This window comes from Mesocricetus auratus, unplaced genomic scaffold (genome assembly GCF_017639785.1).
Source record: "Mesocricetus auratus isolate SY011 unplaced genomic scaffold, BCM_Maur_2.0 Super-Scaffold_100007, whole genome shotgun sequence".
In the NCBI taxonomy this organism is placed as follows: domain Eukaryota; kingdom Metazoa; phylum Chordata; class Mammalia; order Rodentia; family Cricetidae; genus Mesocricetus; species Mesocricetus auratus.
Window position 1 is genome coordinate 93,257,300 of NW_024429191.1, and position 111,103 is coordinate 93,368,402.

At 49.7% G+C, this 111,103-nt stretch overlaps 2 protein-coding genes across 6 annotated transcripts; both read right to left on the reverse strand.

The window, feature by feature from the left end:
• Positions 1–16,753: 16,753 nt before the first annotated feature.
• On the reverse strand, positions 16,754–21,492 carry Foxj1 (forkhead box J1). The gene is made up of 3 exons (XM_005069887.4): positions 21,310–21,492; positions 20,160–20,825; positions 16,754–18,545 (listed from the first exon to the last, which is right to left on the reverse strand). The coding sequence occupies exons 2-3, from the start codon at positions 20,655–20,657 to the stop codon at positions 17,778–17,780; spliced, it is 1,266 nt and encodes a 421-aa protein (XP_005069944.1). The 5' UTR covers positions 20,658–20,825; positions 21,310–21,492; the 3' UTR covers positions 16,754–17,777.
• Positions 21,493–22,530: 1,038 nt separating this feature from the next.
• On the reverse strand, positions 22,531–97,251 carry Rnf157 (ring finger protein 157). 5 transcript variants are annotated; one of them, XM_013113389.3, is made up of 20 exons: positions 97,011–97,251; positions 77,392–77,510; positions 51,942–52,030; positions 49,909–50,055; positions 49,459–49,576; positions 48,442–48,508; positions 48,104–48,147; positions 47,358–47,405; positions 44,440–44,511; positions 43,608–43,767; positions 43,318–43,430; positions 37,176–37,414; positions 36,504–36,612; positions 34,785–34,896; positions 33,495–33,664; positions 33,203–33,268; positions 32,016–32,064; positions 30,441–30,551; positions 26,290–26,330; positions 22,531–24,836 (listed from the first exon to the last, which is right to left on the reverse strand). In XM_013113389.3, exons 1-19 carry the CDS (start codon positions 97,096–97,098, stop codon positions 26,290–26,292), a joined length of 1,962 nt encoding a protein of 653 aa, XP_012968843.1. In that variant the 5' UTR covers positions 97,099–97,251; the 3' UTR covers positions 22,531–24,836. The 5 variants fall into 5 exon arrangements, with proteins under 5 accessions (XP_012968843.1, XP_005069943.1, XP_040606015.1 ...); XM_005069886.4 differs by lacking the exon at positions 26,290–26,330 and having other exon boundaries at positions 97,011–97,247; XM_040750081.1 differs by lacking the exons at positions 26,290–26,330; positions 51,942–52,030; positions 77,392–77,510; positions 97,011–97,251 and adding an exon at positions 51,056–51,191.
• Between the last annotated feature and the right edge of the window lie 13,852 nt (positions 97,252–111,103).

Below are 111,103 nucleotides of genomic sequence, written 5' to 3' on the forward strand. Positions count from 1 at the left end.
CCTTTAATCCCAGCACTCGGGAGGCAGAGGCAGGTAGATAGGAGTTTGAGGCCAGCCTGGTCTACAAAGTGAGTTCCAGGACAGCCTCCTACACAATACAGAGCAACCCTGTCTCAAAAAAAAAAAAAAAGAGCTTACATTCGTGCTTACAACTACGAATTTAGTTTTCTTGAGCAAAGGGGCTTGAAATCAGACCCTCCAAGTGTAGGGGACATCGAGACAAGAACCATGCCCCCTTAAGGGATGGAACGTGAAGCATAACCCTCACATGGGAGGACAGGAGGGCTTGGCCATTGTCCTGGTGGTGACAGCAGAGTGGGGCCCAAAGCCGGGAGGATCCCCAGACTTCACAGGTAGGAGCTGGGATGGAGGAGGGACCAGGCCGGTGGGACCCTGCTGGATGGGTCAAAAGCAAGCACAGGGCCACTCTCTTCACAGCTGACTGACACAGGGAGGAAGTCAGCCAGGCCGCTGGACTGATGGAATCACCATGGTAACCAGGAAAACCCAGTCTGCTTTCCCAGCTGCCTCCCAGCGCCTGGCCTTGGCCCCGCTTAGTAGGTGTTTAGGGCACTCCATAAACCTATGGTGAACAAGTACACACATTCGAGAGTGTCAGGGACCGCCCACAGGGATGCAGCCTGCCTCCCGAGAGGGAAAGCAAAGGAGGTTGGGTGCACCCTTGAGCCTTGAGCCTCTCTGATGTGAGAATCAGCCGCAAGCCCACAGGCAACACGAACTCCAGGGTGTGCGGGTCCAATCGGTGTCCCTTCCTCTCTTGCCCACAACCCTTTCCAGCTCTCCTAGAGAAGGCCCAGGAATGGTGGCACACGCCTTTAATCCCAGCACCACTTGGGAGGCAGAGGCAGGCGGATCTCTGTGAGTTCGAGGCCAGCCTGGTCTACAAGATCGAGTTCCAGGACAGCCTCCAAAGCCACAGAGAAACCCTGTCTCAAAAAAACAAAAAAACAAAAAAACAAAAAAACAAAAAAAAAAAGAAAGAAAGAAAGAAAGAAAAGGCCCAGGAGAGGCTGAGGCTCGGAAGCAGGACTGTGGACACCTGGCAGAGCACTGTATGTGGAGGTGGATTTGGTGGTAACCACAGTGAGCGCCACAGACGGCGTAGGACCAGTGGAGCTGCTGTGTGAGGTTGGATGTGAGCCTGCTAGTTTTTGTCACCTTGAAATAAGCTCGGGTCATCTGGGAAGAGTGAACCTCAATCGCAAAAATGCCTCCGTGGGATCAGCCTGTGGGCAAATCTGTAGGCCACTTACTTGCTTCATAATTGATGTGGGGGAGTTCATCTTGCTGTGGGCAGGAGGTCCTGGGTTACATAAGAAAACACTCTGAACAAGGCAAGATGTTCCGCCATGGCCTCTGCATCAGTTCCTGCCTCCAGCTTTCCGCCTCAAGTTTAGATAAACTGTCACTTAGCTCACTCCAAATCTGAGGGACCTTTGGTGAGGCAGCGCCTCTACCCTCTGAACTGTCTTTGCCAGCTTGAAACTCTTTGTAGTGTGTGTGCGTGTGTGTGTGCGCACATGTGCGTGTGTATGAGAAAGCATGTGTGAGTGTGTGCATGAGTGTGTGAGCTTGTGAGTATGTGTCAGCATCTGTGTGTGAGCATGAATGTGTGTGAGCATGTGTGTGAGCATGTGTGTAAGCGTATGTGAATGAGCGTGTGAGGGCGTGAGTGTGTGAGTGTGTGTGTGTATGTATATGAGCATGTGTGCGCCTCTTCTAGGGGCACTTGTGGATGTGGAGGTCCAAGTTTGACAAGATCCTCCACTGGTCTTCAGCCTTAATAATTGAGGCAGGGTCTCTTTTCTTTTTTCTGGTTTTTGATTTTTTGAGACAGGGTTTCTCTATGGCTTTGCAGGCTGTCCTGGAACTAGCTCTTGTAGACCAGGCTGGTCCCAAACTCACAGAGATCTGCCTGCCTCTGCCTCCCGAGTGCTGGGATTAAAGGTGTGCACCATCACGGAGGGGCTTCCTGTGGGTCTTAAAGAAAACAAGAATATAAACCACGCTGGGTTAGAGCTGTGTGACACACAGTCAAGGAGATGCTCGTCTGGCCTGGTGGTGCCGGCCCTGTTGGTAGACTTTTCGTTCCTGCCTGTCAGTTCCCAAATAACCAACACAGAGACGCACAGGACCAGGGAGACTGCCACTAGATAGCATCTTGTAGCCATGACAAGGCACATTGCACCCAGGAAATCTCAAACAAGGATATGGCTGCCTAAAGCAGCCGTGCACAATGACACCAGCTGCTGGCAAGTCTGCATGGCTGTGAGAAATTTCCTAGCGGGGAGCTGGAGGGGCCGAGGGAAGGGTGTAAATGAAGTAAATACAGTGCTTGGGAACAAAATTCTTAAAAAGGAATTTAAAATGTAAATAAAAGGAGTTAAAAAGAGAGCCAGGTGTGGTGGTGAGCGCCCTTCATCCCAGCACTCAGGAGGCAGAGACGGGCCACCTGCTGTGAATGGGAGGCTGGCTTGGTCTGCATAACAAGTTCCAGGACAGCCAAGACAGCGAGATGAGATCCTGTTTCAGGGCGGGGGAGGGGGAGAGAACGTTAAAACGAGAGTGGAGTGGCTTGCTTCTGAAGCCCAGCATTCAGCATTCAGCAGTTACCCGCACTGTCCCTGGTCCTGGTAAACTTAGCCACCTGGACCTCGAAGGTCACTAGACATAACCCTGCCCCGCTAGCCACGTTCACTTAAGTCCATACCGCCCCCCACACAGCGCTCCTTCAGAGGGCACGCACACTCACACCCACACTGTATGCACACCCACACCACATACGTTCACACACGCAGGGCTTTATTTACACACGCCTCCCTTCACGTGCTCACACACATACGCACACTGGCTCACACCTCTTGTCTTTTCAGACCACGGCCTCTCCGCTATTCCTGTACGCTTGGCCGCATCTGGGGCAACAGTGTGGGGAAAGAGGGGCGCCTCTCTGCTGCGCCTCCCTGCGAGTTTAGAGGCCGGCGGCCATCGCGGAGGGGAGGCGGCGAGCTGGGCGGCGACCGCCAGGGGGCGCCCCTTGCCTGCCTTCGCCTGGGCTACGCTTGAACCCGGGATGGAGGACGGAGAGCGAAGTGCAAGCCGAGCCGAGGCAATGAGAGAAACGTAGGAAATCAGGATACATGTGGGACGAGGGACCCGCGGTCTGGCCCGGCACCCTACTGGATGCCCTGCGCGCCCCGGACTCTGCGATCGCTCCGGGCTCTCCTAGGGAGGTCAGCGGCTAGCCGTGTCCTCGACGGCAGCATTCTCACTATGCTGAGCGCGCTCCGGGAGCCCAGGTGCAGCCCAGTTGCATTCCCTGGAGCGCTCCCACAGCCGCGATGCACCTCCAGGCATGCTCCCTGAGCCCAGCTGCAGCTCCCCGCGCGCTCCCGCAGCTCGGGTGCACCCGGTGCGCTCCCGTAACATGAACTGAAAGGCAGGGCCCCCAGGGCCCCTGCTCCCAAAACGTGACTCAGCGCATTCGCGTGCAGGGCCGCACCCCGGCTAGCAGGGTTTGGTAGCGTCGGGTTTATCCCAGCATGAGGACAGGGGCCCCCCTGGCTCCAGTCAGAGGGAAGGTGGCCTGGATCCCTGTGCAGGTTCACCAGCCCAGCTGGGGCTTTCAAATAACCTGTCTGTGTAGGCAGTGGGGAAAACGGGAAAGCCTGCGGGGGGGGGAGAATGTTGCAGAGAAGGAAGTTCCTGTGAAAGACTGGGGTAAGTGTCGTCTCCAGGCCTAGGCTAAGACTCCTGGGAAGGCGCCTCAGAGGGGCAGCTGAGGTACAAGAAGGTGGCTTCACTGTGGCTGGGACACAAGCGCCCCCGGCGCGCAAGGAGGGGACTGCCAGAGGTGAGCGCGCACTCAGGCAGGGGTCTCCAGAGCTGCTGCTGAATAGGGTGGGGTGCAGGAAGGGTTTGACATCCTCATCCAAAGGCTGGGTTTCCTCCTCCCCAGCAGAGGGCTCATGGATCCCGCCATTGTGGTGGGGAAATGGGAGGCCTTATTCCCTTGATTGAGAGCTACCCTGAGCAGGGGGTTTGTAAGATCCCCAGTGCACTCGCCAGACCAAGATTGGGTTTTACTGAGTGTGTTTAAGTGTGCCTTGCATGCCCACAGAAGAGTCTTCCAGCCTGAGGTTTGTTGAATGAATGAATGAATGAATGAATGAATGAGTAGAGAGGGCAAAAGGAAGGTGAGCACAAATGTCAGTTTACGTCACCTGGAAAGACATCGCACACAGCCTGTTGTCTTTTTTTTTTTTTTTTTTGAGACAGGGTTTCTCTGTGTAGCTCTGCAGACCAGGCTGGCCTCGAACTCACAGAGATCCACCTGCCTCTGCCTCCCGAGTGCTGGGATTAAAGGTTGCGCCATCCCCGCCCGGCTCCAGCTGTCTTTAATAAAGGCTGTGTTAGTTGTTAGTATTTTCTGATTGTTTGGGATTGTCTTTGTGTGTAGCCCAGGCTGGCCTAACTCATAATCTTCCTCAGCTTCCACACACCACCAGGCCCAACTAATAAGGCCAGGAGAGAGAGCTGGGTTGGGCAGTGAGGCCTGGGACCCAGGCAAGGACAAATACGTTTCCTGAAATCCATTTCCTTGGTTCCTGTTGAGCGCCCAGCTGAAAGCTGCAGCGCTGATCTGGTTTTGCCGATAGGTGATGAACCTTGCACTGAGGCTCCCACTCCCCTACGCTGCTCCTGGCGGGTACCATGGGGTGCCTGGCACTGCCCCTGCCCACCTCGAGCTCCCCATGGGGCAGGGCAGGCACGGTGTCTGCCACTGTACTGAAGGAAAGTAAGACGTGTCCACGTAGTGCCAGGGTGCCCGGAAGCCAGCCTCATCTCTCTCTGCATCCGAAGGTCCACATCTTGTGAGTGACACCGGAAGGTTCCGGTGCCCCCAAGACTAAAGTGTACCCCTTGCTTCTATGATGCCACCTTCCTGTTGCAGACCAGCATGGGCTCCCAGCCTAGGAATCTGGGCTTGAGGCTCATCAAAACCAAACTTTCAGCCTGAGGTCTGCCAGAAGCCTGGGCTGCTAATGGGGTGACCGCCCCAATTCAGGACTCAGCGTAAGACCTTCCTCCAGGAAGCTCCTGCAGACCAGCCAGGAGCCCCAAGGAGGGTGCTTCGTGCTGCGGTAGAGGAAGGCGGGAGTTCTGGCTAGAAGACAGACGATGCCCGACACTCGTCCTGGGACCTTGAGGTGTTGGGGTGACTATTAAGATGAAGCAGGAAAAGTGAGGGTCAGCCCCAAAACTAAGCTATAGAAACAGCAGATAAAGACTTGGGGCCCAGGGTGGCGGACTAAGGGCTTCAGGAGACTAAAGGAAGAAAAGAAAGGGGAAGGGGGGAGTCCAGTGGGGCCCTCATGGTGGTACATGCCCATAATGCCAGCACTGAGGAGGCAGAGGCTGAGTGACAGGTGTTAGTACTCAGGCATCCATACCGGCCTGCCCTTGGGGTCCTGACAGGACACGCCCTCAGCTGCAGCCACTGAGAGCACCCCCTGTGCACATCCACTGTGCTCCCTTTTAAAGATGGGCCTTATCCGCTCTCTGTCCCCCCCCTTCTCGCCCCCTCCCTTCCTTCCCCCCCTCTTCTGTTACTCTTGACCCCAGGGACTGGTTTCTGCCCCCTGCCCCCCCGCCCCCTCCTCTGTCCCCTTTTTTGTCCCTTCTCCCTCCTCTATCAATAAAACCCCACATGTGAACCCTGTTTGTATGGTGTGACTCTCTTTCCCTGCATTTTGAAAATTATAACATGTGACTGGTCAGTGTGTGTGTGTGTGTGTGTGTGTGTGTGTGTGTGTGTGTGTGCTGGGGAGTAGGGGGAAATTTTTGCATTGGATGGTCTTTTACCCCTGTGGAGCAGCCAGCAGCACCCTTAGCACACCTGCTAACCCTGCACATACCTGCTAGCCCTGCATGCACCTGCTAGGACACACATCCATACTTCCAGATCTGCTCTTCCCTTTGCATTTCTGCTGCATGCCCATGTCTGATCTTTTAAGGCCATCAAAGTGGCCCACTTGAACATGGCAGACAGCCCACATGTGTAGGCCTTTCCCCAAATGCAGCCAAATGAAAGGCAAAGGGGAGAGAGAGAGAGAGAGAGAGAGAGAGAGAGAGAGAAAGGGAGGGAGGGAGGGAGGGAGGGAGGGAGAAAGAGGGGGAGAGAGGGAGGGAGGGTGGGAGAGAGAAAGAGGGAGAGAGAGAGGGAGAGAAAGAGAGAGAGAGAGAGAGATGGAGAGAGAGAATGCACTATACTACAAAAGCCTTGTTCAAGAATGTGCATAAAAGCTTGTTTACAGCAACCCCAAACTGGAAGCAGCCCAGATACCCATCAAGAGGAGAATGGATGAGCAAACTGAATACTACTCAGCTATAAAAAGGAACAAACCAGGGCTGGTAAGGCGGCTTCCTGGGTAAGGGGCTGGCAGCACAAGCTGGAAACCTGAGGGCAGCCTCTGGAACCACAGAGAGGTGCAAGAGAGCAGACATGGCACTCTGGCCTCCAAGTGCAAGCGAGCAACACACTCACATTCTCACACACATACACTCTTACACAAACACACTCACACACATTCTCACACATATACACTCTTACACAAACACACTCACACACATTCTCACACATACACACTCTTACACAAACACACATTCTCACACATACACTCTTACACAAACACACATTCTCACACATACACACTCTTACACAAACACACATTCTCACACATACACACTCTTACACAAACACGCACATTCTCACACATACACACTCTTACACAAACACACTCACACACATTCTCACACATACACACTCTTACACAAACACGCTCACACACATTCTCACACATACACGTTCTTACACAAACACACACATACATACATATACATACCCAAACATATACACACTCACACACACTCTCACACATACACACACCCATACATACACTCACACTCATATTCACACTCTTATGCATACACACTCACACACTCTCTTACACACATACACACCCACACATACACACTCACACTCAGGCACACACTCTTGCACACACTCTCACAATACACACATTCTCATACACACTCGCAATACACACTCACACATACACACACACTCTCATATACACACTCACACATACACCCACTCACACATACACACTTAGCTCCCTCAAACAAATGAACAAAACCGGTAGACTTCGTGTCTGAGCATTTGATTCACACGACCTTTACTTCAGTGAAGGATGAGTAAGGCAAGGAAGAGGAGGGGGACAGAAGGAGAGAGGGATAGCCTCAGACAAGGAATCTCAACAAGTCTGAGCCGGGGGTAGACAAGCCTGGGGTGTGCAGTGACATCACAACACAGCACAAAAGGGCCCCTCCAGGAGAGGTGGCAGAGGTCACAAGGTTTTCTCCCCAGACTCTGACAGAGTCACAATACGGAGCTAGAGAGTGGGCACAGCCTGCACCCTTCTAGGAATATGCTTGCTCTGTCTGTCTTTCCTTATTTTGTTTGTTTTTCAAGACAAGTCTCTCTGTGTAGCCCCAGCTGTCCTAGAACTCTCTCTGTAGACCAGGCTGACCTCAAAATCACAGAGATCCACCTGCCTCTGCCTCCCAAGTGCTGTTTTTAAAAAGGCAAGTTTCTAATTAAGATTCAGATAACTACTGGGGGCTGGAGAGATGGGTCAGAGGTTAAGAGCACTGACTGCTCTTCTAGAGGTCCTGAGTTCAATTCCCAGCAACCACATGGTGGCTCACAACCACTTTATAAGGAAATCTGGTGTCCTCTTCTGGCCTGCAGACAGATGTGGAGAGAGGATGTTGTATTCATAATAAGTAAATAAATAAATCTTTAAAAAAAAGATTCAGGTAACTGTTCATTTTTTTGTTTTGTTTTGTTTTTCCTTCTAATTTGAAAGTTAAGAAGATAAACCAGTTTGTGTCATATGCTTGTAGTCTCAGCAGTCAGCAGGATAATCGGGAGATCAAGGCCCTCTTTTGCCATATCATGAGTTCAAGACCAGCTTGAGCCTCATAAAACCCTGTCTCAAAAATCAAAAGAGGGGCCAGTTAAGATGGCTCAGCAGGTAAAGGTGCTGACTGTACAAACTTGACAACCTGAGCCTGACCCTGGAAACTCCCAGAAATAGAGGAAAGAGAACCAGCATTACAGAGTTGTTTTCTGACCTCCACTGTGCGCAGCACAAGTGAGCGGCCCCCTCCCCATCACACACATACAAGCAATAAAATTCAAATTCAAAGAGCAGGAGGTCTGGCAGCAGTGGTGGCCTTTGATCCCAGCACTGGGGAGGCACAGGCAGGTGGATCTCTGTGAGTTCGAGGCCAGCATAGTCTACAGAGTCAGTTCCAGGACAGCCAGGGCTACACAGAGAAACCCTGTCTTGAAAAACCGAAAAGAGGCCGGGCGGTGGTGGCCACACACCTTTAATCCCAGCACTCCAGAGTCAGAGGCAGGAGGATCTCTGTGAGTTTGAGACCAGCCTGGTCTACAAGAGCTAGTTACAGGACAGCCCCCAAAGTCACAGAGAAACCTTGTCTCAAAAAACAAAAATGGAAATGAAAAAAAAAAACCACAGGAAAGAGTTAAAAGGAGTTAAGGGCTGGAATTTGGGCAAAAAAGTAGAGTACTTGCCTAGCATGTATGAAGCCCTGTACTATAAAAATAAGTAAATGAAAAACAGGCTCAGGAGCTACGGATGGACGACATACCAAGGAGCCTGGGTAGCCAGCGAGACAGTCCCTGTGTGGACAGGTGTCAACTGGGTAGATGAGGATCTGAGGGGCCTGGGCTGCTCCTGGGTGAGAAGGGGGTCCTAGGCCACTCATTTCCCACAAGGAACACATTGTGTGCACAGAGCCCTAGGAGTCAGGTCCTGCTTGCAATGACCGTGAGCTTCCTGGTGATGCCGCAGGCTCCCACCATTGCTGAATGTCACGCGTCTGTGTGGACCACCCTTCCGGAGCCCAGATGTGTAAGGAAACAGCTGACCTGCTGAGTGGCTGACCTCTATGGCCAGTACCCAGGATCCTGGCCTTCGTCTCTGTCCCTGTCTGAGTCTGGGCAGCTGGAACAGAAGGTACCCAGGCCTGGCCAGGCCTCCTGGTGTTCTGTTCCCTTCCTACCTCAGTCTAGACTGTCCCCACCCTCACACCCTGTCGTCCTGCCCACCAGCCCGTAGCTCCCACAAGCCCTGCCGTCCGCCAGAGAGGCTTCGCCTCACATCCTCATCCTTCCCACCCTTCCTACCCCTCTGAGATGCTCGTCTGCTGGGAGCACATTTCCAGTTCCCAGAGTGCCCGACCCCTGCAGCATCTCCCGTTCCAAAAGGCTTCCCTAAGTCCTGTCCCCACTGAGCTCACCCTGCAGCTTCTCTCCACTTCCTGCTTGCTCGGAGGCCCGACCTGGGGACTGGTACCCAGGCTCCTCCCTCCTCTACTTCTGGGAAAAGGACATTGCCCCGTGGAAGGCCACCAGGGCCTCCAGAGCAAGGCTGGCTTCCTGCTGGCCCACTCTGGTCCCTCCGCAGTGCTGGACTCAGTGGCTCCCCTTTGGGGCTGTGGGCTGAGAGGGTGGGCTGGGGGACAGCGGTGGCTCCCCGCCTGCACCGCTGGGTTCTTCTGCTCCTGGCCTCATCACTTCTGGCCTTTGCCTGATAGTGACCCTTCCGAAGTTTCAGCCATGCTCCCTGGTCTCAATTCTAGAAGAATCTCTGGTTTTTTTTTAAACCATTATGGTCCCTATATGTTGTCTGGACCCTGGATCTGTCTCCTTCAGGTTTCTAGTAACTACCAGCTAATGGTTTCTCCTCTGAGTAACTCGGGGGACACCCATAGGACACGCCACAGTCAGCGTCCCCTCTCTTCCTCCCGCCTCAGCTGGCTCCATCTCGCTTACTTTTATCATTTTTCTTTGTCTTTCGAGACAGGGTCTCATGCAGCCTAAGACGGCCTCTAACACATTGTGTGGCCAAGGAGAACCTTAAATTCCTGATCCTCCCGGCTTTACCTGTGGAATGTTATGGTTACAGGCCTGTACCACCACACCAGGTTTTTGAGGTGCTAGGGACTGGGGCCTCGTGCAGGCAAGGCGAGCCCCAGCCCGGTCCCAGTGCTAACCATTTTCTCAAGTCTGGGTTTCATTTTGTAGCTTTATCTCCCCAGATCTTGTTGAGAAGGGTCTGGGAGGAACCAGGCAGAGGCAAGCACATTGGTTTGGGTTGGAATCAGTCACTGCCAGCCCCAGGGGCCACCACACACCAGAGGTAGGGGGTTTCCCAATAAAATTACCTCACAAGATGCCCGTGTTCATCCTGTCTTGGGGCTCTTCTGTGTGGAGGAACTGGGTGTCCCTGTGGCCTCTGCCCCCCCAACCCTTCCCACTCTATCCAATTGTCTCACAAGATCCTTCAGAAGAGCCCAGGGGAGCTTTTGAGCTTGGACATTTGGGCAAGGGGTAGGGGTGAGGCGTCACTCTCTTTATGAGTGACCTACACCTTTCTGGGTCCAAGGAAGGGACAGTGCTTAGATGGTTTCCTTCTCACTTGCTTTCCAGCTGAGACCTGCTCAGTGCCTTACTCCCTCCAATAAAACCCAGGGTGTGGTGTGTTTGTGCGTGTGTGCATGCGTGCGTGCGTGCGTGTGTGTGTGTGTGTGTGTGTGTGTGTGTGTGTGTGTGTGTGTGTGTGTGTGAAGTCCAGCTGTCTGCCCCACCCCCATCCCAGCCTCCCAGGCAGTCCCTATCAAACTCGGGCTACTGTTTTATTACCTTTGTTTTGTTTTTGGGGTTTGTTTGTCTTTCTAGACCGGGTTTCTTTGTGCAGCAGCCCTGACTGTCCTGGACCTCGCTCTGCTCCGTAGATCAGGCCGGCCTCGAACTAAATTCATTTATTAAGAAAAGGGCTTATGTAGCCCCTAGGTGGCCTTGAACTTTTGACCCTCCAGTTTCTACCTCCCAACTGTTAGGCCACCAAGCCTCATTTACATGTACTGGGGGTCAGACTCATGGAAGCTTCATGCATTTTAGGCAAATAATGTGCCAGCCGAGCTACATCTCTAGTCCAGCCAGGGCTAATCTCTAGCCAAACACCAGGCGTTGGCTCCTCCCTGCCCTTAGTATGGGACATGGCCTCGTGGGCGTGGTCACCCAATGTCTAGTGTCTATTGCTGTGATGAAACACTATGACCAAAGGCAGCTCGGGTAGGAAAGGGTTAATTTCAGTCTACAGTTTACAAAGCCCAGGAAGCCAGGGCAGGAACTCGGAGGAGGCAGGAACTGAAGTGGAGGCCACTGAGGAGCGCTGCTCATGGCTGGCTCCTCGTGGCCTGGTCCTCGAGGCTTACTCCTCACGGCCTGCTCCTCACGGCTTGCTCAGCCTGCTTTCTTATATGCCCCAGGGTCACCTGCCAGGGGATGGCACCGCCCACTACAGCAGGGTCCTCAACCTTCCTGGTGCTGTGACCCTTTCATCCAGTTCCTCATGTTGTGGTGACCCCAACCTTAAAATTATTTTCGTTGCTGCTTCATAACTATAATTTTTGCTACTGTTATGTAAATATCTGTTTTCTGATGGTCCTAGTGACCCCTGTGTAAGGGTCATTCAGCCTCCCCAAAGGGGTCACGACCCACAGGTTGAGAACCACTGCACGACGGCTGGGCCCTCCTGTAGCGATCAATAAAGAAAACGTGCTACAGGTTTGCCTACAGGCCAATCGACGGGGACTTTTTTTTTCACTTGAGGCTCCCTCTTCCAAATGACCCTAGACTGTCAAGCCAGCACACCCAGGACCACAGGTCTCGTCAGGCCTGGGAACTGCAGGCTGGTGCAGTGGAGTAGGCTACACACACCCAGGACCACAGGTCTCGTCAGGCCTGGGAACTGCAGGCTGGTGCAGTGGAGTAGGCTAAGTGACGACTGAGTTAGGCACAGCTCTGTCCTGGTGACCCTGTGGCCAGGGTACAAATGGGTGAACGGCTCACACACTGACACTAGAGGTTTGGAGGGAGTGGCCCTGGGTGCTGTTTCCTGCCTTGTGGCCTTCTATGATTCTCACTCCCACTCAGGTGGCTGCGACCAGGCCCGAGGGGACACAAAAGGACCAGGCCTTTCCATGTCGTTACCCTTCCTCACTCCTCGTCTGGTTCTTGTCCTCCACAGACCCCGGGCAGGGCTGCCTCACTGAGGCCTCCACTGCCTCTTCCACGATTAAGGAACCCAGACACGCAGGGTCCACGAACAGGTCTCTTCCTTTCTTCTGTGACAGGGCGGTCCTGGATGGCCTCCAAATTCTCCCTGAGCCTGGATGCTCTGACCCCAGACTCTCTGCACCCTTGGGTCAAGCCACACCTCCCGAAGCTCTGGGGGTGTCCTCAGTCTACGTCCTGGGAACCCCTTGTCATTACCAAAAGCATTTTGCGAAGGCTACTCTGCTGTTTTTCACCGCAACAATCCATTCATCCATCCATTCATCCATCCATCCATTCATCCATCCATTCATTCATCCATCCATTCATTCATCCATCCATCCATCCATCCATCCATCCATACACTGGACACTGTGTTTAGTGCTTTCAGTTCAGGACTAGGCAGTGCGGGCGGGTGGTCTGACACGGGACTCTGCTGATTTACACAGGAGCAGGACATGAAGCTAGCTCAGACAGGGTCTGAAGCCCAGTTAGCCCTCCCTGCCTCCTCACCTCACCCAGTTCATCTAAGGCAGTTAGCGTGAGGCCGGCTGGAGGGGACCTTGGCACTGTATGGGGAAAGGGCAGAAGGGATCCAGACCGGAGTTAGAGCCCATGGGTAGAGCTGGGTAAGGAGAGAGCATTGGGCAGCTCAGGGGTCCAGCTTGATTCCACAGACCAGCAGCAGCTACGGGAGGGAGGCTGGCCGCTTAGGTTTTCCTGCTGTTTGATAGTTGTCTGGTTTTGAGACAGGGTCTCTCTACATAGCCTGGCTGTCCCAGAACTCACTCTGCAGAGCAGGCTGTCCTCTAACTCAGAGATCCTCCTGACTCAGGTGTGTATCGCCATACGAGGGTAAGCCTAAAGTTCACATCACCAGGCCCACCCCTGCTTAGCTTCCAAGGTCAGAGGAAATCGGGCACATTCAGGGTGGTGGCCTTAGCAGAGGTGGGCACAGACAGGGTGGGCCGATGGAGGTGTGGGCCCTGTCTGGTTCGTGGGGTCGGGATGGGGTGGGAGGGTTTGCTTTCCTCTCAGCTCAGCGGAGCTTCCTCCAGGTGAAGATCATGGGGTCCCAGAACTCAGGCTCTGTCTCAGACAGAAGAGCAAGTGAGGCCTGGGACCACCCATTTAGGACAGCAGAGGCGCTGAAGGGCCAGCAGGGAAGGCTCCCTCGTGCCTCTTTGATCACTCCTTAGCTCCTTGGTCGGCCTGGGCGGTGTGGGGGAGCACTGTCCTTTGAGGTGTCTTTGCTGCTCCTGACGCACACAGGGGAACATTCAGGCCCCAGCTTGCCCGCCGCCTGTCCGGGTGGCTGTGACCTGCCTCACCTGGGAGAATCAGAAGGAGACGGTCACAGGTCCCCTGGAAGGAAGGCAGCAGTGCTGCCCCCCCCCCGGCCCCCACCAAGGGCTTCTGTGTACTTCATCTCCTGCCGAGCTGCGCAGGCCTGGCAAGGGTGGCCTCCCGAAGTCCTCGCCCCTTCCCAGCATCGCCCCTCCTGTGTCACCTGTTTTCCCTCTCCCCACACAAGAATGTGTCCGCAGGGCCCGGGCTGCTGCCACATCCCTTTGTTAACAACGCTGTACTTCCACTCCCTGTGTGACAGGCCCAGGCCTGCCCCAGGGGCAGTCATGCCCCCTACCGGAGTCCATATTCATCTGTTTACCTTTGGGTCTCCGCCAAGGATGGAGCGAGCTGCACCGAACGCCTGCCCAATCCCCCACTTCCTTCCCGCCCCGCTCCCCCTGTGCTGCCCGGGGGTGGGGGTGGGGATCTGACTCAACCCTGCGGGCGCCTAGCTCGGTTGCTTCAGAATGCTATAAATGCCCAGGGGTTCTCCCTGGGGACTTTCATACAAAGCTGGACCCCGAGGTGTCCTGTCCCATAGAACAGTGGGAGGCTCCCAAGCTTGTAGCCTCTCTTGTGCCCGCCCCGCCCCGCTCCCAGCTGACGGAGGGGGGGGCGCATGGATGAAAGAGACGCCAGAAAGGCGAGAAGGGACAGGGAGGCTCTGCTTTGGGAAGGGGCTTTCCCCTAATACTTAAAAACAGGGGGGTTCAGCAGGGTGTGGCGCACGCCTTTAATCCCAGCACTCGGGAGGCAGAGGCAGGCGGATCTCTGTGAGTTCGAGGCCAGCCTGGTCTACAGAGTGAGTTCCAGGACAGTTAGGGTTGTTAAACAGAGAAACCCTGAATTGAAGAAAACAAAATGAAACAACAACACCCCCCCAAAAAAAACCAACAGAAAAAAGACAAACAACCATGGGGCTGGAGAGATGGCTCAGCAGTGAATAGTCCTCAGGCTGCTCTCCCAGAGGACCCGGGTTCAATTCCCAGCACCCACACTGCAGCTCACAACTGTCTGAAACTCCAGTTCCAGGAGATCTGATTCCTTTACACCAATGCACAGAAAATAAAGTTTAAACAAACAAAATACCCATGTCAAAAGCTGGGCATTGCTGCTTGTGCCTGGAACTCCAAAACTGGGGGAGGGAGGCAGGCCCGTTGCGGAAGAACGTGACGGCCATGGCCTAGACGAACAGTGTGAGCGTGTAGCTCCATGAGAGACTGTCTCAAGGTGATAAGACGGAGAGCAATGGAGGAAGACATCGATGCCTTGCTCTGGGGAAGACGGTGCCACCCCCACCCCACCCCCACCCCGCCCGCCCCCCCAGTGCAAACCCTCACAGAAGACGTGTGTGGTCTTAAAAAAGAAAATCACTGTCGGGTCTGAAAGGACTCGGGCATTATGCAGGCCTGCCCCTGTCACCTGGCAGAATGCACTCAGGCAGTGCCCTGGTCAGCCCGGGGTTCCTTGAGAGTGCAAAGGACCCCTTTAAAAGACAGACCCCGGCCACTTATGCTCTGTCAGGCTCTTCTCCCTCTCTCTTCTCCCCTCCCTCTTCCCCTCTTCCCCTGGAGCAGACTTTTCCTGTCTCCCTCTTCTCTTCTGTCCTCTCTCTGTCTCTGTCTCTTTATTCCCCTTTCTAATAAAACTTCTCACTAAACTCTGCCTGGCGTGTTTGTCCCTCTGCCTTGGTCACCCTCACCCCCCTGGCATCCGCCATGGTCCCCCCCTATGCAAGGGAGCCCCTCAAACTTTATCCTAACAGGGTCCCATTCAAGATTCTGGTCCGATTGGTTCGGAGTGCAGCCTGGGCATCAGAATTCTCAAGGATTCAGGGTGAATGTCAAGCGTAGCCAAGCGCACGCCTCCTTCTGCCCGCCATCTTTGGTCTTTGGTCCTGTATCTACCCAGGGGGTGGCTCTGTTTGCCCCAGACGTGGCCTCCCTTTCCACCATAGGCCGGGGGCAGGCAGTAACTCGCCGCACGGTCAACCGAGGGTGCGCCCACCTCGGCCGGGCCCGAAGGCTGATCCTAGAGGCTAACGGACAAGGAGGCAGTCGCCTTTGTTCTTTTAGTGCTGTGGTCTGTACAGAGGAAGGGAGGGGGCGGGGTAGGTGGTGGATAGAGACAGAGGGAGGTGTGGGGCAGACTCTTTGGTGGGGGGGGCAGCCCCTACTGTGCTGGGTGAAGGGGATGGGCTCTGTGAGGCCCCAACCCGCCTGGCCTGCTGTGTGTGAGCCCTTACGGAATATTTGGAATAATTAGCAAATGGAAGCAGCGTGTTATGCAGGGGAATGCCAGGCTGGCCTCAGGCCAGACTCAAGGACTGAGGGACAAGGGAAAAAGGGACGAGGGGAACGAGGGGTCCCTGGAGGCTGGGCAGCGCTGCTCTGCCGGCACCAGGACATGGTGCTGCTCTTCGTAGGTTTCTGCACGCGCACCCGTGTGCTGGGTAGGTGGGGGCGCACAAGGGTGCTGTGTAGGGATGGAGGCGGCGCTGGTGGTATGGAGGGGATTGAAAGGGACGGTCTGAGGGCCGTCCGAACACACACACCCTGTGCCTCAGTTTTACCATCAGAACTCTGGTAGCCGGGACCGTCACAGTTGAGGGGGCCGCAAGTCTCGGCACTGAGCCTTATTTTAAGGTGGCCTCCCTGAGCCTACATCAGGCTGGGTCTGGTAAACGCACGTCAGAGTGGGGTGTGGGGCTCTGGGCACTCCTCTGACCTCACAGCCTGTCCCTCCAGGAAAGGGCTGAGGGAGGGTAGTGCTGGAAGGAGTCCTGGTTCTCTCGGGGCGGGCGAGCCTGGGCAAGTCCTCGTGGTGGGGGACGGCTTGAGCCAGGGCACACTGGCTTTTGTGAGTCCTTGGGGTGAGGTGGGGGCAACCTCCTCCCTGTCTTCTGTTCCTCTGGGCTTGCAGGCCTAACTCTTCCCATTGTGCAGATGGAGGTACTGAGGCTTGGGCTCCTGAGAGAGCCACCCCTTGGCCCTTTCCTCCCTGGGGACCTGGGTTGAGGGGAGACCTTTTACGAACCCTCTCTGTACCGTTTTCCCAGCCATGTCCCTGTTGACATCAAAAGAAGTCCATCACCCGCCCCCCCTTCCCCGCCACAACCTACCACCACATTTGGCTCTGTCTTTCCCAAAGAAAGCTGGAATGATGACCATGTTGAGATTTTTAAAAATTTTATTTTGAAAAAAGTTTATTGTAAAGAACTTTACACGAAAAAGGTTAAATTGCCCCCACGTGGAGGGTAGATAAGTATCCCAGTCCCGGAGGTCAGGGTGGAGCAAGACCTGGTCCCCCCCACACCCAGTGCAGACAGGGGCATAGGGCTGTCCCCTTCCTGGCCCCAGTGTCCCCAGCAAGCTGGGCATCCCTCCCAGTTAAGTCTTCCTATAACTACTCTCACTATATTAGTCTTTCCCCCCACCCACCCAGCAACTTGGCTGCCCCTGCCCCAAACCACCCCAAACCCCAACTTCCTGTTGCTCTCAGCCTCAAAGGTTTGCAGCGTCCTCTCTGCCGGTGATGGGCCGGGGAACAGGCCCAGAGGCCACACAGACCACCTTGCCCGACCTTGCTGCCCCTCCCTATTTCTGCCTCCTCTCTGTTGGGTCCCTCACCCCAGTGCCCTGCCTCCACTCTCCCTCTCCCTAGCCGAGGCTGCCAGGGCCCCTGGGGAAGCTCTGCTGGGAGGGGCCTCCAGGGGGCTAATTTGCTGTCATCTAATTAGCATTTGTTGTACCTGGGAACTTTCTCTGGGTGGAGACCCACCCGGGGAAGCGGCAGGGAGTGGGTGAGGAGAAGCAGAGCTTTGAGAAAGGCCCCTGTTGAGTCCCTCCCTGGCCTGGCAGGGCCCCTCCAGGCTTCTGTGACACAGTGTAGAGGGGCCAGGGGTGTGGCTTTGCCAGTTCTTGGGGAAACATGGGTCAATTAAACACTGTGTGTATATGGGGGTTGCTGGTGAGGGGGAGGCAGCCATTTTGGTCCTGGGCCCCCAGTTCCCAGTCTTCTGGGCTTGGGTATGAGGACATGCCCAGCTGGCAGCAGCGCGGCCTCACGGAGCCAGCCTCCGGAGACCCGGCCCAGTCCCTGCCTGGGTGCTGAGATGTCCGCGGGCCTGTGGCGGGAGACAGTTCTGGGCCCTGACTTGGAGGCACTGTCCGGAGATGGGGTGGGGCCTGTCCTCTTACAAGAAGGCACCCACACTGGTCCAGTCCTGCAGGTCAGCGGCCAGGGTGGCATCCCCCGCTTCAAAGAGGGGCTCTGGGGGCAGGCAGGCACTGCCGCTCTCATCCCAGGGATGCTGGAGGAAGGACGTGGCCAGAAAGGTCTCATCGAAGTCCAGGCTGTCGGCAGCCTGCTCCGCCGGAGGCCCCCAGGTGGCAGGGCAGTCGATGTGGCGGCCGTGGACAGTAAGGTCCACGTCTCCATGGGACGTGGGGCTCAGCGGGGGGCTCAGCTCCAAGGCCTCCAGTGAGCTCAGCTCGTCGCCCAGAGTGCCAGCCTCAAAGATGGCCTCCCAGTCAAAGTTGCCCTTGAGGGGTTCCAGCTCGCCCTGCTCCTCCTGGGTCAGCAGCAACGTGCTAGGAGGCCTCAGGACTTTGGCCACCCTCTTGGGCAGCGGCTGCTTTCGCTTATGCCCCAGCCTGCCCTCTCCTGCGCCCCAGCCCCCCTCCCCTGTGGCCTCCTCAAACTCCCGCAACAGCTGCTGGGCCTCGGTGTTCACGGTCAGAGGCCCACCCCAGGGGGCGGTGTTGCGTTCCTGCGAGGCCTGGCGGGCGAAGGCGGGGTGGATGTGGACTGGGGGCAGCCTCCGCTTCTTGAAGGCCCCGCTGAGCAGGCGCTCTGCGTACTGGGGGTCAATGCGCCAGAAGCCCCCCTTGCCGGGCTCGTCCTTCTCTCGAGGCACCTTGATGAAGCACTTGTTCAGGGACAGGTTGTGGCGGATGGAATTCTGGATGCGGTGACAGAACGAGAGAAAAAACAGAGAAGGGATCAGGGGAACGGGTGGTGGGGTGGCACCCGGTGCTCATGTATGCTCCGGGCATCTTTTTCTCTGACTGGGGAGGGGTGGATCAACCCGATGCCCTGACCAGGCAGCTGTAGCTCTGGGACTCTGGGACACCAGCCACAGGGCATGAGGAGCCCGGAGTGGAGGGGGGGGGGCTTTTGTTCTGTTGCCGGGATATCTGCCTGCTCAGTCATCCGAGCTCTGAGCCACAGGGTGGCTCTCAGTGCCACCCCCTGACATCCTCCCTCCCTCCTCACCCTGCTGCCTGCAGGTCCTGGCCAAAGCCCTCAGCTCCCCCAGGGCCTGGAGGCCTGGGCTGCCATCTCCCTCTGCCTGGCTGGTTCCCTCTGTTTGTGAAGTGGATGGGTTAAGGGAGGGGGCTGGGTGAGGAAGGAGTGTGTGTGTGTGTGTGTGTGTGTGTGTGTGTGTGTGTGTGTGTGATTTAGTGACTCCCTGTTTGTTGAGCCAGCTGCTGGCCTAGGCCTTCACCCCCCACGGTCTTCTCTCCCCACCCAAACCTCAGTTGATCATTACCCAGCCAAGTGAAGAAGGCTCATTCCTGGGGCCTGAGTTGGCACAGGCCTTGAATAGGGAGAGGATGGGGGTCTCCTGACCCAGGGTCAGGGCCCTTTGGAATACCTCAGGGCTTCGATCCCCGTACCCTGCCTCCATGGGTGCTTCAATGAAGACTGGGCCACCTGAGGCCTCTGTCTCCACCCCCTGGACCCTGATACTGGAAGACGTTCAAAGCGGTGTGGACTCGGCCTTATCTTGCCTTGCTCACGTTTGGCTACTCAGTTCTGTTCACGCCATGCGGGTGCCCAGGGGCCCAGGGCAGGCTGGCAGGGCAGGCAGGTGGATAGTGAGTGCCCCTCTGGCTAGCAAGGCTGGGGTGTTTACACGGCAGCCTGGGCCCACTGGCTGCTCTGTGCCAGGTTCCAGAGACTTGGAACCTGAAGCCATTGTAGCAGCGGCAGCTGAGCCCCTGTGGAAAGCAAGTGGCTCAGGTAATTGCCCCCGGGGGAGGCCGGGGAGGGGTGGAGGCAGGAAACCGGGGAGGAGTTGAGGTGGGAAGCTGGGTCAGTGGCTGCAGGATGACCTCATGACCCCTCCGCCTGGACAACCCATCTTCCCCTCTCCGCTACGGCTCGTCTCTGCCCTGTTCTGTAGACCAAAGGCAAAGGGCGCACAACCTGGCAGGAAGGCCACCGTGGGTTCCATTTTGAGTCCAGTTCTGACAAACCATCCTTGGGCAGAACAGTGTCTAGGAATCCTGGGATGTGGGATAAGAATGTTCCTTATTGTGGCATCCTCAGGAGGCTGCACTGGGCCTGCAGGACCAACGTGCCCTACGGATCCGATCCCTCGTCTGAAACTTCACCGTCTGCACCCCAAAGACCTGGCTCCAGAACCCGACAGGGCCCTCTGATGAGCCAGCGGCCTGACCTCAAAGCCAGGTGCCTCCTTGGGCTTTGTGGATCTGGAGTGTGAACCGGGCCAAGAGCCAGAGCAGGGAGTGAGGAGGGAGTGGCCCCACCCCCGCTCCCTCTCCCCTACCTGCCAGGTGGGATCCGCATGGCGAAAGTAACAGAAGTTGTCTGTGATCCACTTGTAGATGGCCGACAGAGTGATCTTGGTGGCCTTGCTGGCCTGCATCGCCATGCAGATCAGAGTGGCATACGAGTAAGGTGGCTTCACATGCGGGTTGGTGGCATAGTCCACGTCGTCGGGGGGCGGGGCCTGCAGCCCCGGGGGAGCGCTTCGAGACGTGCAGGACGATGTGGGCTTGCCGGGTGTGTGCGGCTGCACCAGGCAGGCAGGGTCTGCCGCCAGGGGTGACCCGGGCGCCACCGAGCCCGGCACTTGGTGGTAACCGTGGGGGTCGGTGCCCCCCGGGGGCAGAGAGGGGGCCTTGGCGTTGAGAATGGAGAATTCCTGCAGCCACTGCAGGCTGGTCAGGCTGTCATCCAGGGCGTCCGGCTCCTCCATGCCGCCCTCCGGCCCGGCCTCCTCCCGGGGTCCTGCTCCGCACAGGCGCAGCCAGCTCTCCGCCATGTCTGCGGGGTCTCTCCGAGGGGGCGGTCAACATCCACGGGCTGAGCCGGGTGGCCCGCCGCGTTCTCCGGCCCGCTGGTACCCGAGGCTCCAGTTACACGGCCTCCGGAACACTGGCTTCCATTCCGCGACCCGGGGGGTCGCCTCCTCCGAACACGAATGTGGGGCCTGCGGGAGCAACGCGGAGCTGAGCACTCTCCCTTCCCCGAGGGGAAAGGGCGCCTGGGGGGAGGGAACCCTTCACATCCTGGGAACCTGCGTCGAGGTCGCGGGAACGCAGAGCTCCGGCCCGACCCGCCTGCCCGCCCTTCGAGGGTCCATCTGCCCCAGCGAGGGAAGAGGGCGGGGAGGCCCAGCCTAACTTTCTTCCGCAGACTGGGGGGCTAGGGTCGCGCCCCAGTGGTCCCGGAGGGCCGGGCGACGCGGCCAGGGCCGGGGAGGTCGTCCGAGCCTTGTCTTCGGGTGGAGGGTCCCGGGGACGGGAGGACACCGGGCAGAGTTACGGAGAGGCAGGCAGCCATCCCCCCCCAAACTCCTCGGGTTTCGGTCACCCGTCCCACCGCCTTCGTGGGCGACCGACGGAATGGCTAGCCCGCAGACCCTGACGCCCTCCCTCCCGTTCCGTGGCCCGCAGCCCTTCCCGGTCCCTTACCTGGCTCAGAGAGCAGCCCGGCCCGAGGAAGGTTCTGGAAGAAGTTCCTCCCACCTCCCGCGGCTCTGCGTCCCCAGCTCGAGGGCTCTGCTGGTGCCCCTCGTCGGCCCCCCCCTCGCCCGACGGCGCTTCTGTGAGCGCCGACGGCCCGGGGACCGGCATTAAGTAGACGCTCGGAAGGCTTCTCCTGCTGCCATGGCGACGCTCCGCCTCTATAAACAGCTTCCGCTGCTCTCATTGGCCAACGTGTCTCCAAGGAGACCGCGGGCCCTTGCTGCTCCTCTGGCGGCAACTCTCTGGAACTCCCTCGTTCTGCCGCCCTCTCCCGCGCCACCCAGCCCCCCTACCCGCCACCGCGACCCGGTTCTGTGCATTCCCGCCCGACAGCCCCGCGCCGGGTCGCACGGCGGGTGCTCGGCTTCCGCCCGAGGCCCCGGGAACCCCTCCCCCACGCGTCGGGTAGGACCGCTGCGGGAACCGAGCCCGGATTCTGGAGACCAAGTCTCGGGGAACCATGCCCTTGGAGTCTCCCCTCACTGGGCTGCCAGTGGCCTTTGTTTGGTTTCTGAGGCCTTTCCCTGGCCCCCGAGTGTCTTCTCTGGTGCCCGCAGGCAAGTGTGACTCTCTGATGCCACCTGTCGCTTATATCCGCAGAAACGGCCACACAGCTCGCAGACACACCGAGGCGGGTAGGGTAACCCAGTGTCTCCCGGTAAGCAGCTCGCCCACTCACCCTGCTCAAGTTCCCGGAAGCTGGCATTCCAGGGGCATCTGCCGAGGTGCCTCTCCTCCCGGACAGCCTCGGAAGCAGAGCCAGTGGGTAAAACCAGGAAAGCCACGGCCTGCCAGAGCCTCTCAGAGAGGTTATTATTTGTTCTGCTAATTTAGCCAGCAACTGGTTAGGTGACAGGAACTAAGAAAGAAGTATAGGGACTCTGGGCCCTCGCCTTCCCTGCTGCCACCGGCTTTGCGGGTCTTTAATTATTGAGGAACTGCAGGATTGGAAGTTCTCCGGTTTAAGGCGACTGCAGGGGCAGATAGGGCTCCATTAGGAATGGAGTTGGGCGAGAGGCCTTACTTGTATTCACACCATGCAGAAATTTCTGTCTGGTACCCAAAAACATGCCCCCACCCCCAGATCCTGGAGTAAAAACAGTACAGAGGCCCAGCCACTGGCAGAAGCGTTCACAAATGAACTCAGTGCGTAGTTAACAGCTCCCCTTCCCTTGTAAACAGCTTTATTCACTTTTGAGAATCATGCAGCAATCCATAAATATTGCATCTTGATGTCCCCACTGTAGTGTGCCGACAAGTGTACTCCAGGGAGTGTGAAGGGTACACAGGCTGCACACACACACACACACACACACACACACACACACACACACACACCAGGTGTGCAGACCTAAAGCAGTGAGTAGCCGGCATGCCAACACCAGGTGGGCAGGACTGGCACCCCGGTGAGACAGACGGCTTGGTGTCTGGGTCCAGAAGATGCTGCAGGGGGTAGAAACTCTGGTGGCAGTAACTTAGGTAATGTAAAAGGCTCTTTGAGGAAACGGAGACTACAGTACCCAGAGCATGGAAAAGTGCAGCGGCGGTGTGGTGAGCCTCCAGGAGAAGGTGCCCGCTCTACTCTTGGGCAACCCTAGCAAGGGGACTGTTTCCAAATGATGGAGTGGGCTGAGTGTGGACGGGCTGTTTCTGCTTGCCAGGAACTAAAGCACAGAGTGAGGGGCAGGACCGAGCAAGGCAGAGTGATGGCTGCTCTAGCCTCGGTACTGGATTATGGGGCTTAGGCCAGCTGGGCACTTGCTGTGGGGGAGGGGCTCCTGGCCACTGTGGCTACTGTTTGCCTGAATTTCCTTCATCTCAGTACCTCCCTCCTCCTCCCAGGCCACACCACACTGTGAATACCGCTCACCCCCTGCCTGCCAGGGGAGGGGTTGGGTCTGCGTGCACCACCCAGGCTAAGGGAGCTTCCCTGTTGCGTTTGCGCCATCCTTTGAGGAAGTGTGGTTATTGCTCAGCTTCTACTGGTGTAGACCTCGAGTGTGAATGCTGGAGAAGGAAAGGGCAGCGTCCACAGGGTGTTCAGAAACCGCGCACTACGGAATCTCAGCCTCCAAGTGCGGCTTCCACACTCCTGCTCTGCAGCCACACAAGAGGGACAAGGAGAGCTGTAGAAGTGGTGCAGGCCTGTCATCTCAATGCTTGGGCAGTTCAGGCAGGAAAATCACAAGTTCAAGGTCATCCCCAGCTACACAGCAAGTTTGAAGCCAAGCTCTCTACCCCACCCCACCCCCAGGATCCTGGGCACTGGAGGTTTTTGGGAAAGCTTTGTAGGTCCACACTTGCCAGGTCTAAAGCTCCTCATATCTCACCCTCATAAGTAACTGTTTCTAATCTTGACTCCCAGCCGTGTCATGTGACACTAAACAACTACCTTGCTCAAAGGCCAGGAGACCTTTGAAGAGCCACGGGAAATCACTGAGATGGAAAAGGTGGGCACCCAGCAGTCTCCTGCTAGCTTGCGGCCATGGCTTTGGATGACTGGACGGCATCTGAGCACTGGCGAGCCCATGGAGGTCTGTCCCTTTGGCCCATCCCATCTGAAGGCAGGGGAGGAATGGACTAGGGTAGGGAAGTCTTGGAACCCCTTGGTCCCCAGGCGACCCTACAGCTGCTCTTGGAGCCTCCACACTCCCTTGGTGTTCCTGTGCACCAGCTTGAGAACCATTGATCTGCAGCTCTTAGTCTGGTTTTTGAGAAAGAGTAGTTGGGTTTGAGATCTCCTCTCAATGGCGGTAGTGAAGATGGGCTACGGTAACGGTCACCCCTAGCACTGTACACGGGGGACCCAGCAGGCCTTCCTGACTGCACCTGAGGAGGACAAGGCCTTGCAAGGGTGACCATCCTAAATGGGGGCACAGGAGGCCAGCTCTGCTCCAGATCTGGCTGTCACCATCTCCTAAAGACTTGAGAAAGGAACTCCTAGTGCAGGTGGCCTCGGTCATGGAGCTAACCCTGACCACTTCAGTGAGGTGCCAGAGACCAGAACCTGTCTGTAACAAAGTTGCCAACTCCCCAAGTCCTCTTGGTCTCTCTCCTGAGTGGAGAAAAGGCTAAAGAAACGACCAGGCCTGGCCCTCAGCTCAACTGGCACTGGGCGTGACTGCTGTGTTACAGTTCACCTACAGCGTCAGCCCACAAGGAGGAAGGCTTCCGGTTCTTTCTGAGAGGGTAAGGATCATGGCTACAGGAGATGAGGCTGCACTCCACATCCTCATCCGTGTGAGTATAGAGTCCACAAGTCTTGTTGAAGATGCCCAGAAGGGCTGCGGTCCAGTGACGGATGGAATGCAAGGACGGGAGGGGACCCAGGCACTGGTGCAGGTGCCCTCAGACGGCCAAAGGGTCCCATACACGAGGCCTGTTCTCGTCAGGGTCCTCCAGGCTGCTAGACGATGAGTGCTGGCACCGGGGACTGTGACGGTTGACTATGTTATCATCATGCTGCCAGGCACCTGGAGAAAGAAAGTCACAGGCTATGGGAACCATTCCTCAGACCAAGACTACGTGGTGTCTCCAGCAGGGCAGCACAGTTGTCCACACAGAATCCTGCAGGATGTGTGTGGTTTGAAACTCCTGAGTGTGCGAGCCACTCAGGAGAGGGCTCTTAGAGAGGAGTAGGTGCTGCCGTGTGTCCCTCCCTAACTAGTCGTTTCCTGTGACCCATGGACAGACGGACACTGCAGGTGTTTGTCCAACACTTACCTAGCATCCATTCTGCATGTAAGGACTTGGTTCTGGACTTTGCCAATGATAACGAGGCTGAGCCAAGCTGCTTCCTCCATGGAAGGCATACAAACAGCATACTTGTGACCTACAGCCTCTGTGTTTGCTGTGGGAGCCGGGGGTGGGGAGGGGCTGGCAACATGGCAGGGCCAGGGAAGAGAAGCCTTGGGTGGGACAAAGTGGAGCTCAGAGCCCTTCCTCTGCTTCTCATCTCTTCCTCATCTGAGCACCGTGGTTCCAAGACGCTACTTATCGCACTTACCTCTCCCAGCCCGAGGGTGGGAACTCATTCCTGCCACCTCTCTGCCCCGTGCTCTGATGCAGCCTACAAACACCTGTGCTTCCTCACTGAACCTGGGCCTCGCCCCTAATTCATAGGTACCGGTGTCTGGTCTTCCCAGGCCGTCTTTCTTAGGGCCTTGGCTTCCTCATGTGTTGGATGAGGTGTGTGTGGCCGTCACTAATTTGCTGTGAGACCTGCATGAGTCCACGTCATGGCAGTATGCCAGCAGTACACCTGGCTCAGAAATGAGCTGTGATCAGTGCCCTGCCAGCTTGGTTCAGGGGACTCATGTGGTCCCTGGGTCCCTCTGGCTGTCATCTAGCTGGCAAGTGAGCTCTGTGTTCCATTCTCTCTAGAAGAGCTAGCGTGTTCTTTACACAGTGACAGCAGAGCCTTACTCTTCCCAGACTTGGCATGTTGAGGAAAGATAGTTCATCTCGTGGACTGTTAGACAAGCTTCTGCAGGAAACACGGTATATGCATGTTTGTGTCCTGGAGCTCACAGGGGCGTGTGTCTCTGGGGTGGGGTGGGGGATGGGGCTCTGTCAGTATGTGAGGTCAGTTAACTCTATAGTGTTGTCCTGAGCCCAACTTACAAATGGCCTGTCAGCCTCAGATTCAGCAAGCTCAAGACATAAAGCCCTTTAATGGCATGCATGCTAAGATGAAGCAGTTACCAACTGCTTATTCTTCACAAGTGCTCTGGTGTGGCAGTCTCTCCTGACCGCAGGGGAGAGCCAGGAAAGGAGGGGGAGGAGGGCTTTCACACCACACCTGCCCATGGGCTCTTTGCTGCTTGGCGGCTTAGAGGGAAGAGTACCAGGCAAAAGGATGCTCAGTTAGGATCCCCAAATCAAATGAGTGGTTTCTTTAGTTATATAATTTGGTAGATGTCATACCTATTCCTCAATGTCTATGGGGCAGGACTCCGGAGCTGCGGCTGTTCAGTAGGAGAGACCAAAAGCACATGGTAAACAGGAGAGAAGACACACAGGCACACACAGTACAACGGCAGCAGCCACACCACTGTCACTATGGTCACTGCACCCATGACACTGGGCCTGAGGCTGTCCTACCAAATTCTCAGACGTCCTGATGCCTTCTGCCACCCCAGGAGGCCCGTCAGTGCTGCAGACTGCTCCTTGTAGAGCAGGCTAGGTGCAGAGGGGCCGTGCACAGTGAAGGGATACGGCAAGAGACAGAAAAGGGCACCCTTTGCCTGGGAGGACCCTGCTGCTGCTGCCTCTCCACAGCCTACTCAGGACAGCCTGGATTCCACAGCGATGTCCCCAATGAGTGTGCCACCACATCTGGCTGAATCCAGGCCTTCTGGCAAGAAAGTAGATCTTGGAGACTTGAACTCCCTCCAGGGGGAGGGACAATGGTGCTTTTCCATTTGGTTTCCTTTTGGGGAGTCAGAAGTGAAGGGAGGGACAGACCTCCAGAGGTGTTGCTCTCTTGTCCCTACTAATGTGTTGATTAAATTTAAGGGTCATTTCCCCCTCAGAGCCCATTACTGCAAACATTCCCAAAGCATCCTTTTTTTTTTTTTTTTTTTTTTTTTTTTGGTTTTTCGAGACAGGGTTTCTCTGTATTGTTTTGGAGGCTGTCCTGGAACTCCCTTTGTGGACCAGGCTGGCCTCGAACTCACAGAGATCCGCCTGCCTCTGCCTCCCGAGTGCTGGGATTAAAGGTGTGGGCCACCACTGCCCGGCGCAAAGCTTCTTTTTAAAAGACAGGATCTCATGTAGCCCTCGCTGGCCTGGAACTTTAGATGAAGACCTGGCTGGCCTCGAACCCATAGAAGATCCACCTGCCTCTGCCTCCTGAGTGTTGGGATGAGAGGTATGTATGACCACATCTTAATTTTACATCAAGAGGCTTGAAGGAGGAGGAGGAAATTGAACTTCAGGTCTGTATATTAATTTTAGGTTTCACTGCATAGGCCTACTCCTGTGTTAGTCATGTAAAAATTGTATTCTCACTAAAAGCCATTATCCTTTCCCTTTCCCATCACATATATTACCCAGAGCCCTCTGAGAGTGTTCACCACCCCGCATCACACTCCTGCCACCATGTAATATTCTTGGAAGCCACACTTACAGTTGGAGTTCCTACCACATCCCCCTTTCAACCTTCAGGAGCTCTTTCAGAAGGTGCCGGCTCTCACACGAGGGACCAGAGATCTACCCTCTGTCTTGAGGCCTTTGAAGGCCTGGAAGTTTCTTAGGGGAGAAGAGCTGCAGTGCCCAGGCGCCCTCTAAGGTCCTCACAAGCCTGGCAAGGGTGGCTTTCCTGGCAGCAATGATCCCCCCGCCCCTCTTGGCCTTCCTGTGTCCTTAGTGTGCCCTCCACGAGGGGTGGCACTGGTTTGAAGAGGGAAACAGACTCAAGCAGGGGCGGGGTCTATGGGAAAACACTCAAGGATAGCGAGGGGCAAGCTAGCCTGTGGCTCTCGGGGTGGGATAGGAGTGAGCACAAACAGACTCTCCTGGCTTTGACCCAGGAGACAGCTCAGAGCACCCTGGTGCCTTGGCTTTGCAGAGGGGACACATCTGCAAGAGCCCTTGGACTACAGACACACGGAAGTGCTGTGTACACCCCATTCTCTCTCCTGACCCACAGGCAACTGATTCCATGTCTGGCTAAACCGAGAACCCCAATTAATCTCAAAAGGGCTGGCTCTTGACATTACCACAAGGAAGCCTGCTTACTTTTTGGACTCCTCTGTCCCCATACTGCACCCCCCCCATAAATGAAGATGCATTGATAAGCAGGTTGTTGGGAGGGAGGTTTGGAGAGGAGAGGAGGAAGCAGAAAGAACAAGCTTGGTCTCCATGGCACCGTGGGCTCCAAGAGTGACAGCAGCTCCCTCTACCAAAAGCAGGGCTCAATGTAGAAGCCCTTGAGGAGAGGCTGGCCAGCAGAAAGTCACCAGAGACACCGGCAAAGCTAGGCACAGGCACCATCCTCAAGGATGCCTATCCCAGAGTCCTTGCCACAGAAGCGTGCCTGTCTTTGTCGAACAGAAATGCATCTATTCCCACAGATTCTTTCCTCTAAAGTCTTTACTGTATTGAACACAGGCCCCTGCCAGTTAGGAACTGGAAGCTTTTCTAGAGCCCTAAGCGAGAGCCCTTCAAGTACACACACCAGTAAGCTTACTGTCGGGCTGAGCAGAGGCAGGACAGTGCTGGCACAGGGTGAACATGAACTCTCACACAAGTCAGAGAACACAAATGAGTTAAAAGATGAGCAAACCAGACAGACAGGCCCACACTGGCATAAAGACATGGGACACAAATGGACGGATGGAAGCAAGGCCAGGAGCAGGAAGGCAGGGTGAGTGTGCCTGGTCTCCAGCAGCTCCAGCCCAGGTTAACTGGGCAGGAGCAGGAAGGCAGGGTGAGTGTGCCTGGTCTCCAGCAGCTCCAGCCCAGGTTAACTGGGCAGGAGCAGGAAGGCAGGGTGAGTGTGCCTGGTCTCCAGCAGCTCCAGCCCAGGTTAACTGGGCAGGAGCAGGAAGGCAGGGTGAGTGTGCCTGGTCTCCAGCAGCTCCAGCCCAGGTTAACTGGGCAGGAGCAGGAAGGCAGGGTGAGTGTGCCTGGTCTCCAGCAGCTCCAGTCCAGGTTAACTGGGCAGGAGGTGGCCATATGGATCAGCGTCCTCCGCCTTGCTTGGGCGGGAAGGGAGTGTGCCAGGGGCCTGTGCGGGAGAAGCAAGTGATCTGATGCTGTCTCTGAGGTCTCACTGAAGACTACGACCTGGGCACTGTCTTCAGGACAAACTAAACAGAATAACCGAAGTGCCCTTGGAAAGGCCAGAGCGAGTTTCTCCTGAGCAACTGGCTTCCCTTGCCGCAGGATTGCATGGGGCCAGGGCCTGCTGGGACCATGTCTGGCACAGGCTGAAGGACAGCGGCAGCCACTGAAGGCTCTGTGGCTTTAACACCTTCAGCTACTTCGCTGAGCGAGCAAAGCACTGGACCCAGGAGTGGCTGCTCTGAAGGTGAAGCGGGTCCTCACTGGGTGACCCTGGGGAGCTGGGCAATTACAAGCACACTGTGCAGGGAGGCGGCCCTGTGCTCAAGCCAGGAGGGAGCATCCGGCCCAAGCCAGACTCTTAGGAAGTGGGTTGTGATGCTGCAGAATGGGCACACTGAGGTCAGCACTCAACTGTGATTTATTTTTGGTTTTCAAGAGGGTGTCTCTGTAGCTCTTGGTTGTATTGGAACCTGGTCTGTAGACCAGGCTGGCCTCAAACTCAGAGATCCACCTCCTGCTTCCTCCTAGGGTTAAAGGTGTGCACTGCTGCTACCTGGCTTAATTTTATTTTATTTAGGGGTGGGGGGACTAGGTCTTGCTATTTAGCTCCTCATCTGTGGCTTGCAGAAATGTTTCCCAAGTCTGGGATTATAGGCGTGTGCTAGAGTGACTGGCCTTGAATAATTAATATGGCTGCTTTGCAGATTCAGCTTGAAATCATGAAAAGAAATAGGGGCATGCTGAGAAGCTGGGGCCTCAGAGAACTAAGTATCCCTACCCTCTGGCTTCTCATTTAGGATTCAAGGCTTGCATGTGTGATCACTGGAGACCTAAAACTCCCTGGATCAGAGAGCTATTCATTGGCCTACAGGATGCTTTTAGATTAGATTTCTTTGTGATCCTCAAACGTATGTCCCTTGAAGAGTTACGGTTTCAATTCTAAAAGTGCAGCCCTCCTTTCCAAGGCCTCCATGGGGAGGTGTCTGACTGCTCAGACTCCCCGAGGATGAACACAGGTCAGTTCACCTGACGAGGCGTCTCTAAGACTGTGCTAGAAGGGGCTGACCAAACAGTAAGGTGGGGGCGGGGAATTTTTGACTTTTTTCTTGTCGGGATACTGCCGGGGCCGGAGCTGCTCTCTGTATAAAGCCCAAGGCTTCCTGGGGCCTCCTTGCTTCCTCCCTGGCCTTCCTAGCTAGAGCTGCAGCACAGTGCACCATGAGGAGGGCAGGGACGAGCAGAGGGATGTCTCCCATCAAGTTCATGTTCAGCAGACTGCCACTCACCGGGTAAGCAGACCTCAGAGCACAGCTTATTGTCCAGTGCTTTCACGCTTGCGATGTCAAAGTCATTGTTATTGTCACACTCCATGCCTAGAAATGCGCATGTCCTCTGGCCTGTAACGGAGTTAATGCAGTTAGACAAGGGTTGGCTATGTTTTCTCTACTTTGCTGTCCTTAAAAGAAAAGTCTTAAGGATGGAGACAAAAAGAAAAAAAACAAAATCAAATCATGTGTCAAAAAAAAAAAAAAAAAGACAACAAACCAAGTGAGTAAGGACTGGGCAGAAAAGCCGAGTTGTGTGGTGGGCATGTCCGGGTCCTCGCAGCACCCTGGCTCAGGTCCTCAGGCGGCCCCTTTCGAGTCCCTGTTCCCCTGTAAGTCTGATCCCTGCAGGGTGCGGCCAGACAGGTCAGACAGCCCACTGTGGCGGACAGCTGCACACAGGCCAGCCTGATGACACCACGGCTAGCAGAAGCTGGAGCCGGCCATGAGTACCCTGTTCAGGCCTGTGGCTCTCAGGCACCAGAGACTCTACAGGGTCATATGCATAAACACAACTTGCGGCCTTGGTTCCCTAACTTTGCACGTTGTATCAGAATGACGGTTCACAAAATGAGGTTTTACTCTCTCAGGAGACTCAAGTTGTTACTTTGAGGTAACGGTCCAGAAGACTGCAGTCATGTGGGAAAGCGAGGGAAACTTGAAGTGATTTTTTTCTTTCAGTTCCCCCTTTCTTTCTCAGAGAAAGGAGAGGTGGAAAACCCTCCATGAAGACCTAGGTGGCAACAACCTGGCCACCCTGTGCTTCTTAGAAGAAAATGCTCTTTGGGGAGACGTCACTCAGGGTGACTTTGGCTTGGGCTCTGAAGTGATCTTCAGAGGCAGTAAAGCTTCAAGCCCTGAGCAGATGTGCAGGGGTGAGAGAGGCCAGTCTTGAGAACCCTGTCTTCGAGCCTCTTGCCAGTGGGAGCTCAGTCCACACGCACCCGACACCCCTGGAGCAACAGCCAGCACTGAAGCAGAAGCAACGAGAGTGAGTCTGCCGGGCAACTGCACCCAGGCCATGGCCCACACGCCCAGAAGCAGAGGGGCAGGCAGGGGGGCTTCTCTAACCCCTCTGCTTCCTCCTTCCCTGCCCCGCAGGACAGGCCTTCTCCAGCCTCACTGAAGACCAAACCAAAGGCCACAGTGCTGCCTAGGTGAGCCGGGCAGGGACGCCCCTGCTTCCTCAGCCACACACTCCCAGATGTTCACTACTGCAGCAAAAGCAGACCAGCTACCAGCGCCCTGCCTCTCCTGCGGAAGAAACTCTGCTCCACTTGAGGTGCCAGGGCAGTCTGGCAGCTCAGCTAACAAGTTGCCACAGGAGGCAGGTGTGGGTACAAAAGTACCGTGTCTTCAGCAGCATTCCCCCCAGATCCCATGGATCTGGGTTCCAGGACCTGACATGCCATCAAGATAACCAGCCCACAGTCACAAAGCTGAGTGCTGCCCCCAAGTCATGGTAGTTCCCCTTTCTTTAACCCTTAGCAAATACCCAGCAAAGCAATGTGAGACAGCAAGGACCAGGTCTTTTACCATCTTCTTGCACAGGCGATCTATCCTCTTCCTCTGTGATATCATTTCCCTAGGACAGAAGGAAAGCCCCATGAGTCCACCGAGAAGTCAGAGGAGCCCAGCAAAGACAAGACAAGTCATCCCTGTAGCAGTGATTTCCATGGTCTACATCCTCACACATACTTCCCATGGCCAGATGATGCTTGATCAACTCCAGGTATATGCTTCGACTGGGCTGGCTGTCAGAAAGACCCTTATCATAGCTTACCTGACACTAAAGTAGAAATAAGGTTTAATGAAAAAGCAAATCAAAGCCAGGTATGGACACATGTCTGTAATCCCAGACTTGGAAAACAGAGGCAGGAAGGTCACCTGCCAGTGTAACCTGTACAGCCATCTTGGTCTACCATAGCAAATTCTAGGCCAGCCTAAATTCTTAGTGGGTATACATAGTTAATCCCTGTCTCAAGTCAGCAAATGAGACAAAATACTAAAGCAGATCATGAGGTCGTGAAGCTTTCAAAAACTCTTTGGGGCCAGTTTCTACCCAAATGTCCTGAAAGGATCTGTCAACAACAGTGAGCCCTGGGCTGCACGGGGACGGACGGGCGCGCAGTACACTCAGCACTGTCACTTCACCCACGGTTGTAATTCTGTCTGCCTCTGCGCGGGGTGTGGAAATAAGAGGCAGGAAGAAATTTCACTCGGGACAGGCGTCTGTGTCTCCTGTGGGGAGCGCCTGAGACCCACTGGCCCCAGTAAACAGACTGGCTGCATGACAGCAGGCACATTCCTGAGGCCTGTCATCTGGCATGGGTAGGCTCCTGAGGCCTGTCAGGTCTGGCATGGGTAGGCTCCTGAGGCCTGTCAGGTCTGGCATGGGTAGGCTCCTGAGGCCTGTCATCTGGCATGGGTAGGCTCCTGAGGCCTGTCGTCTGGCATGGGTAGGCTCCTGAGGCCTGTCGTCTGGCATGGGTAGCTCCTTTTGATTCCCTCTCTGTGGTGACGCTAGAATCAGGGTCCTGGTAACAGGAAGAGTCCCAGGCCAGAGTTCGAGGCTACTCTCGCCACTCCCCTTCTAAATGATGTGGGCATGCTACCCAGAAAGGCTTCTCCCCAATTCCTCTGCCATAGCCGTTCCCAGCCAACACCAACAGTTAGAGAAACTGACTGTGGGAAAGGGTGCAGCTGTCTGCCATCTAGGTTACCTCTGCGTCCTGTTCTCCAGCTGGAAGGCCAGCAAAATTGCTGTCAGGGGACTCCGCTGGTGTCCCCTGTAAAAGAGCAACAAACCCCAAGGGTGAGGTCATCACAGGCCCCCAGTTAAGCTCTTAGGACGGCAAACCCAAGCCCAACACGTCCTCAGCACAGTCTGTGGCATACAGGGTCTAAGGGCGGGCCAGCTCCCTGCAGCACCCCTGCCAGCACCTGGACGGCACCTGAAGCTGCCTGGAACTCGTGTGAAGCGAGAGCAAAGCAGATCAAGGCTACTTCCCTTACCTCTCCTTCTGAGGGAGCCCTGCTAGCAGCTAGCGGGGAGGGCAGGGCCTCTCCCTCTTCTTCTGTGCCAGGGGCAATGTAGGAGCCAGACATGGAGGACACTGTGTCAGTGCTGATCTGGGAGGATGCCATGGACATGACTGACTGCGCCAGGCTGCTGCTAGCAGGGTCTGTGGACACAGAAGTTAGGGGAGGGGGACAGGACCGTGATTACTAAGGAGCAATGTGCACTTCCTGTACTGTACTAGGCCACAAAGGGAGGAGCACAAAAGCCACACACTACCCAGCTGCAATCTACAATCCCAGAGCAGCTAGAGCCCTCTTCCTGAAATAGAAGCAGATGCAGAAATCCACAACTAGCCGGGCGTTGGTGGCGCATGCCTTCAATCCCAGCACTTGGGAGGCAGAGGCAGGCGGATCTCTGTGAGTTCGAGGCCAGCCTGGTCTACAGAGCGAGTTCCAGGACAGCCTCCAAAACTACACAGAGAAACCCTGTCTCGAAAAACCAAAAAAAAAAAAAAGAAATCCACAACTAACCAATAGAGTACTAGCCAAGCTCCTGGAGTACAATTCAAGTGAGGGAGGAGAGATAATACGAACAAAGGAGTCAAGACCGTGATGGGGAAACCCACAGAATCAGCTGACCCGAGCTAGTGAGAGATCACTGACTCAGGTCTGACAAACGGGGAACCTGCATAAGACTCAACCAGACTCCCTTAATATAGGTGGCAATGGTGTGACTGGGACAATACATGAGGCCACTGGTAGCGTGTCCAAGCTCTAACTCTAATGCACAGACTGAATAGTGGAGCCCGTTCTATATGGAGAGCCCAGCCTAGACACAGGGCTGTGGGGTGGACAGGTGCCTTGGTCCTGCCTCAACGAGGTGATGGGACAGACTTAGACGACCTCCTAGGGGAGGCCTCACCCTCTCTGAAGAGCAGGTGGGAGGAGGGGGAGGTGGGGAGCCAGAGGAGAGGAGGGAGGGGAACTGGGATTGGAATGTAAAAAATAAGTTAATAAAAAACTTATGAAAAAAAAGTCTCATATTGCCCTCTCCAGCAAAAGGTTTAGTTGAAGGTCTTCCAAGACTGCTCTGAAAATCAAGGACCAAGGCTGTGCCCCAGCTGTTATTGTAGAGGGAACCTCATCACGCAGGAAGGTGAGCAAGAGCCCTCCCTGACCTATTTGGTCACCAGCTTGGCTGTTCCCGTCCCCAAAGGAAGTCACAGCAGAGCTGTGGACCGGGCGAGGGAGGCGCAGGCAGCCTCTCCCTGGCCCTTCAGGTACCTTCTGGGGAGGAGATGGTGGAGGAAAGCGGAGTCCCTGTGCAAGACGACTGGTCAGCAGCCCCTGAAGATGACAGGGTGAGGTTCTCACTCTCTGGAGTCATGTCACGTCCCTGGGGGTGAAGGACACAATGGGACATGAAACCAGCATGAGCCTAGCATATGGGTAGAAGGGTAAGAACAGAGCTGGGTAGCAACACATAGGAATCAGACACCAGGAAGGACAAGGGCCTCTCTTGTGGGCAAGAGTGACGGGAGAGGCGCTGCCGGCTTCTGTCAGTGCTCTTTTCAGCCAGCGCCTACAGTGACTCTGTCCCAGGAGAGCATACACCTGAGTCAGCACCTCCTGCCTGAGGCCCAGCATCTGGTGGGCCTACAAAGGCTGCGGCTCCAGTGACACAGGTCACCCAGCAGCTGTCACTCTGGGGGTGGGGGCACGGGACGGGACACGACATCAAACAGCTAGCTTATCCTTAGAAGGAAAAGAACAGGAAACCAGCAGGGTCCTCACTCCTATGGGACCCTCCGTAGTATGTCCACCTCTGCTTTCCACCCAGCAGGCCCTGCACACGGCCTTGCCATCCTGGGTGGATGACGTGTGCAAGGGCGGCTCTCTGGTCCCCGGGCTGGTCCCCCCACGAGGCTATAAGGGGCCTTATAAGACAGAGCTCTCAGTATCCCTCAGCCTGCTCTACCCTCCCTCTGAATGCTCCTCTCCCTTCCTTATGTCTAAAAACTTTCATGATTCAGCCAAATGCTACCCCTACATAACAAGTTTTTCTGATGTCCTCCGCTAAAGGAAACTGCACATTATACTGCATGATACTTTACGGTTTCTTCTGAGTTCTGTCGGCCTCCTCTCTCTTGAGATAGCCTCAATAGCAGGCTGGCCTCAAACTTGTGACCCCTTACTTTAGCCTCCAGTGCTGGAATTATAGGCAGCCTGTAATCCTACCAAGCACTTGAGAGATGAGGCAGGAGGACCAGGAATTCAAGGATAATGAATTCATGGCAAGCTTGAACTACCTAAGACCCTGTTGCAACTACCCCACCATGTACTCATTCATGAAGTACTTACTGGGCTGCAAGAGTGAACCACACAGGCCTGGTGCTTGAGTACAAATGTTATCCCTGAGATCCTGAGGACGGAACACTTCCCATCTCTGAACGCCTTTGGGACCCAGCTTGTTGCCCTGGATAGTACGTGACTAACATGGTGTATAAGTTCTAGATAAGGCCTGTGAGAGGGACGTACTAGGTGGAAAGTTCCAGTCATCACTGCTGCCCTGTCTTGGCCCGCACATCTCCAGCACATTTCCACTGCTCTCATGTCAGACCCTCTTAGATGTCCACACAGCGTTCTCACTTTGTGGGTTTCTGCTCCAGAACCAATGCTGAAATGGCCGTTCCAGTCCTAGTTTCAGGGCTCCCTTCCTGTCTGCCATGCTGATCCACACAGCCATCTACTCCACCATCACCCCACTTCCAAGCTCATCAGTGCCGCAAGGGCAGGACCCTTTACGGTTTCCTCTCTGTAGTCATCTCAATCTGTAAGATAGGGTCAGGGGCACACGGGCTGCAGACACTGGGGAAACCTCTGCAGCTACCACCTTGTAAGGTGCTGGAAGGTCTAGTGAACGGATAAAAGCTGGGGGACCACAGAGCCATGCAGGCAGATGCCTGGTGCCAGTACCCAGGGTGGGAGCAGAAAGCCAGTTACCTCTTCAGGATGCTGAGTTGACAGTCTCTGAGAGAGCTGGGTCTCAGACTCACTGCAAGAGCGCTCATCTTCCTCTTCATGTAGCACAGAAGAATTCTGGGAAACAGATCTGAAAAAGCCCAGAGGAAAAGCAGCTCAATGCACTGTCTACTCAGGAGATCAGTGCTGGCCCCATCTCCTCTCCTCTAGCTCCTCAACTTTGAGGAAAAAAAACAAAACAGTGGCAACTTCCCTCCCCATACACCTTGATCTGTGAGACATCCTCCTTTGCCACAGAAACTGTGTTATGCTTGTGTCCTATGGATTTAAATGCTCATGGTATGGGGTCATTTGGTTCCTCTGGCTTCAGATTAAGCCAGGACCCCCAAAGGATTCTGTCTATATGACTCCATGTCCTCTTCCCTGTATATCACTTTCCTGACCACCACCCACACCCTGGCACAGAACACATGACCCTAAGTACCCACAGACATTTTCTTTCTTTCTCTGGGGAAAACTGCCCCTCTCTCACCACTGCAAGCATGCCTCTCAGGCCTTCTGTGAGTGAACAGACTGGGAATCAGGAGAGTTTTACCTACAATGTTCAACTATCACAATGCTGAGGAAGGAACGATGGTTTCTGAAGCTTTCAAAGACAACCCAGGGTAACACTGGTGGACATCAACTACTTACTTGGACAGACTCTTTTTGAGTTTGAGTCCTTGGTTGCTGCAATCAGACAGGCGGTCAAGGGGGGACAGCGTCCGGATGGGGGGCAGGTGGCCATCGCTGCCGTATGATGGCAGCATTCCTGAGAGGTGGCCATCTCCAAGAACATGAAGTGGAGGGACAGCTGGGGATGGGGTGAGGGGCCCATTGAGGGCCTCCAGGAGAGACACCACTTCGTAGCCTGGTGGAATATTCTCTGATGACTACAAGAATCGGAGACAGGCCAAACATTAGGTACTTTTGTATTGGGGTGTGATCATGTCTCCTACTGAACATTAAAAGGAGAGTTTTGCTTTTAGGCCTCGGCTCTGGTAAGAAAAGCTTCAGATAACATAAGGAAGGTAAAGTGAAGAGCCCCAGGTCCTAAATGATTCTTCACAAAGTCTATTTTTCTGATGATAATATAAATAAATGCTCACTGTAGGAAATTTGTAAAATGCATCAAAGATGAAAAAAGTACCAATAGTCAATCACCCACAGTAACTCTTGGTGGCATCCAGCACATTTCTCTGTTTTAATCTCTTGTCTATGATGTATGATTCATCTATAGACGACTGTTCTGGGGGCTGGAGAGACGGCTCAGTAGTAAAGGGTACTGGCTGCTCTTGCAGAGGGCCTGAGCTCAGATCCCAGAACCCACATCAGTAGCTCAGTCACCTGTAACTCCGGCTCCGGGGGCCCTTGCACTCACATGTGTGTATTCACACACAGATAGACACATATACACAAGCAAAATAAAAGTCTGTATCCTGCTTATTTAATTAAAGATAAATATGCCCCCCCTTTTTTTCTTTTTCTTTTTCTTTTTTTTTTTTGAGACAGGGCTTCTGTGTGGAGCCCTGCCTATCTTGGAACTTGCTTTACAAAATTCAGGGTGGTCTAAACCTCAGAGATCTGCCTGCCTCTGCTGGGATTAAAGGTATGCACCACCATGGCCCAGCTCCTTTTTTAAGACAGGTTTTCATGAAGGCCAGTGTAACCCCAAGCTCACTATGTCCTTTTATTTATGATTATATATTATTTATGATTAAAACTTGCCTGAAGATCAGAGAAGCAAAGCACCCAAGCCAAGCCAGTAGATCTTACCTCTACCAAGCTGAAATGGATATCCTGTCTCCACGAATCCTCAGAGGCAAAAGTTCTCCTCCTTTTTATAATCTTTTCTCTGCCAAGCCATATCCTCCTATCTCTACCTCCCTACTGCTGGGATTAAAGGTGTATGATCCCAGGTGTTGGGATCAAAGGCATGAGCTCTGTTAATCTTCACTCTTCTGCAGGCCAGGGCGGCCTTGAACTCAGAGAGATCTGTCTGCCTGTCTCCTGAGTCCTGGGATTAAAGGTATGTGCCACCACTGCCTGGCTAGCTAGTATGGCTGCCGGGATTAAAGGTGTGTATCACCACTGTCTGACCTCTATAGCTTGTGGGCTGGCTTTGCTTTCTGAATCCTCAGGCAGGCAAGCTTTAATAAATCATAAATAATAAATCACCACATAGCTCCATGTCCCAAGGGCTGGGGTTAAAGGCATACATCAGTACTCCCAGCTTTACCTGCAGCTGGAAGCCTCTGATTCATCCCCTATGTAGACACTGTAAGCTTCCTGACTGCCAGTGCTGAGTGCAGCTGTGTTTAACACGTCCTAGTGCAGCAGCATGCCAGTGAACATCCTTGCACACAAGTCCTTTTTCAGGCTGAGGGGTGGCTCAGTGGTAGGATTCTTGCCTGGCACTTGTGAGGTCTCAGGTTCCATCCTCCGTGCCACCAGGAGACACTCCTTGTCTCTGGTCACTTCCTCAGTACTTAGGTGACCATGTGGGAATGTTTTTCCTTTTTCTGAAGAGCGCAACTAATTTTTTCTGTTTGTGTAGTATGTACACTGTGTGTGTGTGTGTGTGTGTGTGTGTGTGTGTGTGTGTGTGTGTGTGTGTGCCCTGAACCACATGCAGAGGCTGGAGGAGGATGCCAGATGTCGTTGTCTCTTTCCGGCCTGCAGCTCACCGTTTTGGATAGGTTGTCTGGACAGTGGTCTCTAGGGACCCACCTGTGTCGGCCCCGCTATTCTAGAGTTGGACCTGTGCACATGAACCCATGCGAGGCTTTTGTCTGGGTGCTGAAGATTTGCATTTAAGTCCTCTTGCTTTTCACAGTAAGCACTCCTATTCACTGAGCCACCTCTTAGCTCCATAAATGTTTCTCAGGCTCTTTATGTAGATAACTGTTTTGTTTCCTCAAGGGCTTATCTAGTCACCCTCCCAACAAGCAATATGGAATATTCTACTGTTTTTAGGTGGGTTTTCGGGGGGGGGGGAGGGAAGTCCCTGGAATGGAGTATCTAGAACTTTTTTTTTTAATTTGGAAGATGAAAAATGACATCTTGTTTTATTTGTGTGGCAGTGGTTTTTAATGTAGCTGAACCTTTTTGTTCTTTGTGGCCCTGAGGACTGAAGTCGGGGCTTCGTGTGGTACTAATGGCAGATTGAGCTGTGTCCTCGACCGTTGCTCTCCTCACTAGGTGGCCCAGCTGGCCATTCTAAAAGTGGCCCCTCATTAACTGGCTGTACTTCCTCTGATGAGAACCTTGTGTTTATGTAGGAACCTACTCTACCGCCTTCAGTTACTGTGTTATTCTTATGGGCCACAGCGAAGACATTACTCTTCTTCTGACATGTGTGCTGTTAAAGTTTCTTTTTCTTTCAAAATTCTGTTTGCTTTTAAACTTTGGTTACCTTTTAGAATCTGAAGTTTTCAACTTTTATTTTGTTTAAATAAAAAAATTTGTTGATGTGTGTGAGTATTCCCTGCATATACGTATGTCCACTACATAGGTGTAGTGCCCACAGAGGCCAGAAGAGGATATTGAATTCCCTGGATCTGGAGTTACAGACAGCTGTATGCTGCTATGAAGTTACTGGGAACCAAGCCCAGGTTCTTTTGTTGTTGCTGTTTTGTTTGTTTGGTTTTTTGAGATGGGGTTCCTCTGTGTAGCCCTGGTTGTCTTGGAATTTGCTCTGTAGATCAGGTTGGCCTTGAACTCATAGGTCTACCTGCCTCTGCCTCCTGAATGCTAGGCTTAAAGGTGCTGCAGGAAGTGCTTTTAACTGCAGAGCTGTCTCTCCAGTACTTCTTTCTCTGTGTGCTGGTGTTGGGCATGTGCAGGTGACTGCTGGTGACTGAAGAGGCCAGAAGATGGCACTGGATTCTCCTGCAGCTGTAGGTGGTAGGGGATTATCTGCCAAGAGCAATACCTGCTCGAAATGGCTGGTTCATCTTTCCAGCCTCTGAATTCTTATTTCTTGCAGTGCTAGAGATGAACCCAGGGCCTTACACATTCTAGGCAAGTGTTCTACCATCGACCAACACCTCTTTAAAAAAATCACTTATTTAAAAGAATTTGGGCAGTGATAGTTGTTGTGTCTGAGGTAGCCATGTAGGCCAGGGCTGTCTGGAATTCACAATGTAATTAACCTGTTTGTCTTTGGTTCATGATCCTTGGGCTTCAGTTCCGAGTGCTGAGGTTACTGATGTGTGCCATCATGCTGGGCTTAGGTTTTGTTGGTGGCCATTCTCTCTCTCTCTCTCTCTCTCTCTCTCTCTCTCTCTCTCTCTCTCTCTCTCTCTCTCTCTCTCTCTTTCTTTCTTTGGTTGTTCGAGACAGGGTTTCTCTGTGGCTCTGGAGGCTGTCCTGGAACTAGCTCTTGTAGACCAGGCTGGTTTGGAACTCACAGAGATCCGCCTGCCTTTGCCTCCTGAGTGCTGGGATTAAAGGCGTGCACGGTGTGTGTGTGTGTGTGTGTGTGTGTGTGTGTGTGTGTGTGTGTGTGTGTTTGAGACAGGATCTGGCTGTGTAGCCCTGGCTGCTCTGGCACTTATGAACTACATAGTCTAGGTTGGTCTTGAACTTGCCATTCTCCCTCTCAGCCTCTTGGCTAAATCTACCCCTGTGGTTTTGTGTGTGCACACGTGTGTACACACTTCTTTGTGCACGTGTACACATGGAGGCCAGAGGCTGATGTTAAGTGTCTAGGAGTCTAGGATGGTTGGCTAGCCAGTGCCAGTGGCCCCACCTGTCCCTGACTCTTCCGTGGTGAGATTATGGGCTTCACTGCTATACCCAGCTTTTAATGTGGGTGAGAAAATCCGAACTCAGGTCCTCAAACTTGTGCAGCAAATACTTTACCACCCGAACCACCTTACCCCTTACCCCAGCACCCCTACTTTTTTGTAGTGTTTATTGCTGGGGTATTGTGTGATCCATATTCAGCTGAATAATCATGGAGAGTTTATTCAGGGTTTTTAATGCTTTACTTGGTTTGTTTGTTGGGTTCTTTGGTTTTTTGAGATAAGCTCTCTCTGTGTAGCTCTGGCTATCCAGGAACTGATATGTAGATCAGGCTGGCCTTGAACTCACGGAGTTCTGCTTGTCTCTGCCTCCCCGAGTGCTGGGATTAAAGCCATGCACCGATGTGTCTGCTTTTAATAGCTAACTAATTATTCCATCTAGAATCTATCTTATAAGGGTTAAGTTGGTAAGATGGGGCTGCAGAAATGGCTCAGCAAGTAAAGGTGATTGCCACTCAGTCTGACGACTTGAGTTTGATCTTCAAGACCCACAGGATACAAGGAGAGAATCAATCCCCACAATTCTCCCCCACCACATACGTCCTCCTCCTCCCCCCTTAAGTAAATATATAAATAAATGTAATTTAAAATGCTAAAATGTCCTCCTCTCTTATAAGTAAGTAACCAGTTTCCCCCATACTGTTAACTGAATGACAAGTTCCTCCCACCACTGGGTTAGTCAAGGCAAGACAAAACATGCAGTTGCTCCTTGGGGGTGGGGTTCTGTACAGCACTGGTGACTGGTCCCCAGGCCTTTCGTGTGCTGGGTTTGCCCTCTCTCCCTGAGCCACCCCCCCCATTCTCCACTGTTTCACACCCGCACAGCTTCCAAGTGAACGCTGATAGCCTCCTTACACTGTGACACTGAGGTCAATTATCTGCTTGGCTTCCAAGCCCTGATGCCCTGAAAAAGGATGAGAAATGGCAGCAGCTGTCTTCCAGGATTCGAGGAAAGACAGGAAAAATGATTCAGATCCAAACCAGTCACTCCTGTCTCTGCTTGGGGAGTTCCAGAGTTGGATTCCCACCAGAGTGAACCTCCACAGATGGATCCTGGGAAATAAGCATCAACTGGACTCGAGTTCCAGAGGAGGCAAAGGAGCTTTCAGCGATCAGAATGCAAGCGTTCAGGTGCAGTATTAGTAAGCTGTTTAAGATTTATTTAGTGTTAGCTGGGGGGGGGGTGGTCTTTAATCCCAGCACTTGGGAGACAGAGGCAGGCAGATCTCTGTGAGTTTGAGGTCAGCCTGGTCTACTAGGCTACACAGAGAAACTCTGTCTCAAAAAAAAAAAAAAGATTTATTTGGTTTTGGGCTGGGTGGTGGCGGTGCACACTTTTAATTCTAGCACCTGGTCTACAGAGAGAGTTCCAGGACAGCCAGAGCTTTGCAGAGAAACCCTGTCTCAAAAAAAACAAAAACAAAAACAAAAAACAAGAAAAAGAAAAAGAAAATACCAAGATATATTATTTCTTTTGTATGAGTGTTGCCTTAATATATGTCTGTGCACCATGTGTATCCCTGGCACCTTTGGAAGGCAGAAAAGGGTGTCAGATCCCCTGGAACTGGAGTTACAGTCATGAGCTGTCATGTGGTGCTGGCAACTGAACCCAGGTCTTCTGCAAGAGCAGTCAGGGCTCTTTACTGCAGGGTCACTTCTCCAGGTCCACTGTTAGCATGTTTCACTACAACAGCATACCAGACAGTCTAAAATAAAAAGTTCTTTAGCATGCTCTGGTTTAATTTTTTGATGTAATACCAGAACAAAATTGGTGTGCTAGCTAGCTCCCACTCGTAACCCTTGTGCTTGGGAGCAAGAAGCAGGAAGATCACTAGGAGTGTGAGATCTTCTGGTCTACATAGCAAGTTCCAAGTCAGCTACCATCACACAGCCAAACCCTGCCTCAAAAACAAAACCCACAGAAAAATATGGAGGACACAAGAGAGAGTATCTGTTTCTGAGAGGCCATGCCACCAAGCCCAGCTTACTGAATGCTCTTCAGAGTCTGATGTCTGGGATGAGATGATGGGGTTAAAGCTGGTTGGAGACAAAGGGCCCAGTTTCTTCCTCATGGCTCGGATCTGAAGCAGTGCCCGGAAAGCTGTGAAGAAGAAAACAGGCCATCAGGACATCCTGTTTCAGGATTAAGGATGAGCAGGAGCCCAAACAGAAACCCTGCTCCCTTCAGCATCCACCCATCTGCTGCACCCAGCAACTAAGTTCTGATGTCTTGGGTCCACCTCCCCAGCCCTCGCTGTCCTGCTACTCCAGGACTTACGCAGTCTGCAGATGGGGCAGTTGTTGGCCTGGTAGCGCAAGGTGTCTGCACAGGTGTTACAGAGGCAGAGGTGACGGCAGGGCAGGATCAAGGTATCTCGGACATCGGAGAGACACACCACACACTCGGCACTGTTGTCACTCACTTCATCCTCAGCCACCTGGCCAGAAAGAGATTCGGCTAATGACACGAAGCCTTCCAACCCCCACCCCAATTTATTTACAAGGAAGCTTGGCTGAGGAGCAGACCAACACTCAGGACAGGATCTACATTGACACTGAACTCTAGTTTATGCAGTGCTTTTTTAAAAATTAGTTTTTGTTGTATGTGCTTTGCAGAAGCCAGAAGAGTGTGGGATCCCCCGGAGCTGGAGTCAGACAGTCATGAACTGCCTGCCACAAGGGTGCTGGGGGTGAACTGAGTCCTCTCCAGGAGGAGCCATCTCTCCAGCCCTGTGCCGTGCTTTTGATACTTGGTCCCCTGCCTCGAGGAACTGCATGCCTGAAGTCGGGAGACTGGACTAACTCCCTGAGCCAATTATTCCTCTGCAGGTCTGAGCAGAACGGACCCAGGAGAACACAGATGAAGGGGAAGGGAAAAATGCAAGGACCCCCCCCCCAACTGCCCCAGGAAAGCAGAACTCAACTGAGCTCCAGAGCAGAAGGCAGATCCAAAGCAGCCTATTTTGTTTATTTCCAAAGTGGCATAAACTGAGAAACTAAAATGAGAGCCTTCTAGGACCTGGCTGGCACTAGATCCTCAGCCCTAGCTAGAGCTCAGATCCTCACTTTGCCTGAGGGAAGAGCAAATCCTGAAATTTAACAAAACTCACCTTAGAATCCTGTGTGTTATACTTGTTTTCGATCCCATAGATCTCCTGAAGAAGGTAGCTGACCCCATCTACCTGAATAGAAAACAGTGGAGTCCAAGAGCAGGCTTACTACTGAGAGACAAGAGCGGACTCCCTGCCTTTCCCCATGGTAACCCAGGACTACTGAGTCTCCACGACAACACTCAGGGGCCCACATAGATAAAGGATGTTTTTATTTACTTATGCTTGCATTTGAGAGGGGAAAGAAAATCAAATGTTTAGCTTACCCACTAGTATATCCAACAAGGAACATAAAATTTTACAAGCTGACAGTATTGTATTGCAGCTCACTACTGCAGACAGTTACAAATAGCACACAATCAAAAGAGGACGGAAGGGTAGATGTCAAAGTGTAGCATTCATTGTGTAAGAAAACTTCAGCTTAAGTACTATAAAAATAATGGTAGAGACGGGCTGAAGGGTGGCTCAGTTGTGAGTTTTGCCTAGAATGCTTGAAGCTCTAGCAACACACAGACTGGGTGTGGCTGTGCATGCCTGTATCACACAGACTGGGTGTGGCTGTGCAAACCTGTATCACACAGACTGGGTGTGGCTGTGCATGCCTATAATCCCAGCAGTGGAGAGGGAGAGGCTAGAGAACAGAAGCTCAGTGTCACCCTTAGCTCCCCACTTAGTTTGAGGCCAGTCTGGGATGCATGAACATGAACAAAAAGGAAGATAAAACAGTGAGCAAAGAAAAAGAGGAAGAGGGAAAGGGGAAGATGTAAGACAGGTGTGGGAGCATATTCCTGTAGTCCCAGCACTTGGGAAGCTGAGGCAGAAGGACTGTTATGAATGTGAGGCCAGCCTGGACTACACAGCAAGTACCAGGTCAGCTGGGGCTCCATAGCCAGACTCCACCTCAAGAAGGAAAGATCTTTATCTTTCAGGGAGATGCAGGACCTCAGGGCCCAGGAAGAGACACCAACAGTGCATACCCGTGGAGCCACACTCACACCTTTGTTTTCTGTTTTATAATTTATTTGTGTTGTGTCTGTGTGTACTTGAGTGTACATATGTGCAGGTGCCCCCAAAGGTGTCAGACTCCCTGGAGCTGCAGTAATAGGCGGTTGTGAGTTACCTGGTGTGGATGCTGGGAACTGAACAGGGCCCTTTGAGAGAGCAGCAAGTGATTCTAACCACTGAGCATCCTCTCCAGCCCCAGTCCTCCCATTTCTTTTTAAACTTTTATATTATTATTTTATGTATGTGAGTATGGGTACAGGCATGTCACAGAGAATGCATGCAGAGGTTCAGTGGACAGCTTTCAAGAATTGTTTCTCTCCTTTCCACCACAGGCTCAGAAATCAAACTCAGATCATCAGAGCCTTCACCTGTTGAACCCTCTTAAAACCTTAATTATCTGTGCCCAATCCACCCAGTGACCCTGGGCATTACTACTGCCCAAGGTGGCTTTCCCCTTCTCTTTAAAACTCCACTCCTCCCTGATGCCTCAACCTCTGCCCCCACAAACCTAGCCTAGCTCTAATCTCCTACCAAACTATGGATGTTGACAGTCTGTTGCTAATACAAATCTAGAAACAGGGAAATATAGAAAACACTTTTCTGTAGAAACTGTAGCCTTTTAAACAGCCAGGCTTTTACCATGAGGCAATTCACCGAGACTGGGCCGGCCTACACAGGTAGTACCAAGCACTCAGGGCTTGTGGCTTTTTCTGCCTCTCTTAAAACTTGTTTTAACAAAGCAATTACATTGAAAGGACACAAATCAACTAATTCACACTAAGGAATTAGTATCAATTCCATTAAGAGAGGCGAGCACGTAAACATAAAATGAATACTTTAGGATTTTAGAACTCTATCATCCTTCTGGAGAGAGGCCTTTCTTTGTCTATCAACCAAGGTCAAGCTCGCCTCCAATCCCTCTCCTGCTATCCTCTACATGATTCCCCACTTGCCTTTGGAGGGTCTGCCTCTCTGTAGTCTTGGCTATTCTGGATCTCTACATGTGGACTAAGCTGGTCTCGAACTCACAGAGATCCTCCTGCCTCTGCCTCCCAAGTGCCAGGATTAAAGGTCTAGACCAGCACACCTGGCTTGATCACCTGTTTTTGTTTTTTTTCCCCCCAAACCATCCTTTTTTTACCCCCTTTTGTTGAGATAGGGTGTTATATAGCTCAGGTTGGCCTAGAACTTACTGTAGCTGAGACTGGCATACAACTTCAAATAATCCTCGAGCCTCTCCCTCCCTCATGCTGAAATTATAGGCACAAGCTACTACATGGCGTCTCCTACCCTCTTTGCCAATGCCACTGGCTGCACTTGTCCCTAACTTCCATGACATTTCTTCCTACTGTTGCAAAAGTACAAAATGTTGGCACATGGCAGGGGCTAGGCCTTCCAACAGACGTGGAAATCTTGCTGACCATTCCTGAAGAGGGCAGATGTCCAGGAAGCTGAATTTCAGAAAAGGAATGCTAAGATAAATTATGCCAAGGGCTCTAATTAGCTCTGAATTAGAGCCAATACTTTATACTTCTGTTTGAAATGTTTCTCATCATGGCATTTTAAGTAGAAAGAATTCTCCTTCACCCTAATGTCAGGAGACAAATCTTATTCTTTCACTTCTCAAGATAACTGTGCCCTGGGAGGCACCAACAATTCCAAAACAACAAAGGCGCTAAAAGTCAGTGTTTCTTTGAGGCCACCCAAGTGGTTCCTAACAAAGGTGCTCCTCTTCCAAAATCATCTTTCATAGAAAGAAAGAAGGAAAGAAGGTAAGAAAAAAGAAAGGAAGACAGAGACAGAGAGGGAGGAGAGAGGAGGGAACAGGAGTCTGTGGTTGTAACAGTTAAAAGAGAACATGAGAAAGGGGAAGGAGAGGGTGAGCGATGAGTCTCTGGCCTTCAAACACTCACCACTTGCTTCTGCTTGAGGGGCTTAGCACAGAAGGTCCCGTCCGTGTGCTGGAACAGAAGCAGGTGTCACAACCAGGAGGAGGGCAGAAGGCACTTGTATTCTCGTGGTCCTTCCTTACTGCATGTTCTTGGGTGTGGTGGTTTGAATGCAATTGTCCCCCATAATCTCATAGGGAGTGGCTCTATTGGGGGGCATGGCTTTGTTGGAGGAAGTGTGTCACTGTGGGGTGGGCTTTGAGTTTCCTATGCTCAGGATACTGCCCAGTGTCTCAGTTGACTTCCTGCCGCCTACAAGATGTGGGACTCTCAGCCACTCCTGCAGCACCGCGTCTGCCTGCGCGCTGCCCTGCTCCCCATCATGACGATAATGGACTGAACTCTGAGCTGTGAGCGAGTCACCCCAACTGAATGTTTCCCTTATAAGGGTCGCCGTGGTCATGGCGTCTCTTCACAGCAACAGAAGCCCCAACTAAGACACTGGCTCTTCACAGAGAGGAACTACAGGCTTGGAATATGGCAGGAGTGGAGCAGGGATCAGCTAAGCCACTCATTTGATGAAAAGGACACTGAAGGTCATGGCAGTGGAGCAGGGATCAGCTAAGCCACTCATTTGATGAAAAGGACACTGAAGATCATGGCAGTGGGGGGGGTCAATGCTGAAACTTCCCCAGCACAGCCCCAACGTGACACTGTTTCAGCAGAGGGGCCTCAGGAGAAAGACAAACACATATCATGAAGGTACTCACCTTCTCAAACGTGCCCAAAAGCACATGGCAGTGGCCAAAATACTCTGAAAGAAAGAGACACATGTTTGAAGAAGGCCAAGCATCGCACCGCTGGCCCTGTCCCACACTCGTGTTTCTACAGAGCCCACAGTCAAGTAGACCAATGGCGCTGGACACCACCAGGAAGGGCAGGCTATAAATCCACTATAAACCCCACCCCTCACAGCAGGATAGGGAGGAAAAGGACAGAGAGTGGACAGGTCTGAGGCCCACAGAGCCGTGTGGCTATGGCCACAGCTTCTGCTGGGATGGCACTACAGCAAGGGAGTGGACACAGAAAGAAGACAGAGCCCTCTTACCATCCCCTTCATCCACCACGGCGTGGACCACCAGAGGGTAAACCTCCCGGTCCAGATCAAAGCCAAGCTGCAGGAAAGACAAGCAAACACAGAAGGAGCCACGTTTGGGTGCTCACTGGGGGAGGGGACACAGAAGGAGCCACGTTTGGGTGCTCACTGGGGGAGGGGACACAGAAGGAGCCACATTTGGGTGCTCACGGGGAAGGGGGTTGCTTCTCAGATGCACTGTCCTCATCTCTGCACCCCACCCATCAAACCTGCAGCTGCCCAGGCCTGCTTAGCTGGCAGCCATCTATTTCCTTAGGAAACAAAACCAAACCTCACTGAGTTAAAGGCCCTTAACCTTTCTGTAGCTCCTTTTACTTTTTTAAAAATTTATTTAGAAACAATCTTATTTTACATATCAGTCCCCCTCCTTCTCCCTCCCATGCCCTCTACCAACTCCCACCCACTCCTCAAGGATGGTGAGGCCTTCCATGGGGGATCATCAAAGTCTGTCACATCATTTCGGGGAGGGCCTAGGCCCTTCTCTGTGTATCTGGGCTCCATAGGAAATGGGCTCCCAAAGTTCATTTATGCACTATGTTAGAGGTCCCATAGACTGCCCAGGCCTCCTAACTGTCACCCACATTCAGATGCAGCCTCTTTTTTCTTGAAGCATGGCTTTCTCACAATGTCCCCAGCTAACAGGCTACTTTGGGATAGAAAAATGAACAAGGACAGATACATCTTTTTAAAAAGATTTACTTATATATACACAGTGTTCTGATTGCATGTATGCCACCGGATCTCATTCTAGATGGTTCTGAACCGCCATCAAGACCTCTGGAAGAGCAGTCAGTGCTCTTAACCTCTGAGCCATCTCTTTAGCCCAGGATAGGTATATCCTTATGTGAACTAAGTAGACCTTTGAAGGGCATGAAGAGGCCACCATACTTAACAGCAGAGCATGGCATTCCAGCCTCTGGACAGAGTCCCTGCTGCTGGAAGGAGTCCTAACTACGTGAGGCGGCTCACCTCCTCCTCTGCCCACTCTGAGGGGTCCACAGTGTGGGAGGGCAGGCAGAACTGCTGGCATACTCCTCGCTTGTAGTGCACGGTCTCTGACTGCAGGCTGTTGTCTTTCGGAATGTAGCTGCGGGATCAGTGTGAAGCAGAGCTAAAGTTAGAATTGACCCAGACAGTCTGACAATTCCCACTGTCTCTTGCCTGTTCTCAGTTTCCAACAGCATTAACTCAGGAAAGAAAGACCTTTTTCTTTTTGCTCTAGCCTGGTACTGTTACCGAGCTCATATATTTAATCCATACATCCACAGGAAGGGAGCTAGCTAAAATAGAGAGTAAGGATTGGAAAAGAAAACTAAATTCAAGGTCCAGATCCTGCCCAATTGTAGAGAAAAAATGTTTTCCTTGCTGGGTAGGCATGAAGGCTAGGAAGCAAGTAGCTTACATGCTGTGCTATCTTACCTGGCAATCCCATTTTGGAATTCCTCAGTGGCCTGATAGTAGATGGTGATGGCTACCCGGGCATCTGTGTCAAAGGTGAACTCGACATTGTAGTAGACCTTGGCCTTGCCCGCCTCTTCTCCATGGCTCTTCACCTCCTCAGCACATCTGAGAAATCACAACCCCCCACAATCACAATCCTCTCTGTGGGGTCAGTGGATCAGGATTTTTTATTGTTATTTTGTTTTCTGTTTTTATTTTTTCGAGACTGTTTCTCTGTGTATGGAACTTGGCCTGTAGACCAGGCTGGCCTGAGCTTGGCCTGCTCTGCCTCCAGAGTGCTGGCATTAAAAGCATGTGTCACCACTGCCCAACATGGATCAGAATTTTAAGACACTCTTTTTGGGCTGGAGAGATGGCTCAGTGGCTAAGAGCACTGGCTACTCTTCAAGAGGGCCTAGGTTCAATTCCCAGTACCCACATGGTAGCTCACAACTGTCAGAATCTCTAGTTCTAGGGGACCTGGCACCCTCACACAGACAGACATTCAGGCAAAACACCAAAATAAATAAATAAGAATATGCCAAGCAGTTGTGGTGCACGCCTTTAATCCCAGCACTTGGGAGGCAGAGACAGGCAGATCTCAGTATAAAGCCAGCCTGGTCTACATAGTAAGTTCCAGGACAACGAGAGCTGTTACACAGAGAAAATCTACAAATAAACAAACAAGCAAACAAACAAACAAAAAAAAAGAGGCAGAGGCAGTAGGATCTCTGAGTTCAAGGTCAGCCCGCACTACTACAGAGTGAGTTCCAGGACAGCCAGGGTTACACATTTTCTGAACCTTGTCTCAGAAAACAAAACAAACCACCCTTACTTTTCTTTAAGCCCCAGAACAGCATTATATACTTGGCTGTGTGTCATTAGCATGTTTGTGTCTTTCCTGTGACTATGGCAGTGTTGTCAGTCTGGGACATTAGATCATTTACATTAGTCCTGCCATCTGTGGTGCATAAATGGCCTATGCCAGAACTTTGTTACTTTTTACTTCAACCAGGGTTATTAGCCACGCCTGAGTCCCCACGAGCCTTGTTGGGGATCAGCAAGCCATCCCGCTTCCCTTTCCTCCACAACACTGAAAGTTCTTCTGGACACACACAGCATGGACCTCATTCCTAAACAGCACGCCCAGTTATCGAGTCTTATTTGCCAGCCTTAGGCCCCGTCTTCTGACTTCCTGTTATAGACATGGTTTGTCTCCTTCCTCACTCTGACCCTGGAAGAGCTCTGCCACCCCACACTGTAGGGAAATCACAGCCCTATTAGCACAGCACCTACAGTCTATGTTGCTGTGATGTCATAAACACTATTTACAGCTTCACACAGAGTAAGCTTGGTTGGCTGTCTTTCCTGCCTAACTCCCTGAGGGAGTACTCACTTGGCCTTTTTAGTCCTTTGTTTTTTCACATACTCCCCTGAATTTTGATCCAAACTCTCTGACAGCCAGCTGCACTCCTACATACGTCCAGCTGCATAGCTGGTCCACTTAGCTTGTCGATGCCCAGCCCCTCCCCCACAGTGTCCTGCAGTAAAGCCCAGGCTGGCCTCAAACATTGTTCTCCCGCCTCCACCTCCTGACTGCTAACATGATGGGTGTACACCAGCACAGCCAACTTAAAATAGGATTTTATACACCTAATTCAAACATCTCATTACTACAGAGCTTGTTAGGGTATCTGCAAACTTCACCTATTCCTTTAATGACAGCTCTTTTTTTCCTTTGTTTGAGACCCACAGAATAGAGAAAATATTTACAATGCTGGGTCAGGTGAAAGTTCTTTCTGTACAGAACAGTGCCCACATTTCAAATGGCACAAGCATGGCAAGGCCTCATGTTAGGGCTGGTGCCCCAGCAGCGCCTGGTGGCTGGCATCCTTTAGACTCAGGCAGGAGGCTGTGGACCTGGCAGAAGCTGCTCTTTGACTCCCCCAGAGTATCTGTTCCCTGCAAGCAGAAGGGCACCTGGGACCTGGCCTGAGCCCTCGGGAACTTACTTGACAAGCCTCAGCGTGTCCTTCCGGATGTTGATCAGGCTTCTCAGGGTCTTCACAGGTTCTTGGGGAGGAGGGGCAGCGTAAGGAAACTGTCAGAAGCAAGGTGGGAGAAGCAGGCCGTTACAAAGACCATAACTGACCCAACTGGGACAGGTCTCTTGGGTAAATGGAAAACAGCCCTGCGAAGAGAGGCAAGGAGGAGCTGAACTCCTACGTGAGGAGGCAGTCTCTAACATAGTAAGTCAGCTTGTCCCAGGTCACTGCTAGTGGGAAAACCAGGATTCAATATGGTGTCCAAAAAAGCAAGACTTATCTGCTTTTTTCCCCCTTTATATGAAGCTTATTTGGGTTAGTGCTCAACTCTTGGAGAACTAATTTTAAAAAAGCCAACTCCTTCTGAAATTCTAAATACCAAAGGACTTACTGTGGCCAAGTTAACCACAAAAAGCTTTTCCATTTGACCTCAGATGACAGGGAGGACACAGAGTGCCCTAAGAATTTAGGGACTGAGAATAAAAGAGAACCCATCAAGTGTACAGGGCAGAGGCTTGCCAACACCAAAGAGCAAAGCTCCTTCAGAGGATCACATAATGCAGAGGGTTAACTCAGCCTAGAGGCGGGGTGGGGCGTGTCGTGGAGGCTGATGGCTGGCTTCATCACTATACACTTTTTCTTTCCCCACCTGGACCTCTGGATTCAGAGTTCTGAGATAGTGATAAAGGGGGAACAGAAAACTTCCATTGGGGATGACAAAATGTTCTCAGGACTCTCGTTAGGCTATAATACAATTCAAGGATTTCTCAACATGTTTCATGAGGTAATATGCTCTAAGAGAGTGAAGGCACTTCTGTCACTGTTGGGACATCACAGAGTGTACTTATACACACTAAAATGGCTATTAGTAGGCTAGGTGGCATTATCTCATAGGACTACCTTCATATACACTGACCGTCCCTGATGGAACTGCCATTAGGCTGTGATGATGGTTCACAGGAAGCCTACTGGCCTCAATAGCTTTGCAGTACATTGTGGGTCTCCTAGCTCAAAAAACGGTACCTCCACAGTGCTGGTATCAAAAAACAGGACATCATGTTATGTTCTAGTCATGTCTTCAGACCTTGACTGAATGTGGTTATTTTACTGGGAAAACAACTTAATACAAAATAAAGTAATCTGACTTCCAATGCTGTCAATGTGATTGCTAGTAATTCACATATTTGAAGATGACACTTAAGAAAACACATTCAGCCAGGCAATGACACACACCTTTAATCCCAGCGCTCAGAGGCAGAAGCAGGCCCATCTCTCTGAGTTTGAAGCCAGGCTGGTCCATACTGTGAGTTTCAGGACAGCCAAGACAACACATACTGAGACCCTGCCCTTCTCTCCCCTCACCCCCCCCAAAAAAAAAGAAAAAGAAAAGAATGTCTAAAAGTAGAACGACTAGATCAAAAAGCAGCACAGTTTTAAAACTGTCAGTTGGATGTGGCGGAACATGCCTACAATATCTGCACAGGGGCAGCAGAGGTAAAGGAAGACGAAGTTGAAGATTATCTTAAGGTACAAGGTGAATGTCAGGCCAGGCTGGCCTATAAGGCCTTTGGCTCTAAAAGAAAAAGGGGGCCAGGAGTGATAGAGCACGTGTTTAATCCCAGCACTTTGGAGGCAGAGGCAGGAGGATCTCAGTGAGTTCAAGGCCAGCCTGCTCTACATACTGAGCTCCAGGACAGCCAGGACTACAGAGAGAAAACCTGTACAGGAAGGGAGGGAGGGAGGAAGGGAGGGAGGGAGGGGGAGTAGTAATTTTCTTCAGTGACACAGACACTGGTCATCTGTCCAAGCTGCAGTAAACAATATCCACCCATGTTGATGCAGTCAACTCCAAACTCAGTGATCAGGGAAAGAGGACAGACAAGTGGGGGAGGGGTAAAGGGAGAAGAGAGGGAACAGGAATGGGGACACAGGGAATGGTTGTTGGAAAGAAGAGGTTCAGTGGGAAAGGAAATGGGGCTAAGAGAGTAATGGAGTGGGTATGATCACAATACACAATACACATGTATAAATGGGGTGAACATGATCAAAGTACACAATACACGAGTATAAACTGTGGATCGAGTTTTACCACCACCCCCTGAAAAATCCTCCCAAACCATCTATCTAAATTATTTGCATTCAAACTGCCCACTTTATAGGCATTACATGCAAAAACTTTATTTTGGAGGTGTTTTTGTCTTGAGGCAGTGTTTTGTTCATTTTTGGCTTTGTAGCCCAGGTTGGTCTTGAAACACCCTGATTCTCTTGCCTCAGCTTCCTGTATAGCTTAGATTATTGACATGCACCTCAATGCCTAGCTGGCAACTTTTTACTTATTTTATTCTAATTTTAATTTTTCAAGACAGGGTTTCTCTATGTAGTCCTGGAACTTGCTCTGTAGACCAAGCTGGCCTCGAACTCAGAGATCCACCTGCCTCTGTCTCCTGGGTGTAGAACTAAAGGCATGTGTCACCAGACCTAGCACTTATTTTGATTATTGTTTTAATTTTTATTTAATTTTATGTAGGATTGTGGGGCACACGTGCCACAGCACACGCATGTGGAGGTCAGGTCTCTCCTTCCACCACGTGGTTCCCAGGGATGGAACTCAGGTTGGAAGCAGGCGCCTTTCCCTGCTGAGTGACCTCTCTGGCCTCTAGCTTCCCTTCTGTTCTCATGCTTCTCCTGTGGCCCAGGGTTACCTTACACTTCGGATCCTCCTGCCTCCCAGCCTCTCAAGTGCTGGGATTATAGGCATGTGTCACCAAAACCAGCCACAAAACTTTTTTGTTGGTACCTAAGCAGATGTGCATGTACCCGCACATGTGGGCACATGTATGTTACAGATGATGAAAGCTGCTTTTTAATGACAAAGCATTATATGATCAAGCAGAAAACTTTAAAAACAAAATGCACAAGATCAGTCACAGTTAATACACTGTTTTTTTCAGAACTTGTTTCTGCCTCCTTCTTTACTGTTTCACAGTATTTATGAATAGATGTCTCCTTTTCATTTATAAGCACATGGCAAACATTGGCGCCACACAGGGATAACTGCACACTTTATCTAACCAGCTGGCTACACCTCTTTGCTGATGTGTGTTGTAGATGCCCCCGTCCCTGCATTCTGTATGTTTGTCTGATTATTCTTTGGGACAAATTCCTAGGAGTGGAATTACTGGATCAAAGAGTAAGCATATTTTTAAGACTTTAAAAGCCATTTTGCCAAATTGCTCTGCAAGCAGCTTAACTGGTGGCTTTAATACAGGGAAACGGAAATTCTGGTCCAGCTCCCATCTGCGGCCCATGTCTTCACCCCGACTTCCTAGGCTGCCATACCCAAAAGAATTTAAAACAATTTTAAAGAAGCTTAAGCAGAAAGTCATTAGGCAGGAAAATCTGACAAAAACGCTAAGTCTATTCTAAAGCCAAAATAAATGACTTTGGGATTAACATTCTTTTCTGGAGTAGCAAAGTTAATCATTTCATTTGTTCAGGTACTGGGCCCTTTTAAAAATCTTTTGGAGGAACCCAGAGCCCTGATATAAAGAGCCTTAAGGACCTCTATTTATTTATTCGTTTGTTTGTTTGTTTAGTTATTGGACTGGTGTCTCTCTTGGTAGTCCTGTCTGTCCTGGAACTTGCTATGTATGTTGTGGAATATTATTTTAAGGTATGCTACATTTGTTTATGTTGTGGAACATTTGCTTAATGATGCAAAGATGTGTTGCATTATTTTATGTTGCATTTGTTTAACTCTATGAAGCTGTATTACTTTGCCTGTCTAAAACACCTGATTTGCCTAATAAAGAGCTGAATGGCCAATAGCTTGGCAGGAAAAAGGATAGGCGGGGCTGGCAAGCAGAGAGAATAACTAGAAGGAGAAATATGGGAAGGAAGATCTAGGAGCAAGGAGAAAAGGAGGAGAGGTAGACCCCAGGGGCCAGCCATCCAGCTACACAGCAAGCCACAGAGTCAGAAGTAAAGATATGCAGAAATAGAGAAAGGACAAAGCCCAAAGGCAAATAGAGGAATAAATGAAGAAAAGCTGGCTAGAAACAAGCCAACCTAAGGCCGGCATTTACAAGAAAGAATAAGCTTCCGTGTGTGATTTATCTGGGAGCTGGGTGGTAGGCTGCCAAAAGAGTCAAAGAGACAAAGAACAAAGAGTGAGAAAACAACTCAGCGATGTAGACCAGGCTGGCCTCAAACTCACAGAGATCTGCCTGCCTCTGCCTCCTGAGTGCTGCAATTAAAGGCATGCGCCTCCACTTATGTAGTAAAATCTTAAAGGACTTATGAAGGATTCCTAAACACAGGATAAAGAAAGGCTCAGGTAGCCAGGTGTTGGTGGCACACGCCTTTAATCCCAGCACTCGGGAGGCAGAGGCAGGCAGATCTCTGTGACTTCAAGGCCAGCCTGGTCTACAGAGCAAGTCCCAGGACAGCCTCCAAAGCCACAGAGAAACCCTGTCTCGAAGAAAACAACAACAACAACAAACAAACAAACAAAAAGGGCTCAGATACCCTCAATCTAACTTTGGTAAAAAAAACAAATCCTCGTAGTCGGGTCAAATGTGGATAATTTCCACATAACAAAAAGGAGAATATAAGTAAACATTTAACTGAGTACCTACTCATTTGGGTATATTCTCCTCCCCACTTTAACTACTTCTGTGTGTATGCATATGTTCACATGTGGCAGGTGCAGCCACGTGTGTGGGTGTTTGTGCATATGTGTGTGTGTGCGCGTGTGTGCATGTGTGTGTGTGTCTGCAATACAGGTCAAGGGACAACTTCAGCTGTGACTCCTCAGGAGCCATTCACATTTTTGAGACAGGTCTCTCACAGGCCTGGGACTCACTGACTTGGCTTGTCAGGCTGGCCAGGGAGCCCTGGGGATGCCCTGTTTTCAGCTCCCATCACTGGGATTACCAGCATGTGCACCATGCCCAGTCCTTAGCACAGCTACCAGAGAAATTCCAGGGTTACCCAGAGAAACCCAGTCTCAAAAAACAAAAACAAACAAAAGAAATTATGGTAAAATGTACGTAACTACATAACATGAAATTTACACGTTAACTACTTCCATGCACACAGTCCAGTGGCATAAATTATATGTACACATGTGTTGTTCAGCCATAGCCACCATGCAGGCCTAGGTCAATATACTCCTATGTCCTATTCCTAAGATAACCCACGTCTCCTCTTTCACCAGCCCGTGAGCTCCTGAAGAAGAGACCAACACAGAAGAGCAGCTCAAAACACGGTGGCTGACTGAACAATGAAGAATGTCCATGTTAAAACCCTCATTTGGCAGATAAAGAAACAGACCAGGCTCGGTGGAAGAGTACTTGTCTAGCATGTTCAAGCTTGGATTCAGTCCCAGGTACCAGAAAAAAGAAGAAGAAAGCCACTGAGACTCAGGAGGTCCCAGAGCTAAGGAGCAGTAAGTAGAACCCTGATTGGAACCAAGGAGCATATGGGGAAAATCAAATCACTTCAAACAGCACCAAGTGCCATGAAGGTTCTGGGAGGCAGTCCAGACACTGCAGACCACACCCTAGCTGAGACAGCGGCAGGAACAGGAGCCCACGCAATGGCTCCCTCCTTCACACGGTAACAAGGTGAGTGAGGGCGCTACTGACAACAGCTTGCTTACAGTGCAGCACTGCTAGCAGCTTGCCTCAAACGCACGAAGATGTTTGTTACTGACAGGCTTTTCTAAAGTGTGGTCGTTCTCCCCTAAAGTGGATTATTATTATTATTATCATTATTTTATTTTTTGAAATGGTTTCTCTGTGTACCCCTGGCTGTCCTGGACCTCAGACTCAAGAGATCTGCCTGCCTCTGCGTACCGAGGCATGGAATTAAAAGTGTGTGCCATTACCACCTGGCACCCCTAAGCTGTCTTCAAACAACAAAGGCATTTACCCATTTGTTCAGTATTATCGATACATTTGAACACTGAACTTGTCAGAGAATAGAGCGAGAAGTAAAGCAAACTGAATCTAAGAATGACTGAAATTCCAAACATTGTGAGCAGGAGCAGAATTCCAGTTAGACCAGACACCTCATTTAGTGGACCCAGGGCCTGCCAATCAAGGCACCACTGCCTGCGTCTGCAGAGCAAGTTTCTCTTTGGCCTTCCTTGTACATGCCTCTTGCATCAGCAAACTGCCACCTGGTGCCCAAAGATGGAACTGCTATCCTAGGCCCTCATCTGAACACGTGTGCTTTTGTATAAATGTAAACAATCACACTCCAAATCTTGTTTTTTTACTATGCTGATTTAAAACATCTTGTTGTTGTTTTTGAGACAGAGTTTCTCTACGTAACAGCCCTAGCTGTCCTGGAACTTGCTCTGTGGACCAGGCTGGCCTCAAACTCAATAGATCCACCTGCCTCTGCCTTCCGAGTACTGGGATTAAAGGTGTGCGCCACCACCGACCAGTTCAAATATCTTGTTAACCTTACTTAAAGCCAAATGAAAAAAAAAACTCATTTTTTGTCATAGAAACTATGGTTACACTATGTCAGATAAGAACAGAACTGGCGGGGGACAGTGGCATATGCTTCTAATCCCACCCCATTTTGGAGGTGGAGGTAGGAGAACCAGAACTCAAGGTCAACCTCAGCCACACAGGAATTCTGACGCCAAGGTGGACTCAAAAACAAGATAAAACACAAAACCAGAAACAAGCATTTTATTTCGTTTGTAAAGTACTGAGCAATCCCAGCTGTCCATAAAGGAAGACTATAATCCATTCATAAAAATAAGTAATTCACTTCAGTAAAAACTTTTTTAAAGTGGATGTGCGGGATCCAGAATAAAGTTTCATGTCCCCATTGTTACTATTCAGGCATCCGTACCAGCCGCCCTTGGGGTTCTGACAGGACACGCCCTTAGCTGCAGCCACTGAGAGCACCTCCTGTGCACATTCACTGTGTTCCCTTTAAAAGGGCCCTGCCCACCTCCCATCCTTCTCTCTCTTTCTGTCTGTCCACCCCTTTCCTCTCTTTCTCCCTATTTCCTTTCTCCTCTCTCTTGCTGTTCCTCTCTCTGGAGAACCAGTCTCCCCACTTCCCTTTCCCCTTTTTATGATCCCTTTCCCTAATTAATTAATTTTATCCCATTGCTAAGACAAATACTGGGAGCAGCCGGGCGTTGGTGATGCATGCCTTTACTCCCAGCACTTGGGAGGCAGAAGCAGGCGGATCTCTGCGAGTTCGAAACCAGCCTGGTCTACAACAGCTAGTTCAAGGACAGCCTCCAAAGCAATAAAGAGAAACCCTGTCTCGAAAAAACAAAATAAATAAATAAATAAATAAATAAATAAATAATAAAATCTAAAAAACAAAACAATACATAAATAGTTGAACAAGTTTGTATTCCAGTTAAAACCTAAAGAATTTCAGTTCAGGGGTGAAGAGTTGGCTCAGAGGCTAAGAGCACTGGCTGCTCTTCCAAAGGTCCCTAGTTCATTCCCAGCAACCCAACCATCTATATTGAGACCTGGTGCCCTCTTCTGGCATTCAGGCATACATGCAGGCAGAACACTATATACATAATAAATAAATCTCTAAAAAAAGAATTTCAGCTGGGCATTGGTGGCTCACACCTTTAATCCCAGCACTCGGGAGGCAGAGGCAGCTGGATCTCTGTGATTTTGAGACCAACCTGATCTACAGAGCAAGTTCCAGGACAACCTTCAAAACAATACAGAGAAGCCCTGTCTCAAGAAGAAGAAGAAGAAAAAAAAAAGAATTACAGTTCAATCTCTAGTGTCTACAAGAAGAAAGAAAGGTCAGACATTGGTGGTGTACACACCTTTAATCCCAGCACTCAGGAGGAGAGGCAGGTGGGTCTCTGAGACTGAGGCTAGACTGGTCCAGAGAACTAACTCCAGGACAGCCAGGGCTACACAGAGAAGCCCTGTCTAGGAAATACACAAACAGCAAAAGGAAGAAAGAAAAAAGAATCGCACTTTGAACAACTCCAGAAATAAGGAAGGCGTCACGATGAAGCGGTGAAGAAGGACAGAGCTTGCTTATGAGCGCGAAGCTGCGGCCACAGTGCCCATCCAGCTCTGCGCTGTGCTCCCCCAGCGCCCATCCAGCTCTGCGCTGTGTTTCCCCAGCTCACATCCAGTTCCACAACTCCGGAGCTCTAGAGGCCCGAGGACCACATGGGGCTATTTCAGTACAATGCAGAGCTCTGATGCTACAACTTTGATGAATCTGCTCTGAGAAGGGGACTCAGATGCACATTTTGATAAGCATACCAACTGACTTTACAGCACACAGGTTGGAGACCACACTGGAGGAACAAACACTGACATTCTGTATCTTACTGTGTTTTGTTGTGGACTAAGATACATTTGTGTGAGGTTCTTTGTTTAGAGTAAATGTTCCCTCACCTAAAAAAAAAAAAAGCAAGGAATGTTTATTAGAAAAAGATGTTTCTGTTGTTGAAAAACAGACATACACAGAAGAGCTTTCCACATCCTTTCCTAAGCAAATCACTACACACACACACACACACACACACACACACACACACACACACACACATACACACACAGAGTTCTTGTATTTAGGCCCAGACAGCTCAAAACCCATGGACCCTTGCTTCAGCCTGCTAAGTGCTGTGAGGACAGCAGTATACAACCAGCCAAGGTCACTTTACATATGTGCTTTCGGGACTCTTCTGGGTTTTTTTGTTTTGTTTTTTCAAAACAGGGTTTCTCTGTGTAGCTTTGGAGCCTGTCCTGGAACTCGCTCTGTAGACCAGGCAGATTCAGCGTCCTGAGTACTGGGATTAAAGGTGAGAACCACCAGAGCCCAGCAAAACACCTGTCTTAACAGCAGCTCAGGAAGATGTAGTCACAAAGCCAACAAGATGCAAAAACTTCTTTTTCACTTAAAACTATCAAGGTGGCCCCAAGTGTCACAGGATGCCTTTGAACAAAAAAAAAAAGTGTTTGGATTTAGCTATCAAAGAAATTCACCCAAGAAAGCACTCTTTATTTGTCTACTTGCTACTCCACAGGACCTCCTGGCAGTAAGCACACAGGACCAATGTCACAGCTATATGACATTACACTTAATGTTGACCTTTTTCAAAATGTTTAATTAAGCAATTATCCAGTTAAGCCCTTCTCTGTTAGCATACTAGGTAACAAGCGTGAAAGCAGCCTGTCTCAGAGCAAGGCACACAGAAGTGTGCACACCTTGCCTCCTGATACCCGGTGAGATTTCTCTTTCTTCTTGGGGTTTGCCTTCGCCGGCTCTGACTCTGCTCGGCCATGTGAACTGCTTAGGTGACAAACAAAACATTAACTCCAGGCAGACTCAAACACCACCCAGCTGCCCTGCAGAGGACAGGCTGCTTTTAGTTACACGGGCTTCTTGACGAAGACCAACTGATTTCAGGTAGAGACAAAGTGCGGGAAGCAGGCTCAGAGTCTCTTCCCTCCAGTGACTGGTGAATAATGACCGATGAATGGTCAGAACCACGTCTTTCAGACAGGCCACCCTTCCTCCACACACACTTCCTGACTCACACAGCTCACAAACAAAAATCTGCTTTCACAGAGGTGACTCTGCAATGCCTGACACTGTACATGAAGCACATGCTCAGAGAGGCAAATACCAGGGCCAGATGAGACAGGATTCTAAAATACTGTATATAAGCATACACACACACACACACACACACACACACACACACACACACACACACACAGATATTCTGAAACTCTTAACAAAGATAACTTGAAGTTCCTAGGATATAAACCTCATCTCTGGCTGCAGACAAGAGAAGTACTATAAACATGGGAAACTGTTAATTCTGAAAGCCAATCATGTGTAGAATCCTAGCTACTGTGGCTGGCCTGTGTATCTGGAGATGCAGTTGTTGGAAGAAAGCCATTACTAAATCAGTAACTATGAGATTGTGTTTTCTCTAGCTGATCCTGAAATGAAATGTAAAAGGAGAAAAATGGCATAAAATAAAAAAAAGTCACAGTGTATGTCTCCTTTCCAAGTCATTAAGATGAAAATGTGTAGAAACTGATGAAAATCTACTCTGAAGCTAATTTAATGAGGTGTCAATGGTTTCACTTGTTCTGCAAAACCCCTGAGCCTTGGAGAATCCTGACTCTCCTTCAGACAGCCCCCCAAGAGCAAGGGGCAGCTAAAGTTTAATCAACCTGCTGAATTATTTTCTTTCTTTCTTTTTTTCCCTTTGGTTTTTCCAGACAGGGTTTCTCTGTATTGTTTTGGAGGCTGTCCTGGAACTCACTCTGTAGACCACAGAGATCTGCCTGCCTCTGCCTCCCGAGTGCTGGGGCCCAGTATATTTTCTTTGGCTTTTATAAAAGTCTAAGATGCTTTAAGTAGTGTACAGTGCAGTCTAGTAACTAATGGAAGCAGAAGCAGATACCCACAGCTAAGCACTGAGCTGAATTCCTGGAATTCAGTTGTAGAGAGGGAGGTGTGATGAGCAAAGGGGTCAAGACCAGGCTGGGGAAACCCATAGCAACAGCTGACCTGAACAAAAGAGAGCTCATGGACCCCAGACTGACAGCTCGGAAACCAGCATGGGACAGAACCGGGTCCCCTGAACGTGGGTATCAGTTAGGAGACCTGGGCAGTCTATAGGGCCTCTGGTAGTGGATCAGTATTTATCCCTAGTGTAAGAATGGACATTGGGAGCCCATTCCCCATAGAGGGGTACTCTCTCAGCCTAGACACACGGGGGAGGGCCTAGACCCTGGCCCAAATGATGTGACAGACTTTGATGATTCCCCCACGTAAGGCCTCACCCTTTCTATGGAGCAGAAGAGATGGGATGGGGGCCGGTGGGGGGCATGGGAGGATGAGGGGGAGAGGGAACTGGAATTGATATATAAAATAAGGTTGTTTCTAATTTAAATAAAAAATGTATAAATTTTAAAAAGAAAATGTTAATACAATAAACCTTCCATTTCTATAGTACAAAAGAAAAAAGAAAAAAAAGAAAAGAAAAGAAAAGAAACTAGGATGGGGGACAGTGAGAAAGCTCAGTGGGTAAAATCATCAGATGCCAAACTTAATGACCTGAGTTCAATCCCCAGGACCCACATGGAAGGAGAAAATTCCCAAAGGTAGTCCTCTTATGTCATCCCTCATGTATAATGCATGTGTGTGCACATACACAAAATAAATGAACACGTTTTATTTTAAAAATTATATAAAAAGCTATTTAAGTTTTCCCATTTGGAAGAGTGAGTGGCAGTAGAGGAAATGTCTGCTAATTAAGTCAGGTGTGGGACACCAGTCTCAGCTTGCAATGCACTCCGTTCACTGTGCTGCTCTCAAAAAGTGGGCAGTTATGCTGCAAAGAAAACTCACAACTCTCTGTCTCTCTCTCCCTGTCTCTCCCTCTCTCTCTCTCTCTCTCTCTCCCTGTCTCTCCCTCCCTCTCTCTCTCTCTCCCTGTCTCTCCCTCCCTCCCTCCCTCTCTCTCTCTCTCTCTCTCTCTCTCTCTCTCTCTCTCTCCCTCCCTCCCGCCCTCCCTCCCCACCCCCTCTCCTTCCCCAAGACAGGGTTTCTCTGTATTGTTTTGGAGGCTGTCCTTGAACTCGCTCTGTAGACCAGGCTGGCCTCGAACTCACAGAGATCCGCCTGCCTCTGCCTCCCAAGTGCTGGGATTAAAGGTGTGCGCCACCACTGTGTGTCTCACAAGAGTATTTTTAGGGGGCAGAGAGCTGACTCAGCAGTCACGAGTCCTGCTGCTCTTGCACCAGCATGGTAGCTGGCATCTGCCTCTAACTCCAGTCCTAGGAGTCTAGTGCCCTCTTCAGGCTCCAACGGGCTCTTGCACACAAGTTGTACACTCAGGTTCACACAGGCAAACACATATACACAAGAACAAATTAAAACTAATTAACTTGAGTAGCCAGGCTGTGGTGGCGCACACCTTTAATCCCAGCACTTGGGAGGCAGAGGCAGGTGGATCTCTGTGAGTTTGAGACCAGCCTGGTCTACAAGAGCGAGTTCCAGGACAGCCTCCAAAGCCACAGAGAAACTATGTCTCGAAAAACAAAACAAACAAACAAACAATTAATTAACTTGAAAATTATAGTAAGTGGAACATATGCCTAATACAGTTAATTCATATATTAGCCCCACACCCTAGGAAAAAGTATGTGACTAATTTCTGTCCAATCAGAGCCCCTACCTCACTTGCTCGTGGACAGGCAGGCCTGAGCTAGAGAAGGAAAGAAGTAAGGCCCTTAGGGGTGTTGTTAACACCTAGGGGTGTTAGGCTTTTTGGCCCAGAACCTTAGCTTTTACAGCCTTTAGTAGAACTATTTCATTAAATTTTACTTTATCTTTAAAAAATAGAAAAATTGCTGGGTGTGGTGGCACATGCATGTAATCCCAGCATTCAGAATTGCTGGGTGTGGTGGCACATGCATGTAATCCCGGCATTCAGAAGGCAGAGGCAGAGGGATCACAAGTTCAAGGCCTGAGTGGAACCCAAAGAGGAAAAAAAGAGGCAGAATTAACCAAAATTTTCTTTGAAATGTAACCCCAATGAGTACAGCTTCCAGTAAGGGACCACAGCAGCAACAGGAAACGGGTGAGAGTGTACGCAGTTTCAGTGAGTTTCAGAGACATTTCGAGGAAACTCCAACACCCCAGATGCTTCAGTCTGCAGAGCACCATAGCAGCTCTCTGTGCCAGGCAGCACTTCCTAGCCAGAGACTTAGACCACACAAGTGTCTACACTGGACTTTCCACCTTCCCCTGTGCTCCACAGCTGTGTGTGTGTGTGCGTGTGTGTATATGAGAGTATGATTGTGTGTGAATGTAAATGTGTGTGTGTTGTGTTTGTATGTATGAGTATGATTGTGTGTGTGTGAATGTAAATGTGTGTGTATGTATGTATGTGTGTATGAGTATGATTGTGTGTGTGTGTGTGCACACTCTGTACAACATTGTAAACTTCAGGGGAAAACCCACTTTGATGTTACTTTGTAGCACCTGTGTGATGAGATCAGAGCATTACTTGCTGGAAGAATGACTATGTAAGTGACAAGACCTTCAGAAGAGTGCAGTATGTGCCCCAATGTGACTCACTAAGCTGTGAATACTTGACTTTCAGACTAAAGGGCACTTGTGCAAAATTAACACTCACAAAATAACTGAAGTTAAAAAAAGGTTACCAGGTAGTTTAGTTTGTTTTGTGACAAGGTCTTGCTATACAGCCTGGCTGGCTTCGAACTCACTGCAAAGACCAAGCTGGTCTTGAACTTGTAGCAATCTGCCCACCTCTGCCTCTTCAGTTCTGGTTGTGCCACAGTACTGGACCTGTGGAGCAATAATGATTGAATTTATTTGATACTTTTTGTTTTGAAACAGGGTTTCTCTATGTAGCCCTGGCTGTCCCGGAACTCACTCTGTAGAACATGATGGCTTCGAACTCACAGAGACCCACCTGCCTCTGCCTCCTGAGTGCTGGGAATAAAGGTGAGAGCCACCACTGCCAGCTGGTACTTAGTATTTCTTATGCTAAATGGTTTAGTGATGCCAGAGGTTAGAAGACCAGGACCTTGCCTCTCTTCTCTCACTGACTTGATAGAGAACACTCCAGACAAGCCATGATAAATGTCTCTGGATATCAGTGTCCCCATCTGTACAACAAAATTCACAGTCCCTGAGATCAAATAAAAATGCTTTGAAAGGCATGCCACAAGAATACAGGCTGTCATCAGTGATTAACAACCGTAATGACAAGTGACATATAAGCAATTAAATATCTCTTATCTATAAATCCCAGAGTACCTGGAGTAAATGCAATTAGAACATACTTTGCTTTGAGATTGGAGAGATTGTAGGTTTATCCCCATAATGTTGGAATTTAACCTCTGGGTTTGAGAAGTATATCTCCAACAGAAATATAAATTCCAACACTTGTCCGGTTATCAAACTTTGAGCCCCAGTACTAAGGAGTCTGAGGTAGGCAGTCCTCAGGTTAGCCTGGACTACTTGGTAAGAGACTCTATTTCAAAAGAGAGAGAAGAAAGATAATGTCTTAGTTAGGTTCCTATTACTGTGACAAAACCATGACCAAAAGCAACTTATGGAGGAAAAGGTTTATTTTCACTTTACAGTTGTCATACAGAGGGAAGTCATGTGATGGAGGCATTTTCTCAATAGAGGTCCTGCTGTCCTGGTAACTCCAGCTTGTGTCAAGTCGACAAACAAACAATAAAACCAAGATTTCCAAACCCCCAACAACCTTGAGTCACCCTCCTCACCTGTCCCCCAGGCACTGGCAGCCATGAGTCTGCTTCCTACCCTCATAGTTTGGCTCTCTGCAGATGACAAAACACATTCTTTCCAGTGTTTAAATAAAACAGCCAAAGTCCCCATCTGCTAGGCACAGAGCACTGTACATGAAGCTGGAGAAGCAGGGGAGCCAGCGTCTAACGGATAAGAAGGTAGAGAGAATCCCCTACAGCCTGGAATGGCTCCGCAGGACACTTTCAGTGAGACCTGAAGAGCTTAAATCCAAAAGAAAAACAGTCTCCACAGGTCGTCCTACACAGATCAGGTCGCCCTACACAGATAGCCTGGTATCTTCTTCCATGGTGGTACACTTGACACAGTTACGTGTCCTTTTAGATGCACTCTGACACTGACACACACACACCCCAAAACAAAGCAACCCCCCCAAACAAAAAACCATAAATGGCTGGGCAGTGGTGGCGCACGCCTTTAATCCCAGCACTCGGGAGGCAGAGGCAGGCGGATCTCTGTGAGTGCCAGGCTGGACCCATAGCCTCCAAAACAATACAGAGAAACCCTGTCTGGTAAAAACCAAAAAAAAAAAAAAAAACCATAAATGTGGTGTGCAACAGTAGTCCTAGCCCTGGAGAGGTTTAAGGCAGATCAGCAGGTGAAGGTAAACCTTAACTATAAGACATTGTTTTTTCAAATACATAAAAAAAAAAACTTGAAGAAAACATCAAACATCTCTATATAGCCTTGGCTGTCTTAGAAATCACTATGAACAGACTGGCCTTGAACTCACAAAGATCTACCTGCCTCTGCCTCCTTAGTCCTAAGGTTAAAGGTTGCCACCCCACCCAGCCTCAGATTAAATTTCTGTTATCCTAAGAAGCCTGAGTTTCTGTGGAACACTTCCCTGTGAGATTTGGTGTGCTGCTACACTGCCTTATTTTGTGGCTAATGAAATACTACATTGTCTCACCAAACTCTGCAAAACCACACGAGTGTTCTGCACAATTCTGGGCTAACACACACTGAAGCTCAAAGACTATGAGGACGTGAAAGAGGGACAAAGAACCAACCTGTGGCAAACTGAACTACATATTACTTTCTATTAATAACATGACAGAAAATGATACTGCAGATATTAAAATTTTAAGCAAAATCTTTTAGAAGGAAGATCCTTGTCCTGTACTTTGGAAGCCTTAACAATACTGGTTATTCATTCCCCAACCTAGGCAATAAACTATGTATAGTTTACATTTTATTGTAAGTACATGGGGTTAACTCTCATTTTTGAACCACAAAGGCCTGAAACTTGAAGAACTGAGCTTGAAGGCCTGGCAGTCACCACAGCAGCTCACCCCCACATGCACGTGTGTGCCTGACAGCTGCTGAAAAATGTCTAGGAAGAATCAACCCACGGAGGAGACTGGGAGAGGAAGTGACCACTGACCTATGCAAAGAGAAGACTAAGTGAGACTCTGGATGGCAGAAACCAGCTGTAGTCAAGCTAAGAAGTTGCCTAAGGTAGATCCTGCCTGGAATGGTGCTGTGAGACTTGAATCCTGGCCTTAGGACCAGATAGTAAAGAGGACACACTGTGGGGCGGGCTGATAGCAGGGTGTGAGAGACAGTCCCTGAAGGGAGACAGGAAGCTGTGTGGCCATTTAATGCACTGGTAGGTTTTTTTTTTAAAAGATTTATTTATTTATTACATATACACTGTTCTGCCTATATGCCAGAAGAGGATACCAGATCGAATTGTAGATGGTTGTGAGCCACCATGTGGTTGCTGGGAATTGAACTCAGGACCCCTGGAAGAGCAGTCAGTGCTCTTGACCTCTGAGCCATCTCTCCAACCAACACTGGTAGGTTTGATGACTCTGGGACAGGAGGTATAGGAAAGATGGTTACAGCAAGACTGTAGAGTGGATGGTGGTTATTAGAAGCTATCCATGCAAGCTGTGTGTGGTGTTGAGCACTTTTAACCCCAGCACTGGGGGCGGGGAGCAGAGACAGACAGATCTCTGTGAGTTCCAGGCCAGCCTGGTCTACAAAGCGAGTTCCAGGACAGCCAGGACTACACAGAGAAACCCTGTCTCAAAAAAAAAAAAAAAAACAAAGAGAGAGAGAGAAGACATAATGTATCAAAAGAGAAAATGAGAGAGAGAGAGAGAGAGAGAGAAAATGATAACCTCAGATCCTTAGATACTGAGGATAACAATGTAAAGACAACTCTAACCTCCAGAAAGCCTTCTCTGGCAACATTGAAACACAATCATCTCCTGCAGGCACAAGACAGTGTTTCAGAGCAGCAGAATTTAGGTTGCACATCTGTAATCCCAGAACCTGAGAGTCAACAGCAGGAGTTCAAGGCCACCTGAAGCTATACAAGGAAATCCTGGTTCACAATCCTGCTTTGCATGCAAGACACAGCATAAAGTTACAGATACAGTGGTGCACACCTGTGATCTCGGCTCTTGGGAGGAGGAAGCTGGAGAATCCAGAGTTCAAGTGAGTTGTGGGCTAGCCTGAGATACAAAGACAGACTGATGGGGAGTGGGAAAGAAAGAAAGGCTGCAGTTGAGCACAGGCTGGCCTCTCATGAAGACAAGTCAGCTATGCGAAGGCGCTTGAGTAAACTCTAAGACTTGACATGGTGATGTCTGGGGATGTGGACCTGTGAATGGGGCCACTGGCTCTCCCTGAAAATGGAGGAGCCTGCCCTTACCCTTCTCCTCTTTGATGAGGCAATGCTTGCCCTACAGACGTGCCACCATTTGCCCTCCTGGCCACCCCATCAGAGGCTCACATATCAGTAAGAGAGGAGGGTTTTTTTTTTTTATGCCAGAGGCGTTGACGGATCTGAATAATACATCCCTTGGCATGCCTTGAAGGAATGGAAATGTGACATGTCTCTACACAGAGGAGCAGCGCTCTAGAATGGCCTGACCTGTATGTAAGTCAGGAACACTCACCAGCTGGCTGTATCCTCTGGGAGGGCGCGGAAGACGCTCTGGTTGCTCAGGTCTAAGGCCACCTCTCCTATTGGCTACTGGCACAGAACCACCTCTCTAGGCATCAATCAGTGTGCTCTTCATTCCATAACCGGCTATCTGTATTCATCCTCACAAGTCACTGCATGTCATCAGAGTTCTTCCAAAATGTGTATGAACTGGTCTCCAATTAAACACCTCCTGGGGAGGAGCTGAAGAGACAGCTCGCCTGCTAAGAGCATTTGTTCTTGCAGAGGATCTGGGTTCAGATCCCAGGACTCACACGATGGCTTATAACTGTCTGTGACTCTAGGGCCAGTTAATCAATCCCCCACTGTCCTCTGAGGGCACCGCATGCACGTGGCATGCACACATACATGCAGGCAAAACACTCATACACATAAAATAAAAATATCTTAAAAGTTGCCTCTTGGGAAGCAGAGGCAGGTAGATCTCTGGATCTCAGAGTTCGAGGCCAACGTGGTCTACAGGGTGAGTTCCAGGACAGTCAGGCTACACCGAGAAACCCTGTCTCAAACAACAACAACAACAAAAAGAATGCTAAAAACAGAACAGAACAGAGAAGGCAGGAGTATATGTAGTAAGATATCCACCCTGCCTGTACCTGTAGCGCTGACCACTGTTCGGGCGTGGTCACAGGTGCAGACTTGATGGAGAGTGGTTTTAGGTCTGGGGACGGGACAGGTGGTTCTCTTCTTGCTTCCAGTCAGGTCACGGAGAGCAGTCTGTGTGGATTCCTGGGATGGGAACTTGTGGTGGTCATCTGCTTCTTGTGTAAGTGACTTCTCCCCCAATAAAATTATATTTTAAGCCTATTTTGAGCATAGTTCCGTGAATCTTGATCTGCGCATCCACAGGTATAGCTCAGTAGTAAAGAGCTTGCTTAGCATTCAAGAGCCCCAGCAATGCAAATATCAAAAGAAAAATCAGACACAATTTCTTCTCTTCTTTCTTCTTCCAGCGAGCATAGTGTGTTATAGTTTAAAGTGATTTTGAAATTCCTATGAGCAAGGCAAGGCTAGGTTTACAGCTACCATACACACGCCGTGCCTCACTCACTCCAGCAATTCCCAGAGAGCTTCTTCCCTTTCTCTCATGAATCCAGCTCCACTGAGACCTCTATCATATCAATTCACAAAACTAAACCCTGAAGTCTCTGCCAGACAGAAAAAACTACACTTACTACCTGATGTTTCAAAGCATGCAACATCCTATTTCATTAACCTCGGTCAACCCAGAATCCTGTGTGTGTGTGTGTGTGTGTGTGTGTGTGTGTGTGTGTGTGTGTGTGTGTGTGTTTACGTGTGTGGGGGGTGAGTGCATTGTTTTTGGGACAAAGTCTCATTCTGTAGCTCGTGCTGGCTGGCCTCTTAACTCACAGCAATCCTCCTTCTCTGGCCTTCTCTGTGTGCTAAGATTATAGGAATGAGCGACCTTCAAAGGCCCAATGAATCTGGAGAACTCTGGTTCATGGTTTGCCAGTAAATCTACCCAGACATCTCCATCTTGAGACCAGGATTTTGTATGGCCACATCTGGAAAACAACAACAAAAGCCCTCAAATAAGTTACTTCCTGCCTCTCTGAGGCTGAGTGAGTGACCATCACCTTAGTCTGCTCACAAAGCCAGTCAGTGCAAACCACAGTTGGTACGGTATTCACAGCCCTTCAAACATGGCCCATTCATCCTTCCTGTTTCCCTCTATGCAGCACCCACAGTCAATCCCACAGACTACTCTGCTCTGGAAGCTGAGTGCACCGCGCCTTCTTTGTCTCCTCCTGCTGTTATTAATTTACCTCCAGTGCCTTCCCTGGGTCTCCCTCCCTGGACATCCTGCCCAAGCCCCATGCTGGCCGCTCAGATACCCTCGCTCTAGAAAACAGGCCCCACGCTTTGTGCCAGGGCATGTACTCAGCGCATCTCGGTGAGAGTCTGCTTACTCAACCCTGCTTTCTACAGGATATCAAATGCTGACAGAAAAGTCCTGTTCTCCCCCTGCCTCCCAAACTCAATCCCACAACCTCATTTTGTGCAGAGCCCTACTTCACAAATTAATGTACTTAATTAAATTCCTTTAAACAACTTGGTCTGAGATGGGCACTGTGGTAAAAATCCAATCGTTTTGGCTACGTAGTAAACTGAGACAGGAATCACTTGAGTTCAGAAGTAAAAGTCCAGCCCAGGCAACACAGCAAGACCACATGCACAAGTCTGATTACCCTAACCCTGATTCCCTGAAAATCCTCAGTGGAAGCAGAGAACCAACTCCTGAAAATTATTCTCTGACCTTCATATGTGTGCATGACATGCAGACAGAGAGAGAGAAAGAGAAAGAGAGAGAGAGAGACAGAGAAAGAGACAGACAGACAGACAGACAGACAGAGAGTCTTTAGCTGGGCACAGTGGCACACTTGGGTTTTACAAGTACTTGAAGGTAGAGGCAAGGATCTGTTACATAGCATGTTTGAAGACAGCCTGGGCCACAAGAGACTATCACCACCACCACCACCACCACCACCACCACCACCATCACCATCATCATCCTAATAACCTTGATCTTATTCTAGAGGTGTCATCATCATCATCATCATCACAACCTCGTCCTTGTTCTAGAGGTGTAGCTCAGCAGTAGAACACTTGCTTTGCAAGGGCATGACCCTGAGTTGCAGCCCCTGCACTGTAAAACTAGGAACATTAATGCATTCTCAGTCGGGCAGTGGTGGCACACGCCTTTAATCCCAGCACTTGGGAGGCAGAGGCAGGCAGATCTCTGTGAGTTCGAGGCCAGGCTGGACCGACAGCCTCCAAAACAATACAGAGAAACCCTGTCTCGTAAAACCAAAAAAAAAAAAAGAATTCATTCCCCTGCACACACTGCTAACAAGAATGCAGAATTTGTGAACGGTGCATTTAGTACAGCATTTGGGCACATCTCTACAAGGAACACATATGTTCCTTAGTCCTTCCCATCCTTGCTGCAGGGAGCATGAGGAGGAAGTCACAAACAGACTCCAGAGCACACAACCTGGAGTGAACTGTCAGGACTGGACTAAACTGCAGCCGCTTTCCCACTGACAGGAGGTGTCCTGTGTGCACTCCTGGCTACAAACAGCAGCGAAAAGGAAGGTGCTGCAGAGACCAACAGTCCCGACTGACTAAGTAACTTGGAGCTTTAGCCGTTTCCCTCAGCAAACAAACCTAAATGAGGCAGCACTGTTCCCCTGCACTTTTCAAGGCCGGGCAGTCTTTCCTGTGCCTTTCTCCACGGTGGTTCCCAGAGGCCTTCAGAAGCCTGAGCGTCACTAATACTGCACCGAAGAGGCTGGGAATGGGGGTGCACACTTGTAACCCCAGATCTTTGGAGATAAAAGCAAGAGTATCTTGAGTTTGCGGCCAGCCTGGGCTACGTAGGAAGACCCTGCCAAAAACAAAAATAAAAAAATCCAACCAGTACTTCACACCCAACACATGTGCTCAGGGTGCATCTCAGTGGTAGATGACTCACTTCGTGTGCATGAGACCACACGTATAACACGTAGCCCTGTAAAGATAAGCCAGCAGTGACGTCAAAGTACAGCGATGGGCCATCCGCCCTCAACCAGCAGCAGCTGGAGGAGAACTGGCTGAAATGTTGGCAAATACAGCTGTCACTGTTGCAGACTGCTTTCCATCCAGCAACCCGAAGACATCTCCCAAGCATTATGCTCCTCTAAGTCAGAACAGCCCCACTTTATAAGTGGGTAGTCTGAGACACACCAAGGTCATAGTTTCATGGCAAGATAAAAACCAGACTTTAAGTCAGCCCCCTTTCTGTGCATACATGTGCGCATTCACTCAAACCCTGAAGACTTGATTAACACTCCGTCAGGATGACGTTTACTAAGTGGTGGAGCCCTAGCACTCCAGTAAGAACCCCAGCTAGCTCCGGCAGAGGGAAGGCTTTTCAGCTGCCCATTTGGAAATGACAGGAAGCACCCATTAAATCCTACAAACCCCAGGAGCCAGGAGGTCTGAGGCATTTAAATCTCAGTATGACCATTCAACACATTTCTCTGCCTGTTGTGCCCCCCCCCAAAGAGGAGTGGCTCTTGCCCCTGCTGCTGGGTAGCTTTAAAAGGCTGTCCTCTGCCTCTGCAACCTGATGCTCACAAGCTGACACCCTGTCCTGTCACTTGAGATCAGAAGTCATTTCTTCAGAACCAAAGCCTCGTGTCCACTCTCAGTTTCAGGATGTCCCCAACCAAACATAAAGAGCACCCATGGCAAAGCCCAGAGGTCAGTCAGCTGGGCAGATGGAATTACACACCACACGCTTGCTCTGGGAGGGAGTGTCCCAGGAGGCTATCCTGGGTCCTTCCTTTCAGAGCTCAACCAAACCCACAAATGCTCTTGGTGATCCAAGCCACACAAATGGTTCGTGGCCAGGACTCAGAAGAGCCTGAGTATGCCTGACCTTATGACTCAGTGGGCTCAAATGCTGACTGGCTCCCTTACAGGCTTGGTACTCTTAACGAGCGCCTTTCTCATTAGGCTGAAGACAGAACGAAACAGCACATGTAGTGCTTGGACACCAGCCTGACCAGCCAGGGAGGGCTCAGTCCATGTGGGTCATGATTAGCAAAGCCATGTACGGAGAGAAAGGAGACACATGCTGTGCATGCTGCTGTTTTATTTCACTTTGAGACAATGTCTCACACTGTAGCCAGTCTGGCCTCACAATTCTCCTGCCTTAGCCTCCCAAGTATTGGAACTATAAGAGTGAGACATCACAATGTAGCCCAGACTGGCCACAAACTTGACGTTCTCCCACCTCAACCTCACAAGTGCCAGACTCCAGGAATCCGCACCCATACCCAACTTAATAGGATTAAAAAAAAGAAATCTCTGTTCAGTATTAGATACACTTAGTGACTGCTACAAAAACATACCAACAAGAACACCAATGCCAATACTCCCTGGGAATGGGGGCAGCCTCATACTTAAGGTCAAGGCTGCCACCTAGTAATTCAGGAGCTCAGTCATTCAGGGGCCACCACGGAGGTGTAAACAAGGTGATTCACCTTTGGAAAAGGATGCCATCATATAAGAAGCTTCTGCTTATCTGTAAGTCATCTTTGCAGCCAGAAGAGACCACTGAAGCACGCACGCATGCACGCATGCACGCATGCACGCAGGCACACACACCTCACATTTCAGGAAAGAAAATAGAAGGAAGAAGCTGATGAGACATCCTGACTTGGTGAGTCAGGAAACGCTCCCATCTGCCTCTCAAGAGACAAAGGAAGCACCCCTCTAACTGCTAAGGCAGTAGGAGCAAAATGAAGACAGACATTTGATAAATATTACTTGGCATAACCTGATTTGAAGCAGAAGGTGTGTGTGTGTGTGTGTGTGTGTGTGTGTGTGTGTGTGTGTGTGTGTGTATGTGTGTGTGTTTCGTTTCTTATGTAGCACAGACAGACCTAGAATTCGTCATTGGCCCAAACTTGAATTCATGGAGATCTTCTAAATACTGTGTTGACAGACATGCATCCACACTCCTGGCTGCACCTTTGTCTGTAGTACTATGGGGATAGTACTACCAAGTACGATCTTAGAAGAGGGGTCACCCAAGACAGAAAGGATGAACAGTACCACTGCCAATAAGGACAACCTTTGAAAATTAAAGCTTAAGCAGGGCTGTGGTGGCACTTGGGAGGCAGAGGCAGGCGGATCTCTGTAAGTTTGAAGCTAGTCTGCCCTACAGAGCAAGTTCTAGGACAGCCAGGGCTACACAGAAAACCCTGCCTCAAAAAAAAAAAAAGAAAGAAAAAAAATCCCAGACAGAGGTCCATCACCAGGTCAATCCTCTAAACACATAATTTCTCCCAGTCACTCGCCAGCTCAAAGGAGTGAACACCTCTCAGGTCCTGCAGCCCACTCGCCTTTCCACTCTTGTTTTGCCACAGGCCAGAGTGCCTCCCTCATTTGTTTCAGGAGGGACAAAGGCCGTCACGTCAGCCCAGCGACCAAGCAGCACCTACCACATAGTACCTGGCACATGGTAGTTGTTCAGTAAATGTTTGCCAAGTCTACAAACACAGGAATGCCTTTAGCCCTGCACTCAGTGCCTCACTCTGGGCGAGATCCCTTTCCCACCGCCCGTCAACAGTCAGCTCTAAAAGCCCATCCAGGCCTTGTGTGCCCAGCACCCAGCAATCTGCCCATAGCATCCGCCTCCCAGCCTCAGTTCCTACAGGACCCGGTTTCTCCAGATCTCCACTCGCATCTAAACATCTCCTGTTAGTGTGCTCTATCTGCCCCACTCACAGGCAGGGCTGTGAAGAGAGAATTTTCAGAGGCAGCGAGAGGCAATGGAAAGAACTGGTTTTTAATAAGGAGGACCTCCTCATGAGATGGTAAGAAAAGCTTATGCAAAACACCCGGAAAGGGGCCTGGGGCCTAGTACACAGTTCCTGTGTGCCAGCTGCTACCATTACTCAACTTTCAGAACCGCAGGCCTCTCACTGAGGAAATGAGAGTGATGGAAGTCCTGGGACAGGCAGACACGGTGGCTTAGACTTGTACTCCTGCGATCAGGAAGCCAAAGCAGAGAGATTGCCATAAGTTCTAGACCACATAGTAAGTTCTAGAACAGTCTGATCTACCAAGTGAAACAGTCTTTAAAAAATCCACACCTTTAATCCCAACACTGTAGAGGCAGAGGCAGGTGCAGTATCAGCAAGTTTGAGACCAACCCAGTCTACATAATGAATTCTAGGACAGCCAGAGAATAATAGTGACCATGTCTCAAAAAACCAGTAAGATAAAATATTCCTCTGAGGGCTTGAGAGATGGCTCAGAGGTTAAGAGCACTGGCTGCTCTTCCAGAGGACCTGAGTTCAATTCCCAGCAACCACATGGTGGCTCACAACCATCTGCAATGAGATTGGATGCCCTCTTCTGGCCTAAAGGCATATGTGCAGGCAGAACACTGAATATAAAATAAATAAATAAATACATCTTTAAAAAAAATATTCCTCTGAGGGCTAAAGACGTAGCACTTACCTATCATGGGTAGGGCCATAGAGGAGATCTCTGGCCCTCAGAAGCAGTGAGTCCTGGAGCCTCCTTAGCATATAGAGGCCGCTCAAGAACACTGGGCAGCTATTTGTGTGTTTTCAAGACTTATTTATTTTAAGTATTAGTGTTTTGCCTTAGGATATGTCAGTATGAGGGTGTCAAGTCCCCTGGAACCGAAATTGCACACAGCTGTGAGCAGCCATGTAGGTGCTGGGAATTGAACCTGGGTCCTTTGGAAGAACAGCAGCTGTTCTTACAACAAACACCTCCTGCAGGCGCGGAGATGAAAGTCTACAGAGCCGGCTGCAGTGGCTGAAGCTACCGTCCTCGTAGCTCAGGGCTGAGAGACAGCACAAGGTCTGAGGAATGAGCCGTATTCTAGTATTCTAGCCTAGTGTCGTGGTGACCCCCAGCCGTGAAATTATTTCCACTGCTACCTCAGAACTGTAGCTTTGCTACTGCTATGAGTCGTAATGTAAACATCTGATTGTAGCCTAAGATGGCCTTTAAAACACAGCAATTCTCTTGCCTCAGCTTCACGTGCTGGCATCACCTGTGTGCGACTCAAAAACAGGGAAACTTCCTTCTTTCACTCCACAAATATTGACCGAGGCTTATCACTTTGTATCTGCTTTACTCTGCTTTACGCTGGGTCTAGTATGCAACAGTAAGCGTAGTCCTTGTTTTCTACAAGAGGAAGGCAGCTAATAAACAGAGAACGTGACAAACAAGAACGTGACAAACAAATAGTAACTGGCTGCTAAGTGCCACCAGGAGGGACAGGAGGGACACAAGCGAGGACAAGCGAGGGCACTCACTGGTCAGCTGTTTGGGAAAAGTGAGAATCCTCAGCAAAGCTCCAAGCTCTGAGACTGCCACCCCACTCCCCTCCCCTCCCCCCCAGACCGCAACAGCTTGTCTTGGGTTTCCCCCAGCTTAGTCTCCCCCCCCCACCCCCGCACCAACAAACTTGTTTTTCACAGGGCTGTTGGAACTGGTCTCTTGAGCCCCAAGCTTCACTCATAGTCAGGGAAAAGATTATACCCCTACCGCCACTGGCCTGTTCCCCAGGAAGTTCAGGTCGCTGTTCTCTCCAAACAGGTACCCTTCCGGATGCGTGGAGTCAAACTTCTCTCCTCCCATGATGAAGTGGCTGGCGAAATAGCTGCCTAGAGAGTGACAAACACGAAGAATCAGACAAGCAGATGCTGTCAGACTGGACGGAGCACAAAATGCTGTAAAAAAGAGGTTAAGACTTCAAACAAAGAATCAGATCGATTTCTTCTCCTGATTTCAGACCCTGGCACAAAATCAGCAAAAACACATTGGACAGCCCCAGCGACAAACAAAAGAGGTCACTACTGTTCTTGCAACAAGCTTGAGTCTGGCAAGAAAGTCCACGAATTGCCCATGAATGAACTCATTGCTACTGATTGTGTGTGTGTATACTGTGTGTGTGTGGGTGTGGATGTGGGTGTATACTATGTGTGTGTGTGTGGGGTAATACTACGTGTGTGGGGGGTAATACTACGTGTGAGGGAAGGTAGGTGTACACCATACGTGGAGGATATACATTGTTGGGGGTATATACTGTATGTGTATGGATGTGGGTAGCGTGGGTAGCGTGTGTGCATGCGTGCATGCATGTAGTGCCAGAGGTCAGTATCATTGGGACCTGCAGCTCACCACCAGCCAGACTAGCTGGCTGGTCACCAGATCCAAAGATTCATCTGTTTCTACCTTCCCATGGCTCTACAGGCAGATCACACTCAGTTTTTACCATGGGTTCAAGAGATTGAACTATAGGGCCTCATGCTCACACAGCAAGCACTTTACCAACTGAGCTGGCTCCCTGGGCCCTACTTGCCTTTGTTTTTGTTTGAGACAGGGACTCACTCTGTGTAGCTCACTATGTAGGTCAGGCTGCTCTTGAACTCAGAGATCCGTGTGCACATGCCTCCTAAGTGCGGGGACTAAATGCCTGCACCACTGCCACAAGCCCCAGGTTTGTCTTTTGAGACAGAGTTCTACTCTGTGTACCCATGCAGACCTGGAACTCATGACCTTCCTCTCAACTTCCCACGTGCCAGGATTGCAGGCGTGCACTACCAGGCTCAGTCTGGTCCTCATTTGCCCGCTTCACCTTGAAGTGGTTCCTGAGCACTTGAGAATCTTTTTTTTTTTTCCCCGAGACAGGGTTTCTCTGTGACTTTGGAGGTTGTTCTGGAACTAGCTCTTGTAGACCAGGCTGGTCTCAAACTCACATATATCCTCCTGCCTCTGCTTCCTGAGTACTGGGATTAAAGGAGTGAGCCACCACTGCCCGGCTGCACTTGAGAACCTTAACTGTAGGTGTCAATCATATTTATACACACAAGTCATCTTTGCCTGGTCTTTTAACCCGCACACAGACGTCTCAGCACCTGTCCATCCGCACCTTTATTCCTCCATAATCCCTCCAGTGAAGGCTCTTCACACTCACACTGCACAAGGGAGGCAGCTGGCAGGCCTTGAGGGTGTGCACCTGCAATGCTAGCACTTGGGAGACTAAGGCATAAGGACCTAAAGTTCAAGGCCAGCCTGGGTTACAAAGTGAGAGCCTCAACAGTCAACACAAGAAGCTTAGGGACACTGGTAAGCATCTACTACTGCAGTGGTTCTCAGCCAGTGAGTCACGATCCCTTGGTGTCAAAGGACCCTTTCACCAGAGACCATCAGAAGGACAGATATTTGCATTACAATTTGTAATAGTAGCAGAATTACAGTGAGGAAGTAGCAACAAAAATAAATTTATGGTTGGGGGTCACCACAACACGCAGCATTGGGAAGGTTGAGAACCTCTGATCTAGTTGCATATTTTAACTTTGATATGGACACAAATTCCTCTTACTTCAAATTTCTTGGATTTTTGTTTGTTTTGGAGGGGTGCTTTTGAGACAGGGTCTCATGTAGCTTAAGATGGCTTCAAACTTGCTAAAGTAGCTGAGGCTGGCCTTGAACTCTTGCCTCTGCACCCTGAACTCTCAAATGTCTCTAGCCTGACTCTAAGGCAGGCTATCCAAAGCAAGACTTCACACCTTAGAACACCGTGTCAGTTCTCTCAAACACCCTGCTCTCAGGTGAACACAGAGACGTGATGGAACCACACAGCCTTGTGTGGGACACAGCTAAACCCCAGCTGTGACTTTCGATATTTTCCAGCAAGCTGAAAAGCTGTGTTTTAACATTTTTGGCTATGGAGAAGCCACAGGAAGGGGAAGGGAGAAGACAGCTGTAACAGAAAAAAAAAAAACAAAAACGGAACTGGATATTCAGATTTTACTTTCTAGACATGGAGCTTTAGTCCAGAGACACCTATAAACCCAACATGTGGCTAAGATCACTCACCAGGGCATGATCAGGGAAGCATGTTCAGGGAGCAGCTGTGTCTCAATCAAAGCAAGCCTGAGCTGCAGCTTGAAGGAGCCAGCTGAGCCTGGAGACGCAGCCGCTGGCTGCAGTGAGGCTGCATGCAGTGCACCCGGGACGCATCACTATCCCTTATTCATGCCACACACTTGCTGGCCCCATCTCCCAAGTGCATAATTGATACAGCAGAGGGGCCTGGTTGCCTTCAGTAGAAGACAGCCTTCTCAAATAAACAGAGCCATTACTGTTGCCTCTGAGCGAGAAGCATTCCATATACATCAGGGATTGTATATTTCTTAGACATTAGGCAAAATTAGAAAAAGAAGATTCTGCCAGGTGGTGGTGGCGCTCGCCTTTAATCCCAGCACTCAGGAGGCAGAGGCAGGTGGATCTCTGTAAGTTTGAGACCAGCCTGGTCTACAGGGCGAGCTCCAGGAGGAATGTGAGGCAAGAGGTCACTGGGGGTTGATTGATTGGCTTACAGAGGTGGAGGCAGGTGGATCTCTGTTGAGTTTGAGACTGATCTAATTGACAGAGCAAGTTCCAGGGCAGTCAGAACTACACAGAGAAAACCTGTCTCAAAAAACAAGCAAACGAACAAACAAAAAAATCTTTCTAACACAATTTAGTTCCTCTCACTTTTGGCTTTTTCCTATATGCCATTTGTTTTTGTTCTGTTTGTTTTTGAAACAATATGTCATTTGTGTTCCTCATGATGGCTTTGAACTGGTAAGTAGCCCAGGCTGGTCTCAAACTCTCCACCTTCCAATTACCACTGTAAAACACTGGGGTGATAGGTGGATGCATTCATGTTTGTGTGGACCCCACAGCTGGCCCACCTGCCAAGTTTCACTTCTCAGTAGCAGTCTAGGAAGACTTTCTGCCAAACTGACTAAGCCGTCCGTCAGTCTCTTAGTCTCTCACAGACATTCCCAGTCTCCAGGCCGTCATGAATGCTCTTCTCTACACTGGCCTTCTCGAGACTCTGAAACCAGCTTTTAAAGTCTACTCTCCATGCCATTTGCTCACTATAATTCCATCCTGTTAGAGATCAAGATCTTTATTTTATTAAAAATGGCTAACGGCTTTACTGAGGAGTAACACACCCAATACAGAATCCATGCCCTGTACGACTTGGTAGTTTTGGTAACCATCACCATGAGTCTAGCTGAGAACATTTCCCGCCCTCCATAATATTCCAGTATGCCTGGCACAGTTCCCACGGCCTCTCCAGGCATGGTGGCTCACACCTTTGCTTACCCACAGTTCTATTCCTGTGCAGAGACGGCATGGCAACTCTTATAAAAGAAAGCATTTAATCAAGGGCTTGCTTACAGTTCAGAGGGTTACTCCATTATTATCGAGGTGGGAAACAGGAGGTATGGCTCTGGGGCAGCAGCTGAGAACTTTGCATGCTGATAAGCAGCAAGCAGAGAGAGATACTGGGCCTGGCAAAGGTGTTTAAACCTCACATTCCCAGTGACACGCCTCCTCCCACAAAGCCTTGCCTTCAAATCCTTCCCAAGCAGCCCAACACTGATTGACTAAGCATTCAAACATATGAGGCTGTGAGGGTTATTCTCATTCAGACCACCACACCCTGTAATCCCAGCTCTCTGGAGGCTGAGGCAGGAGGACTGCTCCAATCTCAAGGCTAGCTTTCGGCACACAGTTAAGTACCAGGTCATTTGGGATTATCTAGGAAGACCTTGTTTCAAAAAATAAAAACTGGGGCTGGAGAGATGGCTCAGAGGTTAAGAGCACTGACTGCTCTTCCAGAGGCCTTGAGTTCAATTCCCAGCAACCACATGGTGGCTCACAACCATCTACAATTCAATCTGGTGTATATGTAATAAATAAATAAATCTTTAAAAAAACTGCTTCCCAAGTGCTAGGATTAGAGCTGTGTGTGATGGCACTTGGCAGTGGTCCATGGTCTGCTAGGGTTCTGTTTATTTAGTTTGAGACAGAATTTCACTATGTAGTCCTGGCTGCTCTGAAATTCACAGATATGGGCCTGCTTCTGCCTCCAGCTAGTCCTCCCATTCTTAATGTAGCTCAACAACAAAGCTCAATAAATTTATTGTGGCCACACAGCTGGAGGATGCCTGCATTGGGATAAAATTTTGCTCTGTTTTTTTTGTTTGTTTGTTTTTGTTTTGGCTCAGTATTTATTATGCCTAGTCCAGTATCAAATATATACTAAGTACTTCCTAAACAAAGTTGATGACAATTTATTGTTTTTTTAAATAAATAGGTCTTTTGGCTTAGATTAAAGTTGAAAAATTATCATTCTGAATTCCAAATATTATTTATTACATCATATTAATGTATAGTTGAAAATACATGCCAGGATTCATTGAATATAAGACTCTACTTAACCTTTTAAAGTTATATGTACACTCATGCAGAAACATCTAAACATTAAAAGAAATTTAAGATAGGAAGTCAGAGCTGAAGAATAGGCAACTACTTGAACCATTAGAAGTTTGAAATTATACATGCATGCAAATGTAAATGTAACTTCAAAGTGGGTGTTGTTATTGCCTACTACAATTTCACTTTCATCAGATTGTTAGCTTTGCATAAAGACTATGAAAAGTAACATTTATTAATTTATGATGGCACTATTCTTTTTTTTATTTATTTTTTTTATTTTCCAGTTTAAATTTAGATAAGAAACAAGGTTGCTTCACAAGTCAGTTCCAGGTCCCTCTCCCTTTCCCTCCCCTCCTCCCGTGCCCTCCCCCCAATTTTGCTCTGTTTTAAGTGAACCTGTATTTTGTTGACTTAATTGCAAACAGAGAGAGAGAAGTTGATAGAGGGAGGGAGGGAGGGAGGGAGGGAGGGAGGGAGGGAGGGAGGGAGGGAGGAAACCACACCCCCCAAAAAGGATGAGGGCAGTTGTTAGCTGCCACAGAGCCTGGTTCAACTAATTAACCCCTTCTCATCTCATGCCCAACTGCTTCCATCGTCTCTGAACCCTCACCATCAACCATTCTTCTTTCTTTTTTATTTAGTAGAGCAAAGAACATTATTACATGGCTAATCAGTTGAACCAGGTGTTGTGGCAGCTCACAACGGGTCCTCTTTTTTTTGGTCCGGTTTTACTTATTTATTTATTGGTGACAGCAACAAAATACAGGCTTCCCTTAAAACAGAGCTAGGTTTTATCCCAATGCTGGCATCTCCCAGCTGTGACCACATTAAATTTACTGAGCCTTGTTGTTGAGCTACATTAAACAAAAAGTTATTTTTAAATACAGTTCTATTTATTGCAATAATCAGGTATATAACTCCATTATTCCAAAAGTAAATAGTAAGATTAATATTTTCCACTCACAGGCAGGGTATCTGTTTATGCTGTGACCTTAATAAGAGAAAAACATGCAAAGAGATGGGTTCTCAGCAACAACTACTAGCATGAGATAGTGGCTGAAATCTAAAATTATTTATGTCTATCCTATACAACATCAAATTTTCAAGGCTTGAGAAAGTTTGAAGGTTTGGGTTTGGAATTTCACCACAGTAAGTGAATCACTTATTACATGGGGTCCAAACATACAGTGCTGTTTGGCTCTTTGGCATGTTACACAGTAATTATCTGTTGAAAACATCTCTTGGTCTTAATTTTCTATCTAGTGTCAGAAGTCTTAGGGTTTTGTTGTAAAATTACAAAGGGCGGCACAGTCATCAGTCTGTTTCATTTCCTATTTTACTCTGGGCAGGGAGCGTGCTGAACTTACTGGTCCCTCCACTAGATAAGAGAAACAAAAGACTGCAGGTTGGTGTAGAAAACAAGATGTTTCTGAGACTAAAGGTCTGAGTCACAGTTTTTGTTTACAAGCCTCTGCCAGAAAGGAGACGTTCCCTGGGCTCTATCAGTGTGAGCATTTTCTCATCTCAGGCATTGTCCCTCTTTTCCATAGCGCAGAACAGGAAAAGGAAAAGGCAGACAGGGTCATGCTCTAAGGCAGTCTTCTGTACGGACATACCAAACAGCACAGCTAAGCGTGTGTGTGCGCATGTATGCAGAGGGGGGTGGTTTCCATCTGTCTACCCTGTTCCTCACATCTCTCTCTTTGCTTCTACTGTTTCTCAGCCATGGTCTTCCTTTAGTCACTGAGCCTTTGATCCACAGAGTCCACTTTGGCCACTGGTACATAAGCAGAGGTGCCTTAAGGCTTGAAGATGACACTGAATTCTATTTTTGGTGATGGAAATCTCAACAAATATTTTTTTCTTTCTTTTCTATAAATAGGCTGGGCTGTCAAGATATTCATGAGTTTTCAATATCCTAACTCGTTTATTTCGTGTGCATGTGAGGGGTGTGAGAGGTGTGTGTGTGTCTGTCTGTCTGTCTGTCCATCTATCTGTGCTAAGGATTGAACTCGGGGCATTATGCATGGTGGACAAGTGCTCTATCCCTGAGTTGCATCCCCAGTTCTTTGGAGTCCTTTGGATCGGATTCCAGAAGGTTTTGAGAGATCCTTGCTGTATGATATAGATAAGATCTCCTACCCCAGCATGTACATTTCCTTCCCTAGACATGGAATGTGACTTTCACTGAACTATAGATCCTAAGTGGGAAATGCCAGTTGGAGACCATGGTCTGCATGCTAGAAGCTGTCAATGCCACCTTGTCAGTCATCATTCCTAGGTCCTTTCAGAGGAGCAGAACTAGAAGTGTCTGTAAAAATAAAATACGCCGCAATTTTTATAGATTTTATACGTATATATGTGTGTGTGTATGTGTGTGTGTATACATACATATATACACACATACATAAATACACAATAACACACACACACAAACATACATGCATATATACATATATATATATATACAGAGAGAGAGGTTTTTTGAGACAGGTTTTCTGTGTGTAACAGCCTCGCCTTTCCTAACTTGATCTGTAGACCAGGTTGGCCTTGAACTCACAGAGAGATCCACCTAACCGACTCCCAAGTACAGGGACTAAATGTGTGCGCCACCACCACCTGGCCTCTATGGCTAACCAGTGTGGCTGTACTTCCTGCTCATCCAGAGGACTGAATTTTGACTCCCAGCACCCATATCAGCTGGGTCATAACTGCCTGTAACTCTGGCTCCACAGAACATGAGGCTTCTGGCCTCCCAAGGTGACTGCCTCGTGTGTACACACCCACATGCAGGTAAGTACACCTACACATAATTAAGAATAATAAAAGTGAATGGGCTTTTGGTTTTGGTTTTGAGACAGGTTTCTCTGTGTAGCCCTGGCTATCCGGGAACTCACTCTGTAGACCCGGCTGGCCTCTTCCTGCCTCTGCCTCCCGAGTCCTTGGATTAAATACTTGCCCCACCACCGGGTGTTGGTGATGCACACCTTTAATCCCAGCACACGGGAGGCAGAGGCAGGCAGATCTCTGTGAGTTCGAGACCAGCCTGGTCTACAGAGCTAGCTCCAGGACAGCCTCCAAAACAATACAGAGAAACCCTGTCTCGAAAAACAAAAAAACAAAAACAAAAAAAGACTTGCCCCACCATACCTGGCTTAAAAGTGAATGGTTTTTAAAAAGAACTCATGGCTCACTAGACTAGGGACATAGCTCTGTGGCAAGTATACTGACTGGTTTCTCTAAGGCATGACAGGCAGAGGGCATGCTCTGTTCACACTGAAAATGGTTGATCTTTCTCATTAGTCTAAACAAGCAAAGGAAAAAAAAAAGAAGAAGAAAAGGTAAAAGCAAATTTTAAAAACTTATGAGTTGGGTGGTGTAGGCCAGCTTGGTCTAAAGAGCAAGTTCCAGGACAGGCTCTAAATCTACCAAAGAGAAACCCTGTCTGGAAAAACCAATAAAATAAAAAATCCATAAATCTTCCTAAATGTTTATTTCTGCTTTTTTTTGTTGTTTTGTTTTGTTTCTCTATATTGTTTTGGAGTCTGTCCTGGAACTCGCTCTGTAGACCAGGCTGGCCTCTGCTCCCAAGTGCTGGGATTAAAGGCATGTGCCACCAACGCCCGGCTGAAACGGGTTAATAATTAAGACAGATCTGGCCAATAAGAAGTCCAAGCAACCGGCCAACAGTTTTATAATTAATATAAGTTTATGAGTGTTCATTTGGGGCTGATGCCGTTGTGAGACAAGGCTGGTAGGAGAGTTATCGTAACAGTGATTTAGGAACAAAACTTGGGACTGACCAAGATAGGATAGACAATGGAGTACTTTCTCTGAATTTGCCAAATGCAAATGGGCAGGATACTATTAATGTAATTCTTACCTGTATATATTTGTATATAGTTATCATATTTATTGTATATAGTTTTACTATGTTTAAAAACCTCGTCTGGGAGGCAGAGGCAGGAGGATCTCTGTGAGTTCGAGACCACAGAGCTAGTTCCACAACAGCCTCCAAACAATACAGAGAAACCCTGTCTCCAAAAATCAAAAAGAAAACAAAAACCTTTCTCTTTTTATTTATACCAAAAGGGGGAAATGATGTGTGATATTTTGATTGTGTTCTGACAAATAAAGCTTGCTAGGAGTGAGAGGGTGGAGCTAGTCACTAGCTAACCAAAATTAATCATAGAAGTTTGGAGGACTGTGGTTAGACAGGAGACAGGAAGCAGTGAGGTGGGCTGAGAGAGGATCTTGGCCCTTTTGGAGGAAGGATGGAAGAGGTAGGAGGCAGCTGGTGGCTGCTACTCTCCTATTCTGATCTTTCAGGTTCGTATCCCAATATCTGGCTCTCAATTTTTTATTGATAAAGAATAATTGCATAAAAACTTCAGCAAATCCGTTTTTCCCCCTCAGACAGGGTTACTGTGTTCTCTGTGTAGCTCTTGCTGTCCTGGAACTCACTGGATAGCTTCAAACTCACAAGAGATCTGCCTGCCTCTGCCTTTCCAATGCAAAAATCCTTTTTTTTTGTTTGTTTCGTTTTGTTTTTTTGGAGACAGGGTTTTTCTGTGGCTTTGGAGGCTCTCCTGGAACTCGCTCTGTAGACCAGTCTGGTCTCGAACTCACCAGGCTGGTCTCTGCCTCCCAAGTGCTGGGACTAAAGGTGTGCGCCATCATGGCCTGGTACAAAAATTCTTTTGACTGGTTAGGGTTTCTAGGATGAAATGGATTATATTTTAATTCATAGTGTTATGCTTTGCATACATCTTTTTAAAGGTTTAGAACAGAATATTGCTAAGCGTTGTTACCCTATTGATTGAATATGAAGTCAAGCTAACTTTTATTTGTTTGTCTTTTTTTATTTGTTTTTGAAACAGTGCCTCACTGTGTAGCACAAACTGGCATTGCATTAACTCTCCTGCAGAAATGAAAATCCTTTCTTTGATCTGTATGTTATTGGTCTGGATTTTAAACTTTTTGTAGCAAAACTTGATTTGGGCATAGGAGGAGGATGGGCTACCGTGGCACTCCTGGAATAAGTGATCCTCCTGACGCACCTTCCCTTATATCAGGGAACTCCAGGCACACAATGCTGTACTAGATAGTTTGGTGATTTCCATTTGTTTTTTGACAGGATTTTAGTAAGTAGGCTGAACTGGCCTTGAGCTGACAATCCATCCTCCCGTCTCCTGGGTGCTGGAATTACAGGTGAGAACCACGCCTGGCAGTGCTTGATTTTAACACAAAACTACATTTAGCTTTACATGTCTTTGTGAGACAGATTCTCACTAGCCGAGGCTGGCCTGTAACTCCCTACGTAGCCTAGACTGTCCTTAAACTCACAGAGATCCACCTGCTTCTGTGCCCTGAGTGCTGGGATTAAAGATGCCCACTCTATGCTCAGTCCTTTCTTATAAAAGTTGGTAAGACTGACCATGCATGGTGGCAGAGGCAGAGAGAGAGAGAGAGAGAGAGAGAGAGAGAGAGAGAGAGAGAGAGAGAGAGAGGCAAAACACAAATGTACATAAAATAACAAAAAATACATCTTAAAAAAAGATGTTTTTTTCTGGGAGAACCCCATCAGTGCTCCTTGCTAAGGATTCATTTTTACTATTGAAATCATCTTAAAATTTTCAATCAAATCTTACGTGTATGGTGGGGCATTCGTGTGGGTGGGTGTATGTAAAATTTTCGATCAAATCTTATGTGTATGGTGGGGCATTCGTGTGGGTGGGTGTATGTAAAATTTTCGATCAAATCTTATGTGTATGGTGGGGCATTTGTGTGGGTGGGTGTATGTAGGTCTGAGGACACTCTGAGATGATATAGCTGAGGAACCATCAAACTTTTTGCTTTTTCAACAGGTTCTATTAAGGAAAAGATTTATCTGTTTTGAACAGAATCCAGAATATGGCCCTGGTTTTTTTTTTACCCTAGTCTCTCACTGGCCTAGAACACTCCAAGTATTTGAGGCAGCTTCACTGAGCTCCAGGCACTCACCCATCTCTGTCTCCTCAGTGTTGGGATTACGCATGCCTGGTGCTGGTTTACATGGGTGCTAGGGATCTGAATTTGAGTCCTTGGGCTTGCGTGGTGAGCATTTTACCAACTGAGCCATCTCCCCAATCCCTATCTTCATTTCTTTCGGGCTGATTTGAAGGAGCAGAATTGATAGGTCATAAGCTAAACTCATGTTTAACATTTAGTTACATTTTACAATTGTACTTAATTATATGCACACAGAGATGTACTATATAGCTTATGTGTGGGCTTCAAAGACAGTTAGTGGGGTTAGTTCTCTTCTTCTCTCTGTGGGTACCTACTCTTGAATTTAAGATATCAGGCATCTTCATGAGTCACCATACTAATCCACGGTTAACATTTAAGACTGCCAAATTCTTCCCCCAGTGGCTGTACTATTTTACATTTCCTCTTAGCAATTCATAAGTATTCTAATTTCTCTGCATTTTTAATTTTTTTATAATGCACATATTTTTATTTGCATTGGTGTTTCTCTGCCATGTATGTCTGTGTGAGGGTATCAGACTTGTAGTTTTCCAGTTAGTTGCTATGTGGGTGCTGGGAAAGAAACTCAGGTCTCTGGAAGAGCAGTGTATGCTCTTCACAACCAAGTCAACATTCTACCCCAATTTTTGTTTTGTTTTGTTTTTAAAAGATTTATTTATTACATATACAGTGTTTCACCAGAAGAGGGCACCAGATTGAATTGTAGTTAGTTGTGAGCCACCATGTGGTTGCTGGGAATTGAACTCAGGACCTCTGGAAGAACAGTTGGTGCTCTTAACCTCTGAGCCATCTCTCCAGCCCTGTATTTTGAATTTGAGACAGGGTTTCTCTGTGGCTTTGGAGGCTGTCCTGGAACTCACTCTGTAGACCAGGCTGGTCTTGAACTCACAGAGATCCGCCTGCCTCTGCCTCCTGAGTGCTGGGATTAGAGGCTTGAGCCACCACTGCCCGGCCCAATGTTTTTTTTTTTCTGAAGATTTATGGTAATATTTTAAATGACATTATGTAAGTGGGAGTGCCAGAGTCGTTTGTGCATGTGAGTGCTGGAGTTCAGAGGCCACAGCATGGGGTCCCCTGGAGCTGGAGGTCAGATGGCTGTGAGCCTCCTGCTGTGGTGGTGGTGGGGTCCCTGACAAGCAGCCTCGTGCTTTTATCCAGAGTCATTTCTTCAGCCTCTTTTAGAAATGTGTGTTTTTAATTTTGGAGGAATGCAAGTTATCCTTTGTTTACTTGTGTTTTTGAGAACACTCCTTCAGCATTTGTAAGGCCCTGGGGTTTGATGCCCAGTCTTGAGACAACAAAAACATGTCACTTATACTTTTGCTATCATTTCTAACTTTTTTAATAACCCAGACTAAACCTTCTCCTATATCTTCTAAGATTTTACATTTAACTCTTACCTTTAGTTTGAAATATAACTTCCAGACCATATAATTCACCTAATTTAAAATATTTATAATCCCAGCACTTGGGAGGTGAAAACAAGATCTACCCTCACTTACATAGCAAATTCAAGGCCAGCCTGAGCTAAATAGGAACTCATCTAAAAAAAATACATACATGATTTGAATATGTATGTGTAGATAGATGTATAGCTATGTAGATAGACAGATAATCATAGACAGACAGACAGACAGTGTGGTTTGTAGTGTATTCAGGGCTCAGCACCACTCACCCTTATCTACTTTTAGAACATTTTCACTACCCTAAAAAGAAGAAACCCATTAACAGTCATTCCTCTCCTCCGATGTTCAGCTTCTGGTGAATCTACTTTCTGTCTCCGGATATTTTGGATCTTGGATCTTTCACTTGGCACATTGTTCTCAAGAATCATTCATTTTAAACAACCAGCGCTTCACTCTTTCACGGCCCAGTAATAATCCCACTGTCTGTACTTACCATGTTTACTCATGGGTTGTTCCGTACATCTGAGTAATTTCTACCTTTTCACTATTTTGAGAAAAGTCATGTGTACATTCATGTGTAAATTTTGTGTGAACTTTTTTTTTGGTCTTGTGCATACACAAGAAGCAGTATGACTGATGAGTCATACGATAACTAACCATTTGAGAAATTCTAAAATAGCTTAAGACTGTTTTTCCTGTTTTTATTTTTATGCTGGTTCTCACTCTGGCCCAGGCTAACCTGGAATTTACTCTGTAGCCCAGGCTGCCCTCCAAACTCATTGTTCTTACTTCAATACTGAGGTCACCATGTGAACCACCATGTCTTGTGGCTAGGGCTCTAGGGTTCCATTTTTCCGAATCCTTACCAATGCTTGCTACTATTTTATTTTTCTGTTAGCAGACATCCTAGTGGATGTGATTTATTATCTAACAGAAGCATTTTTTTGGGAAAGATCTAATTCTGTAACCCAGGCTAGTCTTGATGTCTTCCTGCCTTGGCCTCCTGAGAGCCGGGATTGCAGACATGAGTCACCATACCCAGCTTCTAATCAAATAAAATTTTTGATTAGTATTTCCTTAAGGGTGGATACTGTGTCTCTCTGTGTTTATCAACCGCCATTTATCTTTCCTTTCTTTCTTTTTTCTGAGAAATGTCTATCAGGTACTTTCCCTTTTACCTTTACCTTTTTTTTCAAGACAGGATCTCACTATATAGTCCTGGCTGGCCTCAAATTCACTGAGATTGGCCTGCCTCTGCCACCCAAGGACTGAGATTAAAGGCATGTGCCACAAAGACCAGCTACTTGGACTACATACTGAGCTGTAAAGTTCATTGTATATTCTAGATAAAAATCCTGTACTCATGACTTGCAAATGTTTCTTTCTATTCTCTGGGTTGTCTTATCACATGGTCCACTTTGAGCTAAATTTTTGATGATAAAAAGATAAAAGCTCAGGCTGGGCATTGGTGGCGCATGCCTTTAGTCCCAGCATTTGGGAGGCAGAGGCAGGCGGTTCTCTTTGAGTTCGAGGCCAGCCTGGTCTACAGAGCAAGTGCCAGGACAGGCTACAAACTGTCTGGAAAAAAAAAAGATAAAAATCCCTGCTGGGGCTTGTGCCCAAATAGTCTCATACACTAAGCAAATACTCTGTGCTCAGCTACATTCCATCTTATAAAGGGTCTAAGATTACTTTAATATTTGTTAAAAATCATGGTGGGGGCTGGGATTGACATGTGAATCAAGCTTGTTTCTGATTTAAATAAATTTAAAAAAAAAAAAACAGAGAAAGGAGAAAAAAAATCATCCCAGCACTATTTGTTGAAAAGATTCTCGCCGGGCATTGGTGGCGCACGCCTTTAATCCCAGCACTCGGGAGGCAGAGGCAGGTGGATCTCTGTGACTACCAAGTGAGTTCCAGGACAGCCTCCAAAGTCAGAGACACCCTGTCTTGAAAAACCAAAAAAAAAAAAAAAAGGAAAAGATTCTCTCCACTGAAATGTTTTACTCCTCCCCACATTTTTTTTTTTACTTAGGCACAAATTGTTTTTGACAAACTCAATAATCCAAATATTTCACAGGTAGAGTATAAATATCAGTATGGACTACAAATATTTTATAGGTAGAGTGTAAAGATCAGTATGGACTACATGAGACTTTTTCTCTCTCAAAAAAAAAAAGGTCATCTGATAATAAATGTATTTATTCCTGGCTCAGTATTTTCTCCCATTGATGTAAAATATGCCTTGGCTGCACCAATACCATATTCTCTTTTTAAAAGATTTAATGTTTAAAAGTTTTGAGTATATGTATGTGGGTATGTGCATGAATGCAGATGCCCAAGGAGTTCAAAAGAGGGCATTAGATCCTCAGGAGGCAGACTTGGGTGGGTCGGGTCTACAGAGAGGCTTCCAGAGCAGTCAGGGCTACACAAAGAAATCATGTGTACTAAAACAAAGCAAAACAAAAAAGAATGGTGGTGAGTCATCATAAAGGTACTTGGAATTGATCAGGATCCTCAGATGTACATCCGGTGCTATTAACTGCTGAGTTAAACCTTTCCTGCCCTTCTTATTATTTATTTTTAAATCAAGAATTCCAGGTCATCCTCAGCTACATCCCAGACCAACCTGGGCTACAGAAGATCCTGTCAGAAAAGGAGTGTGTGTGTGTGCATCCTAATTGGTAGGATACTTTCCTCCCATCTTCCATATAAATAAAGCCCTGCACGTATTCCGATGCCTGTAACCCTAGTACTTAAGGGTGTGGATATGTGTGCAGGAAACTAAGGAGTTCAAAATCTTCCTTGGCCATAGAAGTTCAAGGCCAGCCTGGAAGACATGAAACCCTTTTTTTGGGGGAAAAAAGAAAAATGAATGCCAAAAGCAGATTTTTCCCCCTTGTTCTTGATATTAGCAGGGAAGTGATCAGTATCACTGTACATGTTGCTAATTTCCTGTAGATGTCCTTCATCAGCTTGAAGTTCCTTTCTAGTCCTAATTTGGCAAGTGTAGTTTTTATTGTTTTGGTTTTTTTTGTTGTTGTTTTGGGGTTGGGTTTTTTTTCCCATGACAGGGTTTTGATGTGGGATATCCTTCTGTATGGTGTGAATATTTGTTGCTTTTATTTTTATTGTTTGATGAATAAAGCTGTTTTGGCCTATGGCAGAACATGGCCAGATGGGAAGTCCAAACAAATATAGAGGGAAAGAAGGTGGAGTCAGGGAGACTCCTGTAGCCGCCCAAGAAGTAAGATGGCAGGGCATCACTGGTAAGCCACAGCCACATGGTGGCACACCGATTAGTATAAATGGGTTGATTTAGTTGTCAGAGCTAGCCAGTAATATGCTTGAGCCAGCCAGGCATTGATGGAGCACGCCTTTAGTCCCAGCACTCGGGAGGCAGAGGCAGGTGGATCTCTGTGAGTTCAAGGCCAGCCTGGTCTACAAGAGCAAGTTCCAGGACAGCATCCAAAGCCACAGAGAAACCCTGCCTCAGAAAAAAAAATGCTTGAGCCATTGGACAAACAATTATAATTAATATCAAGCCTTTGAGTGTTTATTTGGGAACTGCCGGGTAGGAGAGAAACCTCCATTTACAGCGTTTCTTTCTGTGTAGCCCTAGCTGCCCTGGAACTCACTCGCTCTGTAGACCAGGCTGGTCTGGAACTCAGAGATCCCCCTGTGTCTGCCTCCTGAGTGCTGGGATTAAAGGTGTGCGCCACCACCACCCGGCTGTGTTGTTTTTAATCACAGATAAATGGAAGTTCTAGCAAATGTTTTGTCTGAATCTACTAATACAATCAGGTAGCTTTTATAGTTCCTTGATTGATATGGCAAATTAATACTGACTGACATCATATATGAAACAGTACTCACACTAATAGAACAGAGTTGCTTGGTCACCCTATAGTTCGTATATTTGTACATATACATGTACACATCTTACCTCTAACACTAGATGACCACCAGTGAACTTTTGGAAGAAGTATAGTTTTTAAAATAGGAATTTTTGAAGATGTGCTTAGTTATTAAGTATTCTGTTCCAGCACCCTTGCAACTATTAAAAATTCCAGCTTAGCAAAAATAATTAAAACAGCCAAGCACAATAACACACCTGTATTCCTCCTTAATTCAGAGCTTGAGGTAGGGGGATTAACAGTTCTGATCAATGTAATAAGATCTTGACTCAAAAGAAACAAAATAAAAGGAAGCCAGGAACTGAAGAGAGATACTCATTGGTTAAGAGTCCACACTGCTCTTGCAGAGGACCCAGGTTCAGTTCCCAGCACCCACAATAGCTGTAGCTCACAATGGCCTACATGCCTGTAACTCCAGCTTTTTTTTTTTTTTTTTTTTTTTTTTGGTTTTTCGAGACAGGGTTTCTCTGTGGCTTTGGAGGCTGTCCTGGAACTCACTCTGTAGACCAGGCTGGTCTCGAACTCACAGAGATCCACCTGCCTCTGCCTCCCGAGTGCTGGGATTAAAGGCGTGCGCCACCAACGCCCGGCTGTAACTCCAGCTTTAAGGGATCCAATGCCCCTGCAACACACATGCATGCATCAGTGCACACACCCACACACACAGCCATACCCACTCAGCAGGAAGAAATCTCTCTGACTTTAAGGCCAGCCTGCTCTACAAGATAATTTCTAGAACAGTCAGGACTATACAGGGAATTCTGTCTCAAAAAACCAACAACAAAAATTTTTTTCCAGACAGGGTTTCTCTGTAGCTTTGGAGGCTGTCCTGGAACTTGATCTTGTACACCAGGCTGGTCTCGAACTCACAGAGATCCACCTGCCTCTGCCTCCCGAGTGCTGGGACTAAAGGCGTGCACCACCACAGCCTGGCAAGACCTTGTCTTAAACAAAACAAAAAAAAAAGCTGGGCAGTATTGGCACATACCTTGGTGAGGCAGAGACAGGCAGATCTCTGTGAGTTCGAGACCAGCCTGGTCTACAGAGTGAGTTCCAGGACAGCCTCCAAAGCAAACCAAAAAGCGTAAAACTCTATGAGGTATTGAATGTCTTTAATCCCAGCACTTGAGGAAGAGACACACAGATCTCTGAACTCAAGGCCATCCTGGTCCTCACAGTGAGTTCCAGGTCACCCAGCACTACATACTGAATCCCTTTCTAAACAAAAGGGGGGGGAGAGGGAGAGGGGGGTAAATAAAGGCAGAAAAAGTAAAGCCAACCTGGAATACACAGAAAGACTGTTTTCAAAAAAAACTAACATTTTGATATGCCTAGTTGGAGCATAGTGTTCACCTAGCATTTAAGAAATCCTGGGTTCAACCAGACAGTAGTGGCTCACGCCTCTAATCCCAGTACTCAGGAGGCACAGGCAGGCAGAACTCTTGAGTTCCAGGCCAGCCTGGTCTAGAGTGAGTTCCAGGACTGTGCCCAAAGCTACAGAGAAACCCTGTCTTGGAAATCCTAGGTGGTGAATTCTAGGTCTCAGTACTTGAGAGGATCAGAAGTTCAAGGTCATCCTTCGCTATTAAAGTTAGAATGAGGTCAGCCTGTGATAAATAAGGACCTGTTTCAAAATAACAACCTAAAGGGATAGAAATGAGTTATAATTAGGTAAAACTTTTCAAAGATTGGTAGTTCCTGGAACATTGTTTTGTTCTGTTAAATACTGAATTTGCTAAGAAAGGCTTTGGAGCTGCGGCACGTTGTGAAGCATGCTAGTAATCCTCGTATTTGGGAAGGGGAAGCTAGGCCAAGAGGCCTGCCTCAGGTGTGTGGCTCACCACAGCTACATTTCCATTTGCTGGCCAGCCTGACCTATACTGTGAGATTCCCATCTCCCCCAAAAGGTTTCAGTTTGGTCCATTATTCTCTTGTTGCCTTCAATTTCTGTTTCTCCTACATTCTTTGGGAACAGTCTCTCAGATATCCACCATTGCTAATTCCCATATGTGGAGGAGGACGGGTAAATATTCTCCTGAGGCAGCAAACCCTACTGAAGAAAACTCCAAGCTCAGCAAAACACGAGCCATGTTCTGATCAATAAAAGCTGAGTGACTTAGACCATGGAAGGGGGGGGGATGGGGGACAACACACACATACACACACACACACACACACACACACACACACACACACACGGCCACACCGCTGCATATTTTCCTTTTTAAGAGACAAAATGCAAGTCAGGTAATGAGACTCACATCTGTAATCCTACCACCGGAAGGGAGGCTAATTACACTTTCCTTTTTGTTGTTGTATTGGTTTTATTTTGTTTGAGACAGTCTCACGGTGCAGCCGAAGGCTGACCCCCAAACTTCATAACCCTCCTGCCTCGGCCTCCAGAGTGTTAAAGATGCATTTTAAGAGATAAAAGTAGGCCTACGGCCATAATTATCAAGAGCTCTGTTAAAACACTAAGGCTCCTCAGCTTTATCTCAGGCCTGTCTACAGCAGTTCTAGCTCGTCCGCAAGAGCTTATTCTCTGGCACGGACGGAGCCGCCGGGAAGCACACTCTGCAGGGAGGCAGGTTCATTGTCTGCTCCCAGCTTCCTTCCACCTGGCAGAGACTGGACGTACCGCGGCGGAGCCAGCTCGACTCATTAGCATGTCTTTATTCCACCAATGGGGAAGTGGGATCCTCGCCAACTCTGACACCTCACTCTGCCACCATCAGAATCCCCATCGGGTCCTCGGGACTGACGGAGGGTGGCACACACGGGTCCCCAGGGGGCTTGGGGACAGCAAGGAAAGGAAAGGAAAAAAGAAAAGACAGCTAGCCGGGGCATTCACCAGCAGCTCGGCGGCTGCCCCCCCACTCAATTCGACTACTTTGTCACTCCTCTGCTGTCAAAACTGTCCCGCAATGCGAATGCGACACCGAGGATGGCGGGCACTCATCTTCCCGAGTGACCGCACGCGTCTGAAGAATACGTCTGCCCCGTCCCAGCCTTCCCGTTGCCAGGAACTAGCAAAGGGGCAGCCCAGGTGACCCTGTCAGACGCCACCCCTACCCCCCACACACATTTCTGCTCGCTCCGATCTCCTTCGACAGCCTCCGGAGAGGCCGAGGGTCTGCGGAGCGAGTTCCTCCTCTCCCCACCCCAGGCCAGCAGACCCCCCCACTCCTAGGCGCCCCAGAGGCCCGCACGAGGCAGCCGGGGCGGGGGGACACCACCCGGCGCGGCTGCCTGTTGTCGGGGACGCCTCTCCAAACCGCAGCCCCTGCAACGCGGCATCCCGGGCGGGCGGCCTCGGCGGAGGGTGACCTCGGTGACCCCGCAGGCACCTGCAGCCCTCTGCGCCGCCGTCGCCGGGGCCCGGGACTGGGGGGGGGGGACACTCCCGAGCCCTGCATCCTCCCCCAAGACCAACCCCCGCTCCGAGGCCCACCCGGGGCCGCTCGCCCGCGGCAGCATCCGACGCGCGGCCTCCCCTCCGCCCGGCCCGCGGCGCGCGCCCGGCCCTCACCGGACTTGGGCGGGTAGCGGTACACGGAATTGGACGGGACGTCCACCTCCTCCACGCCCGCGTGCTGCCGGCTCGTTAGGGCCCCCATGGCCGCTGCGACCCACCGCGGCGTCGCCGGGCTGCGCTCTCCGCGCCTCAGCGCGCCGGCCGGCCGGCCGCACGCCCGATGCGGGGGTCGGCGGCCCGCTCGCCTGAAGCGCTGCGGCTGAGGCGGCGGGGAGCGGCCCGCGGGGCGCGCACCATCCTCCGCCGGGCACCGCGGCGGGGCCTCGGCCTCAGGGGGTTGCGGGGCTGCGCTGGGGGGGGGGGGGAAGGGGGCGCCGCCGCCTCAGGCCGCGTGATGTCAGCGGCGGCAGGCGCGCGGGGGGCGGGGTGGGGACCGCGGCGGCCTCAGCCAATGGGACGGCGGGGCGGGAGCGCCCGCGGCGCGGCCAGCCAATGGGAAGCGAGCTGCGGTGGGAGCCGGCGGCGGCGCGTGCTTCGCGCGGAGGCTGCGGCGCGGACGCGACCCGGGGCTAAGCGGCGGCGGCGGCGACGACGGGCAAGGGTCTGGGTGTCCCGGAGCTGCCCCGCCGTGGCCGAGAGGCCCCAGGCTGCGTCGGGCAGAGGCAGCGTGGGCCCCTGCAGGCCCGAGTCGTGTTCCGGTCGGATTGCCGCGCTGGGTGCGCCTCCCCCGCGGTCCCGGGGAGGCCCGCCTCGAGCTCGCGTGTCTTTGTCCCCAATCCCACAGCGAGCCGCCCCGCCCTGGCAGCCGGGGCCCCACCCCCTCCCCATGCCCCCACCGCCGCAACCCCGAGTTCTCTGCCAACCCCGTGTCCCAAATTGTCCCCAAGACTCCATAGGGGATGCTGGGTGGCCTGCTAACCCCTCCGTGCATGCTGTCTGTGCTTCCCTGGACAGCTCACACAGCCTTCAGGGTTTGACTTGGTAGAGCGTCAACTCATCGTAGTCACTTTCAGCCCGTCGTTTTTGAAATGTTCTTTGGAGACCTGGGAAAGTGCCCGCGTGTGGCCTATGGGTGAAGAATTCCCAAACAAACAGGGTAGAGCAGACCTAGGGCTTCCGTGGACACACATACACACACACACACACACACACACACACACACACACACACACACACCAACCACAGAACAGGGAGAAGCTTGGGCAGGCAGAAGACGTCATTGCTCAGTTAATTACAGACATTTCTGTGTTTGTGGGTTTGACGAGGTTTTGGATTTTTTATTTATTTATGTTTTTGTTTTTGTTTCGCTGGAGGGGGAGACTGATGAGCAAGAATTTAAAGTGTTTCAGCATGACTTCAGCTTTCAGCAATATGCAGAGTAGTTTGGGGTGACTGCTTCCCTTGCTTACATTTATAAAGCTGTCTCCTAGTTGCAATAGTGTGTGTGTGTGTGTGTGTGTGTGTGTGTGTGTGTGTGTGTGGTTTGCAAGGGGAGTGTGGTTTCACTGTTACATTTTATTTGTGTGTTGTGGGGGGGTCCCCTGTGCCACCAGGTGATTTCAGAGGTCAAAAGACAATTTCACAGAAGTCTTTCCTCTCCTTCAGTTGTGTGGGCTTTGGGACAGAACTGGGTTCATCAGGCTTGGCAGGCACCTTTACCCTGTTGCCCACCCGCACTTTTTTTTAAAATTTTATTATGTATGCATATAGTGTTCTATGCTTGGACACCAGAAGAGGGCACCAGATCTCATTGCGGATGGTTGTGAGCCACCATGTGGTTGCTGGGAATTGAACTCAGGACCTCTGCAAGAGCAGGCAGTGCCCTTAACCTCTGAGCCACCTCTCCAGCCCCCACCCCGGCATTTTGAGACCAGATCTCATGTAGTTTTTGCTGACCCTGAAAACTCAGAAATTTTTTTTTTAATTTGGTTTTTCAAGACAGGGTTTTTATGTGTAACATAAAACTCTGTAGACCAGGCTGGCCTCAAACTCACGCCTCTGCCTCACAAGTTCTGGATTAAAGGCGTGCACCAGTCTCAACCCAGAACCTCTTGTTACTGAGGTTGGCCTTGAACTTCTGATTCTCCTGCCTTTTGCCTGCCCAGTGTATTTTGTGTTTTCACTCACCTTTTCAGTAGTAGCCAACTGACTCTGTGCTAACGGTACTCCTGAACAATTGTCTTGCTTTCCTCCAAGGTCTCCTGGATGACTTAGACTGAGGGAGGCTGAGCCCCTGCTCCAGACACTGTCATCCGGGTCCCAGGGCTCCCTGGCAGAATTTGGAGCTCTCCCTGCAGGCCCTGGCCCTAACCACTAGGCTTTCAAACGTACCTGAGGGAGGGAACTGGAGCCACGTTCCTCCCTCTGCACACAGATCCTTCCTTGCAGGTGCTAGGTGATGGTAAAACACTGGTGATGGGAATGTGGGACCGTGCGATTCCAGCGTCTGGGAGGTGGGGAAAGGGTTAGGAACTCCAGACTGCATGGCCAGTTCGAGGCTAGCTTGGGGGGATATGAAACCTTGCCTAATACAAAACAATAAAAACCACAGACAGCAGAGGCAGGCTGATCTCTGTGAGTTCGAGACCAGCCTGGTCTACAAGAGTGAGTTCCAGGACAGCCTCCAAAGCCACAGAGAAAGCCTGTCTCAAAAAACAAACAAACAAAAAGACAGACTAGCAAGCGAAAGCAGCACTTCAATTTTTATCTTCAAGATGGGGGGGGTCTCACTGTACCACCCACCTCCCTCTTGGGGATTACAAGATCCTCTATCTCACACTCTGGAGAGATGGTTCTTCTTCTTGTTCTTACAAAGGACCAAGGCTTGATTCCCAGCACCCACGTATGGCTCATGACTGTCTGTAACTCCAGCTCCAGGAGATCTGATGCCCTCTTCTGACCTTGGGCATCAACAAATGCACATTGCACACAGACATTCATTCAAGCAAAACACTCATACAGGCCCAGGTGCAGTAGTGTACCTTTAATCCCAGCACTCGGGAGACAGAGGCAGCTTATATCTGTGAGTTCGAGGCCAGCCTGGGCTACAGAGCGAGTTCCAGGACAGCCTCCAAAACAATACAGAGAAACCCTGTCTCGAAAAACCAAAAAAAGAGAAATCTTTGTTCTAGTCCCACCTCTGCCTGCTTGGAACGTAACATGGATTCATTCCCATCTTCCTTTTGTTTTCAGACAGGGTTTCACCATGTAGCCCTGGCTGTCCTATAGACCAGGCTGGCCTTGAACACACAGAGATCCTCCTACCTCTGCCTCCTGAGTGCTGGGATTAAAGACGTGCACCACCACCACCTGGCTTCATTCCTGCCTTCTACCACACTTTCCTCCCCAGAAGTTAATCCCTCCTCTCACGAAGAGACCATACCTACAGACGTCGAAAGACACGACAACCATAGCAGGGAGGCCCTGTGCCAGACTTGTTTCTTCCTTTGCTTAATTAGAAGATTACAGTTCAGGAGCATGGCAGTTCCCGTGGGATGTTGTAAACTCTCGTGAGGTCCTTTTGACTAGACCACATTCCCACAGGAACAAGCAGGTAGCCTCCTCTCCATACCTTATTTTAACCTTTCACTCATAGGGAAATTCAGTTGACACATGTTATTACGTACTTAGCATCTTCATCTGAGATTCTTTGCCTACAAACACCACAGCCTGTCGTGGTGTATGCCTGTAGTCCCAGCACTTGGCAGGCAGAGGTAGGAGGATCCTGTCTGAAGGTCTCATGTGGCCTCAGACTCTTTTTTTTTTTTTTTTTGGTTTTTCGAGACAGGGTTTCTCTGGCTTTGGAGGCTGTCCTGGAACTGGCTCTGTAGACCAGGCTGGCCTCGAACTCACAGAGATCCGCCTGCCTCTGCCTCCCAAGTGCTGGGATTAAAGGCGTGCACCACCAATGCCCGGCATGGCCTCAGACTCTTTATGTAGCTCAGGATGACTATGAGCTTCTGATCCCCCTGCCTCCCCCTCCCAAGCGCTAGGTTTACAGACATGGACAGTCTTGTCCAGTCTTCTAGTGCTGGGGATGCTGGAGGTTGAACCCAGGGCTCTGTGGGTGCTACAGAAGCAGACTACCAACTGAGCTGTACCTAAGCCTCTGGAAGCTCATTTTAGGAAGTGGTCATCAGAGACAGCCAGAAAGGGGTAGCTACTTTAGAGAAAGTTCTGGATCAACAAGAGTTTCTGTGAATTGAGTCTGAATTCTAGTCCAAAGTATAACTGCACTGATAGTTTTGTGCAAGCCCTATCTGTGCCTAGGACAAAGGTGAGGTAATCAGCTAATCTCTCCAAGGAGCCTGGGCTGGAGATGCAGAGGCCTGCATTCCTCCCTGAACCTTCCTTAGCTCCTTTCTGCTCGCTCACTGGAAATCTGGGCCGGCCAGGGAGAATGCCTGAGGGAAAAGACTGAAGAGAGGAAAAACCCAGATGTGGCTGCTATCAACTGAGCCATAAAAATGCTTTTAACTTGAAAGCCTGGTCCAGGGAGGGTTGAGCTCTGTGTAGGGATCTTATGCTTGAATCGCAAGTCAGTAAGTCACCTCATCTGTGTAAATACCTATTCTTCACCATCCCTTAAGGGAATGCCACTGAGAACCCAGCTTTCCCAGGTCTCAGGTTCCTTTAAACATCCATGGAAGACAGATGAATTCCATCAGGTCCAAAGCCCTCTCAGTCACGGTCTAGGGAAGAACACACAGGACAGCTAGTTCCTGTGAGTTTCCACTTTGTTCCTTTTGGCTGCCCTGGTTTCCACCCAGATACACATTTTTCCACACTCAAAACATGTGTCCTCATTTCAACAGTTCCCCCAACAGGAAGAACTGGGAGCCTTCAGGCGGGAGCCTACAGATACTGCCCTGAGGCACAGCATTCCCCAGGCAGCAGGGCCAGGAGACAGCTGATGCCTCAGGAGATCTGTAGGTGTTCATACAGGACCCTGCTACTGGGTCAGAAGATCAGGGGCTGGGTCCCTCTGAAGAAGCAGACCTCTCCCAAAGCCAGGATCTGCTCAGCAGCACACACACTGAGCCCTTCCCTGGCGGTTGGCTTCAGCGGTTTATTAAAGCCCACATCAGGCTGAGCAGATAGTATAGTTAGTAGAATCCTCGACTCCAAAGCTGGGACATGGGAGGCAGAGGCAGGCGGATCTCTGTGAGTTTGAGGCCAGCCTGGTCTACAGATCAAGTTCCAGGAGAGGCTCCAAAACAATTCAGAGAAATTCTGTCTCAAAAAAAAAAAAATGCCCAGCATGGTGGCGCACGCCTTTAATCCCAGCACTCGGGAGGCAGATGCCCAGCATGGTGGCAAGCGCTTATCTAAGTGCCAGGGAGGTAGGTGATTGGAGCATCCCTAGATAACTAGCCAGGCAGCCTAAGCTACGTGATGCACTTCAGACCAATGAGATACACTGTCTCAAAGGAGATGGACAGTGCTCTGAGAATACACTGAGGTTGTTTGCTCACCTACGTGTGCACACACGCCCTGTACTCCCAGGAACACACACAGCTCACATTTGTAGTGTCGCCTGCAGGCTGATGCACACCTTGCTCATAGAGCGATCTATCTGTACTAACCCTGGCAGCAGAGGCCAATCCTAAAGGCTTGGGGACCTCTGACTAAGGCACACTGTTTCAGGACGGCAGCAACTGGCCTGTCCTTTTTAGCCTGATTAGTTTTGAGACAGAAGCTCACCATGTAGCTCAGGCTGGCCCTGAACTTGCAGGAATCATCCTATCCTGCCTCAGCCTCGAAAGCACTGGGATTACAAACATGTACCCCATACCTGGATCCCATTTTGTCTCTTGTCAGATGTGGGTTCGTCTTTGTTAGTGTCATGGTCAGGGAGGTCCCCCCAATACAGAACTGTCCCAATGCCTGCAAACCTCAGGCAGGTCTGTAATTTTTCCAGTCTAGAGTAAATGAACAATGGCGTTTATACAGCACTGAGCAGCAGGGAACAGTGAGAGGTGAGTGAGGAGCCTCCACGGTGGACATCCAGGAGAGACCACTCTCTTAGCATCGTGGTCCCCATGAAGCCTCCCTTGCCTGCCTCGCTGTGTTTCTGGCCGGCTGCCCAGGCATCTGCTCAGGGATTACTTCAAAGAAATTAGGGGTGAATATAATCAAAAGCGTCCATAAGAACATCACGATAAGCCGGGCGTTGGTGGCGCAACCTTTAATCCCAGCACTCGGGAGGCAGAGGCAGGCAGATCTCTGTGAGTTCGAGGCCAGCCTGGTCTACCGAGCGAGTTCCAGGACAGGCTCCAAGGCAATACAGGGAAACCCTGTCTCGAAAAACCAAAAAAAAACAAAAAAAAGAACATCACGATAAAGCCAGACATGGTAGTTCGTGTCTATAATCCAATACTTGGGAGTCTACGGCAAGATTTCTGCGGAATTCCAGAAAAGCCTGAGCTACGAAGTGAGTTTCAGGCCAACCTGATCTACCAAGTGAAACCCTGCCAAGTGAAACCCTGTCTCAACCAAAAAGAGGTGTGTGTGTGTGTGTGTGTGTGTGTGTGTGTGTTCATGGAAGGGGGTGGGGAGAGTGTGGACAGAGCGATGGATGAGCTTGTGAAGTCTAACAACCTAAGTTTGAGCACCGGAACCCACATGGTGGAAAGAGACAGTCAACTCCTAGAAATAGTTCTCTGGCCTCCACATGTATGCCCTGGGACACACACACACACATACACACACACACACACACACACGTGCACACACGGAGGGAGGAAGAAGAGAAGAAAAATAAAACGAGAAGCAAGGAGAAGTTAGGAGATTGGTTCTGTTTTACATTACTGGCATGACAGATGGTTTTGATCAAACACCAGACCTTGTAACCTTGTTTCTGAAGTCCATGTCCACTCGTGTCTTCCCTCCCCTCACTCGTGTCTTCCCTCCCCTCACTGTTGGCGGGTTGGGGCTGACCCCACCTGGGGCTGCACATTCTGCACAGTAAAGTCAATGAGCAAAGAATGTGCTACTAATGTTTCAGTTCAGTATCCATCCACTCCTCTGCCTCCACACTCTCCAACGGAAACAGACCAGACATGCCCGGAGACCAGCATCTGTCTCTCTTTACCCAGAGAAGCCGGAGTCTGGGGGAGGCAGTGTAGCGACTGCCCAGACCTGTAACAAAGTAAATACTCAACTGTGGTAGCTTAGAAGATCAAAGGGGGAAAGTGAGAACTAATCCTCTTCCTTCTCCCAGGGTGTTTCTGTGTGTTTCTCTTCCCCGCCCCCTTCCATTGTTCCCCACCCGCTTGCCCCACGGTCAGGGCTTCTTAGGCCCCCAGGCTCTCCTAGACTTTCTTCGAAATGCCTGTTCTGGTTGGAAGGAACCTTAGAGAGGCAGTCCTGACCAATGAGAGCTGCAGCCAGGTGACAGCAGTGCCACAGGACCCAGGAGTCTCCCTGTGCAGTGTACCAGCCTGCCTGCCTGCCTCTTGCTTTGTTGTCAGGCTGAGCTAAGAGTACGGTCAGCAAAGGGAGGAGCTCAGAAACCCAATCCAAGTGTGTCTGTGCCCAGCTGTCCCCATCACAGTGCCAGCAACCGGTGTACCACACTCCCACAAACTTCCCCATGCCTGTGCACAAACTGAAATACGGAAGCCACTCTTGGGATTGGGAAGAGGGCTCAGCAGTTAAGAGCACTCGCTGCCCTAGCAAAGGAGCTGGGTTTGGTCGCCAGCACCCATAATGCAGCTCCCAGCTGTAACTACTGAAAAGATGGACACCTGTGTTCAAGTTTATGCACATAAATGCATACAGGAATGCACATACATGTAAACAACAATAAATAAATATTTTAAAGAAAGCCATGATGCCAGGCGTTGGTGGCACACGCCTTTAATACCAGCACTCGGGAAGCAGAGGCAGGCAGATCTCTATGAGTTAGAGGCCAATGATCCCAGTACTTAGGAGGTCGAATTGGGAGGATTGTGAGTTCAAGGCCAACCTATGCTACTTAGTGAGATCCTGTCTCGAAAAAAGGAAGAGGAGGAGGAGGAAAGGTTCATTCAGAAGCAGAGGCAGAAGGATCAGGAGTTCAAGGTCATCCTTGGCTATATAGTTCCAGACCAACCTAGGCTATGTCATGTGACTCAGTCTTTAAAAAAAAAAGTACAGGAAGGGAAGCTGGGAGGTAGCTCAGTTGACAAGGGACTTGGTCTATAAGCATGAGGCCCTGACTTTGATCCCCAGCACCCACATTTATAAAGCCAGACATCATAGTAGAGGATTGCATTCCCAGTGTTAGGGAGGTAGAAACAGGGAAATCCTGGGGTTTTGGCTAACCAGCCAGTCAGCCTGGCCTAATCAGCAAATTTACCAGGACCCACTGAGAGACAAAAAAACCAGGGTAGGGTAGGTAGCACCTGAGAAGTGACAACTTCCAGACTTATTACCTGCACGCCCACACACACGCAGGCACACACATGAACTCACCTGCATACACACACACACACACACACACACACACACACACACACACACACACACACGCAGGCACGCACCCTCACACACGAACTCAGGAGACAGGGGGAGAGAGACAGAGACAGAGGGAGGGAGAGCTCTCACAGCCTTCCTCTGGAACTGGAGTGAAGGCCAGGGCTGCAGCCCATGAACTCATTAACCCATCAACCCAAGCCCCACGGCTGTCTAACCCCTCCCAGGCAGAGAGCAAAGAGCAAAGGAGGAGACAGAAAGGTGAGCGGACACTGAGGAGGACTTCATCTCTCCAGGTGCCCCGTGAGCATCGGCGAGTAACTGGCAGTCTGTCCCACTGCTGACCGATGGCAGTTCATTACAATGACACATTTACCCCTGAGCTAATTGCTTGTTTATATAAGCGATAACTGTCCGGTTAGGGCCCTTCAAAGACTGGGCAGAGCCCGACAGGACAATAAACAGAGCCAGTGTTTACCATCTAGGTGCTGTTGGAAGCCTTAGGGCCCTCCTACACACCATGAGGTGTACGTTTATTATTTGCTTAGTCATCTGTGGTTATCTTTTGTATTTGAAGATGAAATCTATGTATGAAAAGGACTTGGCCCACTCCTGTTATTCCGGCATGCAGGAGGCTGAAGTACAAGGTGGGAGGATTCCGGGTCTTCCCCAGCTACATATCCCCAGGCTGGTGTGAGCTGCGGGAGACCCTCTCTCAAAAAGGAGTCCTCTAAGGCCAGGCATGGTGACACAGGCTTTAATCCCAGAATACCATACAGCATAAATTTTAAAAGATTTTGAGCCGGGCGTTGGTGGCGCACGCCTTTAATCCCAGCACTCGGGAGGCAGAGGCAGGTGGATCTCTGTGAGTTCGAGGCCAGCCTGGACTACCAAGTGAGTTCCAGGACAGCCTCCAAAGCTACAGAGAAACCCTGTCTCGAAAAACCAAAAAAAAAAAAAAAAAAAAAAAGATTTTGAAAAAGAGTCCTCTCAGGATAGTTTTACCCAACAGCTTCGTGACTCTCCCTTATTTTACAGAGGCCACTAACCCCCAGGCAATTCCTCTCTCTGCTTCCACTGAATCCCAAATACAGCCTGCTGTTCCTGCCCGGGGTATTGCTTGGAAAAACTCCTTCCGTGTGTGCCCTTCCCACACCTGTCTGGCAAGTGAGCCCCAGCTCAGCTCAAATCCCACCTGCTCCGTGACACCACCCGTGAGACCACAGCCGCCTCTCTTCCTCACAAGGCCTAGTGTAGGAATTATATTCGGTCTCATTCACATGATAGTTACAGGTAGGTGTTCCCATGCCTCTGAAAGCAAAAGGAGTAGGTGACATGTACCCATATTGTTCCCATTTCCCATTGGAAGACACTGCAGTTCATCCAGGCACAGGAAGCAGGAGCCTGCCTGAGGTTTGCATGAGTCCAAGCCGGGCCTTCCTCATACAGGGCCAGTCCCACCAGCCTCAAAGGGAAAGCCTATCCCAGTGGTCCACCAGTGACTCAGGGCAACTCACTGCTGCCTCACCATCCCTGTGATCGCCACCTGGCCTCTCTCCACCTCCACTATTCCTCCCCGTTCTTGAGACAAGGCCTGTTTTTTATTTTCTTTTAAGATTTTATTTTTTATATATGTATCTGTGGGTATTTACCTATGAGTGCATCACCCACAGAGGATCCCCTGGAATTAGAGTTGCAAGTTGTTGTGAGCTGTCCAGCATAGGTGCTAGGAATTGAATTAGACCCTTCTGGGCAAGCAAACAGCAAGCTGTCTTAACCACTGGGCCATCTCTCCAGCCCCTGAGACAGGCTCTTTCTAGGTAGCTTAGGCAGACTTCAAGCTCCTGGCTCAAATGGTCCTTCTGCCTCAGCTGCTTCAGGTGGTAAGACGACAGAGCCAACCAACACAGCAGGCTAGCTCACAACACAGCAGGCTAGTCCGCAACATAACAGGCTAGCCCAAAACACAGCAGGCTAACCCCCAACACAGCAGGCTAGCCCCCAACACAGCAGGCCAGGCCTCAACACAGCAGGCCAGGTCCCAACACAGCAGGCTAGCCCCAACACAGCAGGCTAGCAGTGGGTGGATTTGTTTGTTTTTTCTTTTGATTTTTCAGAGACAGTCTCCTGCAGTAGGGCCAGGCTAATGTTGAACTCACAATGCCCCTGCTTCAGCCTCCCAGCTGGGATTGTGGGCTACACTTCTCTTTTCTCTTAACTCACTTGCTGCTGTCCTGTTTCTGTATTTGAATTTACACACACACCCTTTCTTTAAACAAGTCCTAATTAAGCATAGTGGGTTACACCTGAAGTCCTAGCATTGCAGAAGCTGATGTGGGATGAAGAATGTGGATTTGAGACCCGCCGGGGTACATGGTAAGGTTCCAGTCCAGCGTGGGGTACAGAATGAGACCCCTTCGAGGAAATAAGGGCAACAATACCACGAAACTGGCACAAAAAAAAAAAAAACCCAAGCTCTAAAATATTAGTCCTGTTCTTTTTGGGTTTGGGGTTTTTGTTTGTTTTGAGATAGGGCTTCATGTACTCCAGGCTGGCTTCATGTACTCCACGGAGATCCTCCTGCCTCTGCATCCCAAGTACTGGGAATTAAAGGCGTGCGCCACCCGGCGTCCTTTCTGTTTTTGTTTTGAGACAGGCTCTCATATAACCCGGAATCGTAGTTTGGCTCCTATTGCTGGGTTAAACACCAAGACTACAAGCAAGTTGAGGAGGGCAGGATTTCTTCCAGTCTGCAGCTCACCCTCCATCGTGAAGGAAGCCGGGACAGGAGCTCAAGCAGGACCCCTGGAGGCAGGAACTGAAGCAAAAGCCTTGCAGGAACACTGTGTACTGGCTTGCTTCCCTGTGGCTTGCCCACCTAGCTTTCTTACGCAACCCAGCACCCACCTATCAGGGGTGACTCCGCCCACAGCGGGCTGGGCCCTTTCACCAGAATGATCCATCCAGAAAGTGCCCTACTGGTGTCCTACAAGCTGCTCTGATGGGAACCTTTTCTCAATTCTAAGGCCTCTCTCAGGTGACTCCAGCTTGGGGCATGTTGGCTGCCCTCCGACTGGCCGGGTAGTAGAGCTGGCCTTGAACTCCTGACCTTCTTGCCTCGGTCATGGAAGGTCCCAGGTGTTGGGATCTTGCCTGGAACTTAACAAGCTCTTGCCTCAGTCTGCCAAGTGGTGGGATTCCAGCTGTGCACCACCACTTCTCCGAGAACTCTGGCAGAGAAGTCATGGAGCCACCTTGAAATGCTGCTTTGAACCCTGTGCTTTTGAAACCATCTGCCTGCTGGGCCAGGCAGGCACCCCGTTTCATTGCTCAGTACTTTCCATTTGGGTTTGGTCTGGAGTTTGGGGGTAGTTTTTTGCTCTGTTCCTTCTGATGCAAGCTTGGGCTCCAAACCCAACCCCGTCAGTGGCTCTGTTCTGATCTAGAAGCTTGTTGAAGGCAGGACACAAGATTTTCTCTAGCTGCCCGTAGTCTTCAGAGCGTGGGGCAGGCCCGGCCAAGCCTGGCGCACATGTTGAACAGACAGGGCACATCCTGGGGGTTTCCCATTTGTGATATGTGCAACCCAGAGCTCCGCGCACAGCCCCGTAAGCACTTCCTTCCTCTTGTGGCCAAGCCCTTGCCTTGTGTTTATCAACAGCCTCTGGCTGGGTCGGGAGAATAACCAGTGTGGCCTGCCGCCTTGGAGTCAGGAAACAGGACTTCATGGCTTGTTCACTGTGGAGGTTCCTGGTTCCTGAGGACCAGAGGGTCTCCACAACCTAACTGTAAAACAATCAGGGGCTTTATCTTAAATGAGCTCTGGCCCAGGATTTTCGTTTTCTTTTCCTTTTGTGAGACACAGTTTACTCTGTAGTCTAGGCTACATGCTACATACCCCAGGCTAACCTACTTCACATCCCTTTTAACATTTCTCTCTTTTCTGGTCAGTTTAAATTCCTTCGTGGACTTGACTGGCCCACACTCCAGGACCACCTACCCGCCTCAGGGTTCGTATCACCCGCAGGGGTACTCAGGAGACAAAAGCAGGAGAATCATTGTACGATTGAGGCCAGTCAGGGCTATGTAGGGAGACTTTGTTACCAAAAAAAAAAAAAAAAAAAGCTCTGCAGTGGTGGCGCACACCTTTAATCCCAGCACTCAGGAGGCAGAGGCAGGAGGATCTCTGTTGAGTTTCAGACCAGCCTGGTCTACAGAGTGAGTTCCAGGACACCCAGAGTGGTTTACACAGAGAAACCCTGTCTCTAAAAACAAAAAACAAAAAAAAAAATAATAATAAAACCTTTGGCCTCTGTTTGCATGTGCTATGTACATACATGCAAACAAAATAATAAAATAAGTGATAAATTTTAAAAAATTCATGCATGGGGCTGGAATGTAGCTCGATGATAGAGTGATTGTCTACCATGAACTGGGCCACTAGTTCTGCTCCTAGGGAGGTGGTTTGAATCGGGATGGCCCATAGGCTCCTGTGTTTGAACGTTTGGTTCCCAGTGGGCAGACTGTTTAAGAATTAGGGGGTGTGGCCATGTTTGAGGAGTTGTGTCGCTGGGCTTGGACTTTGAGGTTTCAAAAGCCCACGCCAGGCCCCGTCACACTCCTTTGCCTCCATCCTGTGGATAAGATGCAAACTCTCAGCTACTGCTCAGCACCATGCCCGCCCGCCTGCCTCCCGCAGCGCTCCCAGCCTTGATGACCTCGAACTCCCCCTCGGAAACGGAAAGCCCCCAATTAAATGCTTTCCTTTATAAACTGCCTTGGCCATGGCGTCCTTTCACAGCAATAGAACAATAACTAAGACACCTAGCCTTGCAAATAATAATCAAATAAAACAATAAACCTTATGACTATAATCCCAGAACTCATGAGAGTGGGGTGAGAGGTCTGCCAAAAGTTCAAGGCCAGTCTGGTTTACATGATGGGTTCCTGATCAGACTGGTCCAAAGACCCAGACTCTGGCCTGGTGGTGGTGGTGGTGGTGGTGGTGGTGGCGGCGGCGCACACCTTTAATCTCAGCACTCGGGAAGCAGAGGCAGGTGGAACTCTGTAAGTCCAAGGCCAGCCTGGTCTACAGAGCAAGTTCCAGGACAGTCAGGGCTACACAGAGGGAAAAAAAAAGTAAGTAAACTAGCTACCTAGCTAGCTAACTAGCTAATAATAAACTCCCAGATTCAGAGATAAGGGAACAATCTTGAGTTTATACCGTTGCCCAATAGCCTGGTTGTCTGTGAAACTGGTAACAGATCTTGCTCATGTCTCCACACCCTTCCTCCTCCACTTCAGAGAAGTCAGGTGACCCTTCTGGACAGAAAAGAGCTGCTACTTCTGAACTTATTGAAAGCATCGTAGGCTGTTGTGGTCTGTGGAGCAACTGCTTGACTCAGCCTTAGCACCAAGGAGTCGGGGGATGACAAACAAATAAGGCCAGTTGTGTGTGTCAATAAAACTTTATTTACAAAAGCAGGCCCCCGGGGGCTTTAGCTTGCCAGCTTGGATGCTGCCACATAAATGGAAGAGTTCACAGTCTAGAAAAAAAATGAAATGATGTCACTGCCCTGAGGGTAGTTTTTTTGTTTTGTTTTGTTTTGTTTTGTTTGTTTTTTGAGACAGGGTTTCTCTGTATTGTTTTGGAGCCTGTCCTGGAACTTGCTCTGTAGACCAGGCTGACC

Coding starts and splice junctions, on each gene's coding strand:
- Foxj1 (XM_005069887.4), bottom strand. CDS start 20,657: ATGGCGGAGAGCTGGCTGCGCCTGTGCGGAGCAGGACCCCGGGAGGAG. Junction 18,546..20,159: donor ATGCGGATCCCACCTGGCAG/GTAGGGGAGAGG, acceptor CACCGCATCCAG/AATTCCATCCGCCACAACCT.
- Rnf157 (XM_005069886.4), bottom strand. CDS start 97,098: ATGGGGGCCCTAACGAGCCGGCAGCACGCGGGCGTGGAGGAGGTGGAC. Junction 32,065..33,202: donor CTGGAGAACAGGACGCAGAG/GTAACCTAGATG, acceptor CTTCTGTCCTAG/GGAAATGATATCACAGAGGA. Junction 24,837..30,440: donor CTCTGAGGTCTGCTTACCCG/GTGAGTGGCAGT, acceptor TTCTTTCTCCAG/GTGCCTGGCAGCATGATGAT.